The sequence below is a fragment of the Hylobates moloch genome, unplaced genomic scaffold, assembly GCF_009828535.3.
Source record: "Hylobates moloch isolate HMO894 unplaced genomic scaffold, HMol_V3 SCAFFOLD_6, whole genome shotgun sequence".
Lineage (NCBI taxonomy): Eukaryota > Metazoa > Chordata > Mammalia > Primates > Hylobatidae > Hylobates > Hylobates moloch.
In genome coordinates this window covers 89,023,099-89,167,277 of record NW_026652281.1, presented here as the reverse complement: position 1 = coordinate 89,167,277, position 144,179 = coordinate 89,023,099, and the positions used below count along the sequence as shown (strand labels likewise).

At 43.0% G+C, this 144,179-nt stretch overlaps 2 protein-coding genes and 1 non-coding gene across 13 annotated transcripts; 2 read left to right on the top strand and 1 right to left on the bottom strand.

Moving 5' to 3' along the window:
- Window positions 1-43,759: 43,759 nt before the first annotated feature.
- RBL2 (RB transcriptional corepressor like 2) lies at window positions 43,760-132,617 on the bottom strand. 6 transcript variants are annotated; one of them, XM_058440983.1, is made up of 23 exons: window positions 132,297-132,617; window positions 127,722-127,852; window positions 124,012-124,212; window positions 119,462-119,526; window positions 114,442-114,570; window positions 112,456-112,616; window positions 112,299-112,363; window positions 111,229-111,415; window positions 106,380-106,546; window positions 104,156-104,265; window positions 103,354-103,457; window positions 101,665-101,802; window positions 100,431-100,595; window positions 98,862-98,973; window positions 95,854-96,123; window positions 95,371-95,651; window positions 95,111-95,287; window positions 86,085-86,156; window positions 85,325-85,430; window positions 84,532-84,737; window positions 83,486-83,650; window positions 75,046-75,217; window positions 43,760-43,778 (listed from the first exon to the last, which is right to left on the bottom strand). In XM_058440983.1, exons 1-22 carry the CDS (start codon window positions 132,534-132,536, stop codon window positions 75,047-75,049), a joined length of 3,423 nt encoding a protein of 1,140 aa, XP_058296966.1. In that variant the 5' UTR covers window positions 132,537-132,617; the 3' UTR covers window positions 43,760-43,778; window position 75,046. The 6 variants fall into 6 exon arrangements, with proteins under 6 accessions (XP_058296966.1, XP_058296967.1, XP_058296965.1 ...); XM_058440984.1 differs by lacking the exon at window positions 43,760-43,778 and adding an exon at window positions 56,124-56,142; XM_058440982.1 differs by lacking the exon at window positions 43,760-43,778 and adding an exon at window positions 58,198-58,467.
- Window positions 60,845-73,627, top strand: AKTIP (AKT interacting protein). 6 transcript variants are annotated; one of them, XM_058440986.1, is made up of 10 exons: window positions 60,845-60,898; window positions 64,768-64,879; window positions 66,490-66,695; window positions 69,999-70,063; window positions 70,152-70,252; window positions 70,719-70,807; window positions 70,888-70,986; window positions 71,080-71,187; window positions 72,580-72,640; window positions 72,810-73,627. In XM_058440986.1, the coding sequence occupies exons 2-10, from the start codon at window positions 64,838-64,840 to the stop codon at window positions 72,918-72,920; spliced, it is 882 nt and encodes a 293-aa protein (XP_058296969.1). In that variant the 5' UTR covers window positions 60,845-60,898; window positions 64,768-64,837; the 3' UTR covers window positions 72,921-73,627. The 6 variants fall into 6 exon arrangements, with proteins under 6 accessions (XP_058296969.1, XP_058296970.1, XP_032013245.1 ...); XM_058440987.1 differs by lacking the exon at window positions 60,845-60,898 and adding an exon at window positions 61,724-61,740; XM_032157354.2 differs by lacking the exon at window positions 60,845-60,898 and adding an exon at window positions 61,869-61,960 and having other exon boundaries at window positions 72,813-73,627.
- On the top strand, window positions 123,537-123,641 carry LOC116472044 (U6 spliceosomal RNA). Its single transcript, XR_004248960.1, has one exon. It is a non-coding gene; the product is annotated as a U6 spliceosomal RNA (small nuclear RNA).
- Window positions 132,618-144,179: the final 11,562 nt, after the last annotated feature.

Here is a 144,179-nt window from a genome sequence, read left to right as displayed (position 1 = left end):
CACTTTTCCCCAAAGCCAGCCATGAAACCTAAAATTAGTACTTTAACTTTCTCTCTGCCTCTCTATGTAAAAACTGGCCATAAAGATGTTATCTGACCTTCCTTATTTGACTGCAGGTCATAAGACCTCATTCCAGAGAAGGTCCTACCCTACACCCGGAATGAAGAAATGCATGCTCAGAGAGGCCAAGAAGAATTTAGACAGGCCTTGCTGGGTTTCCCCACGCGGTCTGTTAGCATTAGACTAACAGACTAGTGCTCTTTGGTCCAAGTGTATTTCTATATGGCCGTCCAGACTTCGTTGAACCTACGCAAAAAAAATGGACACTGTATCTTTGGGTCTTAATTCTGAAGGCTCCGATGTGTACACATTAAATAGGTTTACATGCCTTTTCTCCAATGAGTCTGCTTTTTATGAGCTGATTTTTTCAGTGAAACTTTAAAGGGCAAAGGGAAAATTTTATTTTGGCCCCTACCAAGGGCAAAGGGTAGAAGAAAATCTACTTGATGGGTCCCTGACTCTTGTATGTTGAAACTTCACTCTCTTTGTATTGAAACAAATTAAAAGCCTAGCCCAGAGAGAAGAGCCATTGCCAATACTGGCAGATTCTGAAACAAGGGTACAGTCTGTGAAAAGAACAGCGGTGCAACAGTGGGCACTGGATAATCCCATCTTTGTTGTTGAAAAGATACACCCCTGCATTAGGACAAGGGCTATTGAAGAAAGAAAAGAAGAAAGAAGGAAGATAAAAAAAGAAAAAGAAAGGAGAGGAGACCACTTGAGGTCAGGAGTTCCAGACCAGCCTGGCCAACATGGCAAAACCCCGTCTCTACTAAAAATGCAAAAAAAATTAGCTGGACATGGTGATGCGCACCTGTAGTCCCAGCTGCTCAGGAGGCTGAGGCAGAAGAATTGCTTGAACCCGGGAGGCAGAGGTTGCAGTGAGCCAAGATTGCACCATTGCACTCCAGCCTGGGCGGCAAGAGCAAAACTTAGTCTCAAGAAAAAAAAAAAAAAGGAAAGAAAGAGAGAAGGAGGCCAGGCATGGTGGCTCACGCTTGTAATCCCAGGAGGCCAAGGCAGGCGGATCACCTGAGGTCAGGAGTTCAAGATCAGCCTGGCCAAGATGGCGAAACCCCGACTCTACTAAAAACACAAAAATTAGTTGAGCATGGTGGCAGGCGCCTGTAATCCCAGCTACTCGGGAGGCTGAAGCAGGAGAATCACTTGAACTCAGGAGGCGGAGGTTGCAGTGAGCCAAGATTGCACCCTTGCACCTTAGCCTGGGGGACAAGAGTGAGACTTTGTCTCAAAGAAAAAAAAAAAGAAAAAAGAAAGAAAGAGAGAAAGCAAAAAAGAGAACATAGACCTTGAGTGTGTACAAATTAATACCAAAAGGCTAGAAATAATATTCCAAAATGTCAAAGTTGACTGACTACTCTAGGATTATGGCTGATTTCTATTTTTTTTCTTCCTTTTTCTGTGTTTTCTGGTTCTAAAACGAACACATCTTATTTGTGAAATAAAAGTTTTTAAAACAAAACAAGCCCAACAACAAAAGATAGGAAGGGGAAGAAGTCTGGAAACACAGGAATCAAATGAACACTATCTAGGAAAAAGGCAGAACACCATGATGTGCTGAATCACCTGGTGGGCACTGAAGGCCACCCCTCAGAGTATGGGAGAATTCTAAGAATACAAGTAGGAACTTTTTTTCCTCTGGTCCTGTGTATTTACTCAGAGAAAAATATGTGTTATTGCAACAGGAAGCAGTTGCTTAGCATGAAATTTTCAAGACTCAACAATATTCAAGACAAACATTTTTGGAGCTCTGTCAGGCCCAGGGCTGCAGACAGAAAGATAGTATTTCTACTTCATCTTGTCTTTTAGCAGTATGCAGGATTTTTTAAAAATTGAGACAGGGTCTTGCTCTGTTGCCTGGGCTGCAGTGCAGTGGAGCAATTATAGCTCACTGCAGCCTCCAACTCCTGGGCACAAGTGATCCTCCCACCTCAGCCTCTGGAGTAGCTGGGACAGGCACATGCTTAGGCTGGTCTATAACTCATGAGCACACCCCCTCTACCTCCCAAAGTGCTGGGAGCCACTGCGCCCAGCCAGTATGCAGTATTTTATCATCCACTTGGATCACCATTAGCAACAATTAGAGTTCTTCTTAAGGCTCCTTTCAGCCCTCTGTGTGCACTTCAAGTGTTTGAAAATGAAAGATCACACCACTGCACTCCAGCCTGGGTGACAGAGCGGAGACCTTCTCTCAACAAAAAGAGAAGAAAAGAAAAATATAATAGAACACTAACTTGAATAAGGTAATCCTTGGAGGGAGACAAAGATTTGATTGCTTCTGGGTAAGCCACATATACTATAATCAATAACAATGAATGAAATTGATCTTTTATGCAGTACTTGAGGAAAAAATTAAAGGAAAGAACAAAGACCAGAACTCTAGGTTTTGAATCTCCCCCTACAAAGCATCTCTTTGAAAAATGATCCATTTTCACCACCAGCCAACTGTGTGATTCTGGCTTTAATCCTTTTCCCTTGAGTCTCATTTTCCTCACAACAAAATGGGGACGGATATAGATGTGGTCAAGGTGGGAATTGTAACGTTGGACCAGTCGACTTCCAAGACACCATGCAGCCCCAGCATTCTATAATTTTGGAATTCCAGGGAGTCCATGCACATCATTTAAGTCCCACATGCTAGTTCTTTTGTCTGTTTTGTGGTTTTCTGACTGCAATACATGATGGACCCAACATAAACTTCAATAAATAAAAAGAGAGGGGATGCTGACATTGACCAAGATGCAAAACAAAACTCATTTATAAAAGAAATAGGCCTCATTCAAAGAAATAAATAATTCTCCCTGCTAATATATTTCCTGCTAGTTTCCCTTGAAGCTTTGTTATTCATTTTTCTCACCATCAATAAATAAGAACTGTTTGTTACACATGTGACTACGTAGTGTTTTCCTTCTAAACTATTGTATGTTGTTTGGTAGGAGGCACATATTTTTCCCACCTGTTCTGATTGTCATTGGTGTTAATAAAGAAAAAAAAAAAGCCTTTCCACTCGGGTTTATTCAGAGAGAGTTAACATCTGATTTTGCATGGACGCCTTTAAAAGAAAAAGAACAACATGGCCTGAAGCGCTTCCAGCACAGGGTGTGGAAGTATTTGATGTCCTGGTGCTTGTTCATAAAAGAATGTTGTTTTGAAATGTACAGTGAAGTCAGGGAGAGAGATCCAAAGAAAGTTCCCAATGAGACAAAATCAAATCAACCCGCCAACCCCCAAACACTTCCCTCCTGGACCAGTGGGTACCTTGGCGCTGTGCCCACCATCTGGGTCCAGAATCCCAATAAGGCCACAGCATTGCTGCCTGCAGTGATGTGTGAACACAGGGTTTGTTCCCAGTCGGGGCACTCACCGACAGTAAGAGAGATATATTTTGTCAAAGGTGATACAGGGCCTCTGAAGGTATTCTGTGAAAGTGTCTTCACTCAGGTATCTGCCCCTCCCCACAAACCTACCGGCTCAAGGAGTTTCTTTTCCTTTCTTTCTTTCTTTTTTTTGGGGGGGGGGGACAGAGTCTCTGTCTGTTGCCCAGGCTGGAGTGCAGTGGCGCAATCTCTGCTCGCTGCAGCGGCGCGATCTTGGCTCACTGCAACCTCTGCCTCCCAGGTTCCAGTGATTCTCCTGCCTCAGCCTCCTGGGTGGCTGGGATTACAGGCACGTGCCACCATGCCCAGCTGATTTTTGTATTTTTAGTAGAGACGGGGTTTTACCATGTTGGTCAGGCTGATCTCAAACTCTTGATCTCAGGTGATTTGCCCACCTTGGCCTCCCAAAGTGCTGGGATTACAGGTGTGAACCACTGCTCCCAACCCAGATCACTCTTTTCTTCATAGTCAAATAAAATGTGTTGAGTCCCAATGCAGGGCCAGAACTAGGGTGAGACAAGTGAGACGCGATATTTAGGGGTGTGGCCCAAAACTCGGCAATCAAGCTAAATCATGCTGTACTGCAATATTTTAAAGACCAAAATTAACACAAAACACCATAATGCATAAACTATCAGAATATTAAAGACAGGATTTAGAGCATGGCTCAGCCATATTGGAACCTGAGGTAAAAGGAAAAATCATTAATGCCAGTCCTCTGTTTATTTAACATTTTGATAGTTTATCACAGATTGTTTTGGCATTTTAAAAAAATATATTGCATTAAAATAGGATCATCTTGCTGCATGAGTTTTTTGGCACACCCCAAAACACTGTGCCCAAGGCAAGTGCCTCATTTCCTCACCCTAGTCCCAGCACCGCAACACACACTAGGCACTAACAGGACCTAGCCTCCCCTCCTCCATCCCACACTTTCTTTCTTCTGTTTCTTTTTTTTTTCCCTGAGACAGAGTCTCACTCTGTTGCCCAGGCTGGAGTGCAATGGATCTCGGCTCACTGCAACCTCCGCCTCCCGGGTTCAAGTGATTCTCCCACCTCAGCCTCCCGAGTAGCTGGGATTTCAGGCACCCACCATCATGCCTGGCTAATTTTTGTATATTTCATAGAGACAGGGTTTCACCATGTTGGCCAGGCTGGTCTCAAACTCCTGACCTCAGATGATCCGCCTGCCTTGGCCTCCCAACGTGCTGGGATTACAGGCGTGAGCCACCACACCTTACCCTACATTCTCAAGATTCACCTTTCCAGGGCAGTGGAAGAAGACAGGGCTTGCTACAGATCTGTTCCTCACTCTGTGGGCACTGTTCCTTTTCCTCTACTGTTACTCATCTCCTAACCAAATTGCCTGGCCCTGTCTCAGGTATCCTATGCCTATCACTGCCTGGACTTCACCATCAACTCCAGGGCACATGACTGCATATGACTGACTTGTACTTCAGATCCTTGGGGTGGAGATCAGGAAGGCAGTGGGTGACTATAGTAAATAATTGCTGTGCTAGCAGGGAACAGCTTTAGTTGCAAGCTTCTAGTTCTCTCCTAGATCTTATTAGCCAACGGCTCCCCCCTTATAAACCAAAAATAAAATTCCAAGCCCTTCAACTGACAGATGGACCCTCCTTAGCCAAGGCCATTCTAAAGTTAACCTGAAACACAAGTTCAGGCCATGATGGGAAGTGGGGGTTGGACACGCCTCATGATACCCTCCTCCCTTTGGAATTCAGGCACAGTTGACCAGCACTGACATTAAAACAGAGACATTACGGCTGATAGAACAGACTCTTTCAGTCTGATAAGAAACATTTGCAGTCTATTCTTTCTGTAGCTTGCCCTCTGGAGGCTTCATCTGCATAATAAGAACCTTGGTCTCCACAATCCCTTGTCTTAACCCAGACACCACTCCTTTCTATTGATGCCAGGTCTTCCGATGAACTTTCAACCAATTGCCAATCAGAAAATATTTCAATGGGCCACACATGATGGCTCACACCTGTAATCCCATTACTTTGGGAGGCCAAGACTGGTGGATCACTTGAGGTCAGTTCGAGACCTGCCTGGCCAACATGGTGAAACCCCGTCTCTACTAAAAATATAAAAATTAGCCAGGTGTGGTGGTGGGTGTCTGTAATCCCAGTTACTTGGGAGGCTGAGGCAGGAGAATTGCTTGAGCCCAGGAGGCAGAGGTTGCAGTGAGCCAAGATTGCACCACTGCACTCCAGCCTGCGTGGACAGAGCAAGACTCCCTCTCAAAAATAAATAAATAAGTAGAAAATCTTTTAATGTACCTATGACCTGGAAGCAACCGCCACTTATGTCTCCCTAAAATGTGTAAAACCAAGCCGTAGCCTGACCACCATAGGCACATGTTCTCAGGACCTCCTGGGGCCGTGTTACAGGCCATTGGTCCCTCATACTTGTCTCAAGATAAATCCTTTTAAATGTTTTACAGAGTGTGGCTCTTTTCATCGACATCCTAATAACATAAGACAGTACTGGGGAACCCTTCACTCCTATCTTTTTTTTTCTGGGACCTCAAACCCCATCTCAAGGTCTATGCAGATAATTCCAAAGGTTCTTTCTCTTTTCCATAATGCGTAATTGAACACCTCTTTATCTAAATTTCTTCCTCTGGGTCATGCCCATGGGCCATATGCCTCTCTTAGTCAAGCAGGCCCATTAAAAAGGTCTCTCCAGGCTGTGTGTGGTGGCTCACGTCTATAATCCCCGCACTTTGGGAGACCAAGGTGGGCAGATCACTTGAGCCCAGGAGTTCAAGACCAGCTTGGGCATCATAGCGAACCACCCCCTCCAAAAAAAATTATAAAAATTACCTGAGCATGGTGGCACATACCTGTAGTCCCAACTACTTGGTAGGCTGAGGTGGGAGGATCACCTGAGCCCAGGAGGTCCAAGCTACAGTGAGCCATGATTCCACCACTGGAATCATTCCCACCTATGTTCAATCCCCACCTGTGAGTGAGAACACGCAGTGTTTGGTTTTTTGTCCTTGCAATAGTTTACTGAGAATGATGATTTCCAGTTTCATCCATGTCCCTACAAAGGACATGAACTCATCATTTTTTATGGCTGCGTAGTATTCCATGGTGTATATGTGCCACCTTTTCTTAATCCAAAAAGTCAGGAAACAACATGCTGTTTTAATGAGCAGACGCACTGGGTGCTGGCGGGCTGAGGCCTAAAACGGCGTCAGCCCCAAATGAGGACGGGGCAAAGGTTTTATAGTCTTCTGTAAACTGGAAGTGCCCTAGTCTGACGTAACTGCTACGTTGTACCAGATGGCCTCTTTCTCGATCTTCAGGGGTCCGTGTCTTCCAGCCAGGGTAGGTGTCTTCCGTCCAGCTCTCTTCCTGCTTCTGCTATCTTGCTGACACACACTGCTGATGCAAGTGGCCTTGCGCCTTGGGCCTGGGCCTGAGAAGGGAGGAGTTACTCATCTCCTTAAGGTTTCAGGCCCCAGGGAGAATCTTACAAAGCCCAGGAGCTTGAGGCTGCGGTGAGCTGTAATGGTGTCACTGCACTCCAGGCGGTGCAACAGACTGAGGCCCTGTTTTTTGTTTTGTTTTGTTTTAAAAAGAAAAAGAAAAGAAAAGAAAAATCCCTGCTCCCTTGCAGCACAACCCTGTGTGTTAGTCTCTCCAGGCCTCAGTTTCTTCCTCCCTGGAGTAGGATCATAAATAATACTATCTCCAGTGGTTACTGTTATGAGGGTTAAATTAGATATGACATGCAAGGCACTTAGAAGACTGCCTGGCACATGATAAGCATTCAGTGGACATCAGCCACTCTCATTTCCTCGTGGCCTGTGGGGCGTTTATCTTTCAGGGTAGAGAAGGCAGACAGAGTGGTGGATTGTCTTAGTGTGTCTGAGACACTGGGCTGAGGATGCTCTGTGATTCACTCTTGGTTGCCTTGGGTGTTTTCATTCCCGGTAGCATTAGAGGAATTGAAGGCCCCTGGAAAAAGATCTCTTTGCTCCAAAGAAGGAGAAACTTTACATGCAAGTTACACAAACATCGCTGGAAACAGATCCATGGCTTCAGAGGCAAACCCCAAGCTCTCTCCCCCGAGGCCAGGTCTGGAGTGGAGTGTGTTGAAGTGATAGTAATATAAAGAGGCAGAAAGACTGCCTGCTTCAGAGTTTGCATTAAACGTGGGCTTCGGTGCATTTTTTTTTTATTTCCAGGAAGAAGGCTTTGTGGGGGTACTGGGGTCATGAAGGCCTTTTCAAAGCAGGCATCACACCCATGGGGAAGAGCCCCGTCCCCGCAAGGAAGGGCCTAAGATACATGCAGAACCCTTTACAGTAGGAAGGGAAGAAGCAACGTTCCCTGTCTAGCCTCCAGGTCAGTAAGAATTCCTTCTTGCAACAGCCAATGACGAGCTTAAGCCCTGAAGCCCAGCTCTGGCTGTTAGAACCTCTCTACTTTCCATCCCCAGACCTACCTTCCTGTACCCCTTCCTTTACTGGCTTGAAAGAACCTATCAGGGTCCAGAGCCTCCACATGGGCCCCCCAGGGAACTGCTGGGACTCAGCCAGCCAGCATCATCACCTCCCAGGCAGCAAACAAGACCCCAAGACGCAGTCTGACATAAGCTCTACAAAACTCCAGAGCCAGCTGGCCTTACCTACTTCAGAACCAAATGCCAGGAAACTCTGGCTGGCCCGCCAAGTCCCTAGGACTGAAGAGTTGGAGGACTTGCTGACATGTGCCTTCGTCCTTCATTTCTCTGCTCTCCACCTCCCTTTCCTTGCCTGCGTGCTACACTGTGTCTTAGCATAGCTGGCTGGATCCACACAATGCTTAGCACTAGGCTGGACAAACCAGCTCCAAAGGACCAGTGCTTTCCTACAGGGCCAGGCCTCCAAAGGCTGCTCGGAATGTGCTGTGTGGTCCTGGATCCAAGTGCCAGGAGCTGGATGAGAGGGCCTGTGACCCACTCCTCATCAGAAAGGAAAGAGGGCTCTACTCTTCCAACCAAAGGCCACAGTTCATTTCTTTCTTCTTTTCTCTTTTGGAGACAGTATCTGGTTCTGTCACCCAGGCTGGAGTGCAGTGGCACAATGTTGGTTCACTGCAGCCTCCACCTCCCAGGTTCAAGCGATCTTCCCACATCAGCCTCCCGAGTAGCTGGGACCACAGCTGTGCAACACCATGCCTGGCTAATTTTTGCTTTTTTTTTTTTTTTTTTTTTTTTGTAGAGCTAGGGTTTCACCATGTTGCCTAGGCTGGTCTCGAACTCCTGGGCTCAAGTGATCTGCCCACCTCGGTCTCCCAGAGTGCTGGGTTTACAGGCATGAGCCACCATGCCTGGCCCCACAGTTCATCTCTTAGTGAAAACCATTCCAGTCTACCAAGGCTGCATTTTGCTTTTCTCTTCCCTTCTTCAAGAAAGGTGTGCCAGCACATCTTCTGTAACCCAAATATATCTGGACCACCTCAGGCTTCCATCAGCATCGCAGTCAGTGTCACTATGGCAACTGCGAGCAATGGAGAAGACCCCTCTCAACAGGAGTCCCTGAGGAGACACCCAAAGATTCCAGGCTTTTCTACAGCAAAATGTGTTAACAGTCATTCCTCTGTCTCTCTCATCCTGCCACGATCTTCCCCTGAGTCCCCACACTCCAAGACAGCCTTAAGTCTCTTTTTTATCTTCTCTCTACATCGTTTGTCCAACCCGTGGCCCGTGGACCACATGCAGCCCAGGATGGCTTTGAATGCAGCCCAACACAAATTCATAAACTTTCTTAAAACATGATGTGATTTTGCCAGGCCGGGCGCAGTGGCTCGCCTCTGTAATCTCAGTAGTTTGGGAGGCCGAGGTGGGTGGATCACTTGAGGTCAGGAGTTTGAGACGAGCCTGGCCAACATGGCAAAACCCCATCTCTACTAAAAATACAAAAATTAGCTGGGCGTGGTGGTGTGCGCCTGTAATCCCAACTACTCGGGAGGCTGGGGCAGGAGAATTGCTTGAACCCAGGAGGAGGAGGTTGCAGCAAGCTGAGATCATGCCTCTGCACTCCAGTCTAGGAAACAGTCTGAGACTCCATCTCAAAAAAAAAAAAAGTATGAGATTTATTTGTGATTATTTTTAAGCTCATCAGCTATTGTTAGTGCTCGTGTATTTTATGTGTGGCCCAGTACAATTCTTCTTCCAATGTGGTCCAGGGAAGACCAAAGATTGGACATCCCTGCTGTATGCACACTCTCAAACCACCCCCACCCCCTGGTCAGAGAGCAGGGTCTGCTTCCATTCTTTCCTTCACCTGAAAAATTCCTTTAAAATCTCTCTACTGCAGGCCCTTCTGCAGCTAATCCTAAACCCCATACAAAAGGCTCATGAACCCCTCAAGAGCACACACCCAATTTTCCAGCCCCCCACCCTGTGACTCCGCGCCCGTGTGAATGATCTCGTCTGTCTTTACCTCTGTCATTTGTCAATGTGCAAGCACATGTTTTCTGGTGATGCAAACACCTCAATTCTGGAATCTTACTGAAGGTCAAACATTTACTCAGCCATTAAAACTCTCTGTGCTAGAGTAATTTACATTTGTATTTGCAAGGAAAATATAGTGCGCCTGGTAGACAGCATTTAATGACTTTTTTCCATTAACTCAAGTGGACAAAAACGAAGTACCACAGCCAAATCCAACAAATCCTGGTGGTCTTTCTCTGTCCACCAAAAGAAACACCTGCACCATCGCCATGCCCTCCCCCATCCCCCAAATTCAGGCCCCATCTCGTTTTGTAGAGTTTTTGTGAGCATCAGCCTCAGTGAGGGCAGGGGGGCCCAAGCCTGAAAGGTTCCATGGCCTGGATCCTCAGCTAAAGTCCCACGTTCCTGTGAATCCCAACTGTGCTGAGGTCAATGCAGGATGAAGGCGGGAGATGTACTTAAACACCGACTGCCAGGAAGGTCTTTTCCATTTGGTAGTGATCAGACGTCAGCCAGACCATCTCCGGGGATGAGCTATAAGTGAAGGTGAGTCTTTCCACATGTCTCCCATGAAAATTGAAAATGATTCTCTAATGCACTCCAGAATCTCTCCAAAACATTTTTATTGTTTCAAAAAGGGAAAGGAAAATGTAAGTCCAGTTGAACATCATGGGGTTTCGAATCCAAATGGACAAAGCAGGAGAACAGTTCAGGCCTGATATTAAGTCAAAGAGAGAGCCCAGTGGGCAACAGGTAGGGCTGTGAGTCCAGTGGACATTGGCTGAGCACAATTTGATGAGGGGGATGGCATGCTGTACCCATGGGAATGCCAAACCTTCCCACTGTTTGACGAGGGGAGAGAGGCTGGTGAATTCCTGAGAGATCATTCGAAATAATTTTCCCAGTACTTACTAAGGGATTTTGCATTTGAGGTACAAGAAGGTTTGGGGAAAGAAAATGAATTGTAATTTTCCTACCAGGACTGGAATTGCCCAGAGGAGTAGCTAACCGTATTCCCCTATTCACTGCTCCAAAATACAGCCCATCCCATAGAGATTGGCAATTCCACTGTTAGAGATTCTTTCCTTTGGATTAAACTTTTTTTGGTTTTTTGAGATGGAGTCTCGTGCTGTTACTCAGGCTGGAGCAGCACTATCTTGGCTCACTGCAGCCTCTGCCTCCCGAGTTCAAGAGATTCTCATGCCTCAGCCTCCCCAGTAGCTGGGACTACAGGCGTGTGCCACCACACCCCGCTAATTTTTTGTTTTGTTTTGTTGTGGTGGTGGGTTTTTTTGTTTTGTTTTGGTTTTGGTTTTTTTGTTTGTTTGTTTGTTTGTTTGAGACGGAGTCTTGCTGTCTCCCAGGCTGGAGTGCAGTGGTCTGATCTCCGCTCACTACAAGCTCCACCTCCCGGGTTTATGCTATTCTCCGGCCTCAGCCTCCCAAATAGCTGGGACTACAGGCGGCTGCCACCACGCCCGGCTAATTTTTTTGTATTTTTAGTAGAGACGTGGTTTCACCATGTTAGCCAGGATGGTCTCAATCTCCTGACCTCGTGATCCACCTGCCTCGGCCTCCCAAAATGCTGGGATTACAGGTGTGAGCCACCGCGCCTGGCCTGTTTTTTTCTTTTTTTTTTTTGAGACGGAGTCTTGCTCTGTCACCCAGGCTGGAGTGCAGTGGTGCAATCTCAGCTCACCAAAACCTCCGCCTCCCCTGTTCAAGCGATTCTCCTGCCTCAGCCTCCCGAGTAGCTGGAACTACAAGCATGTGCCACCCACACCCAGCTAATTTTTTGTATTTTTAGTAGAGACAGGGTTTCACCGTGTTAGCCAGGCTGGTCTTGAACTCCCGGCCTCAAGTGATCTGCCCAGCTCGGCCTCCCAAAGTGCTGGGATTACAGGCATGAGCCACTGCACCTGGTCTAAACATTGTTAACAAACATGGGCAGAGAACACATTTCTTCCAAATCCCCCAAAGATGAAGAGCTACATTTTATTTCCAGGCTGTTCTGGTGCTTCTACAGGAGAGTGTGGGGTACACAGTTTCAGGATGAGTCAGGTAATTCTTTTTATTTCTAACTATAAAATTGATATATGCTTTACTGAATATTTGTGGATGAAATAATGTGATGTCTTGGATTCACTTTAAAAGAATGTAGAAGATAGGTGAGTAGGTGGGGATACAGATGAAATGAGACTGGCTATGAGCTGATCATCATTGGGGCTGAGTAACCGGCACATGGCAGTTATTATTTCCATGCTGTGTCTTTGTATAGGGTTGACATTTTCCACAACAGAAAGCAGAATATTTGGTTACTTTCCCAGTTCACCATCTTTCTATATTGACCAGTGAGAGACATGAAAGTCAAGCCTCTATACAAGGGTTTTCCATCCCAGGCAAGTAGATTCCACAGAGCTCTGTGATTAGGGCAGGAAACCAGCTTCCACTTCCTCCATTTTGGGGACTGGAAAATGCTATTTATCCTCATTGCAAAGATCAAAGTGTGAACTCCTGTCCCTATCACAACCCCCAGGACGCATATGAACAGCTCCAGTTGGCAGCTGTAGCCACCATTAGCTTGAAATCTGTTGAAACAGAAAAGTTTTATTGAGGAGGAAAAGCGAATTCCAACCGTGAGTTCCAAGTACCCTTTGCTTGGATGAAGAGGAGCAAAAGAGCATTAGTGAGCCTGAAGCTGCACCTCGGCCCCATCACACCACCCAGACTGAGAAACAAACGGGACAGGGCACTGTCAAACATGCTCATGGGAGGCTGCTTGTGTGCACATGACCAGACTTCTTGGCAAATCCCAGGGCCTGCATCTGCCAAAAGCCACTGGGTAGTCAGTCATGGTGGCATTCATCAAACTCTGCAATGCAAAAGTCATCCCAGTGATCACCTCATCCCCACCTCACCTCCAGATCACACCAAACCTACCTAAAGCCGTCTTAGATGTGTAGCCATCTCTCTCCCCGTAAGATCCAAAAGGAGTCAACTTTCTTCGTTCTTCTTTACGTTTGTTTCTTAGAGACAGTCTCACTCTGTCGCCCAGGCTAGAGTGCAGTGGCACCATCATAGCTCACTGCAGCCTCAAACTCTAACCGTTGAGCCCTCCAATCTTGGAGCACTCAAGTGATCCTCTTGCCTCAACCTCCTGAATAGCTAAGACAATAGGCAGGCACCACCGTGCCCTGCTAAATTGTTTAATCATTACTTTTTGTAGAGATGGTTTTAGCATGTTGCCCCAGCTGATCTCAAACTCCTGGCCTCAAGGGATGCTCCTGCCTTAGTCTCCCAAAGCTCTGGGATTACAGGCTCACGCCACTGTGCCCGGCCTCATTCGTTACTCTTAGTAAGCTGTCCTAATAGAAAGTTCTCCATAACTGACCTACGTGCTTTTTAGGATGGACAGAAATAGAAAGCGCATTTCTAGAGCTTGCATTTCAATGTTTTCATCAAAGTTGCCACAAATAGTGGCCCTCACTGGCCCTAACCACCTGTTTATTAGTTTCTTATTGCTGCCATAACAAGTTACGCTAAACTTGGTGGCTTAAAGGAGCCCACATTTGTGATCTTGCAGTCCTGTAGGTCGGAATGCTGTTTGGGCTTGCCTGGCCTCTCTGCTTAGGGTCCCCCAGTGCCAAAAGCGAGGTGTTGGCCAGCCTCGGTTCTTAACTGGAGACTCTGGGAAGAAGCCGCCTCCGTGCTCACTCAGGTTGCTGGCAGATTTCAGCTCCTTGCCAGTGTAGGGCTGGGGTCTCCTCTCCTTGCTGGTGGTCAGCTGGCAGGGGGTGGTTGGGGGACTCTCAGCTCCTTAAGGCCATCTGCCTGCCTTGTCACATTGCCAGGTGGGCTGTATTTGGCTCAACTCCCGTGGGAGACGCAGGTGTATGGGAGGCCACAGACTGAGCCAGGCCCATTCCCCGCCCTCAAGCAGCTAAAAGAGAGGGCAAGATGAAGAGAGCCACGGATGGAGGAGGCACCCACAAACTCCAATTTTTTAAAGCACAAGTTTCCTCTTTCCACAAGTCAACTTAATTTAAAGCACACGCCCCCATTCCCTTTCTCTCTGGTTGTTCTGAAGATTTTTTGAGGGCTTACCAGATGCGAGCTCTGGGAACTGGGGCATAGCTGGTCCCAATCATTATCTGTCTGTGACAAAATCAGCTGAGAGAGTTCTGCTCCCACCCTGTCGTCAGTCCCCATGGGTTCCAATGGCAGCACTCTTGGTTCCTCTCCAGGAACCTCTTTTGAGTTTGTATCAGTTTGAACCATAGCATGAGATAGTTTACAAGGAAGTGATCCCCCAAACGAGCAGGGGTGTGAGACAGAGAAGGGAAGGAAGAGCCAGCAGAGAGAGTGTTATTCAGCAAGTTACCTGTGGCCAGCTGAGCATAATCTCTTGGGGGAGCTCTGGAAAACAGTGCAGAGCATGCATGCATCTCGGAGTTATCCCACATGAGGAGTGAGAGAGCTGGGGTATTTATACACCAACTCCCACCGGTCATTAGATTAGGGCCGTTGTTCCATCAATTTCCCAACACTTTGGCCTGCCACATACTTGGGCAGGGCCAGCCCTGGCCACTAGAGAAACCTCTCTGGCAGACACACCTGGGTGCTGGCAGCTGATGTCAGGACAGTCAGCAAGGAGAAATCACAGCCCCAGGGCCATGGGGGCTGGTGGGACCTCCTGCCTCTACTACAAGGCCTGACTCTGTGTCCCTGAGTCCCTCTGTGCCACCATGAGAGACAGAAACTCTGTGAAGCTAAGGCCTTTTCTACCCAGACCCATCCAGTAGCTGGGTTGCCTCGAGACTCTGTTCACCTCTCCAAGCCCTGCCCAGGAAGCAAGACTCTACTCAGATCCAACAAAGTTGTCTGAGAATCAGTGGTTTCCCAACCCACTGCCCCCAGGTTTAGGTCTATGGGGCGTGTACAGGGCACCTTCTCAAGGACCCAGCAGCATCTGCACTCCTATCCTCTTCAACTCACCCTCTGCCCACCTCCTAGCCAGCCCAAGGATGTGAAGACATTCTCTTTCTTTTCTTTTCTTTTCTTTTTTTTTTGGAGATAGGGTCTCACTCTGTTGCCCTGGCTGGAGTACACTGGCGCGATCTCAGCTCACCACAACCTCCACCTCCCAGGTTCAAGCAATTCTCCAGCCTCAGCCTCCCCAGTAACTGGGATTACAGGTGTACGCCCCGTGCCTGGTTAATTTTTGTATTTTTAGTACAGACAGGGTTTCACTATGTTGGCCAGGCTGGTCTTGAACTCCTGACCTCAAGTGATCTGCCTGCCTCGGCCTCCCAAAGTGCTGGGATTACAGGTATGAGCCACTGCACCAGGCCTGACATCCTCTTTCAAGGCACACAGTCACCTTGGCAGTCACCTTGGAGTCACACAGTCACCTTGGAGGCACTTTGGCAGCTCCAAGGCCAGGGAAGAGAAGCCTTTGTCCATGGTATAAATTCCTTGCTCCCTTCTCTTGCAACAGTGAGCCTCGCAAGAATGCACCAAGTGAACGGGAAAGACTGCAGTGCAGAAGGACATATGGGGAAACCTTCAAATGGTCATCTCATCACCCAGATGTGCACCCAAGTAATCAGAATCCAAGGCGAATCTAGAAAGCCATCAAGTGCCGTCACAAAGTCCTTCCACAGGAGACAGAAAGAAATTCCCACTGGAGGCAAGCAAAGAGGGCTGCTTGAAGGAGACAGGGGCATGTAACCTGGCCTCAGGGGATGAGTAAAATCTCAGCTGGTGGAGGAGGAATGGGACCTGAGGCATGAAGCATCCAGGTAGCCTGGCTCGGCCTCATCTCCCCAGCCCAGGATTGGGGAAGGGAGAAGGGAGATCTATACCCTAGATCTCCAAGGAGGTTGGACTTCCCCAGAATGAGGGCAGGGAGGAAGCTGTGGAATATTTTGGAGGAAGGAGTGACATGATGAGATGCCTTAGGCCAGTGGGAAGTCACGCAGAGACAGGTGGAAATGGCCTTTGTCTCAAGGCTCTGGCTACAGGGCTGTGTGTGTGGAGGAGGGGGGAAGAGAAGAGGGAGGAGACGGGGAAGAAAGAAGTGAGGGAGGTTGGGGTGGTGCAGAAAGAGGAGAGATAGAGCAGGAAGGGGGAGAAAGAACAGATGTGGGGAGACAGTGGAGTTTGCGCCCGCCCAGCTCGCAGAGGCTACCATTTGCGGGTGTGAAAACCCATCCTGAACTTCTCTGGCCCAGGAAGTCTGGAGAGCCCCAGGCGCCTTGCTTGTGAGTGGCTCTTGTGAAAAGAAGGCGAGAGAATGGGAGGAAAAGTTGGATTCAGGTCTGATTTTTCTAAACAAATTCACCCGCTGAGGCAGGACTGACAGCCCCGGGATGCCCTCAAGCAGAGAAATTGTCAGAGAAGAAGGTGAGAGGAGGTGATAATTGCTGGGAGAATGAAAGCTGAAGTCACCCCAGCGAGTCTCTTGGCTTCTCCAAGCCCAGTCAGCGTCAGATAAAAATAGAGGTCTGAGTTTTCTGGTTGTTCACACTCAGAAACTAAAGCCAGAAAAGTTCCAAACATCTGGCTTTTACAAACATCCCAATGCACGTGCTGGGATCGTATTTAGTAATGTTATGGCTCCATCTACAGCCAGAGGAAGGATCATCACTGCTAGATTTCGCCATGCGCAAGAATCCGGCCTTTGAGCTGCGCAGACTCATTGCAATTAACGCTAATAAAGCTCGTTCCTGTATCTGTGCTGTTTATTCAACACAGACTTGGAACCACACTGGAAGTTATTTATTTCAGACTGTGTCTACAACAGCAGCTGTTCAGAATATACTAGCATCCTTTTAGCCAAAATTGGTTTGGAATTTCTATTTTAAACCACTGTTTGTTATGAATTGAGTTAAATGTTGTTTTTTTTAAACACATTTTCCCTATTTTAACAATGGAAAAAATAAAAGCCCTTAAAATACTAAGATTGCATTTTCTTTCATTCATTCAACAGCTAATTAGCACCTACTATGTATCTGGCTCTGTGTTAAGTGAAATAATTAAGTCAGATCTCAATGCATCCTATTATTTACTCATCAGAGGGTATTTTTGCTACTTGTCCTTTATGTCTGGAACATTTCCACAGGAATAGTGAGAGAGGAAGAACCGAGACAACCTGTGAATATAGTGTTTGGGACAAGTTAGAAACACAAGGAACATAGAATCTTTTCATGACAGACTGGAAGCTGGAAGTCAGTCCCACAAAGGCCGGTAAGATTTTTATCCTGTTCTATTATTTTTTTCCTACTCAGAAGTGGAATTAGTTTTTTCCTACTTAAAAAGTTACCAGCTGGGGTCAGGTGCGGTAATCCCAGCATTTTCGGAGATCGAGGTGGGCAGATTGCTTGCACCCAGTAGTTCAAGACCATCCTGCGCAACATCGGGAGAGCCCCATCTCTACAAAAATACAAAAATTAGCCGTGTGTGGTGGCACACACCTGTAGTCCCAACTACTTGGGAGACTGAAGTGGGCGGATCACTTGAGCCTGGGAGGTTGAGGATGCAGTGAGCCAAGATCACACCACTGCACAACAGCCTGAGTGCAGTGGCTCATGCCTGTAATCCCAACAGTTTGGGAGGTTTGGGTGGGAGGATCTCTTTAGCCCAGGAGTTTGAGATCAGCCCAGGCAACATAGTGAGACCCTGTCTCTACCAAAAAAAAAATTTTAAATAGCTGGGTGCAGTGGCACATGCCTGTAGTCCCAGCTATTTGGGAGGCTGAGGCGGAAGGATTGCTTGAGCCTACGAGTTCAAGGTTGTACTGAGCTATGATCGCACCACTGCACTCCAGCCTGGGCAACAGAGCAAGACCCTGTCGCTGAAAATAAATAAATAATATTTGCTTTGTGCAGAAAACTTGGAAAACAAGACAAAAAGGAATTTTAAAATCTCAGTTATAATCCTATCAACCAAAGATGACCACTGTTTACATGGTACTATAATTTTCATTAACCATAGGAGAGGAACTTTCTTTCATGTCACTGCATATTCCTCTATATGATTTTGAATGGCTACAGAGTATTCTTTCATATGAGCATACCATAAATTATTTATGCCACATGTGATTACTGACTTTTAACAATGATAAGGTTTGTAACTGATGACATTTCTTAAGATACACTCTTAGCTCTGGAACTTCTGGATCAAAGAGGGCACGTACCTTCAAGGCCTCTGAGACATATCTCAAGTTGCCATCCAGAGTGAACCTCCTAGAATTTAACGTCACATCTGAAACCAAAATCTAACTTCAGGAGCCCAGAGCATTCACTGTTCCAGAAAGAGTGTGATGGTAAGTGGTGATCCTTGGTGTTCGGGGAGCTTTGCAGGGCATCCCAGCTGGAGGTAGTCAAAACTATCAGAATGGTTTTTGATAAATTCTTTACCTTGTAGATGATTTAGACTGGAGTGCCTCCAGGAAAGCAGGAAGCAAGACACGTTTTTAACCTGGTAAGTATTTAGTCAATAGAGCATTACCAAGGCCTCAGGAGATTAAGAAAGATAGGATTATTTTAATGTATCTTCATCACCCAAGCCCCACCACTTGTCATGATTAATATCACCTCTGGCTTATTTTTCCTGTTCCTGTTCCCACATTCTGTCCACAGTTTGTGCCAACAGATACTTTGCCCTTTCCTCTCCTCCATGTCTTGTAAGGTGAAGTTGGGTTCCTCTGAGGTCACAGAGCAGTGGTAACTACATCCAGTGGGTGTTAGAAAAAACCTCGGCCCCTCTCAGATGTGAGATGTGATCTAAGGACTCAATACACTGACTTAGGGAAGACTTGAGCTTTTTTCTTTGGAATTGAAACATTTTCCATATTATCCCTTTAGTCACTGGGTTCGTATAGAGTTGTGGCAACAACTCAAGGGATATGAAAAGCAGATTTTACAAGAGTATGATTGCACAGCAAAAGTCAGTTTTGGGTTAATTTTGGAAAGAGAAGCTTTGATTTTACTGTGTGCCTAGTAGACAGTGTCCCGTCAGTCACACACAAAGGAAGAATGTCAGCAGAGAATCCCATAAAGTTAGCACCTAATGTAACTAGCATGAGTGGAAGTCGAGGCAGAGACAAGGGCTGCCCAAGGTTATGGTCATGGTAAGAGATGGTTGCAAGCTGCCTTTCTGACTACTGGCTCAGTGATCATTTTAAAAGAGGGTGACTTAACTACAGAAGTAAAATGTGACTGCCTTAGTTGTTAGAGAGCAAGAAGACCCTCAACTGCATAAGGGGAACCAGCAGCAGGGCTCCCCCTAGAGCCTGGAGTCTCATGGGAAGAAACAATTTCCCACCATGTGTTCCCTTGCGTGCTTGGCCAGGGTGAGGCAGAACATGGAGGGTGAAATCAGACCTCAATCTTTTCTCTGATTCATCTTTCTGCAGGCAAACACCTCTCAGGAGAAGGAGACAAACTGTTGACTTGAAACCCAGTTTTCCTGCCCTGGCAGTAACTGCGCAGAGCAGGGGAGGGTGGGCATAACCCTGGGGCCTCTCTGTTTGTATTGAATGTTCTCATCACCCTGGCATCCTTGCAGTTTCCCTTTAATGCACATGTGTCATGTTGAGAGTGCAAATGACTATCTTGGGAGTTCTGTTTTTCCTACTCGTCCCCGCCTTCCATGTGTGTCTGGGGCCCGTGGATGTTCAATGGGACAGGGGCTAAAGTGGCCGCCAGGGGACAGAGTTGCTCACCTGCATAGCACCTTCCCTCTACCCTCCATGCTCTGATGGATGGAACTTCTCATGGGTTTTTGGTCCACCACACTCTATTTTTTTGTTGTTCCAGGGTTAAAAACATGGAGAAAGCGTGAGGCAGGGAGGATCTCCTTACTGCAGATTAAAAAACCCAGTCAGTACCTCATTCTTTAATAGCTCACGGTGGGACCCTTGAGCATGCCAGACAAAACAGCAAAGATCATAATTATGCTGATAGAAGTAACTTATAGGGTCAGATGCCTCCTGTCTGTCCATCTCTTAACCATATGATCTTTTACTTTATGTGGCAATGAAATAAAATATTTTGAGGCTGGCATTTCACTCGGTCCAAGTTAAAAATACAGCTGAGCACTTTTCTAAGCCATGATTTCCCCAGCTGGAAGTGAAGGTTAATAATTTTGCCTCACCTCTCAAACCCCATCACCACTTGCTTCTCAGGGATGTAGTGACAAGAGAAGAGATATTTGCAGTATTTGCAGTGTTTTCCAAACTTTCTGATGCCAAGAAGCACCTGGGAAACTTGTCCAAATACAGACTTCCCGCCTAAACCCTGGTCTTACTGAATAAGTGATTGTAGGATGGGCCTGGGCATCTGTAGTTTTATTTATTTATTTTGAGATGGAGTTTCGCTGTTGTTGCCCAGGCTGGAGTGCAGTGGCACGATCTCAGCTCGCTGCAACCTCTGCCTCGCAGGTTCAAGTGATTCTCCTGCCTCAGACTCCTGAGTTGCTGGGATTACAGGCACCTGCCACCACGCCCAGCTAATTTTTTGTATTTGTTAGTAGAGATGGGGTTTCATCATGTTGGCCAGGCCGGTCTCGAACTCCTGACCTCAGGTGATTCACCCGCCTCGGCCTCCCACAGTACTGGGATTACAGGTGTAAACCAGCGTGCTGACTGGGCATCTGTAGTTTTATAAGGCTCCCAGCTGATTCTTATGATTGGGTGATCATTGGCAAGTTTGGGAAATGTTAAGTTAATCACCATGAAATCCTTTAATGTTTCAGAAGATGTCAAGCTCTGAACACTTAAAGGAGTATTTCTTGCCATTCTTATTGCAGGCCAGGGTTGCCAGTTTAGCTAATAAAAATATAGGATGTCCACTTAAATTTGTATTTCAGATAAACAAGGAATGATTTTTATTTTTAGTATATCCCATGCACTATTTGGATATACAAAAAATATATTTTTATCTGGTGACCCTGTCGGATGCTTTGTGCTCCATTTATTTTATTCTACGGGAGAGGTAGGAGAAAAGTATAATCCTTAGAGGAAGAAAGTGTGCCATGGTAGAAGTGTGCACATCTTAGATTCCCCTCCGTGGGCTGCTCGGCTCCTCATTCTTTTCATGTGGCCACCACTCACCTGCTTGCCAGGAAGAGGAAGCTTGGCAGCTGGCTCTTCATCATGCCGACAAAAAAACGCTGGTGTTACTGAAGAAGACAAAGAAACCACTTTTAAAGATAAAAAGAGAGGTTTTGAAGCATTACTTCGCATTCTGCTTGTTCAGATCTCATGAGACAGTGAAGCAGGTATGCCATTCATTTGCCAATGCATTTGCTGATTTCAAAATAACTTAAGTATTTCTAAGCTATACACCAGGGGTGTCCAATCTTTGGGCTTTCCTGGGCCACATTGGAAGAAGAATTGTCTTGGGCCACACATAAAATACACTAACAACAGTTGATAAGCTAAAAAAAAAAAAGGAAAGAAAAAATCGCAAAAAAAGTCTCATAATGTTTTAAGAAAGTTTACAAATTTCTTTTGGGCTGCATTCAAAGCCATCCTGGGCCACCAGTTGGACAAGCTTGCTACACACATTTTTTTCCTCTGGCGAAATTTTCCAGGCCACTCAGTCCCATGTGTGGGATGCTGCCTCTGTCCGATGATAACCTGACACCAGATCAAGGGTTCTTCCCAGTATAGACACCTCTCAGTTGGAAAGGGTTACAATCGTCCCAATTTGGAAATCCCATCATCAATTGTAAAACAGACCTCCCCAAGGTGAGAGGAGGCGGGGGAACGTAGAGCTGAATATGAAATCTGAAGGACTGCATGGACTAAGAATGAAATGTTTTCTAAATCAAATTAAGCTACACGGTGGAAATTGAGGAGAAAGTCCTTAAGGTGACTTTTAAATGAAAATGAAATGTCTGTTAGTAAGTTGCAGAGGTGTAATGATACCAAGAGGCAGGCTTGTGTCTCATTAATTTCAAACATAGATTTTTATGTGAGGCTATTTGATTATAATTTGATTATCTGACCCTGTAATTAAAGTTTATTGCCAATTTGGAAGCTTACATGTAAAATGAACTGGTTTTCTTCAAAGCAATATACAATCTTTTGGACTCATTGACTTCTGGTTTTGCATTTAAATGGAAAAGTCAGTTATAACGTGACAAACAGGTTGGGGTTTTGATCATTAATCCTGCTAAAGCAATATTCATAAATTCAATTCTGAATCAGTTGGAATACTTTTCTTTTATTAGTTTCTGTGTTATTAAATGAGATTGTTTCTGACTAATATATTTCTGGACTCAAACTGTAGCTCCGAGCTGTTATTCAAATCAAATAACATGCCCCTTACTTGTGCCTCGCACTAATAAATGCCAACTTGTGATACATTTGCAAGAGACTGTCAGCAATATTAAAGGAGGCAATAACGGCATGGAGGTCTCAAAGTGAGCTGATTTTTCTAACGGCTGATATTCGTCGTTTTTCTTACACACACACACACACACACACACACACACACACACACACACACCAGATATTCGAACCTTTTAGTCTTAAACCCAAAAGTATGCTTTGATTCACACAAACATAATTCACTGGCGCTTTAATGACTAAGACATTGGAATTAGATAACCCATAACTTAAGGATCCTCAGTGAGAGATCCTAAAGTTTGATTCTGCTCTGCCGATTTCAGAGCAGAATCAAAGTTATCATTAGAAAGAAAAGTACCACTTAATTTGGGAAGGAAGATGGGTCCTTCTATTCAATATTCGGGTGGGATGGAGAGGTTACATTGCTTTTTTTTTTTTTTTTTTTGAGGCAGAGTCTTGCTCTTCTGTTGCCCAGGCTGGAATGCAGCGGTGCAATCTCGGCCCACTGCAACCTCCACCTCCCGGGTTCAAGCAATTCTCCTGCCTCAGCCTCCCAAGTAGCTAGGATTATAGGCATGTGCCACCATGCCTGGCTAATTCTTCTGTATTTTTCGTAGAGATGGGGTTTTGCCATGTTGGACAGGCTGGTCTCGAACTCCTGACCTCAAGTGATCTGCCCACCTTGGCCTCCCAAAGCGCTGGGATTACAGACATGAACCACCGCACCTGGCACATTGCTTTTAAGTTAGAAAAACTATTCACAGATCACCTCTGGCTTCCCAGAGAAAAAAGGGGTCTCAGAGACCTTTCTCAGCCCTTTTACAGATAAAGAAACTGAGGCCCAGAGAGACATCAGCTGCTCAGTTACACAGCGAGTCAGGGGCAACTCCCAAACAGGAACCCTCTCTTAACACTTCCTGTAATATTTCCCTGATACTTTTCCCACCAACCAGCCCACAACAAGCTCACAAATATTCGTGGAAACTTCGCAGAGGCCCAGCTCCACCACTTTGCCTGTCTGACCTCCAACTAATCACCTGAACACCAGGAGCCTCTGCCCTATGGTGTAGGTCACACCTGCCCTTCCTCCCTGTTCAAGAAGTCAATGAGACCCAATACCTAAACTTCAAGGGGCAGGTCGCTAATAATATCTAACAATTTTTTTTTTTGAGACAGAGTCTCACTCTGTTGCCCAGGCTGGAGTGCAGTGGTGCCATCTCAGCTCACTGCAACCTCCACGTCCTGGGTTCAAGCGATTCTCCTGCCTCAACCTCCTGAGTAGCTGGGATTACAAGCACCTGCCACCATGCCGAGCTAATTTTTTGTATTTTTAGTAGAGATGGAGTTTCACCATGTTGGCCAAGCTGATCTCAAACTCCTGACCTCGTGATCCACCCGCCTTGGCCTCCTAAAGTGCTGGGATTACAGGTGTGAGCCAGCACACCTGGCTAATATCTTTTAAAATTTCAAGTGCTTTATTGAGGTATGATTGGCAGACAATACACTGTGAATATTTAAGCATGACATCTTTCCTAAATAATCATAGTAGCATTGAAGTTTTCGTGTGTGGGGCAATGTTTCCCTGAATACCTATATTTGAGCCTTGGAGATTATCCTCCAGACTGAAAGGCTGGTTATTGTTCTCTCTTCCTCTGTCCCGAGAGCCCACACATTTTCCACCTCTTCTCTTGATGGATCCGGGTTGGGTGTTGCTAGATTTCTGCCTTATCACACAAACAGTATGAGCAGGAATTGTCTCTCCTGCCCCAGAAGGAAATAATTCCAACTTATTCACAAAATTCCAGTCTCTGGGTTACAAGAAAACTTCGAATCCGTCTCCTGCTCACACCTCCCACCTTCCCACAACACCTGGCAAATACACTCCGCACCCAGCCCTCCAGCTTGGATCCTAGGCCTGAGCGCCTCTGAGTGACCCAGGCAGGAAATGCGTCCCGGTGCTGTGTCAGCAGCTGCCAGGTGCAGGGCGGAGGCCCGCGCGGATGCTGACTCCGTGGCGCCGAAGCAGGTGCTGCCCATTCTTGTTAACACCGTGAAGCAGGTGCCCCTTCTGAGCATTTCCTTCAAGATGACCGAGCCCTCACCGAGGTGATCGGCATCGTCCCACCTTCTGCTCGAGCTGCCTTTCAAGGCCGGTGTTACCCCTGCTTAGAAGTGAGGCTGGGATTGCTGGTTCATGGCTGATCTTCCTCCATCCCTCTTGCCCTGCAGGTTTATCTTACGAACCAAGGTAAGACGGGATTCCAGGGACAAGGCAGGGCAAAAGCTGGAGGCGGCGTGTGTGAAGGTGGAAGGGGCAGGGAGATTATGGATTTGGGATGTTGGTGAGCCTGATTCCATTTCAGCAGGATCCCCCACACCCCAGGGGTTTCTGTTGGATTTTGCCACCGGAAGGTCCGATTCCACTCCTTCCTTTCAGTAGGTAACTAAAGAGCCAGGTATGGCTGGCCCCGAGGCTGTGGTGGAAACAGGCAAGGGCAGGAGGTGAGTGGTCCCGGTCTTCAGAGTTTGTCTGTGAAAACAAGCCACCTATCATGCATGGTACTTGCTGGCAGGCAGGTGTTGACACCGCTGTGGCTGCTAATGTTGCTGCCTGGTCAAGGGGAGTCCTCAGACTCAGGCTGGCCACCTTCCCAGCCAATTGCATGTGTGGCAGGTATCGACCCCCACAGGTGGCTGAACAGGCATGACATCCTTCATGCCGGGCCTGGAGGTTCAGAGGAGGTTATCACATGTGTTGCAAGATGATGGGTCCATGCTGCGGCTTCTTGTTTTTCTGAGAGAACAGAGGTGACTGGGCCTCCCAGGGTCTGAGCCGGGCTGCTCACCGACACACCCAGGGGAGCTCTTACAAACTATCAGCAGCATGCAAGCCTTTCTCTGCTATGCTGGCAAATCGCCCTTGAGTGTGGTGTTGGTGACTTTGAGGCTTAGCAAATATGTACCCCCTACACACAATTCTGTCTACATCACAGAAAACTTTATGTGACTGTATAATCTTCCTTTGGAAAAAAAGATATAACTTATGTACTATAAAATCCACCATTTTAAAGTATACTACAATTCAGTGGGTTTTAGTATATTCAGAAGGTAGTGCCACCATCACCACTAATTCCAGAATATTTTCGTCACCCTCAAAATACATCCTGCCTTTGGAATGGAGATCAGGGTCAAGGTAGACACTTCCCTGTAGGCATGGGTGATGATGATAGTGGTATCAGTAGCTATTAATATCATTGAGCACTTACTGTATACCAGCCACTATGCTAAATGCTTTACATATTTACATATTCCTGTTCATGCAATATGAATATATATTTCACTCAGTCTTGTTACATACCAAATAGGTGAACAATATTGGTATCCTCACTTTATTAAGAGAAATGAGGCACAGAGATCAAGAGAGCAGCCTGCATCCACAGGGTTTGATCCCAGGAGATGCATACTGACTCTATGGGTCTCTCCGCTGACTTTATCAGTCTGTCCCCTGTAGAGTTTGGAAAGATCTCCCTATGCCTAGAGAGGCCCATTGTAGCTGGCTTTTCTTTTTTCCAGTTCATTAGTTTTTTTAAAGATTGTGATTAAAATGTATACAACATAAGACATATCATTTTGATCTTTTTAAGTGTACAATTATGTGGCATTAAGCAGTGATGTGGTTTGATCTGTGTCCCCACCCAAATCTCATGTCAAATTGTAATCCCCAATGTTGGAGGAGGGGCTTGGTGGGAAGTTATCGGATCTTGGGGGCTGATTTCCCCTTTGCTGTTCTTGTGATAGTGAGTCAGTTCTCACACGATCTAGTTGTTTAAAAGTGTGTAGCACCTCCACCTTCATTCTCTTTCTCCTTCCCTGGCCGTGTAGGACGTGCCTGCTTCCCCTTCACCTTCTGCCATGATTGTAAGTTTCCTGACGCCTCCCCAGTCATGCTTCCTGTACAGCCTACGGAACTGTGAGTCAATTAAACCTCTTTTCTTTATAAATTACCCAGTCTCAAGTAGTTCTTTTTAGCAAAGCAAGAATGGACCCATACAAGCACATTTACAATTTCATGCAGCTATCACCACTACCCATTTCCAGAGCTTTTTCTTTATAGCAATGTAGAATGGACTCCTACAAGCACATTTATGGTTTCATGTAACTATCACCACTACCTATTTCCAGAACTTTTTCATCATTCCAAACTGAAACTCTGGACCCATTAGACACCAACCTCTCCCAGCCCCTGCTAACCTATTCTACTTCTCTGTGAATTTGCTTATTCTACATATCTCGTGTAAGTGGTATTGTACAATATTTTTCCTTTTGGGTCTGGCTTATTTCACTTAGCACAATGTTTTCAAAGTTTGCTCATTTGTAGGATTCTCAGAATTGCATTTCTTTTTATGGCTGAATAATGCTCAATTCCTTTTTGTGGCTGAATAATTATATATGTGTACAGCACTTTGTTTATCCATTCATTTGCTGATGGACACTTGAATTGTTCCTACCACTTGGCTACTGTGTGTGTACAGGTACTTGCCTGGGTCCCTGTTTTCAATTCTTCTGGATATACGTAGGTGTGAAATTGCAGGGTCAGATGATAATTCTACATTTAGCTTTTTGAGGAACCACCACATTTTCCATCATAGCTACACCATTTACGTTCCCACCAGCAATGCACCAAGGGTTCTAATTTCTTCACATCTTTGCCAACACTTGTTATTTTTCGTTTTTTGATAATAGTCATTCTACTGGGTGTGAAGTGGCACCTCACTGTGGTTTTAATTAGCATTTCCCTAATGGCGAATGATGTTGAGAGTATAGCTGACTTATTTTCAAAGGTCACAAAATGGAGATGAGATGTGTGTTTTGGGGCACAAGGAGTTATCCGGTACAGAGGGGGCTGATGTGGTAACGAGCAAATACATTCATCTGGGCCAAGTTTTTCTCTTTATTTGTGAATTTTCTGATCCAGTGTTCTCAGCCTTGGCTGCCTGTCAGAATCACCAGGGGAGGTTTTAAACTATGGAGGCCAGCTGCACCCCCAGGGCGTCTGCTATGAGCTGTCCAGGTAGGGCCTCCATTTGTCCCATTGCAGGGGTGGCTCGGCTCTAATTTTTCATGAAAAAATGAGAGACCCTAAACCTCGTGTTTTTTCATTTAAAAAATTCTCTAAAACGTTTACTTCTTTTAAGCATTCGTTCTGTAATTACTGCTTTGTAGACTTACACCCACTGAGAGACTCGAGTATCTCTGAAAATCACCACAAAACAGCACTTGAACTCAGGCCTGACTCTTCCTTTGCTGTGTCCCTTTCTCCACTCTTTAGAACGTCAGACAAAGCTCATTAATTTAGTGCAACAGCAACCTAGGACTGAGATCTTCTCTTGCTGGTGATGGTGGCTGCCCCTGCTTCGTTCCCTGACTCTTGTCACACCTCCCTAAGGCTTGACCTACTCTAGATGCCGCCAAGCCTCCGCCAGGGGGTCAGAAGGGACGTCTGGTAGGGCTGCAGAGACAGAGAAACCAGAACGCAGCTGGACTCCTGGAGTTCAGTCAGGGGAAGAGAAGGAACCAGCTCCTATATAAATTATTACAATGCACGCCAAATTCAACGTTTCTCAAAGTGTGGGAGGTATACCTGTATGGAATGGGAAACTGTATTGGGTAGCAGGTAGACAGGGCATTAACAACACTGAGTCACCAAAGGACAAAGTTATTCCCTTTTCAATTATCTTTTAAGCCTTCAGAGAAAGCAAGGAGAAAGTCAGTTTGGAGCTAATAGGTCTTTAACACCTCTCTTCAATCACACCTCCTTTAAAAAAAAAAAAAAAAAAAAAAAAGGCAAGCAGAGAGACTCAAGTCTCTAGCTGTAATAGTATCAAACCAGAAATTGGCAACATTGCTTTGCTTTCATGGTATTTATTTTTTAGTTGGCTTCTAATTGGCTGGTCTCACTGATATTTTTCCCTCATTTATCATTGTGATATAAAGTTTACTTCTAGGCCAGGCGTGGTGGCTCATGCCTGTGATCCTAACACTTTCAGAGGCTGAGGCAGGTGGATCACTTGAGGCCAGGACTTTGAGACCAGCCTGACCAATATGGTGAAACCCCGTCTCTATTAAAAATAAAAAAATTAGCCAGGCATGGTGGTGCATGCCTGTAATCCCAGCTACCCGGGAGGCTGGGGTAGGATAATCCCTTGAACTCAGGAGGCCAAGGTTTCAGCGAGCTGATATCACACCACTGAATGCCAGCCTGGGTGACAGAGTGAGACTCTGTCTCAAAAAAAAAAAAAAAAAAGCTTACTATTGTTTGTTTATTTTTGAGACACAGTCCTCTGTCACCCAGGCTGGAGCACAGTGGTGCAATCACAGCTCACTGCAGCCTCAACCTTCCAGGCTCAAGCAATCCTCTCATCTCCGCCCCCTCAAGTAGCTGGGACTACAGGCATGCGCCACCATCCCTGGCGCGTGTGTGTGTGTGTTTATTTTTTGTAGAGACATGGTCTCACTATGTTCCCAGGCTGGTCTCAAACTCCTGGGCTCAAGTGATCCGCCCACCTTGGCCTCCAAAAGTGCTGGGATTATAGGCGTGAGCTACTGTGCCCTGTCAAAAGTTTACTTTTAAAATAAACCCATTTAAATTTGTTGTAAAAAGTGAGTTCATTTGAAGGAACAGGATAAGCGACCAGTAGAGCAGGTGGCCAGCAGATGTGGCATAAATCACACAGGTGGTATCCAAATGACCCTGGGAGAGGCATGGGCATGTGCTTCAGGGATTGAGGGAGCTCCCAACTTGTCACACAAGAAGTAGCATGTCATTAAATCACAGAATGATGACTAACAATTCATAGATGGAAGGGACCTTAGAGATCCTAGGCACAACTTTAGCAGGTGAGGGAAACTAAGGCTCTGAAGTGTTGAGGGTCTGGAGCCAGGCACAATGGCTCATGCCTGTAATGCCAGCACTTTGGGAGGCCAAGGTGGGCGGATTATCTGAGGTCAGGAGTTCAAGACCAGCCTGACCAACATGGTGAAACCCAGTCTCCACTAAAAAAAAAAGAAAAAAAAAAATTAGCCAGGTGTGGTGGTGCACACCTGTAATCTCAGCTACTCAGGAGGCTGAGGCACAAGAATCACTCGAACCCGGGAGGCAGAAGTTGCAGTGAGCCGAGATGGTGCCACTGCACTCCAGCCTGGGTAATAGAGTGAATTTCTGTCTTAAAAATAAATAAATAAATAAGTGTTGAGAGTCTGGGGAAACACAGGTGTCAGTGGGAGAACCAGCACAGGACTCTGTGGCTGTGCAACCCCGCATGGGTCACCCCAGTCCCTGCCATCTCACTGCCTGTCACAGCTTGTGCTATGTCACGGGACACTTCTCTTTCAGCAGCTGACTCAATACAATAGTACATTTTGCTTCCAGAAATGTGAATAATGAGTAATGTGAATAACAAGTACTGTGAATGGCATGCTTCTGTCTCTTCCACCTCACAAAGCGCCAAGGAGGAGGTGCATTTGTGGAGAATCACAGGACTTTCCCTAGAAGTAAGACAGAGACATAGTTGTAACTTTTTTTTTTTTTTTTTTTTTGAGATGGAAACTCGCCCTGTTGCCCAGGCTGGAGTGCAGTGGTGCGATCTCAGCTCACTACAACCTCCACCTCCTGGGTTCAAGCGATTCTCCTGCCTCAGCCTCCCGAGTAGGCAGTTACAACTTCTACAATAGGCTGTTGTGCTGCCCTTCAAGTTTTCCTTCCAGCTACACAGTAGGATTGTACTTCCCTGCTCCTGCCAAGTTTAGGAATAGTTTTGCTGGCAGCAATGGATGACTCCCACAAAGTCTGGCTTTTGTCCCTTGGCATAATGCGTCTGAAATTCACGCATGTTGTTGCGTGTACCCATCGTTCCTTTTCATTACTGAATAGTATGCCTTTAAATGGATGTGCAGAGTTTCCCTACCCATCCACCAGGTGAGGAACATTTGAGTTTTTCCCTATCTTTTGGCAATGATGAATAAAGCCACTATGCAATGTTTAACTTCAAATTTCTCTAACACAAAACTGACATTTCTCACTGTGATTCTGGAGGCCTGTGTGATCCAACCACACATACCTCTTCTCAGGCCACCCCGCCCCCTCCACTCACTCACTCTGAATAGGCCAAGTACTCCCAAGGCCTTGGGACTACCTGGCCCTTCCCACAGCTCACCCTCAGATCCCATAGCTCCTCCCCAGGGCCTTCCTGACATCTCTACCCAAAGTCACCCTCTCCCATCCAAAGGGCTGTCTGTCCGTTTTTACCCTGTATATTTCCTTCACAGCACCTGCTGTGATCTGGAATTCTTTTTTTCCCTCTTGTACAGGTCTTGTCTGTCTTGCCAAATTCCTAACATGTATTCTGGAACTTAATACAAATGAGTCAATAAGATTGGGGAAGTAACAAAGGTTCAGCTTATATGTGTCTTCAGTGTCAGGTTACAAAGTCTGCACTGTGCGTAGGCAATAGGCAAATAGTGTTGAAAATGGTACTTTGGGAAAATTGTTCATTTAAAATAAAGTTTTGGTTATTGTAGGCCATAAAGCAAGGATTAGAATACATATATCTTATAGACACTGAATATCCTACCATTGGGATTTTCAATCCTGTTAAGAGCACAGGGAAATGGCAGTTAGCATTTAAGATATATCTGACTGATTTTATCCCTTGAAATTTTGTAGAATTTAGAGACCTATTACTCCAAAAAATATATAGCCTTATTTACTTTCCCCTCAGACCAGTATTCAAAATTAAATAGGGAATGATGTTATCGTTGTGTGTATTCTTTAACAGAAGGGCATAAAATATATTGATGGGTGTGTATCTCACTTTTACTAGCAGTAATAGTAGTATTTAAAGACACAAAAGATATGCAGTTCTCTGCTGTGGTGCACGGTGAGCTATACACTTACTTTAAATGATGGGATCTTAAAATACTCTTCTGAAACAACAAACAAAAGTGATAACGTTTTATAAAAAGATTGGCACACCAGAAATCACCTAATTTGTCTCTCAGGTTTCTGCCTGTTTGCAAATTTGTAAAAGAACACACAAGAAGTGTTTTGGCCTTATTGTGATGTGGTTGAGACACCAAATTTAATAATATTCCCTGGAACCCATTAGAGCAAGTTTGTCCGACCTTTGGCCCAGGGGCTGCATGTGGCCTAGGTTGAATTTGTAAACTTTCTTAAAACATTATGAGATTTTGGGGGAATTTTTTTAAAGCTCATCAGCTATTGGTAGTGTTAGTGTATTTTTTATGTGTGAGCCAAGACAATTCTTCTTCCAGTGTAGTCCAGGGAAGCCAAAAGATTGGACACTCCAGCATTAGAGAAATACTTTAAAGGAATATAGGAGATTGGCCACTTCTCCCACATAAGTTCACATTCACTTTATTCTCTTTTTTTTTTTTTTTTGAGATGGAGTCTCGCTCTTGTCACCCAGGCTGGAGTGCAATGGCACAATCTCTGCTCATTGCAACCTCTACCTCCTGGGTTCAAGCGATTCTTCTGCCTCAGCCCCCCGAGTAGCTGGGATTACAGGCATCTGCCACCACACCCAGCTAATTTTTGTATTTTTAGTAGACATGGGTTTTCGCCATGTTGGCCAGCCAGGTCTCGAGCTCCTGACCTCAGGTGATCCGCCCGCCTCAGCTTCCCAAAGTGCTGGGATTACAGGCTTGAGCGACTGCGCCTGACCCGCATTCATTTATTCTACACAACTTCATTGAACGCCTACCAAATGCCTTGGATGCTCTGCTAGGACTGAGGGTGAGGATGAGTTAAGCAGTCATATTCTCTACCCTCCTAAAACTGACAGTCTAGAGGGAAGGGGAGGTGGCAAAAAAGTGACTACAAGAACAACCTGGCTTAGTCCTGGTGGAAGGAACCTCTGAGCCACTTAACTTGGCTTTTGCACAATCACACATAGATTTGCTCGTTAAAGCCAAGTGTGGCTCATGGCATTGGCAACAGGATGGACAGTGGAGGCTTCTCAGATGCAGATCAGTTTAGCTCCGAGTACCCCTTGAGAAAATGTAGCTCAGTGTCCATCACTACCCACGCGCCGCTGGCGAAGCCAGGAGGGCCCCATAGATGGGGGGTCAGCCCAACAGCCTCTTACACCATTAGCATGGAACAAGAGACATTGTTTGAAAAAATATATTAATTCCTTTTTTCTTTGGCCTTTCTGAAAACAAGCTCTCCCCAGCTGGCCAGAGGCATTGGTCATCTTCGGGGAGTGGGAGAGGTCACACTTGTTTACAGTGGAAATGCAAGAGAAATAATTATGCTCAGGTTTTGACATTCATAACTGGATTTTGCATGGCAAACCAGACTTGTCTTGAAGATTTCCTCTTTTTTTTTTAAAGAAAAATGTCCTCAGCATGTCGAGAGCTAGGCTAGGGAGCCTCAGTGCTTGGAGATCTCCCGTGTGGAGAAGACAGCCCTGTGTCCCTTGGGATATTCAGCCTGTTGCTCTGTGATAGAATATCATGCAGAAGAGTGGCTGTCACATATTTTTTCCATGACCCACAGCAAGACATCTGTGTGTGCACACAGACACGTACACAAATTTTAGAAAACAATTCTTAGCCTTGTTATGTGTGACATTTTCTCATTTTTAAAATTCTTTTAAAATTTGTATCAATGCTGATCATAACCCCCTGACTTCAGTCACTCCCCCAGGAATGGGTCATGACTGGTAGCATGAAAACATTGAAAACCATTGGCAGATGCAGGAGGAGGAAGGTGAGAGAGACAGAGATGGGCGAGAGGTGAAGCTGGATGTATGTCCTGACCTCTCTCCTTCACATCTTGGCCGGGAAAGGGAAAGGTATAAGATAAAGGAATGGGAGGAGGCTAAAGGAAGAGGTTATCTCTGCCTCAACTCCCTTTAAGAAACTGGAAATAGATCCCCTGCTCACTGTCCATCCACCTGGATGAGCAAAGTAGGGTGGGTGGTCGTGGTCCGGCAGAGGAGCTGCATGGGCTTTCTGAGCTGCCTTCCCCTCCCTCGAGGTGTGGACACAACCCAGGCATTTCCCCCACAGGACAGGCCAGGAGACTCCACAGCAGATGAGGGAGGCCTAACGAGGCCAGAAGGCTGGGGGAGGGCGAGGCTGAGCCAGGCCCGGAGAGTGACCAGGCGGAGGGAGACCAGAGCCTGAGTTCACCCGTTTAGGATGCCAGCAAGGTCAGCAGTAACCAGCAGATAAGGACACCTTCCACAAGACCCAGGCATCTATGGCAACACCCCCACGTCCCACCCCATTTACTCCGGCGCTGCCTCAGAGAGGAGCTTAGAAGCCAGAGTACCCGAATTATTTTCCCAAAAGAGGTAGAAAATCACCTAGAGAAGTTGTTAGTATTATTGTATAGGCTGGAGTGAGTTCAGCCTTTTTCTTCCCTCTTGTTTTGCACCAAATTGGCATTCATAAAGACTCAGTTCTAGGTAAAATAGCCATGTGTCTATGCCCTGAGTCAGCCAGTGGAGTGCTGTTAAAATGTTTAAAAACAAGCTGTTAGGGAGGAGTCCTGATTTATAGTGCTTGCCAGTTTCCATGGTGTAAATACTCCCACCAATTTCAAGCTACTGTAGAGGCCACTGGATGCAGATTTATCTTAAATGAGGCACAGTAGTCTCTAAGCCTGGACAATCTGACTCTAGCCACCAGGCTCCCTGGCCACCCAGTCTCAGTAGGCAAGACTTCTGAATGTGCCCATGAGTCTGAGGGTCAGATCAACTTTCCAGCATAAATATTGCTTTCTGTCACACTGGTTTCACTTACTCTATGGAAATGGCTCTCTGCTTTGCGTAAACAGAACCTCAATGTGGACAAGTAGGCTGCCCTTGTCTCCATTTTCTTCAAGCCCCTCTTCCAGGAAAATTCTCAGGGTCTGTCCACCTATCCAGGACAATCTTTTGTGTGAGCCAGCCTGACTGACAGAATCGGAGCAAACCACCCCCTGAAGGGAGCTCCAGAGGTCATCGTGGCCAGCCCCCTGCCTCTAGGCAGGTCTCCCCCTAAATCGTCCTAGACAGAGCCTTCCTCATGCTGGGCCGTTTGCTCGGAGCTCCCTGAGCAGCTGAGTAAAGTTTTGTGCTGACTCTGTGGAGCTCTGACGATGGCAGGCGCTCCCCCAGCTCATAAGGGAATCATTAGTGAGACGTAGCCCTGAACGAGGGCCCGAAGGCCTGTGGCAATTAATCACCTTTCCTCACTCAGCAGCACCAGCTGTCTCAGATGCAGCCATCCTCGAGGTAGCCCTTTAATTGTCCCTGGAGAAGGCAGGTGGGTGAGGGGCCACCTGTGCTAGCGTTAGCCAGCAATCCTTCCAAATTAAAAAAAAAAAAGAAATTTTTTTTAGAGTGTTCAAATATTTCTTCCTTACTTTCCAGAGTCTGTTATTGGTATAAAGGTTGAAGCTCAGGCAGCTTAACTGTTATGTGGAATGACCTTTAGTTTTAATATTAATATATTATCGTAAAATCTATGTGAATCATGAATGCAATTTTGGTATTCATATAAAATGCCACGCGCTGAACCCACTGCAACTTTTTTTTCCCCTCTCGTCCTCCAGTAGGCTGCAAACTGGGTGAATTAATATGCGTCATATTCCTCTCCCCTTTATTTACTTAGAGAGGGTGGCCAGGCAACTTTATCAAGAGTAACATTATCAAGAGCTTTGCTGCAAGCTTCTTTATCATATTCACATCCGCGTCTGCTCGACACTTGTCAGTGTCAATCAAATCGCAATAATACGCAGATGATTTGCTCATTTGGTTTAATAAAATCTTTCTGCTTATTTGCGCTGCCTCCATTACACCACATAATTGCTGTGCCGCGGAGGTGAAAGGCAGCCAGTTGCCTGGGGGATAAGAGGAGCCGATTGCTATATGAAGGATTTGTTTCTTTGCCTCTGTCTCTCCCCAGTCACTCATATTCCTAAAATTAATATTGTATTTGAATCCAGCCCTGCTATTCTTATGCAGGCTAACATTGTTATTACTTATTATTTGGATGTGAAGTCATTTATTTTTAGTTTTATGTCCAAGCTGTCAAGCTAAATTTCATTGTGAACTGCCACATACAATTTTTAACTGCCATTTAAAACGAGATTCAAACTCGAAATTATGGAGTGAGCTTGTTCAAAGGGCCAGCCTGACAGGAAGTGCAGCAAGGAGCCCCAATTTCCCTGGAAATCAAAGGGGTTCCCAGTGATTTTTGTGGAATGGAAAGCGCACAGCCTTAGTACTTCACAGTCACCTTGATGGTGGCCGGACACCCGGGGTGGCATTCAGAGAGAGATGGGCGTGTGCAGGTGGCTGCGGAGCCCAGGGCTGTGCTCAGAGCCCACTCGGCACCTGCACTCGAACGTGGCCTGCTTCTTGGGAAAAGTCAGTTGCCTGCCAGGAGGGTGGAGACCCATGTGGCCCACCCTCATGGTGTGCTAAGGCAAGCTTGCAGACAGGATGCCAGCCTGCAGGGACAGGAGGGGCCAGCCCGCTGGAAGCTGTAGGGTGACTTGATCTGGGGCCCCGGGGCTGCTGTGTAACCCTCCAGGAGGCAAGGCAATGCCAGGGCGTGGCTGGAGAGAAGCCACAGTCCACCTTAAAGTGGTTAAGGGTTATGCTTTGGTATTCATAGAGGAAGGGCTCTTCCTGGAGCACAGCCAGACATTCAGAAGCAGGGAGCGGCACCCAAGACCTTGTCTCACCAGCTCAGCTAGAGCCTGGTCACATCGGGGTACCATACTCCCGTCCGGCGTAACATTCAGGTGGAAACAAACTTTCCACCTATCGCAGCCTCTTACTAGGCCCCTGTGGTTGGTGCTTCCTGTGAATCCGCTCATTAAACATCCATAAAGACAACTGTCTCGGATAAGTGTCATTCTTGTCCTGCTGATGAAAAATGAAGATGCTGAGATTTAAGGAGGCTGAGGTGATGAAGGCTCTGGAAGCAGCTGGTCGAGCCCATAAGTGGACACAGGGAAGGGGTGTGGCCAGGAGCAGGCCCCGAGAGCACAGCAATGCGGAGAAAGAGGCAGCGGCCACAGCAGCTCGGGCCGCTGCTTGTCACCAGCAGTCCTGTCACCAGGTTGTCACTGAGGACCTAGGCTTGCTTTGCCTTCCAAGACGGTCCAGTATTCAAAGAAGCCAGTGACAGACCATCCCCAAGAGAACGCATGTCATCACCCCTCTCAGTAGCACTTTAACATTTGCGGCCAAGCCCCAGGACTCCAAAATGCTTCCTATGCACTTTGTTCAAAGGTGTCAGTGCTCAAAAATTGACACAGAGGATCCCTGAGTCCTGTGCCCACACCCACATCGGTCTCTACCAAGCTGGGCTGTTTCTGGCCAGACCCATGGCTGCAGCGGTTATGCTGCCACAGGTCCTCAGGTTTGGTTGGTGGTGGTGGTGGTTTTTTGAGACAGAGTCTCACTCTGTCGCCAGGCTAGAGTTGCAGTGGCGTGATCTCAGCTCACTACAGCCTCCACCTCCCGTGTTCAAGCTATTCTCCTGCCTCAGCCTCCTGAGTAGCTGAGATTAAAGGTGCACACCACCATGCCTGGCTAATTTTTGTATTTTTAGTAGAGATAAGGTTTCACCATGTTGGCCAGGCTGGTCTCAAGCTCCTGACCTCAGATGATACGCCCACCTTGGCCTCCCAAAGTGCTGAGATTACAGGCGTAAGCCACCGGGAACACTCCCACACAGGGAAAACTCAAGTCCCTCCTCTTCCTCCTCTTGGCTGATTTCTGATCCCCCCATCTCTAGTATTAAGAAGGACTTAATTCTAAGTACACACATGTTGTCTTGGGTGCTGACGTGAGTTTATAAAATACAGCATGCACGCAGTGGCTGTGGAAGGCTGAGATGAGGCCTTCTTGGCTGTTTGGCTGGGACAGGGTGTTGGGGACTTCTCTCCTCTTCTGTCCCTTCCTTGCTTTGGCATAGCTGAAGAGGCTGTTGTTCCATCCACAGGTTGCGGAATCCCAGAGTTGGAGCCGAATCCTGGTCAGGGGGAGAGTCTTTTCTGAAAGTTTCTAGTCCAGGCCCTCCCTGCACCTGAGCGTGTCTCAGGCTGTGGTTTCCAGTGGGCATGCCACGGCACATGGTGTTTTGTGAATTACCCACGGGTGTGCCACCAACTTTGACATTTTTAAATGGCTTTATTGAGATATAATTCACATGCCACACAATTTTTTTTTTTTGAGATGGGATCTCGCTCTATCACCCAGGCTGGAGTGCAGTGGCACAATCTCAGATCACTGCAACCTCCACCTCCTGGGTTCAAGCACTTCTCCTGCCTCAGCCTCCCCAGTAGCTGGGATTACAGGTGTGTGCCACCACCCCCGGCTAATTTTTGTATTTTTAGTAGAAACGGGGTTTTGCCATGTTGCCCAGGCTGGTCTCGAACTCTTGACTTCAAGTGACCCACCCTCCTCAGCCTCCCAAAGTCCTGGGATTACAGGCATGAGCCACGGTGCCCGGCCAGTTCTCCTATTTAGTGTACAAATGTATGGACTTTTGTATATTCACAGAGTAGTGCAACCATCACCACAGTCAATTTTAGAACATTTTCATGACCTCAAAAAGAAATCGCTTACCTGTAGCTAGCTACTACCCCTATAGGCCGCCACCCAACCATAAGCAACCACCAATTGACTTTCTGTTTCTATAGACTTGCCCACTCTGGACATTTCAGAGATATAGAATCATGATAGGTGGTCTTTTGTGACTTCTTGTGCTTAGCATATTTTCAGGGTTCATCCACGTGTAGCCTGTATCAGAATCTCATTCCTTTCTATGGCCAAATAATATTCCATTGTAGAAATACAGTTGGCCCTTGAACAACATGGGTTTGAACTGTGAGGGTCCACTTATACACAGATATTTTTTAACCAAATGCAGATCAAAAATACAGTATTTGTGGGATGTGAAACCTGCATATATGGAGGGCTAACTTTTCTTACGAATTCCTCAGGGCCAACTGTAGGACTTGAGTATGCACAGATTTTGGTAAACTTAGGGGTCCTGGACCCAAGCCCTCACTTATACCAAGGCACAACTGTCTATGACTTTGTTTAGCCATTCATTTGTTCATGGGCATTTAGGTGCTTTCCACTTTTGGCTCTTGTGAATAGGGCTACTGTGAACATTCGGTACACGTTTTTGTTTGAACACCTGTCGTCAATTCTGGATATATGTCCAGGAGTGGAATTGCTGGGTCAGTGCTACTAACTTCTGATCAATATTTAAAACTAATTTTTTCCACAATGGCTCATGTCAGTGGTTGTCTTCCCTCCTCATTCAAGTTCCCCCCCCCAAGGTGAATTCCACTGGGACAAACATTGAGTCAACTGCATATATTTTACTGAAAAGGGCTTTGTATGAAGAGCAAGGGAGGGGTCGACGCTGAACACCCTGCAGTTCTTGGTAAATAAAAAACTCCATTTCACCTCCCTCATTCTCAGTCTCTCTTCCCTCCTGCATCCCCAACCCATCGTCCACCTGCCTCCCAATCTTCTCCCTAAGTTTTGTTCTTTCCACAAAAGCACTAAAACTCAGTCTGGGCCTTCCAAGCCTGCCTCCCTACGTGGACTCATTCACATTTTCTTCAAGCAGAGAAAAGGCCATTGAAGGCCATGCAACAAAGAGGGTGGTCCTGAGCTCCATGAACAAGATTCTCCCGGGACCCACCCTCCTTAGAAAACTATGGGAGAGGCTGGGCGCAGTAGCTCACACTTGCAATCCCAGCACTTTGGGAGGCCAAGGCAGGTGGATCACCTAAGGTCAGGAGTTTGAGACCAGCCTGGCCAACATGGTGAAACCCCATCTCTACTAAAAATACAAAATTTAGCCGGGCGTGGTGGTGGGTGCCTGTAGTCCCAACTACTCGGGAGGCTGAGGCAGGAGAATGGCTAGAATCCAGGAAGTGGAGGTTGCAGTGAACCGAGACCATACCACTGCACTCCAGCCTGGGCGACAGAGTGAGACTACATCTCAAAGAAAAAAAAAAGAAAACTATGGAATATAATAAAATAGAATTTTTTTCTACCAAGTTACACTGCAGATAAAGTCTATCACAGAACATCTCCCCTTCACCCAGTCAGAAGGTTTCAGCTTTCTGGTCAAGGTCTATACAGATGCCACAGACTTAAGACCTTGAAGATGTACATCAATTATTAAACTTTCAGTGTTGAAAATTTTTCTAACTTCATTTAACAAAAAATTTGTGGATATATGGTAGGTATATATATTTACGTTGAGAATGTTTAAGTTTTCTGCTTTTAAAAGTTAAGAGCCATTTAATTGTCTATTTATTTATGGAGACACCATTTCACTGTGTCCGCCAGGCTGAAATGCAGTGGCACGATCTCAGTTCACTGCAACCTCCGCCTCCTGGGTTCAAGTGATTCTCATGCCTCAGTCTCTTGAGTAGCTGGGATTACAGGCATGTACCACCACACCCAGCCAATTTTTGTATTTTTAGTAGAGATGGGTTTTGCCGTGTTGGCTAGGCTGGTCTCAAACTCCTCACCTCAAGTGATCTGCCTGCCTCAGCCTCCCAAAGAGCTGGGATTATAGGTGTGAGCCACCATGCCTGGCTTATTTATTTATTTATTTATTTATGAGATGGAGTCTAGCTGTGTCACTCAGGCTAGAGTGCAGTGGCACAGTCACAGCTCACTGCAGTCTCAACTGCCTAGGCTCAAGTGTTCCTCCCACCTCAGCCTCCTGAGTAGCTGGTACCACTGGCATGCACCGCCACATGCAACTAACTTTTAAAAAATGATTTGTAGAGACAGGGTCTCGGTGTACCGCCCAGGCTAGCCTCAGACTCCTGGCTCAAGCACTTCTCTCATCTTATCCTCCTGAAGCGTTGGGATTGCAGGCATGAACCATGGCACCTAGCCGTCCCATTTTAAAAAAAAAAAAAATCCAGATTTCCACTTTCCCTTGAAAAACCAAAGACTTTTAATGACTGTAACACACATCCATGCCTGGTACCCGCTGGCCAGAGCTGAGCAGTGGCCGTTCCTCGGGCTGGGCCTGTACCTTCCCTCGCCTGGCCTGAGTCCCTCATTTCTGTGACCTGTCTGGCCTCCGTGGGCATCTGGACATCTGATCCGTGCTCCAGGGTAACTTCAGAGCAGCTCCAAAGGCAGAGCAGACATTAGGACTCTGCCTGGGGAGTACAGTCAGGGCAGTAGCCCATGCAAGGTGTGATGCCCAGGCCTGCAGTGTGCGCCTGTCAGAGAAGCCCCTGAGGAGGGGCCGGTCCACGGTGGAGCACGGACACAGGCAGGCCAGCAGCCACCGACCAGGAGCCGAGCAGAGGACTCACTCATTCCACAGATATTCATTCAGCACCCGCTAGGTGCATTGTTCCAGACGCTAGGACTGCTGTGAGCATTCCTGCCCTCGTGGAGCACCCTTTCCAGGTAATATACACAATAAGTAAAGCACACGGTTTGCTGCATGGCAAGAAGGGCTAGGGAACCAGCGGGAGAGGGAGTGTTGGCATGAGGTAGGCAGAGAGAAGGAGGCCGAGGGCGGGAGGCTTGCAGCTGTAGATAGAGGGGCCGAGGAAGACCTCTCGGAAAAGGTTCTGTTTGAGTAAAGGCCTGAAGGAAGTGGGGAGGCAAGCGATGTAGTTGTCTGGAAGAATTTCAGGCAGAGGGAAACAGCAAGTGCAAATGCCCTGTGCTTGGTGCACTCGAGGCAGAGCCAGAGGGGACTGGGACTGTGGCCACCACTGCAGGAGCCCAGGAGGAGAGTGGCAGGAGACGAGGGCGAGGGAGGAGGAAACTCGGACAGGGCCTGATGGTACGGCACAAGCACTCTGGACTTTACTCTGAGATGGGAAAGCTCTGGGAGCTTAACAGAAGAGTGGCCTGAGTTATGCTTTAACCGGATCACAGTGGCTGGGTTTGTGGGAGGAATGTGGAGAAGTCAATCCACAGGCTCTAATAGTCATCCAGGTGAGCGAAGGGAGTGGGGAAGAGGGATGGCTGCAGGCAAGGCAGCAGGAAGTGACTGGATTCTGGATACAGACGAAAATGGGGCTCCTGCATCTGCTGACGAGCGACGTGTGGGGCATGAGATGAGAGGATGACCGTAGGGTTATGGACCTGAACAGCTGGAAGCGTAGCATTGCCATTTACAAAACGGGAGGCCCTCAGAGGTGAGGTACGCTGTGGCAGGGGGACGTATTGGCTTTGAGATGGCCAAATTCAAGTGAAGATGAGGCAGCAGCTGGTTACAGGAGCCTGGAGTTCAGAAGTCAGAAGATCAGGAGAGAGGCTGGAGCCCAGGGTGTGTCACCAAGCAGGTAACCATAGGTGAGATCTCAGGCTGAGCCCTGAGCTCGCCAGCATTAAGAAGGCAGGGACAGTTGGAGACACAAGCAGCAGGTCAGTGAAGAGAGTGGCAGGTCAGTTAGAAGTTGTTCCTGTCGAGTTTATCTTCCATAGGGAAGAAAGTGGGTAAAAAAGTTTTGCTAGGGGCTGGGCGTGGTGGCTCATGCCTGTGATCCCAACACTTTGGGAGGTTGAGGCGGGAGGATTGCTTGAGCCCAGAAGTTTGAGACCAGCCTGGGCAAGATGACAAAACCCTGTCTCTACAATAAATAGAAAAATTAGCCAGGCATGGTGGCCTGCACCCATAATTCCAGCTACTCGGGAGGCTGAGGTGGAAGGATCTCTTGAACCCGGTAGGCAGAGGTTGCAGTGAGCTGAGATCATGCCACTGCACTGCAGCCTGGGTGACAGAGTGAGACCCTGACTCAAAAAAAAAAAAAAAAAAAAAAAATTTGCTGACTTCTTTATATAACTAAACGAAAATAATTTCCTGTCTCCCAAGGGATTTTGGCACCCTAGATTGGGGCCAAGTTTATAGCTTTAAAATATATATATGTATTTTTGAGACAGTCTTTCTCTGTCGCCCAGGCTGCAATGCAGTGGCACGATCTTGGCTCACTGCAACCTCTGCCTCCTGGGTTCAAGTGATTCTCCTGCCTCAGCCTCCTGAGTAGCTGGGATTACAGGTGACCACCATCATGCTCTGCTAATTTTTGTATTTTTAGTAGAGATGGGGTTTCACCATGTTGGCCAGGCTGGTCTTGAATGGCTGGCCTCAAGTGATCCACTCATCTCAGCCTCCCAAAGTGCTGGGATTACAAGCGTGAGCCACCATGCCTGGCCTAGCTTAAAATGTTTTAATATAATTTTTGGATAGGAGATATACTCACCATATGGTTCACATTCAAAAAGCACAGCAGTCTTCCCCTCACCCTTGCTCCTCAGCCCCCTGACCCCTTACGCAGAGTCAACCAGGTCCCCAATTTCTTATAGTCTTCCAGAAGTGTTCTTGGCGTATGCTATGTACATTTTTTTAGATAGTGCTATTCCACTTAAAAGGTTACAGTATAAGGCTGGACACAGTGGCTCATGCCTGTAACCCTAGTGCTTTGGGAGGCTGAGGCGAGAGGATTGCTTGAGTCCAGGAGTTCAAGACCAGCCCCGTTTCTACAAAAAAATACAGAAATTAGCTGGATGTGGTGGCGTGTGCCTGTAGTCCCAGCTACTAGGGAGGCTGAAGTAGGATCACTTGAGTCTGGGAGGTGGAGGTTGCAGTGAGCTGATTGTGCCACTGTACTCTCGCCTGGGAGATAGAGTGAGACCCTGTCTTTAGAGAAAAAAAAAAAAAAAAGACAATATAAATCAGTTGTATAGTGTAAATGTAACTTTTTTTTTTTTTGGCGGGGGGTGGTGGAGGGGGATGGAGTCTCCCTCTGTTGCCCAGGCTGCAGTGCAGTGGTAAGATCTTGGCTCACTGCAACCTCTGCCTCCCGGGTTCAAGCGATTCTCCTGCCTCAGCCTCCCAAGTAGCTGGGATTACAGGCGCCTGATACCATGCCCAGCTAATTTTTGTATTTTTAGTACAAACAGGATTTCATCATGTTGGCCAGGATGGTCTCGAACTGCTGACCTTGTGATCCACCTGCCTCGGCCTCCCAAAGTGCTGGGATTACAGGTGTGAGCCACCGTGCCCAGCCTGTAAATGTAACTTTTATATGCACTGGGAAGCCAAAAAAAATGCATGTGAGTTGCTTTATCTCAGTGGTCTGGATCTAAATCCCTCAATATCTCTGCGGCATGCCTGTACAAGCATGGGGGTGGCAGGGGGTGTGAGCACACACTCTTCCCTTTGCCCTTCATTTCACAAATGATAGCATATACCCGCTGTTCATTTAACACATCTCAAAGACCATTCCTTGAAGATCGTGTACTAATATACAAATAAAGAACTTACTCATTCTCTTTTTTCTCTTTTGTGCATGTGCCGTAATTTGCTTAACCAGCCCCTTACCAAGGGACTTTTACGTCGCTTCCCATCTTTTGTTGCAATAATAACCTTGTTCGCCTGTAATTTTGCACCTGTGTGAATATAAATCAGTTGGATTAATTCCTAGAAGCAGAATTGTTAGGTCAAGGGGGATGTGTATTTGCATTTTTAATAGAGATCCCCAGAGGTGGTACAGTTTAAGCTCCCACAAGCCACATACAAGAGTTCATGTTTCAACACATTTTCCAGCATAGTCTGTTAGCAGATTCTTTCTCTTTCATCTGAGAGTTTTAAATAATGGAATTTCAGTCTGCACTTCTCTTGCCATCGGTGGGGCTGCCTGTAGTTTGTTTTGTTTTGTTTTGAGACAGAATCTCTTATCACCCAGGCTGGAGTGCAGTGGCATTATCTCGGCTTACTGCAACCTCTGCCTCCTATAACCTCTGCCTCCCGGGTTCAAGCGATTCTCCTGCCTCAGCCTCCTGAGTAGCTGGGATTACAGGCATGCACCACCATGCCTGGCTAATTTTTGTATTTTTAGTAGAGACAGGATTCTGCCATGTTGGCCAGGCTGGTCTTGAACTCCTGACCTCAGGTGATCCACCTGCCTTGGCCTTCTAAAGTGTTGGGATTACAGGCATGAGCCACTGTGCCCGGCCTGCCTGTAGTTTTTGACAGGGCACCCGGAAGTGTCACTCGGCAGAGGAGTTACTGGGCTGGGTTTGCATGCAACACCCCTTTTCATTGCTCAGCCTCTACAGGGCTGTTCTGGCCCCTTTCACCCAGAAGGAGCTAAGTAGAGAAACGTACTCCCTTGAGGGTTTTAGTCACTAAAAGTGGGATATTTCTCTGAAATTACTGACTTAGAGGACAGAAATGGAGGCACAACTGCTTACCTCAGAAGTCTGACTCGCCGTGGTCGTATTTGAGGATCTGCACCATTTATTCATTCAATTCAGCAACTATTGACGGAGAGTTTAGTGTGTACCAGGGACTGAGCTGGGCTTGGAGGAAATGAGAAATTGAAGGCCCCACGCTCAAGGAAGTTTTGTGTTCTAGCATAACATACAACAATCAAGCAAACAAATGAGGATTTTAAGGAGGGATAAAGTCCAGGCACAGTGGCTCATGCTTGGAATTCCAGTGTTCTGGGAGGCTGAGGTGGAGGACAGCTTGAGGCTAGGAGTTCCGGACCAGCCTGGGCAACATAACAAGACCCTGTCTCTACAAAAAAAAGGAAACAGTAGCCAGGTGTGGTGGCTCATGCCTGTAGTCCCAGCTACTCAGGCGGCTGAAGTGGGAGCATCCTTTGAGCCTAGGAGTTCAAGTCTGCAGTGAGCCATGATTTCACCACTGCACTACAGCCTGGGCAACAGAGCAAGACCCCATATCTTAAAAAATATATATATATGTACATATATATTATATATAAATATATACATATATATAAAAGAAGGAGAGATAAGTGCTGTGAGGAAAATAGGATGATGTAACAGTGACAAAAAAAAAAAAAAAAGACGGAGTCAGAGAAGGCTTCTTGGGGTGGTGACGCTTTAGCGGAGGTGCGAAAGAGAAGACAGGCAAAGATCTGGGGAAGGAACATCCAGGCAGAGCGGACAGGCTGTCCAAGAGGGCGTCCAAGGAGCAGAAGTAAGGCTTGTGAGTTGGTTCACGGTAGGTGAAAGGGGGAGACATAACAACTGAGCATGGAGAAGTGACCCCAAAGGCCACAGTGAAGAATCAGTTTGTCTTTCGTTGCAGTTTGAAGCTCTGGGAAGGGTTTAAGTGATGGAGTGCTGGTAAGTGCTCGACTGGCTGTGGAGTGGGGACGTGGAGTCTGACAGAGAGTGTTTGCCGACTTCTGTGGTGTAGATGTTCCCATCATGACCAATTTCAAATTCCCAAAGTGTTCACTGAACTCAGAGTTAAAAAGAGACGTGCACAGACACCGGTGGGTGAAAATGATGGCTCCTTTCTTCTCTGGACTGGTTTTATTGAAAGTATGCTGCTTTATACACTTAAAGGGCATTTTATAAAACAAAACATTACAAGCTGATGAGTGGCTCCTCATACCCCTGGGTTAAGCCAGAGAGTGGTGTGCTTTGATTCCTGTTAAGACCATCTGGCTGCTGTGTGGACTTTCTTGAGCCCTTCAAATCACAGGTGCCTACCCTACTGTCACCACAGGGTCAACCGCATCACTTCCTTCCGTTCCCTTCCCACATCCTGCCTGCCTTTCCTGCTAGGGCGCAAACCACAGCCTTAGGTCTTAATCTGATCTCAACAATGGACTTGATCTTTTTTCGAGGCTGATGGATTCCAGCGCCAAAAGTGACTTCTCTTTAACTTCTCCTGCTATTGTGTGGGGAAAATCCAGAGCAGGGAAGAAAACCCCTCCTGACTGTCCACACTGTTTTGATTTCCCTCCTGCCATACATGGAGATATTGGTTCTTGTAGCGCGACCTGGGATCACTGCCCTACCTCTCTTCACTTTTGCTCCTGAAATTGTCAGACGCTCGGGAAACTGCACTCTTATTATTAGTCGATTGCCTCTGTGCTTGGCATAGCACGCTTGGGGACAGAGAGATCTGTTTGTTTTTCATTTCCACGTCTAATTTAAAGAGGGGGTAAAAAGTGTAAACTCTTTTATGATGTCTCGCCATCCTTAAAATTCTGAAATTACTTTGGTCTTTGTTGGTCAGCACATAAATTAATTTTCACTTGAAGAAACATTTTTAATGGCTTTCATTCTGGCCTGGCCTCATCCCACGGTCCAATTACTGAGGTAACTATCGCCAGCGAGGAGACAGTAGGAGCCGTAGATCAGAAATTGTTTACCAGGCTAGCAGGCATCGATTTATTCAAGTTATCTGACACAGCTGATCATATTTTATTTTCCCAAATCTTCTCTCTCAAATTGATTTTTCAGAAAGTTTTTAATACAGGTTTATTCACCTAGCTAATCCATTTATCTTCAGTTCCACCTGTAAAGTCAAGAAAATCTCTACGGGGATCTGCAGAAAGAAAGGCATTCTCTCTGCACCCCTCTCTCCCCTCCCCACACATGTACAAGTGCACGCGCTGCATGCTCAGGTCCCACACCCTCCCAAGTGCAGCTAATTATCCGTGAGACTCTCAAAACTTCTCATCTTCCTGGGCCTCCATTTCTTCTGCAAAATTGGAGATTTATACTATTTTGTCTTTAAAGTCCTTTCTAACTTGAGATCTTCAGAATCAGAGTTTAGAGTTGGTGAGGGATGAGGGAGCTCAGTCTCCACAATTCAGTTTTGGAAGAGAAGGCTCTTCCACCAGCAATTGGACAGGTCCTGGCTAATAGCAGCAATGATGGTGGGACAAGGACTGTGACTGCATTCTTGACTACACCTCCCTTCCCTGCAGCCCGGGGTTAGTTTTCTCTATCCCAAGAGCAGAAAGATTTTAAGGCATCAAAGGCCTTTCTCTGGGGCACTCCAGCAAGTGGCCATGCTGGAAGGTGTCTTCTTATTGTTGCTGGAGCAATGGGTTGGGTAGGCAGACCCTGAAGGAGTCTTCACATGTCTTGAACAATAATATAAATCGGCCAGGCAGGGCAGCGGCTCATGCCTGTAATCTCAGCACTTTGGAGAGGCCAAGGCAGGAGGATCACTTGAGGCCAGGAATTCAAGACCAGCCTGGGCAACATAGACCTCCATCTCTATAAATAAATTTATAAAAATTAGCCAGGCATGGTGGTGTACACCTGTAGTACTAGCTACTCAGGAGGCTGAGATGGGAGGATTGCTTAGCCCAGGAGTTCGAGGCTGCAGTGAGCCGTGATCATGCCGCTGCACTCTAACCTAGATGACAGAGTGAGATCCTGTCTCAAAAAAAAAAAAAAAAAAAAAAAGAGGAAAATAATACATGAATGATACAGGTGGCTGCGTGTGCTCTCATGAAGGGTGTGGCCATCAAAGAATCTGAAGCATGATTCCAGCCCTTCCGGGCTCCTAGAGGTGTAGGTATGCTGGGAACCATATCAGGCACCGAGAAAACATGTATGGTGGAGCAGCAGTGCAAGGTTAACCTAGGTCTGCATCTCAGAGGTAGACACCTGTTCCTAGAGTCCTCACCCTTCTCTAAGTCCCAGCTGCAAAGTTAATGACTTGTTGGCCCAGCCTGAATTATGCAGAACTGGCTCATGATCCTTCAGGTCGTGGTTCTCTGGAGCCAAAATACGTGTCTTGTTTCATGATCTTATTTCATTTTTTTTTTTTTTTTTTAGAGACAGGGTTTCTCTCTTTTACCCAGGCTGGAATGTGGTAGCATGATCATGTCTCACTGAAGCCTTGACCTCCTGGGCTCAAGCCATCCTCCCACTTCAGCCTCCTGGGTGACTGGGACTACAGAAACACACCTGGCTAATTCTTAGATTTTTTTTTTTTTTTAAGAGACAGGTTTCACTATGTTGCCCATGCTGGTCTCAAACTCCTGGGCTCAAGCAGTCCTCTCGCCTCAGCCTCCTAAAGTGCTGGGATTACAGGCGTGAGCCACCGTGCCTGTCCTCATGATCTTATTTCAGATGAGGCTGCTCTTTTGACATGTCTCTGCCTTTTCCTCCACTATTGGATGTGCTTCCTGGGTGGATAGTTTGCAGAAGAAAAGAGACAAGCAGAGGTATTTGCTGTAATCAAAGATTCTTCACATTGTCCCCAGGGCTGTCAAACTAAACCCAGTGTCACCAGGGGCTTATCGTTCTGCAGACTGTTTTTGTGCTGAAACCCATCTTTCTCCAGCTCCTTTTTCACAGCGTGCAGTCAGATGCCCTGTGTGCGAGCAGAGCTAAGAGCTGTGACGCATGCAAGCAGAGGCATGCATGGCAGTCGGAGGCCTCCCCAGGTCCCAAAAAGGCTTTGCCAATGCGCCACAATATTCCCATTAACTCCCTGCAATACGGGCTCTGTGATGTCCCTCTCCTATCAGGTACAGGTGGTAGAACTGCACAGAAATGGCCATCAATGCACAGAAGGCTACAGCGGGTGGACAGACCGTCTTATTCCTGAGTGGGCTGTTTTCTCATTGTTATAAGGTGTGTTTTAAATACTTACCCTGGCACTTTGCCCGTGCGTTTCCAAAGTGCTAAATAACAAAATGTGGTCCTTCTCCTGAATAAATGAGACAGGTCATCGGTGCCTGTGGGCCATGCCAAGAGGATCATGGGGGAAGAGTATCTTTCACAATCAAAGAGACACCTCTTGCTGGGTATGGTGGTTCATGCCTGTAATCCCAGCACTTTGGGAGGCCGAGGCAGGTGGATCATTTGAGGTCAGGGGTTTGAGACCAGCCTGGCCAACATGGTGAAACCCCATCTCTACTAAAACTACAAAAATTAGCCAGGCGTCTTGGCGCACACCTGTAATCCCAGCTACTTGGGAGGCTGAGGCAGGAGAATTGCTTGAACCCAGGAGGTGGAGGTTGCAGTGAGCCAAGGTCATGCCATTACACTCCAGCCTGGGCGACAGAGGCAGACTCTGTCTCAAAAAAAAACCTTGGTACAATCATGCCCTGACAGCCTCTGATGTGGCCCGTCCTCACTTTGATACAGACTGTGGGGAAATCTCCTAATCACAGTTTGGCTCTTCCTGGGGTCAGCAGATTTCTCAGGAGTGAGGACTGCGCAGTAGACGCTCATCTTAATACAGGAAGAAGAAAAACAATGAGGCTTATCCGCAGCTGCAGAGGAGGCAGTCATTTCCAGCTTTCCAGTCAACACTTACAGGGCCCTATTGGTCTGTTAGGGCCATGGTAACAAAGTACCACCCACGGGGTGGCTCATGCAACAAACTTATTTTCTCACAGTTCTGGAGGCTGAAAGTCCAAGATCAAGGTGCTGGCAGGGTTGGTTTCCTCCCCTAAGGCCTCTGTCCCTGGCTTGCAGATGGCCATTCCCTTGCCGTCTCTTCCTGCGGTCATCATTCTTTGAGTGCAGGTCCCTTGTGCCTCTGTGTGTGTCTAAATTTCCTCTTGGGTTTTGATATGGCTTGGCTGTGTCCCCACCAAAATCTCAACTTGAATTGTATCTCCCAGAATTCCCACAGGTTGTGGGAGGGACCCAGGGGGAGGTAATTGAATCATGGAGACAGTTTTTTTGTTTGTTTGTTTTTTGAAATGGAGTCTCACTCTGTCACCCAGACTGGAGTGCACTGGCGTGATGTCTGCTCACTGCAATCTCCACCTCCCTGGTTCACGCCATTCTCCTGCCTCAGCCTCCTGAGTAGCTGGGACTACAGGTACCCGCCACCATGCCCAGCTATTTTTTTTTTTTTTTTTGTATTTTTAGTAGAGACGGGGTTTCACCAAGTTAGCCAGGATGGTCTGGATCTCCTGACCTCATGATCCGCCCACCTTGGCCTCCCAAAGTGCTGGGATTACAGGCATAAGCCACCACACCTGGCCGTGGAGATGGTTTTTACTGTGCTGTTCTCATGATAGTGAATAAGTCTCACAAGATCTGATGGGTTTATCAGGGGTTTCTGCTTTTGCTTCCTCCTCATTTTTCTCTTGCCACCACCACGTAAGAAGTGCCTTTTGAAGTGCCTTTCACCTCCCACCATGATTCTGAGGTCCTCCCAGCCATGTGGAACTGTAAGGCCAACTAAACCTCTTTTTGTTCCCAGTTTCAGGTATGTCTTTAACAGCAGTGTGAAAACAGACTAATACAGTAAATTGGTACCGGTAGAGTGGGGTGTTGCTGAAAAGATGGCTGAAATTGTGGAAGCAACTTTGGAACTGGGTAACAGGCAGAGGTTGGAACAGTTTGGAGGGCTCAGAAGAAGACAGGAAAATGCGGGAAAGTTTAGAATCTCCTAGAGACTTGTTGAATGGCTTTGACAAAAATGCTGATAGTGATATGAACAATAAGGTCCAGGGTGAGGTGGTCTCAGATGGAGATGAGGAACTTTTTGGGAACTAGAGTAAAGGTGACTTTTGTTTTGTTTTAGCAAAGAGACTGGTGGCATTTTGCCCCCGCCCTAGAGATTTGTGGAACTCGGGAGAGATGATTTAGGGTATCTGGTGGAAGAAATTTCTAAGCAGAAAAGCATTCAAGAGGTGACTTGTGTACTGTTAAAAGCATTCCATTTTAAAAGGGTAATAGAGCACAAAAGTTTGGAAAATTTGCAGCCTTACTATGCAATAGAAAAGAAAAACCCATTTTCTGTGAATAAATTCAAGCCAGCTACAGAAATTTGCATAAGTAGCAAGAAGCCTAATGTTAATCTCCAAGTCCATGGTGAAAATGTCTCCAGACCATGTCAGAGAACTTCCAGGCACCCCTTCCCATCACAGGCCTGGAGGCCCAGGAGTAAAAAGTGGTTTTGTGAGTGGGGCCCAGGGTCCCCATGCTGTGTGGAGCCTAGGGACTTGGTGCCCTATGTCTCAGCTGTTCCAGCCATGGCTGAAACGGGCCAATGTATAGCTCAGGCTGTGGCTTCAGAGGGTGGAAACCCCAAGCCTTGGCAGCTTCAACGTGGTGTTGAGCCTGCGAGTGCACAGAAGTCAGGAATTGAGGTTTGGGAACCTCCACTTAGATTTCAGATGTATGGAAACGCCTGGATGCCCAGGCAAAAGTTTGCTGCAGGGGTGGGGCCCTGAATGGAGAACCTCTGCTATGGTAGTGCAGAAGGGAAATGTGGGGTCAGAGCCCCCACACAGAGTCCCTACTGGGGCACTGCCTAGTGGAACTGTGAGAAGAGGGCCACCATCCTCCAGACCTCAGAATGATAGATCCATCAACAGCTTGCACTGTGTGCCTGGAAAAGCCACAGACACTCAATGCCAGCCCGTGAAAGCAGCCAGGAGGGTGGCTGTACCCTGCAAAGCCACAGGGGCAGAGCTGCCCAAGGCCATGGGAACCCACCTCTCGCAAAGTGTGACCTGGATGTGAGACCTGGAGTCAAAGAAGATCATTTTGGAGCTTTAAAATTTGATTATCCTGCTGGATTTTGGACTTGCATGGTCCCTGTAACTGTTTTGTTTTGGCCAATTTCTCCCATTTAGAACAGCTGTACTTACCCAATACCTGTACCCCCATTGTATCTAGGAAGTAACTAGCTTGCTTTTGATTTACGGGCTCATAGGCGAAAAGGACTTGCCTTGTCTCAGATGAGACTTTGGACTGTGGACTTTTGGGTTAATGCTGAAATGAGTTAAGACTCTGGGGAACTATTGGGAAGGCAGGATTGGCTTTGAAATGTGAGGACGTGAAATTTGGAGGGGGTAAATCATATAGTTTGGCTGTGTCCCCGCCAAAATCTCAACTTTAATTGTATTTCCCAGAATTCCCACAAGTTGTGGGAGGAGAGACCCAGGGGGAGGTAACTGAATCATGGGGACCGGTCTTTCCCATGCTGTTCCTGTGGTAGTGAATAAGTGTCATGAGATCTGATGGGTTTATCAGGGTTTCTGCTTTTGCTTCCTCCTCATTTTTCTCTTGCCACCACCATGTAAGGAGTGCCTTTCACCTCCCACTATGATTCTGAGGCCTTCCCAGCCATATCAACAGTAAGTCCAATTAAACCTCTTTTTGTTCCCAGTTTTGGTTATGTCTTTATCAGCAGTGTGAAAATGGACTAATACAGGGTTTTTTTAATTTTGTTTTGGGGGGTGTTTGTGTTTGTTTTGTTGGTTTGTTTTTGTTTTTGTTTTTGAGACAGGGTCTTTCTCTGTCACCCAGGCTGGAGTGCAAGTGGCACAACCAGAGCTCACTGCAGCCTCAACCTCCGTGGGCTCAGGTGATCCTCCCACCTCAACTGGGACTACAGGCATGTGCCACCAGTCCTGGCTAATTTTTGTTTGTTTGTTTTTTGAGACAGTCTCGCTGTCGCCCAGGCTGGAGTGCAGTGGCGCGATCTCGGCTCACTGCAGGCTCCGCCCCACCCCGGGGTTCATGCCATTCTCCTGCCTCAGCCTCCTGAGTAGCTGGGACTACAGGTGCCCGCCACCTTGCCCGGCTAATTTTTTGTATTTTTAGTAGAGACGGGGTTTCACTGTTAGCCAGGATGGTCTCGATCTCCTGACCTCGTGATCCGCCTGCCTCAGCCTCCCAAAGTGCTGGGATTACAGGCATGAGCCACCGCGCCCGGCCCAGTCCTGGCTAATTTTTTATTCTTTTGTAGAGTATCACTATGTTGCCCAGGCTGGTCTTGAACTCCTGGCCTCAAGTGATCATCCCATCTCGGCCTCCCAAAGTGCTGAGATTACAGGCGTGAGCCGCTGTGCCTGGCCCCCTCATAGGCTTTTAGTCCATGTGAGATTGGGAACCTCCAGAGGGGTCTAAGCAGAAAGTGACCTGACCTGACCCAGGTTCAGCATGGTCACTCTGCTGGCCACGCTGGGGGCAGATGAGAAGGATGGAGGGGAGGCAGAGTCCAGCAAGGAGTCTGGCACCCTCACCCAGGCCAAGGGCCATAGGGCATGGTTGCTCAAACCAGGGTAGTAGCAGTGGAGGTGTGGGAACGATTTGGGGGTTGCCTGTTTTGTGGGGTAGCCTTTGCTCCCCCCGCTGCCCTCTGTCCATGTGTGACCTTGCCCTTTGCTGGACAGCGATATTTCTGGTCAGGAAGCAATAGCAGCACACCCTCTAATCAGCTCACATTTCTAGAAGGGCTGCCTCCGACACGGGTGGCTGTGGCTGTTCCAGAAGGGAAGATAAGCAGAGGCTAAACGGGGTCACCTACCATGCCCCATGCCTTGTGACTTAAGGTAGAAGCACCCCAGGAAGCACCAGGGCCCATTATGAGGATGTGGACAGGTGGTGGTTGGGGGCTGAGGGAGCTCTCCCACACTCTCTTTGGCCCCAGAGGGCTCACCACCTGGCTTCATCTGTTTTCCTGCCTGAATCCACTAATACCGACAGCCCAGTGGCTCTATTTGGCCAGTGACTAAATAAATATTTGTCCTGAGAAGCTGGGTCGCATGACCCTTGGGTGACGGCCTGGCTCCTCAGTGACTTGTATCACTAGGAATGTTGCACCTCCCCAGTGACACCTCCACCCCTGATTTCCACCTAAACACACCTTGCTCAGAGATGCTGTGTCCCCATTTACATACCTCATCCTTAATTGCGTGGGCAAATTTGGGGCTGGCCTTCATCCTAGGCCACGTTACCATACTCCTACATAGTGTAAGCGTGGAGCCTCGGGAAGGGGTGTAGTGATCCCCGCTTCTCACAGCCCCTAGCCTCTCCCCAGTCCCTTCACCATCCCCTCATTTCCTCGGACCATCTGTGATGGAGGAGAGAATTTGTCGTCATGCTCTGGGCCAGTACTGGAAACTCCACCATTATTGACTGATCTCTTTAAGTCCTAATGTATGTGGAAGGATTAAACTCAGTCATTTATATTTAGGGAATGAAGATTCCAAGGTTTGCTTTTGATGTGGAGGGAGAGATGTAGTTGTAGATGGGGAGATTCTGGGGGCTAAAGGCCTGAATTTCCTCAGGTGTGGCAGCCCTGCAGAATGGCTTCTTACAGGATCTTTACGGCGTCTTAGGTGGAAGGCTCAGTAAAAATGTTTTGCTAGAATCCACCCCTCATCTCCGTGTACTGAAATCTTTGGTGGAGATGCTACCCTGCTTAAGACTATTCAACCCTTTGATTAAGGAAAATATAAAACTTTTAGGAATGATTTTTAGGAATGCCAATGTAGACTTAGGATTTTTTTTTTCTTTTAAGGGAAGGAGTTTGTTTAAAATCTGTATGAGCAACTTACTTGAGAAGATAATTTCGGCTTTGCTACTTGCATTCTTCCTATTGCCCACCAGAGGGTACTCAAGCACCCTCCAGGCGGAGTTCCCTAACCCGTGGATTCCTTAACCTCACCCAGCACCTTCCCAGGCTGGAGCTGAGTTAGAACAAGGGAAGGTTGACCCGCTAAGTGTCTTCTGAAAGGGCCATCTAAATGGTGTCAAGAGAAGCTGCCGCCTGTGACTGAGAAAAATACAAATGACACTCATGCGAGCCCAGTAGGATGTACAGCCACTGTCTCTCTGCGGTCACGTTTGCTGTGTTATTCACATTCCCAGAGGAAAAAGCTGTGCGCCTGGCTTTAGCATTCTTTCCTCTTCTTGGGCACATTAAGGAATGTTTCGTACCTTACCACATCAGAGGAAAAAAAAAAATGGACGTTCTGCAGAGCGAGTTTAGGGCACACCAGTTATCAGGGACCCGAGGCCTGACTTGGCCAGAGGTCGGATGCGGCAATACCGAGTGCGGAGTGTGTAACCACCCACCCGGGCCGGGGCTTCCCTCACTAAAGTTCAGCAGCACGGCAACCGCAGTTCGCCACTTAGTGTCTCCTGCACCGCATCCGGCGTATTTTAAAACTGGATTTGACTGGGCTAGCATAAAGTAGGCAGCAAGGGCCACGAGAATAAGTCTGTTATGGACTCGACATTCATAATAACAAAGTTATTGACAGGAAGTCCGTCTTAAAATTAAGTGGGAAGTAGGAATGACCCTAATACCCTCCTGGAAGCCTCATTATTTGCTCATTATTGTACAGTTCCAGATATATAGGTAACTTTTCTTAGCAGACTACATTTCTGTTTTTAATCGTTGGTTCATGCAAAACCATTAGGATGCAATTCTTACTAAATCAGTGGCTCCAGCCAGGCACCATGGCTCACACCTGTAACCCCAGCACTTTGGGAGGCCAATATGGGAAGATGGCTTGAGGCCTGGAGTTTGAAACTAACCTGGGCAACGTGGCAAGGCCCCCATCTCTACACAAAAAAAAAAAAAAAAAGAAAAAAATTAGCTGGGTGAGGTGGTGGTACACACCTGTGGTCCCAGCTACTCAGAAGGCTGTGGCAGGAGGATTGCTTGAGCCCAGGAGTTTGACATTGCAGTGAGCTATGACTGCAACACTGCACTCTATCCTGGGGGACAAAGGGAGACCCTGTAGACAGCTCGAGGAGCCACAATAAGCTTCTCACCCATGAAGCACTCCTGCCAAAAATGACGACGAATCCAATCAAGCCTTCACACCTGACAGTTTATAAGAAATACAAGGATAGAGGATCAAGTTAAACATCACAAGAAAACAGCCAAATCCGAAATGCAGAATACTCTGATCTGTTGACCTGTTCAAATTATCAATATTATTGCGGGGAAAAAGGTGGGAGGGCTGTTCTAGAACAGAGATTAAAGGGATATAACCCAATGCAATGACTGAATTTTGATTGAATCCTGGTTTAGAAAAATAACTGTCTTAGTCTGTTTGGACTGCTATAACAAAATACCATAAACTGGGCAGCTTATAAACAGCAGAAATTTATTTCTCATAGTCCTGGAGGCTGGGAAATCTGAGAGCAAGGTGCTGGCAGTTTAGGAGTCCGGTGAGTTCTTGCTTCTTCAGGGATAGCATCTTCTCACTGTGTCCTCACGTGGTGGAAGAAGAAAGATCGCTCTCTGGGGTCCCTTTTATAAGGGCACAAATCCCACGTATGACTAACTCATGACCCAGTCATCTCCAAAAGGCTTCACCTCCAAATACCATTACATTAGTTATTATGTTTTCAACATATAAATTTTGAAGAGACAAACATTCCGTCCTTAACTATAAAAGTGTTTTTCTTGGTGTGTGACAATTAGGGCAATTTTAATAGGTCTGAAGGCCAGGTGCGGTGGCTCAGGCCTGTAATCCCAGTACTTTGGGAGGCCGAAGTCGGCATATTTTGAGACCAGCCTGGCCAACAGGGCGCATCCCCGTCTCTACAAAAAAAATACAAAAGTCAGCCTGGTGTGGTGGTATGCACCTGTAGTCCCAGTTACTCGGGGGGCTAAGGTGGGAGGATTGCTTGAGCCCAGTATGCTGAGGTTGCAATGAGCCATGATTGTGCCACTGCACTCCGGCAAGGGCAACAGAGCAAGATTGTGTCTCAAAACAAAAAAAAAAGCATACAAAGTCTAGGAATGTGGAGTGAATTTTCTTAGGGGTGGCTGTGGCACTGTAGTTCTGTAAGGGAATGTCCTTGCTCTGAAGAGAAACACCCTGGGAAGCACTAAGGAGTGAAGGGCATGATGATGGCAACTTATTTTTAAGTGACTCAGGAGGAAAAATAATAGATGAAATACCGCAAAACTTCAACATTGTTGAATCTAGATGGTGAGTGTAAGGGAGTTTGTTGTCCTCTACTCTTTGGTATGACTGAACATTCTTATAGTAAAATATTAGAATAAATGATGGTCACAGTGTCATTTGCTTTGGGTGGGTGACTCTCGAGATCACTGAGCTTCCCTATCTTTCATGGAATCACCATTTACCTATTGCAAGAAAGAAAAGGTGTCTGTGCCTGGAAGAGTACCCTTCCCTGAATGAGTATTGCTTTCTCTCTCTCTGGTTTTCTGAGTGTGCCACTCTAGATAAAACTAACTCAAGCCTTTATCATCATTCCAAATGCTTTGAAACCACAGTGAGGTGGTTTCCCAAAGATAAACTGAATCAAAGAGAACATTGCTCTTATGGCTGTGGGTACAGTCATCAGCGTGCTGAGGGAGTGGGGGTTATTTGTGGTGTCAGACCATGTTCAAAATGCTGTTTGATTATAAAAGGAAATCAGTTCTCTTCAGCCCTGAATGAGCAGCAATATCATATATTGGTTGCTTTTCCTTAAGACATTAATATTTGCAGTGCTCCATCAGCTACTCTGATTTCATTTTGAAATGTTATAGTCTGTCTGTAAAATTCATTCCTCCACCCACCCACCCACTTACTCAGGGATGGGAATTATGGGCAGGGAGGAAAACGTGATGCAACCAAAAACTGGAAGCACATTTGTGATGTTATAAGCAAGAACTGTATTGCTTGATGAGCATATGGAAAGGAAAAAAGCCACATCATCCGTCCATAGCAGTATTTCTAAACCTTCAATAATTCTTAAAAATTTGTGATTTCTGTCTTGTCTGAGGATCATTATTAACTATAGGACAGTTATCTGATATCCTCCCTTAAATCCATTTACTTAAAAAAAAAACATTAAATGCCTACTTTGGTCTCATCCTAAACATTATTACCCATAAAGTCATGGCTTTAATGTGCTAATTTTATTTTTTCAAAGACATTAATATGCATAGCTAGATCATCCTCCCATATTTTGAACAGTATATGTAATCAGTGACATGTATACAGGAATCTACTTTTCAGAAAAGGACTTGGGGGCAAATGGATTGAGGTAAAAACATTGGCTTCTATGTGTGCCTGTGTATAAAACATATGCATTTTAACTAACCTTCATCATTTTATCCTTTCCTTCTTTCTGTGAAGGCCTTTAATGGTAAGTCAGTGATCTAAACAGCTTTGTACAGTTACTTTTCCAGAGTCCAAAAGATGTATGATTCAGGGAATATTTTGCTGATTAGAACACGAGCAGAAGTCTTGAATACTCAGAGATCACTTATCTATTAAGTTCGGATGCAAAAAGAACCTTTTGATGCAAATATATCAAATATGCTTCAAAAATTTAGAATAGGAAATGTAATATGAAGCGACTGAAAATGTTTTATAAGTAAGGTTTTGGGTCCATTGAGATTTTTCTCAGCACTTTGTTTTAGTCTTAAAGAAATGGTACCTTGAGGCCACCTCCTCATTTCCCTTTGAATAAATCATCCTGATTTTCATAATGAGTTGCTTTCTTGGTGCAGACCTGTGGGCATGCAGGTTGGTGTTTCAAATGTACTTTTCTTTCTTCTGTCCTTCATTTGGCAAATATTTGTTGCATGCCTACAACATCTAGCTTTTGGGGGCTGGGGAGACAATAAAAGTGAAAAAATGGTTCCTCCTCAGGAGCTTACACTGTGGGAGACAGACACTAATAATCTCCCAAATCAACAGCAAATTGCCCCCAAGGAAGTAGTGTTAGAGCTGAGATCTGTGTAGGGGATTGAAGAGAATGAACCAGGCAAAGGGAACGTTCACTGCAAAGGCCCCTTTTGTGGCAAGACAGGTAGGGGAGCATCTCCCTTCCAAGCAATTGGATGAAGGTCAGAGTGGCTGGAGTCTGTGGCCACCTGGGGCTGGACCACAGCCATGGTGAGGAGTTTGGTCTTTACCCAATGGGGAACCACTGAAGGGCTTAAATTCCTCAAGAAAATGGAGGTTCTGTCAGCAATGAAAAAGGGAGAAGTGGGTATCAGGTACACAGGCAACAGTGCTTACAGAAACACCCCAAACATACCTACCCAAAACAGAACCCAGATTTTCCCATTTCCCACTGTCCCAAACCTGCTTGTGGTTCACTGTTTCTCACCTCAGTGAATGGCCTCACCATCCATCCTGTAGCTCATGCTAAAAATCTAGGTGTCAGCCATATCTACCTCTTCATCCCCCATACCTAGTCCACGGCCAAGCTCTGTTCATCCCACCTGTATGAATCTATCAGTGTTGCTATAAAGGAATACCTGAGGCTGGGTCGTTTATTTTTAAAAAGAGGTTTATTCGGCTCATTGTCCACTTCCTTGGAGCAATGAGCCATTGATTTGGGAGATGACTTGATTAGCATCTATCTCCTGTAGCTCCATGAGGAGGAACAATGTCTGTTTTGTTCTCCATCGCCTCCCCAGCATTTAAAGCCTAGATGTCATAAGTATGCAATAAATATATGTCAAATGAAAGACAGAGGCAACTAAGTATATTAGTATAAGAAGCATGGCACCAGCATCTTCTGGTAGGGACCTCAGGAAGCTTCCATTCATGGCAGAGGGAGAGGCCAGCAGGAATCATTTGGCGAGAGAGAAAGCAGGGGTCAGGGGAGGAGAAGGTGACAGGCTCTTTTTAACAATCAGTTCTCTCGGGAACTAACAGAACTCACTCACTACTGCCACGAACTCACTACTGCCAGGACAGCACCAAGCCTTTCATGAGGGATCAGCCCCACGACCCAAATACTCCCACCAGGCCCCACTTTCAACATTAGGGGTCACATTTCAACATGAGGTTTGGAAGGGTCAAACCATATCCAAACTGTATCATCCCGTCTTAAACATCTCTGGAACTCATTCAATTCTCCATCTCTACCTTCAAATTCATGAGATTGTCTGTTGCCTGAACTACTGCCATGGTTTCTCAACTGCCCCGTGACCCTTGTGCCCCACAATCTGTTTTCCACACAAAGTGATGTTTTCAAAATACAAATCTGATCATGGCTCTCCTCTGCCTAAAGTCCAGGCACAGATCCAGGGAAAATCTCAGCCCAAGCCGATCATGGCGGACTCATTCCCCTTGCCGTTGGCTGGTTTCGCTGTGGCCAGAGACTTATTTCTGGCCATTGAAACCTGCGGGCATTTCTTCTGCAGAGCTTCTGGGAAAGGTATTCATGCATTTCAAAAGGGACCATTGGAAGAAAGGGATACTTTTAATTTTGTGAGATCCTGGGTGTGCCGTAGCCATCTTGCTACCAGCCTGAAAGTGCAATTCCAGGGACTGCAAGGAAAGCAGACAAGACCAGGGCACCACCTCTGGAGACAATCCTCCAATAGGAGAAAAATCCCCTTGTAAGTAGGCCGGTTTGAGTTGGCTTTCCTGCCATGTGCAGTCTGATGCTGGTGTGTGTCTGAGGCAACCGGTGCCAAGTAAGCAGTTGATGACATGCATTGGAAGCTCAGTGGACAGATGTGAGCTGGAGAAATACCTATGAGGGTCCTCGGTGAAAACTGAAGGTTGGGGAAAGGAAGAAAGCAGAAAAAAAGCTTTGCAGAGGATAAGAGCTTCAAAGAAGATTGGGAGAAAATGGGCGACAGAGGTGCCAAAGGAGACCACCTGTGGCCTGAAAAAAGGATTTCCTGCTTGCCTGCCTTTCTGTATTTAAGACTCGTATTAAAAGGCATTATAACATTCCTAAATGTGTCCTAAGTGGACAAAAGGAAATGGCTCAGAAGTGTTTTCAGCTGGGGGAGGAAGCTGGGTTTCAGAACCAACCCTTGGGATTAACATCAGGAGAATCTGGCTTCCTGCCCTTTAATAAGTCACTTACCAGAATCTCAGAGGCAACCAAAAATAGACCAAACAACCCGGCCAGAGAATGCGCTTTCTGAGTTTATGACACTGAGGCGGTGTCACAGACAGGTCAGTGCCTCTGGTGTCTAGAGAAGGGGCAGCAGCTTGTGGGGAGAGGGCTGTCGCGCAAGTGTGGAAGTGGAGTGCGAAATTGGAGGGACTAACCACGGGGAGGCACCGTTGGTAAGAACAGGCCTGGAAAGCCGCTGGCAGGGGTCACAGAATTAGGCGAGAGAGAGACCTCCATGGGAAAGGAGACGGGAGGTCCAAATGAGAGCGTGTGAGTTTAAAAAAAAAAAAAAGACCAGGAACTATGTTGCCATGGGAGAGGTTCTCCAACTTCAGTGTGCGCCAGAATCAGCAGGGGAACCGTGACAAATGTGGATTCCTGGTCTTCAGCCTCCCCCCTCCCCCCAGCCCCCGGCCCCCACTGGGATGCTGCAGGTCGGGGCCGACACGCACAGATTTACAAAGCTCCTCTGGCTATTCTAGTGCCCAGGGCCGACTTGGAGCGGAGCTCCCTTCAGCTCCACCCTTCAGCTCCTGCACTGATGGAGAGAACGGGCGTTTCTTGGACGCCACGCCAAGCGTCCTTCTAACCCCTGGTACCCTGTGGGCCCGACGTGGCGGCCTCGGGCCTTGCAGCGCCGCCCAACGCAGTAGGACCCTGCGCTGGGAGCCACGGGGCAGTCGCGCGGCCCGGCCCTCCCCAAAAGCTTGGCTCGCAGACGCTAGCCTGTGCCCCAACCCCGTGCATGGCTGTTGCGCTGTGGCCTGCGCGAATAAACCTCCGGGCAGGTCTCCGTAGTGACTGGCAGACTCCCTGGCCAATTGTGACTCGGCGCTTGTTTGTCTCTGCCCCATCCCTCCCCGAGGAGCCGATACTTCCATGACTGACAGGTCGTCCCAGACGCTGTTACGTAAGGGGAGGGTCAAGTGCAGCCCCACCCAAACCGGAGTGATTTGATTTGCAGGACCAAGCGTGGTCTTCCCAACGCCCCCGGAAGAACGTCTTTGACGGGCAGGTGTGAGAGCCAGTTGGCGCCGGGAGGCAAAGCGGAAGCCTCAGGCCCCAGGAGCATGCAGCAGGGGGCGGAGCCCGCTGCCGAGGGCAGGGCAGGGTAGGGTGGGGTGGGGTGGGGCGGGGCGGGGACCAAGCAGGGGCAGGGCTGGGGTTGCGGCCGGAGATGCTGTCGGGCCGCGACGGCGCTTGGCAGCCAGGAGCTCTGCATTGAAGGCACTGGGGTGAGGCTTACTGCCCGGCAGGCTGGTGGGTCCCCGAGGGCTGAGGTGACTGTAAATCTGGCCGCCAGCCTCCACGGGCCCGGCATTTGTCCATCTTTCTGGGCGCTCGCGACTCGGCGACGGCGGCCGCAGTGGGACACGGAGGCGGGGCCGGGCACCTGTGCGCGTTTGCAGGCACCTGCTGCGCTGGCCGCCTCGCAGCCCGGGACCGCTGCTGGGGACTGCGGCTTGAGCTGGGCCGGCCTGGCCCGAGGGAGAGAGGGGGGCCCAGCTGGCTCTCCCCGGTCCGTGCCCGCCCTCCCCGGCCGGGTCCCGACCCCGAGCTCTGGTTAAGGGGGCGTCGCCGGGCCCCAGAGCCCCCCCCCAACTGGAGGGGCCCGCGGCTCTCGGGCCAGCCTCGAGCTAGCTGCGAGGCCAGGACAGGGCCCTCGCCTTGCATCACCTCGAGACAGGTTTGTCCAGATTCCCTGAGTGCTCAGAGACGGGTTTCCGCCCGCGGTGAGGGTGCCGGTCCGAGGCCGCCGCGGGTCCCGGCTGTCCCCAGCGAGCCTGGCCCGGGTCGTTTTCATCTTTTTTTCTGGCCCCTGCTGTGTCTCCTCTTAACGTGTAATTTCTTAAGTCCGATTCGGGGTGATGTGAGTGCGCTGTGGCATGTAGAGTTAACAGCAGCACTCATGTTTTAGCCTAGTTTTAGCTCTGCGACGCACTGTCATTCGCGCAGGCTGAAGACCCAGACTTCTCAGCTGGGTGATGTAAAGGAATGCAGCTGTGGCCAAACAGGCAGAAATTCTAAAATTGTTTCCAAGTGACAAGGATGTAACATGTCTTGCTTCCATCTATGTCATTCCTCTCAGAACATGTATGCTGTGCTTGTCCTAGGCTAGACCCTGAAAAGTGTGCTACAGTTTTTCGTGATTATGTTGCTGCTGGAAACATTGGATTAAAAGATCAATAGCAAAGTTAGGCAGCAGAAGACAGTATCTCCTGCTTAATGACAGGCAGAACCGGGGAAAAAATTTATTGGATTCTTAAAGAGAATCCTAACGCGTTAGACCTGGAAGAGACTTTACAGGTTTGCACCAACTCATTAAATGTATGTTGTGGAGCGCACCACTGTGTCCCAAGGGATGAGGTCCCGTGTTAGGTGTGTCCTAGAGGACACTGGGGTGCTGCACATTACTGCTGGATCTGAAAATCAGTGTCTTCATTTGAGCCAAACGGGAACATGCCCCCGTACATTTTTGATATCCCAAGTATATTCAGTGTGTCATACTCACCTTTAAAGGCATATTTGCGTAGAACTGTTGTTACTTATTGCATGTTATCCATGCTAGTAGAAGAACCAGGATCTTCATTCCTCTGATTTAATTACTGGGTGGCATTTTCTCTTGGAAAACAAAACAGCAGTAATAGGCACTGGCAAGGTATGGATGACCTGGGTTGGGTACGTCCCTGGATGTCACAAGCTCGTCAGAGAAGACAAATTGTTGCTGACTGGGGACATTTAGTACATGGTTTGCTCATGATCTGTTTAAGAAATTAGGAAAACGTTGCTTAGTTTTGACCCTTTTCACCTTCAGCCTTTTGATTGGTGCAAGTAGGAATTCAGAGAAGGAGCTCTGCTTTAAAGGTAACAGAGCCTGGGGGGAAATCAGCAGGGCAGGGAAGTTGCTGTTCTTACAGCTGGGCTTGGCTGCTTTTCCTTTGCTTCTTTGTATTTTTAGTAAATGACCCACTGACTTTATGACCTTTGAGACATGCTTTCTTATCCACGACTTGAAGCTTCGGCTGGAAGATCTGTACTTGTGAAATGTCTCTCTTGCGTGCCTCTGTTGCATTTGTCTGGATTGCTTGGCAGTTCCTTAAGTACATGATCCTGCAGTTTCTATATGTTTCGAAGTTGTAGAAGGCAGTTTTTTGGGGGATGGTACTGACAGGTAACTTCTGTCTTCTTAGTGACATACGTGTGCTCTGCCTTCCGTTTTCTCTATTTCTTTGGCTAATACTTTGCTGGAGGAATCGTTTTGTACTCAAGTGAGTTGAGGCAGCGCTTAAACCAGCCTCCTTGTATCTTTATTGTTTGTTCCCATAACCCTGGGAACAGTGATACAACTTTTGTATATGTGGGTACAGTGCATTCTGAATCTGGCTTTCCTGTTAAATGCCGAGATGTGCTAGTAACAACTGTTGTCCGTATCTTCTGAATTTCTGGCACCAAAGCTCATCTGTGTCACTGAGTAATCTGAATCCTAGCCAAGGGACCTGGTGCACAGATTCTTATAGACATCTAAGTGTGAAAGAAATTAGAACCAGAAAAGGAAGTGGGTATAGAAGGCAACTATTTCTGAAGATGCCTGAAGACCCTTTCCTAGGTTTTTATAACCCCTTGTTATATAACATATTGTATATCCAGGGTGTCATAGTTAGTTATTCATCATTTCAGAAGTCTTAACTGTTGGCCAGGCATGGTGGCTCATGCCTGTAATCCCAGCACTTTGGGAGGCTGAGGTGCGTGGATCACTTGAGGTCGGGAGTTCGAGACCAGCCTGACCAACATGGTGAAACCCTGTCTCTACTAAAAATACAAAACTTAGCTGGGTATGGTGGCAGACACCTGTAATCCCAGCTACTCGGGAGGCTGAGACAGGAGAATCGCTTGAACCCAGGAGGTGGAGGTTGCAGTGAGCCGAGATAACACCACTGCACTCCAGCCTGGGCAACACAGTGAGACTCCATCTGGAAAAAAAAAAAAAAAGTCTTAACTGTTGGCGTTGGCATGTTTCTATGTTTTCCCGTCTTGTTTTAAGGTAAAGTGAATGCTGAAGACAGAAGATTTGGATGATACACCACTGAATTTCTTTGTTTGGAATACACGTTATGAACCCTTTCTGGAGCATGTCTACAAGCTCTGTACGCAAAGTAGGTATAATTGATAAATTCAGGAAGGAAACCCATTTGCTTCTGTGTCTGAAAACAGGGTCAGAATGAAGGCCAAAATAATCTGTCACGGTCACCTGTAATCTTGACAGAATTACCTGTTTTTTCTAGTTAAGGGTTTACTCTTGAGAAATAATTATTTTGTTGGTTAAAGTCTGTTTCTGAGACTGGGATTGCATCTCAAATAGAAATTGTTCTGGTCATCACAATTCTGAGATGATTTAGGTTATATTTACACATGATGAAATTTGTAACATATTGTAGTTTTCTACTAAACTTCAAGGTTCTACGGCTAGAACAGCTGTGGGAAAGGCAAGTCTAATATCATCAAGTTAGACTTGAGGGGCATTAATTTAGTTTTTCTAAATAAAATGATTTTTTTAAAAATATATTTTCATTTTAGGAAAGGTTAAAATAGGCAAACAATAAAAAAATAAAAACTAGCTGGGCACGGTGGCTCATGCCTGTAATCCCCAGCACTTTGAGAGGCCGAGGCGGGCAGATCACGAGGTCAGGAGATCGAGACCATCCTAACACGGTGAAACCCCGTCTCTACTAAAAATACAAAAAAATTAGCTGGGCGTGGTGGCGGGTGCCTGTCGTCCCAGCTACTCAGGTGGCTGAGGCAGGAGAATTGCTTGAACCCAGGAGGTGGAGGTTGCAGTGAGCCGAGATCACACCACTGCACTCCAGCCTGGAGAGCGAGACTCCATCTCAAAAAAAAAAAATAAAGAAAGAAAAACCATAATCTCACCTCTAGGAGAACAAACACCACTATTACTTTTTTTCTGTGTACATGACATCTCTTCCTTACTTGTACATAGTAATGGGGTACAAGTGCAGTTTTGCTACATTGGCATATTGCATTGTGCTGAAGTCAGGGCCTTTAGATGCCCCCATCACTGGAGCAATGCATATGATATACATGTTTTTATATAGCTAATTAAACAGCCTTTGGTTGTACTTGCGCCAAGGAAGTACCTATGAGATGGTAGTTTAGTCTCTGACTCATGTCGACCTTTGTCTTTGACGAAGGATGACCGTTTATGCTGGTGATATTTGAAATGTCGAAACATACCCAGTAGGGACAAATCAAAATCAGACCCAGGCAAGTGAGATAATAGTTTCATTCTTTGTTTCTAACCCAAGTGCTAACAGGCAGTGACTAATTTCAGTCATCCACACTATTTTAAGCTTCTTAGCACCTAACCTTCTGTAGCATCTAAGTGCTGGGGGACTTTTCTAGCCTTGTACAGTTGTCTAATTGCTTAATAACCCCTTGCCCTCTTTTTGGGGCCACTAGGAAAAAACATTTCTGTGTTTCAGTTAATCCTGTACACACTGATTGTATCATCCTTATAGGATGACTTTCCCTATATGAAAGAGTTTCTCTAATGCTTTGATCTTGCTTCAGGTTTGTCTTCTCTTTATATGACCTGCCTGCCCAAAGGAACTTTCTAGTTGTCTTGGTCACGGTGTTAGAATGTACTTGTAAAGGAGTAATTCCAGCGTTTAGGCCATGGAGCTAATAATGTACTCTTGTGATTTAAGAATCATCCTAACAGATACTCTTACAACTTCATCTTGCATAGAGATCTGAAGGTGAAGAGAAGACATTAACAGGGGACGTGAAAACCAGTCCTCCACGAACTGCACCAAAGAAACAGCTGCCTTCTATTCCCAAAAATGCTTTGCCCATAACTAAGCCTACATCTCCTGCCCCAGCAGCACAGTCAACAAATGGCACGCATGCATCCTATGGACCCTTCTACCTGGAATACTCTCTTCTTGCAGAATTGTAAGTCCTTAACAAACTATTTGGTTAAATTAGGAATGATCCTTTAAAGTGAAGAATGAAATTTATTCTGATGGACGGAGTAAAGGGCAGACATTTAATCTCAAAGCTCAAACCTGTCCCTTTCCAGTATCAAACTTAATAAATATAAAACTATAGGCTATTGCTGGTGATAAAATGTTTCTTAACCAAGACGTAGGTAGAGATATAAAAATAGCCTCTCTTAAAGATTCTTTAGAGCTCGAGTGAATAAGATTTAAAGGCAGAGGGTACTTTAATTTCCATGTCTGTTTTGGAGAGTAAAAGGAAGAAACTAAGGTTTATTAAGAACCTACAGTAGATTGGCCAGGCATGGCGGCTCACGCCTATAATCCCAGCACTTTGGGAGGCCCAGGCAGGTGGATCACGAGGTTCAGGAGTTCAAGACCATCCTGGCCAAGATGGTGAAACCCTGTCTCCACTAAAAATACAAAAATTAGCCAGGTTTGGTGGCAGGTGCCTGTAATCCCAGCTACTCGGGAGGCTGAGGCAGAGAACTGCTTGAAGTCGGGAGGTGGAGGTTGCAGTGAGCAGAGATTGCACCATTGCACTCCAGCCTGGGCGACAAAGCGAGATTCCGTCTCAAAGAACCTACAGTATATTAGGAACTTAATAAATTTGGTCTTTGTTTATGTGAAGTGAGGAATTCGTCTCCTGGAGGTTTTTCTAGAGAGTGGGACAGTGGGAAAGTGGATGTCTCTGCCTTCTTGGGTCAGACTGATCTGGAGGGTGGTGCTCCATTTGGTTGTCACCTTGTAGGCAGCCCTCCTGACAGATGGAGGAGAAGGCCTAGCAGGGAGGGACCAGGAAGGCCAGACCTTACGGATCAACAGTTGAAGGAACTAGAGAAGTTTTCTTGGAGAAGAGACAGCTTAAGCACATATTAAAGTTGTCTTAATATATTTGAAGGTCTGTCACAAGGAAGGATCTTATTCTATATGACCCCCAAAGGCAGGACTTAGCAATTCTAGGGAAGAGACAAAGATGTGGGCTCCATGTAAGGAAGACGCTGACTGGTGACCGAGGTCTGCAGCTGGGCTGCAGTTGCACCTGGTTGTGAAGTGCAAGAAGCCAAGCAGGGTGTGGAGTGCTGGCAGTGACCCTGTGGTGCCTGGCACACAGAGGGGCTCCAGCACTGCACAGACGCAAGTGGCATTTCATTTGAGAATTTGTTAAAAGGACAGAAAGTTTGGAGAATTCTTAATTTCCATCATTTAAAAATTCCTTTGTATACAGTTATTTTAAAAGCATCCTTGATTGAGAGGCCGAGGTGGGCAGATCACAAGGTCAGGAGATCGAGACCACAGTGAAACCCCGTCTCTACTAAAAAAATACAAAAAAAAATTAGCCGGGCGTGGTGGCGGGCGCCTGTAGTCCCAGCTACTTGGAGAGGCTGAGGCAGGAGAATGGCGTGAACCCGGGAGGCGAAGCTTGCAGTGAGCCGAGATTGCGCCACTGCACTCCAGCCTGGGCGACAGAGCGAGACTCCATCTCAAAAAAAAAAAAAAAAAGCATCCTTGAGCTAGGCACAGTGGCTTATGCCTGTAATCCCAGCTACTTGGGAGACTGACGCAGGAGGATCACTGGAACCCAGGAGTTCAAGACCAGCCTGGGCAATAGAGTGACCCCATCTCTTAAAAAAAAAATTACAAATTTCCCAGCTGCAGACCTATAGTCCCAGCTACTCAGGAGGCTGAGGTGGGAGGATCACTTGAGCTCTGGAATGTGAGACAAGCGTAGGCCATATAGTGAGACCTCATCTTTTTTTCTTTTTTTTGAGATGGAGTCTCACTGTGTCACCCAGGCTGGGGTGCAGTGGCACAATCTCAGCTTACTGCAGCCTCTTCCTCCTGGGTGCAAGCGATTCTCCTGCTTCAGCCTCTGGAGTCGCTGGGACTACAGGTGCACGCCACCATGCCCGGCTAATTTTTGTAGTTTTAGTAGAGACTGGGTTTCACCATGTTGGCCAGGCTGGTCTCAAACTCCTGACCTCAAGTGATCTGCCTGCTTCGGCCTCCCAAAGAGCTGAGATTACAGGCATGGGCCACCGGGGACAGCCTATGAGACCTCATCTTTTTTTTTTTTTTTTAAACAAAAAAAAAAAAAATCCTTGACCCCTCCCTCAATATATTAATGTTGTAATGGTCAGAGGGTCTGAGGCCCCAGTGTAACTTTTTAACTGTATACAAAGGCTGGGTGTGATTTGGTAGTAATGGCCCCTTTGGCTCTATAATGGAGGCCTTGTGTTTGAGGCTGGGCAGTGAGTTGGACAGGCCTCTATTGGGGTGATTAAATCTGTATTAGAACTGCCTTTCCTGGCAAACTTCACTGTAGTAGATACATCTGCTGGCCATGTTGCTGTTGACATGCTGAATTTTAGCAACTTAAAAATGAACTGGATAATAAGTCAAAAATGATTAAAAATAAGTGAATGGAAAGTAGGTAGTAAAAATGATAAACTTAAGGCCTGATAAACTAGTTCTTGATAGAATCCAGGATTGGCAGGTTAATGTGATCAGAATGGCTGTGGGTGGGTAACTGGGTCCCAGAAGAACCAGTGTAGCCTTTGTGTCAATACACTTGTCACTTCTTGTTTTCAGCACCCAGTTTCCCATTCCCTGGCAAGGCCCACAGAATTCAGGTGTCTGCATCAGGGTGTCCATTTGAGAGCAGGGCGTGTGAGAGCCGCACAAGGATGCCTGCCCTCCCCAGGCAGCACTGCGAGTCTGAACATTGCCTTCTGCTGTGGGATCTTGTGATTAAAATGTAAAATGACAACTTTGTGACCCAATTCCAAGAAATCTTAATTTACCTAACATTGTATTTTAAAAGTGTTTGAATGATCATCCAGTCAGAAAAGCATAATTTTACAAATACTCTCATTGACCTCAGCTGTACAGAACTTACCTCAGGTTGCATTATTCAGAATTACCTATAGGCTGGTTTCCAAGAGGATGTTTTGGAAGAGCGAATTTCTGGGAGGAAACTTGATTCATTTATCCCTGTTTGGCTTTAGTTCTTATTGTGGGGCCCCTGCTGGCCTGCTGGTTTCTCTGTGAGCTGCTGCTATGAGGCCTGTAGTGGGCAGCGGTCAGGGCCAGGGCTCTGAGTCGTGTCAGGTGAGAGATTGTGAGAACTTGGCTTAGAGGGTTTGGGCATCAGGTGCCCCTTGAGGGGCCATTGATTGTCTCAAAGTGAATGTGGGGTGGTTTGATCTGCATGTGTCATTTGTATCCACACAAGTTAATTATTCTGCTTTTGTTGTAGTACCTTGGTTGTGAAGCAGAAGCTACCAGGCGTCTATGTGCAGCCATCTTACCGCTCTGCATTAAGTAAGATGAGGATTCACTCTTAATTTATGGGCACATTTAGTTCCTCCCACACAAATTTAGGCCTTAACTCTTTTATTTTTTCCTACAGTGTGGTTTGGAGTAATATTCATACGGCATGGACTTTACCAAGATGGCGTATTTAAGTTTACAGTTTACATCCCTGATAACTATCCAGATGGTGATTGTCCAGTAAGTTGGAGACACAGTCTGCCTTCATTTGTGGATCAGTGAGAAGGGCTGAAAGGGCTTACAGCTTTCCTGGTTCTTTTCCTGACCTGGTACCTTTATGATTTATCTACCCAGTAGTTGTCCAGGGGGACTTCTGTGCTTTGCAGCAGCTTCCGGCATGCCATCAGAGCTTGTTTCTCTGCTCAGGGTCTGCAAGGGAGGCTGGCTGCCTGCCATCCTGCAGCACTCACCAGGTGAATGGTGGCCCTCAGGCTCTAGTGGAGGAGAGGGAGTTCTCCCCGCTTCATTGCAAAATTTAGTTTTTCAGGAAAATGGTAAAAGTAGTTAAGTAGCCCTCTTGAGGCAGCCCTTCAGCTTTAAATAACGTGACTGCCTTGTCCTGAAGCTCTTTTTATCACGATTCCTATGGGTCTCATAAGCGCCACTGCTTCCATTAAAGGACATGTCTCTCTTTATTTAAATACAGCACTTGGTGTTCGATATTCCCGTCTTTCACCCACTAGTTGATCCCACCTCAGGTGAGCTGGATGTGAAGAGAGCATTTGCAAAATGGAGGTAAGTAAATAAAGTGTTTCTTTTAGTGACATAATACAGCCAAGAGGACGCCTCGGTAATCACGCCATGTTTCCTTTTAGGCGGAACCATAATCATATTTGGCAGGTATTAATGTATGCAAGGAGAGTTTTCTACAAGATTGATACAGCAAGCCCCCTGAACCCAGAGGCTGCAGTACTGTATGTAACTTTTGCTTTGTTATTTAAAATAAATTTGAAGATGCAGCTAAGTAGATTAAGTTAGTAACTTTTTGACTTAAACTTTTAACACAGGTATGAAAAAGATATTCAGCTTTTTAAAAGTAAAGTTGTTGACAGTGTTAAGGTGTGCACTGCTCGTTTGTTTGACCAACCTAAAATAGAAGACCCCTATGCAATTAGGTAAGTGGTGCATCCCCCAAACGAACTGTCCACTGTCCTTTCCGATACGCCGCTTCCTTTCTCCAGGTGGTCTCAGAATAGGGATTTAAAAAGGCACATGCATAAGCTGTTAGCCTACAACCTTTATAACTTGGTGCCAACTCGATTTCTGATGCCTCTGAGGCTCTTCTCTTAAACAAAAAGCTTCACATCTGACAGGCTGTGCTGACAGCACATTCTCTGGTGACTTTGGTTTCCCAGGGATCCTTGTGATATATTTATTCATTCACATGTCAGGACTCTTCTTTTCAGCTGGCAGTTTTAGCTGGAGCCCCTCTTAAACTTCAAACCCTCATAGACATTCAGATGTGGTAAAGGAGGGAAACTGAATAGCGTGAGAATGGTGGGTTCCTGAAGCACTATGACATTTGATTTAAGGAACAGTGTCTAGAGGAGTATTGGGAATGGACGAATTGGTGATTTTGCTCTTTGGCAACATTGGTACTGCTTAGGAAGGCAGTGGAATATAGCTGTTAAGAGCTTGGACTCATGGCCAGCCGTGGTGGCTTATGCCAGTAATCCCAGCACTTTGGGAAGCCGAGGTGGGTGGATCACGAGGTCAGGAGTTCAAGACCAGCCTGACCAACATGGCCAAACCCCATCTCTACTAAAAATACAAAAATTGGTCAGGTGCAGTGGCTCACACTTGTAATCCCAGCACTTTGGGAGGCTGAGCCGGGAAGATCACCCGAGGTTGGGAGTTCGAGACCAGCCTGACCAGCATGGAGAAACCCCGTCTCTATTAAAAATACAAAATACAAAATTAGCTGGGTGTGGGTGGCGCATGCCTGTAATCCCAGCTACTTGGGAAGGCTGAGGCAGGAGAATCGCTTGAACCGGGGAGGCAGAAGTTGCAGTGAGCCAAGATCTTGGCATTGCACTCCGGGTACCTGTAGTCCCAGCAAGGCTGAAGCAGGAGAATGGCCTGAATCTAGGAGGCGGAGGTTGCAGTGAGCCGAGATCACACCACTGCACTCCAGCCTGGGTGACAAAACTAGACTCAGTCTGAAAAAAAAGAGCCTGGACTCGGCAGATGGACTACTTGGCTTTTGTACTTTTTAGCTCTGGTAACCCAGAGCAATTAATTTTACTCTGCTTTGCTTTCTTAATCTTTAAATAATAGTACTTCAAGGGTTGGTGTGAGGCTTAAATGAGATCATTCATGTATGAGGGATAGTTATGTGACAAAATTAATGAGATAATGTCTAAAACATACATGTCGACAACAATAAAAAAAAGTACTGTGCTTTATTAAGTTAGGGGAATTGGCTTAAAGCTTAATTACTGCAAAATGAATGTTATAGAAATTTAGTGAGCCAACAAATAGTTTTAAATACTTTTCTCTTCCTTAAGCTTTTCTCCATGGAATCCTTCTGTACATGATGAAGCCAGAGAAAAGATGCTGACTCAGAAAGTAAGTGGATAACTACTTACGAAATGGCTAACTCATTGTTTCTTTTCTAAAATTTCTTCATTTGGAGACTGCTCATTACATACAAGTAACTTTTTTGGGAAACAAGTTTGTACAGTGCTGAAATCTCCTCACCAGTAATTTTTTAAATATCTGTTTTGATTGTGCCTAGAAGAAGCCTGAAGAACAGCACAATAAAAGTGTTCATGTTGCTGGCCTGTCATGGGTAAAGCCTGGCTCAGTACAGCCTTTCAGTAAAGAAGAGAAAACAGTGGCGACTTAAGAGATGGTGAATCTGGTGCACCATGCACTTTCCTGCTGGACTCTGGCCTAGTTCAAGCTGACCAATGGCAGAGGACTGCCTGAAGAGTAAAACTGTGTGAACAATGACTGACTGCCAGTGTTTTCCATGTATGCATAGGTTCTAACAGCAGGGTTTGGAAACCTGTCTCTAAGTAATGCATTACTTCTGTCAGAAGTGTCTTAGGGTGGTTATCTAGTTCAGTACTCCAAATTATTGGGGACCTTGAGGCTTAAGTAAGTATTTTTCTGAATATAATGCTAAAGGTAAGTTGCATTCATTTGAACTAATAGAGCAGACAGAATTCAGCACTACTTAATAGTTTATAAATCAGTGGTTTCAGTTGTATATATGTTAGGAAATGGAGAGGTATAGAGAGAGCAGGTTCCATAGCTCAGCACTTTTAAGTGGAAGATCATTTGAATCTCAGTCTTCAGCCTGCACTGATTTGTAGCCTGCACTGTCTTACTGATTTACAAACTGAAATCACTGAGAAATGTCTTTAGTTGAGTGAGAAGAAACCAGAACACTTGTTCCTAGTGTTGTGTTGTTTTTTTTAAGCAAATTACTTACTGTATTTTTATGGCAGGAGGGAGAAAAAGTGTTAAAACGGTTTCTAATGAAGTCCGGTATTTAAATGATGAATGACTAATGTGTTTAGTAGAGACAAAATAAACCAATAAATGATTGTTCTTTGCCATTTATGCAGGAAACTACCCTTTTCTCAATATGACCAAACAAAGGCTAATTTATAAATGCTTTATTGAAAAATACACTTATCTTCATATAAAATTACAGTAGCAGTAAGTATCTTGAGAGGTTTTATAAATATTTTTGCAGAACACTATTCTAATTGAACAGTGTAAGTTCCATATTTCTCTCAGAGCAATATGAAGTTACCTAGTAACTTTGTTTATACTGATTCAATTTACAATTGAATTTTCTCCCTAATATTATTAATTTGACTTGAAAACTGCTGGAACAATAGTGATTAATAAAGATATGTATAGATAATTCAACAGCTGTTAAATAACATTTTCTAATTTGTATAAATGGTACTGTGGTACTAATAAAAACCTAAATTCTCCAACCAATTTTTTTTAAACTGCCAGGAACACCCAAAAATATTTTTAAATATATCACCTTAATAGACATTTCTTTTAGATAACTCCCTCCTAAAGGAAGAGGTCGTAATTTTTCATATTAATCCCCTCAATTCAACTTGATTTAAAATCTTTTCTTAGCCGGTTGATCCCTATATAACAAAAAACTGGAGAATTTAAAACATATTCCCAAAAGGTGGCTATAGGGGCTTTAACAGTTTAAAAAAGTACAAAAGCATTAAAGAAAATATTGGATGTATAGCCTGGAAGTTTTGTACTTAATAAAATTCACATTGTAGAAAGTGCTATCACAAATATACAGCAAAATCTGGGTTACAAAATCATGCATTTTACAGCCCTAAAGTGCCGCCACTTATACAGGTTCACTCAGACATTGCACACCCGAACAATCAAGGACTTTTCACACTGCACCACACCGAATGGGGAGAGGGAAGACATGCACAAAGGGAACGGGAGATGAGGGCTAATGACCTAGGACCTCCATACCTGGGTGCGCTCTCCTTTGTCAGGAATGCAAAAATCACACACTCCTACCAGGTGTTGTTTTAGGACAAAATACCTAATTTTTGTTTTGCTTTTTATGAGGACTACAGCTGACCACAGAACAGGTAGGATTGAACTTGAAACACAGTTCTTCTGTTGGAGTACATCAACAGAAGCCTCCTATGCTCACGTTTGAGTACACATCATTTTCTTGCAGTATTTCTAAAAGCTTTGCCAGAGTCAAAAATCCAAGTTTGGATTCTAAGCAGCCTTGACAGTAATCACTGAATGGTAGGGAAAAAAAGACAGTTGGGATGAATTAAAATGTTCTAAGGACACTGGAAGGAGTTAAGTCCCATTTCTCACCAAAATGTCCCCTCATGTTACTAACAGGGTGTAACTGATCAGCTGGATTAAGGAAAAAAGCTCCATAATCTAGATGCATTAAAGGCTGCTGCTAAACAGATTTTGTGAAAAGAGTTTCAATACAAGAGACTAACCTCAGTGGGAACCACGGTCATTAGCTACGTCTTGGAGACGGCGCAGTAAGGCAGAATGATTTTCTGGGCAAATTCTTTTTGCAGGTGATTCACTTCCATCTTCCAAAAGAATTCCTCTCTTTTTAGTTGGAGTTTCTCCTGTGCGTATCATACTATTAATTTCTCTCAGTCTCTATGATGGGAAAAAGATATAAAAATTTTAAAATGCAAACGCACATAGCTCAGTATTAAGTCAAAGAATCTCAAATGAGTTAAGCAGTTTACCTGGAAGAGTTTGAACACATCTACAGAGAAAAGAAACACTAAGTTACATAACCTGCCAACTTTACTTTTCAGCTGGCTGAGGCTGATGGCTATTTGAGAAGGGGCTGAGTAGTTCTATTTTTAACAAGCTCTTCCACAGGCACTTTTGACCTATACATTTCTATAATTTGTGAGTTCACAAATTTGATTTTTTTTACAATTATGGAGCATTACGTTGCTATCTGATAGTCACTTAGACACATCTTTTTCTCTTTTTTAAAAGTACAATTTTATACAATATTCCCTTTTTTTCAGTCTAATGTTACTCAGTTTTTAGCAGCCATTCTCAACTGGGATTTCACTAGAAAAGTAGGCCTTAATTCCCTAAGGTATCCATTGTAGGTAATAAATTAGTAAGGTCTAGAATGGTACTATCCTTGGGAGAACTGAGGATTATCCTTGGGAGAATTGAGAAAAGGTACTCAAATTATTTTCTGGACAGTGGCTCAGATGAGGAGCTGCAATTGAGAAAGACACTGCCAGAATGCCAGAAAGACTGGCTGGCTGTACAGCGCCTTTAGCATTCAGTTTCTCCAAAGCCTCTAAAAGAAGTCGTCTGTCACATTATTTTCTGCTAGTTTGTTGGTTAAAATTCTTTTTCATGTGCTGCTTCATCCATGTTTGCTTACAGAAAGCATACTAAGCAAATTCACAGATACAGGAAATTGTAAACATACAAAAGTAGAGAAGCATAATGCACCCTCACATACCTGTTCCTCTACTTCAGCATGTTTGGCCAGCCTTATTTGATTTATACTCTCATTCACTTCCATTGCCCAGATTATTTTAAAACAAATCCCAGACATATTTTATCATGACACTTGTTATTTTTATTCTTCTTTAAAGTAATAAATGTTTTGGGGGTTTTAATGAAAATCAGTGTTCTTTATTAACAGATGTGCCTTCACAAGTGTTTTTTCATTTTTTTTTTAAATTAACAACAGAAATGGGGTTGCACTATGTTGTCCAAGCTGGTCTTGAATTCCTGGGCTCAAGCAATCCTCCTGTTTTGGCCTCCTAATGTGCTGGGGTAACAGGCATGAGCCACTGCACCTGGCCACAAAATCTTAAGCATCTGAAGAAAGCTTTCCTTCAACTCTTTTTCTAGCCCCCTTTCTGCCTTCCTAAGAGTCTGGTCTGCATTTGCTATCTCTGCAGTCTCCTATTTGCCTGAATATTTCTTACGCTGTTTACTGTATACATTGTTAATTGCGTATAAGCAATGACACCATAATTTATTTTTCAACAAGTCATACCAGTGCACTGACATTGCTCTGTCAAGTATCACTAATGACCAGTCTTCATCTTAACTGATCTTGTATTTGATAATTATTTTCTCATAGTAGTCTAAATGTTAGTACGTTATAGATTTGTTCTAGACATAAGCTACTTCTTCCTTTGTAATATTCTCCCCCTGAGTTTCAGCTATCACCTATTAAGATGACAAATCTTTCTCCAACCAAGTCTAATAATCGCTGTCATTTTACTGGACAGACTCCCAACTCTGTGCTGGAAATACCTACAGTCGTGTAAAACTGTTCCTCTGAAAAAATCCCTCATACTCCCTTGTCAGCCTATCCCAAACCACCACTAATGTTCTTGTCCAATAGTTTTGCCTTTTCCAGAATGTCACAGAAATGGAATCATAAGTAGCCTACTGAATCCAGTGTCTTTCACTTAAGCATTGATGCATTTGAGATTTATCTACATTGAATGTATCAGTTCCTTTTTATTGCAAAGTAGCAGTCAATTGTCTGGATATACCACAGCTTATTTATATGCATTCACCAGCTGAAGGACGTTTGGGTTGTTTCCCACTTTTTGGCAATTAGGAAGAAAATCACTATAAACAGTCATGTACTTGATTTTGTCTAAACATAAGTTTCCATTTCATTTGCGTAAATACCTAGGAATGAGATTGCTGGTTGTATGATAATGGTATGTTTAAGAAACAACTTTCCACAGTGGTGATGCCATTTTGCATTCACACCAGCAATATGTAAAATTGTTCCACATTGTTGCCAGAACTTATGATTTGTCACTTTTTAGATTTTAGCCATTCTAACAGACAGGCATGTAATGGGTGAAGTGTGTTCAAATCTTTTGCCCACTTTTACATTTGGTGGTTTTCCTACTGAATTTTGAGAATTCTTTAGATACTGTAGATATACAAATGCTTCATCAGATATGGAACGTGTACAGATTTTCTAATAGTCTATGGCTGGTTTTTAAATTCTCTTAACAGTGTCTCAAAGAGCAGAAATTATTCGTTTTGATAAAATCCATTTTAACAGTATTTTATGGATTGTGCTTTTGATGTATATAAAATTTTCCCATAAAACGTTCACTAAGATTTTCTGTTGTCTTCTAGAGGTTTTGTAGTTTGAGATTTTACATTTATGTCTGTGGTTCATTTTTAGTTTTTGTATATAGTGCAGGGTATGGGAATAAGTTTACTATTATTTTGTTACGTGAACATCCAATCGTTCCAGCACCATCTGTTGGAAAGGCTATCCTTTCTCTACCAAATTGCCTTTGCACCTTTGTTGAAAATCAGTTTACCATATACGTGTTGTCTATTTCAGGACTGTTCTCTTCTATTGATCTCTGTGTCTATACTTCCAACAACACTACTGTCTTGATTACTGTGGTGGTATAATACAGATATTTTGTGTACCTTCATAATTAGTGTGAATCCTCCAACTTTGAATTATTTTAGCTATTTGAGTGAGTTCCTTTGCCTTGTAAATGACAAACTTTAGAATCAGCTTTTTACATAAATCTGTTTGGATTTTGACTGAAATTGGTTTGAAATTATAGATCAATTGGGAGAAAACTGCTGTTTCATTTTCCATGAATTGGAAACTAAGGTATCATTTTCATTCAGTGTCATGAACATATTTCTGTATTTTCTCAGGCTTTAATTTCTCTCACCAAGCTTCTATAGTTTTCAGGATATATGTGTTGCATAGTTTTTATCATACTTACCCCTAAGTAATTTTAAAATGTTACGGTATTCAATTTTTTATTTTACTTCTGATTGTTCACTGCTAGCATATAGAAATACATTTGATTTTTGTATATTGATCACATAACCTCCCTTATTAGTTCTAGTAGCTTTTTGTGGATTCTTTGTGATTTTTCTATGCAAACATTTCAGGCTGTATGGCTTCTTTTTCTTGTCTTATTGCACATGCTAGGACTCCCAGTTACAATGTTGAACGGGGTAGTGAGAGTGGACATTGTTGCCTTGTTCTTGATCATAGGGGCAAGGCATTCAGTCTGTCACCATTAAGTATATCTGTAGATGCTTTTGGTAAATGTTTACCAAGCTGAGGAAGTTCCTTGAGAGTTTTTACATTAATGAATGTTGGATTTTGTCAGATGCTTTCCTTCAAACACTAAGATGATTTATCACCTTCACTTTTTGGGAGAGTTTCTATAGAACTGGCATTATTTCTTCCTTAGATGTTTGGTAGCATTTACCAATGAAGCCATCTGGGCCTACAGTTTTCTCTGACAGGAGGTTTTTAAACCACAAATTAATTTCTTTAGTAGATACAGGGGCTACTGAGACTACTACTACTACTTGAGTTTTATTAGTTTGTATCTTTCAAGAATTTGTCTATTATTTCATGTGCATTGTCACATTTATTGGCATTAAAGTTTTGAAACAGGGTCTCACTCTGTTGCCCGGGATGGAGTGCAGGGGTGCCATCACAGCTCACTGCAGCCTTGACTGCGCAGCCTCTAGTGACCCTCCCACCTCAGCCTCCCAAGTAACTGGGACTACAGGCACACCTCACCAACCCCACCACACCTGGCTTTTTTTTTTTTTTTTTGAGACGAGGTCTTGCTATGTTGCCCAGGCTGGTCTTGAACTACTGGGCTCGAGGATCCTTCTGCCTTGGTCTCCCAAAGTGCTGGTATTACAGGCATGAGCCACGACATCTGGCTGGCATTAAGTTGTTCTTTATCTTTCATTATACTTTTAATGTATACTAGTAATGTGTCATTTCTTTTTCCTGATTATTCTGTACATAGAGGAATCAATGTTTAAAATAATCTCCCAAAATACCTAGGTGGTTTTTTGGGTTTTTTTTTTTTTTTTTTTTTTGAGATGGTCTCATTCTGTCACTCAGGCTGGAGTGTAGTAATGCGAGCATGGCTCACTGTAGCCTCAACCACCTGGGCTCAAGCCATCCTTCCACCTTATCCTCCAGAGTAGCTGGAACCACAGTACAGCACCACAACCCAGTTAAATTTTTTTTTTTGAAGTAGAGGCAAGGTCTTGCCATGTTACCCACGCTGGTCTTGAACTCCTGAGCTCAGGCAGTCCACCCGCCTCAGCCTCCCAAAGTGCTGAGATTACAGGCATGAGACATGGCACCCAGCCCCCCCAAAAAACCTAGCTTTTGTTTGCCTTGGTTTTTCTCTACTTTCCAGTTTTCCATTTCCGTGAGTCCTACACTTTTTCTACTTTCTTAAGCTGAAATCTTAGATCACTAATTGGAGACCTTTTTTCTTTTGTAACATGGGTATATGTATTTCTCTCTTAGCACTGTTTTAGCTACATCCCACAAATTTTAATATTTTGGGTTTTCATTTTTAGTTCAAAATATTTTCTAATTTCTCTTGTGCTTTCTTTAACCAATAGAAATATATAGTTTCCAAGAATTGGGGGATTTTCCAGGTATCTTTTCTTTTATTGATTTCTGATTTAATGCCATTGTGATAGTGAAAACACAGTATTTCAACCCTTTAACAAACATTTATCGAGACTTGTTTTATGGTCCAGAATGTAGTCTGCTGGTAAATGTTCTGTTTGCACTTGACTTGTTAGTGTTCTATAAATGTCAGTCAGTTGATAATGTCTACATCTTCTGTATCCTTACTGATTTTCTCTATTTGTTGTACCAATTATGTTGAAATCTCTTGACTATCAGTTTTTTTTTTTAATTTAGGGTTATATGTCCTCTTTATAATAGGAAATGACCCTCTCTGTCCTGATAATATTTTTTGCTCTGAAATCTACTTTCTCTGATATTAATACAGCCACTCCAACTTTCTTTTGATGAGTGGTAGCATGGTATAACCTTTTCCACCCTTCCAGCTTTATTGAGATATAATTCTTATACCATATTATTCAACCATTTGAAGTGTACAGTTCCATGGCTTTTAGTATGTTCCCAGAGCAGTCATCACCACATTCTATTTTTGAATTCTTTCATCACCCCAGAAAGACACTTCTTGTCCATAAGCAGAAACTCTATTCCCCACAACCCTTGGCAACGACGAATCTCCTTTCTGCTTCTAGATATTTGCCCACTCTGGACAACTCATATAAATGGAATCATAAAACATGTACTCTTTTGTGACTGGCTTCTTTCACTTAACGATGTTTTCAAGGTCCATTCATATTGTAGCATGTATCAGTACTTCATCCTTTTTATTGCCAAGTAATATTCCATTTATGGATATACATTTTTATATTTAGAGTATATAACTTACAAACAACATATAGTTTGGTCCTGCTTTTTTGTCCAGTCAGATAAATTCTAACTTTTAATTGGTACACTTAGACCATTTACATTTAAATGCTATTTTCCTGTATGTTCCTTTTTTCCTCCTTTTTAAGCTGCCTTTTGGGTATTATGATTCCAATTCATCTGCTTTGTCTATTACTTGATATTATTCTGTTCTTTTTTTCCATTTAACTCTGTTAATCCATTTAGAATTTATAGGTTACAGGATGACAGTCTAATTTAAGCCGTTAGAATCATTTCCTCCAATTCCATTTGCTTTCTGGGGCTATTACTGCCAATTTATGTTTCCAGGTTTCATAACCAGTCCTACTAGGAATATCACTGGAATTAGACTAAGCCTATATAACAGAGAAAGTATATCTTTTAAATATTTGGTCTTCTTATTCAGAAACACTGGTATGTCTTCATTTATTACAGTTTTCAAAAGTTATAATTCATTCCAAAGCACGTGACACCTTTACACCTTTTTTTTTTTTACTATGATAGGAAAAGTTTCTCCATTATTACATTTTCTGTTTTTCTTTGGAGACGGAGTCTTGCTCTTGTCCCCCAGGCTGGAGTGCAATGGCACGATCTCAGCTCACTGCAAACTTTGCCTCCAGGATTCAAGCGATTCTGAGTAGCTGGGATTACAGGCATCCGCCACCATGCTCGGCTAATTTTTGTACTTTTAGTAGAGATGGGGTTTCACCATGTTGGCCAAGCTGATCTTGAACTCCTGACCTCAGGTGATCCACCCACCTCAGCCTCCCAAAGTGCTGGGATTACAGGCATGAGCCATCACGCCTGGCCCATTATTACATTTTTCTAACAGATTTTTTGCTGTTCTTGTTTACTTGTTTTCTTCAACTTTTTTTTCCAGAGAGACAGGGTTTCTCACTTTATTGCCCAGGCTGGAGTGTGGTGGCACGACCATAGCTCACTGCAGCCTTGAACTTGGGCTCAGCCTCCTGAGTAGCTAGGATGGACTACAGGTGCATGGCACCATGGCTCAGCTAATTTTTATTTGTTGTAGGGATGGGGTCTTGCTATGTTGCCTGAGCCGGTCTCCAACTCCTGGCCTCAAGCAATCTTCTCACCCCAGCCTGCCAAAATGTTGGGATTACAGGCATGAGGCACTGCGCCCGGACTGTTTTCCTCAACTTTTTAAAAGATTGCAAGCCTACAAAGAGTTGAAAAAAACAGTACATTGAGCACCCACTTATCAATCATTAATGTCTAAGAGTTGCTTTCACTCTCTCCCTACCTAAATATATTGCAACCAACCTGTTTGAAAGTAAGCCGCAGACACTGGGACACTTTACCTCTGAATACTTTCACCACAATCTCCTACATAATCTACTAGGCATCATCAACACCAAAGAAACTTTTAAAAAAAAAAAAAATACACTGAAGGCCACATTCAAATTTTCCTCAAAATGTCCTTTATAGCAACGTTTTCCTACGCAGGATCAAAAATCATGCATTGCATTTGGATGTCATGTCTCCCTAGTCTCCTCTATGATACCTTCCCCATCCTCTACCATTTTCTTATGATACTGACCTTTTTTTGAAGAGTTCAGGCCATATATATGTATGTGTATTTCTAAGCAATCTTTTTTTTTTTTTTTTTTTGAGAGTTTCGCTTTTGTCACCCAGGCTGGAGTGCAATGGTGCGATCTCTGCTCACTGCAACCTCCATCTCCTGGGTTCAAGCTATTTTCCTGCCTTAGCCTCCCCCAAGTAGCTGGGATTACAGGCACGTGCCACCACACTCAGCTAATTTTTGTATTTTTTAATAGAGATGATGAGGTTTCACTGTGTTGACTAGGCTGGTCTTGAACTCCTGACCTCAGGTGATCTGCCCACTGTGGCCTCCCAAAGTGCTGGGATTACAGGTGTGAACCACCACGCCCAGCCTCCAAGCAACCTTTATCAATACAAATCTCATTATGTAAGGGCCTTCACAATCCAGTTCCACTCGCTAACACAGCACGATGCCCGTAATCGAGCTTTGGATCACTGTCTGCCTCAAGGACACTGTTTTCTTCCCTTTAACCTGCTTCCTGCTGAATGCCCTTCCATACCTCAGCAGCTCCCTGACTTTTCAACATTAAGGCCTGACTCAAGCTTCCTTCCCCTTCTTAGAATGAGGCGGCTGTTGCCACATACATCTGTGCTAATATGACTATTCCACTGCAGTGTCAAAAATGTCAACTTCTCCCATCAGCCAGAGTCCTGAGGACACCGCCTGTCCCAGAAACAGGCCTTTGGTAAGGAATCCAAAATTTCTTTCCCTAACAAATGTGGAAAATTGTTACAAATGGGATAAACACAAACTTCAGGTTTATAGCAAAATGTACAAATAGGAGAGGGAATAAAAAGAAATCCAAATCCCTTACCCTGTTTCCCACCCTAAAATTCCACCCCCTCCCCCTCAAAAAAAGCAAAAAACCAAAACAAACCCTAGGTTTTGCTTCATGAGGACTGACTGATCACTGCTCCCTGGCAGCTCTCATCACTCTAATGAGTGCCTCGGCTTAGCACAAACCCTGTTTCTACATCTGAAGCATTTTGGGATAGGTAAAGGCCAAGATTGATGTTAGGCTCACCTTTGAAGGACTGTTGCTGAAGTAATAGAAAATCTTTTCTCGAGGAGAAAGCATTGTTTCATTTTTATGTGGGGAAATGTAGACAGGATGATTTTGAGACAACTGTATTCGGCGAGGGGAGCCTGTTCTTACAAATGGATAGGGAGAGAGTGGAGGAGCATCCATCTGTTTAAAAAAAAAAAAAAAATCAGTAATTCTAAGAAAAAAAAATTTAATTAGGTATTTTTATTGAAAATGATTATTGAGTGAAGAGGTGTGCTGAACCAGTAGTTTTATGAATGATAGAGTGATGTATTAGCAATAACTTAACCTAAAGAAAAATATTCTAATAGCAAACCTTAAGTGCTTAGTTTGTGCCAGTCATTTCATCCTTACAACAACCCCATATGCTAGGAACAAGTTATAGTCCCATTTTATATATGAGGAAATGAGGTACGGAGAAAATTTAATGATTTGCAAGGTTACCACCACTGTTAAGTACTGGAAAATTTGAACCCATGTAGCCTGTCTCTTGTACTACTATACTTTGTAGGGACTCCAAATACAATCTTACTCTTGTTTAATGCTTAACAACAGTAGAACTTATATTGGTTAGGTAAATTACAGACCTCCTCAGTTTTACTCAATAGAATTATTTGTAAAACTAGCTTATTATTTATAAGACGGAGTCTTGTTCTGTCACCCAAGCTGGAGTGCAGTGGCGCGATCTCAGCTCACTGCAACCACCACCTCCCATGTTCAAACAATTCTCCTGCCTCAGCCCCCAGAGTAGCTGGGATTACACGTGTGCCACCACACCTGGCTCATTTTTGTATTTTTAGTAGAGACTGGGTTTTACCACGTTGGCTAGGCTGGTCTTGAACTCCTGACCTCAAGTGATCTGCCCGCCTCAGCCTCCCAAAGTGCTGGGATTACAGGTGTGAGCCATCACACCTGGCCAAAACTAGTTTATATACGGACCAGGTGAATGGTCCATATATAAGTCATAAATGACTCCTCAATGCTCATGAGTGAAAAAAGTATGAAATAATCCCTGTCATACTTACTACATTTGCCTGTGAGTACTTCATGGCAAATGTCTTAATCTGTTTGATGTAGATGTTGTTGTAGAACTGAATGAGATCTCCCCTCTCCTCTTCTTCCATGTCACTGTTGGCACCTGTGAGGCGAGTAGGTGTAGGAGGAGCACTGCTGGGCTGTGGAACTGGCAAGGTGCTGCTTGACCTCATGACTGGACTGGAGTCTCTACTGGCTGCAGCCAGGAGAACAAAGGGTGTCAATACAAAGGCTGCTAATATAGACTGTTATAATTTTTAAAAAGTAGGAGGAAGGGAACAGCTACCTGCACTACTTGCTAATAACAGTGAATAGGCACTCTGTTCTTCACACCAAAAAGCAAAGCTCAGCTAGGATATTAACTTTATCCTATGCCATAACCATAGCAAGGGCTTTCTGAGTAGTGTCCATTAATAAGTTACACCAAATTTTCTAGGACCTAAGCCCTGTACTAAGTGGTACAAAGCAACAGGTAGGGGATGGTAGTTCCATAGCACGGTTCCAATTGACATATCAGACCTTTCTGGAACTCAGGCAAGCAGATTCCTCCCTGAAAGCTCTAATTCTCCTGGAGAAAAATGTTATGTAATATGTGCCCCAAAACTATGGAATGGAGTTTTGCCACCTAGAATATGGTTTACTGATCCATTAAACCTTTGCCTATAAAACACTTTCATAGTTTCTACAGTTATTTCATTTAGAAATGCTTAGTTACTTCTTCAAGGCTTAAAAAGTAAGAAAAGCTCCTAATTTTGTCTTGTAGTTCACAAAGATCCCACTTACTTCTATCTTTGTTTAGTTCTGTTGGAGAATTCTGATGGCTTCTGCTATCACTGCTGCCAGAATTTCTTCTTTTTCTTTTCCCTTTTATCAAAACACTTCTATACACCTTTAGAGAAACAATGAGAAGGAGACGTAAACTAGTATTTGTTGAGCACACCCTTGGTGATAGGACCTTGACGTATGTTACTTGCTTTTCACAATAACCTGTGTAGCAATAGTTGTCCTCAGAAGAGGTTGAGAAACATAAATTATAACAGATCCAGGATTCAATCAGAGCCCGTCTAGCATCACATGCTAAGTACTACCTGCAATACTACACTGCAGTAACAGCACCCAACTATAAAGTCAAGTCATTCTAAGTAAGATACACAGATCTGGCTGATTTGCCTCTCAGAGATGAATGGTAATAAAGGTAAAGTGGGTTTTAAATTTCCATGTGACATTCTCTTGGTTAAACCTACACTATGTTTACTAAACCAGAATGAAAGGTGACATAGAAACCAAGTAACTTCTTAATTCCTATCTGCTGATTTTTCTGAATTAAGAAGGCAATCAAATATTTAACATTGTTGCCTTTTGAGGAAAAGAGAACTTAATCAACATGTGACATCAAGAATAAAAATTAAAGTAGAAACTTCCCTTAAGTAGAGTCCCAGGTGTTTATCTTGGAAAAAAGGCCACAGAGTCAACTATGGTTAATTTTTTGTATTCATCACAGACTTTAAGCTTTATTTTCAGCCCATAGAGAAAATGTAGTTACCTGGCTCCGGGCCTGTGGCTGAGTCCTGTAACAGCGCATAATGTTCTGGAAGGACTTATCTTCTTTTGTGACCTGGCAAACAATAAGAGTGCTCTGAGAGAGATAGCAACTTCCACCATAATAGTGTGAGGAGCTCTGTAAACCTGCTGCCCAGTAAAAGGGGTGAAAATTATATAAAAGCTATTTAAAGTCTCTGGAAATGGTATTAACGGCATACAGCAAATGAAGAGACATCGATTCAAGAATATCTATTAAAATTCAATAAGAACAATAGGAGTCTATAGTATGTGAATCAAGACTTAGAGGCCGGGTGTGGTGGTTCACACCTGTAATCCCAGCACTTTGGGAGGCTGAGGAGGGTGGATCACTTGAAGTCAGGAGTTCAAGACCAGCCTGGCCATCATGGTGAAACCCAGTATCTACTAAAAATACAAAAACTAGCCGGGCGTGGTGGCACATGCCTGTAATCCCAGCTACTGGGGAGGCTGAGGCAGGAGAATCACTTGAACCCGGGAGATGGAGGTTGCAGTGAGCTGAGATTGAGCCACTGTACAGCCTGGGCGACAGAGCAAGACTCTCTCTCAAAAAAAGACTTGGAGTAGAAAAGTACAGTAACTGAAATGAAAAATTCACTAGAAGCTAGGGAAAATAGATTTGAACTAGCAAAAAAAAAAAAAAAAAAAAAGGATTAGCAAACATGAAGAAAGAGATCGTGTGATCTGAGGAACAGAGAAATAATGAAGAAAAACAGCCTCAGAGAAATGTGGCACACCATTAAGGAAATCAACATACGTGTAATGGGAGAATTAGGAAAGGAGAGAAGCAGAAAAAGATGTTCAAAGAAATACTGAAAACTTCCCAAATATATTAAATTACATATCCAGGACATTCAGTGACTTCCAAGTAGGATAAACTCATCCATACCCAGATATATCACAGTAAAAATGTTCAAAGCCAAAGAAAGAGAAAATATTGAAAGCATCAAGAGAAAAACAACTTTTCAGTTACAGGGAAACCCCAATAAAATAAAATTTGACTTCTAATCAGAAACTACAGAGGCCAGGAGGCAGTGGGATAACATTCAAAGTGATGAAAGAAAAAATATTAAACTAAGAATCCAGTATTAAAAAGTTACTCAAGATTTTTATCTGTGAAATATCAATATTCAAAATTTTTGCAAGTTATCTTTCAGAAATGAAGGTGAAATAAATATACTCTCAGGTAAACAAAAACAGAATTTGGTGCTAGCAAACCCCTTACAAGAAATACTACACAAAATTCTAGAAGCCAAAAGCAAATGCCCCTGGACAACACTATACATGAAGAAAGCCAAGAGCACTGGTAAAGATAATTATGTAATCATAAATACAGTATAACTGCATATTTCTTCTTTCTTAACTGATTAAAAAATCAATTGTATAAAATAATATATATACATAATGTACCCGCAACATACAAAAATGTAATATATTTGCCAAAAATAGTACAAAGGAAGTAGACAGGAGCAAAGCCATATTGAGCAAAGGAAATTACTCCACATGGCAACTCACATACACAGGAATGAATAAGAGAAACATAAATAGGCTGGGCGTAGTGGCTACACCTGTAATCCCAACATTTTGGGAGGCTGAGGCAAGTGAACTGCTTGAGGCCAGGAGTTCAACACCAGCCTGGGCAACATGGCAAAACCCCGTCTCTACAAAAAAATACAAAAATCAGCCGGGCATGGTGGCACATGCCTGTACCCTGTACGCCCAGCTACATGGGAGGCTGAGGCAGAAGGATCATTTGAGCCCGGGAGGCAGAGGTTACAGTGAGTTGAGATTGCACCACTGCTCTGTAGCCTGGGCGACAGAACGAGACTCAGTCTTAAAAAAGAAAGAAAGGAAACCAGAAATTATTAATAAGGTTACTATAGCAAAAGTTTTAAATACATACTTACACTCCTTTCTGCTACTTTAGAAGTCATAAAATTATATCAATAATTATAACAATGTACTGGTGGAGTTGTACATTTATGGATGTAATATGTGTAACGAAACAGTTAACACTTCTATAGCTCACTGGAATTAAGTTAGTATAATCTGAAGCTGATTTTTGATAAGATATATATGGTAAGCCCTAGGGCAACCACTACACACGCACACACACACACACACACACAAAATGAAAAAAAGTACTAACATTAAAATGCTGCTTTAGAAAATATTGACCTAATGCAAAAGCAAAGCTGAAAAGGCAAAGGGAAAGACATGAAAACAAAAAGTAAAATGGCAGATGTAAATCCAATTACATACATAGTCAAAAGGCAAAAGAAATCCAAATGTATTTTATCTACAAGAGACATTTTACATTAAAAAAGTACAAATACATTCGAAAATGAAAGGATGGAAAGAGGTATACAGACAGCAACCAGAAGAAAGCTGGGTGACTATATATACATAGATATCTATATAGATATCTATATAGATATAGATATCTATATAGATATAGATATCTATATAGATATCTATATATATCTATATCTATATAGATATATATATCTCACACTATAAATCAGACTTTAGGACAAAAAAAGTTATTAAAAAGGGACATTCCATAATGATAAAAGAGTCAAGCCATCAGGAATCTATAACAGTTATACACATACCTAATAACAGAGCACAAAAAATACTTGAAGCGAAAAGTGACAGAAGTGAAGAGAAAAGTAGACAATTCAGCAATAATATTTACAAATTTCAGTACCTCACTTTCAATAATGGAGAGAAGATCTAGGCAGATCAACAAAGAAACAGAACACTTTACTAACAATATAAAACAATTAGACCTAACAGACATCTACAGAACACTCTCCCCAACCTCCACAGAATACACACTGTTCTCAAATGTACTTTGAAATTCTCTAGGATAGAGCATATATGCTAGGCTATAAAACAATTCTTAATATATTTAAAAGAACTGAAATAAAACAAAGTGTGTTTTCAACCACAATGAAAGTAGAAATCAGTAACAAATTTGGGAAACTTACAAATAACGAAATTAACAACATACTGCTACATAACCAGTGAGTCAACAGAAGTCAAAAAAAGAAATCAGAAAATACTTTTGAAATGAAGACAAACCATACCAACACTCATGCAGCTAAAGCAGTGCACGGAAGAAAATTTATAGTTGTTAATGCTTACACTGAAAATGAAGAAGGGCCAAGGGCAGTGGCTCACACCTGTAATCCCAGCACTTTGGGAGGCCAAGGAGGGAGGATTGCTTGAGCTCAGGAGTTCGAGACTAGCCTGGGTAACATAGCAAAATCTCGTATCTACAAAAAATTAGCAGGGCATGGTGGTGCATGGCTGTAGTCCCAGCTACTCAGGAAGCTTAGGGAAGAGGAACACTTAAGCCCTGGAGGAAGCCTGCCGTGAGCACTACACTCCAGCCTAGGTGACAGAGCAAGATGCTGTCTCAAAAAAAAAAAGAAAGATATTGAGATATTAGAAAGGCATCTTTTAAAAGATACTCAGATCTATGTAAAGGATTTGGGGAAAAAAAGATAGTAAGAGAAATAGTAAATGAATTACCTAAACATCCATCTTAAAACAATAGAAAAGGGCAAAAAGTAAGCCTCAAGTAAGCAGAAAGAAGGAAATAGATTACATGCTAATGAATAAAGAAGACAAAAATAGAAAAATGAAACCAAAAAGCTGGTTTTTAAAAGAAAAAGATCAAGAAAATTGACAAACCTTTAGCTAGACCAAGAACAAAAGGGAGGAGACTCAAACTACTACAAAGAGCAGGGCACGGTGGCTCATGCCTGTAATCCCAGCACTTTGGGAGGCCAAGGTGGATGGATCACTTGAGGCCAGGAGTTCGAGACCAGCCTGGGCAACATGGGGAAATTTCATCTCTACTAAAAATACAAAAACTAGCTGGGCGAGGTGGCACAGGCCTGCAGTCCCAGCTACTCAGGAGGCTGAGGCACAAGAATCGCTGGAAACCAGGAGGCCAAGGTTTCAGTAAGCCAAGATCATGCCCCTGTATTCCAGCCTGGACAACAGAGTGAGACTCTGTCTCAAAAAAACAAAACAAAACGAAAACTACAATCATAAAAGGAAAAGGGCATTACTACTGACCTTAAAGAATGAAAAAGAACAGAAGGAAATATTATAATTATTTGCCAACAATTTAGCCCAGAGGAAACAGACAAATTCTTAGAAAGACGTACACTACCAGAACTAATTCTAGAAGAAACAGATGATCTGAATAGACCTATAACAAAGAGACGGAATTATTCATCAACAAACTTCCCACAAGGAAAATCTCTGGTCTCAACAGCTTTGCTGCTGAATTCTACCAAACTTTAAAACATTAATACCGGGCCAGGCGTGGTGGCTCACGCTTGTAATCCCAGCACTTTGGGAGGCCGAGGCAGGCGGATCATGAGGTCAGGAGATCGAGACCACAGTGAAACCCCGTCTCTACTAAAAATACAAAAAATTAGCCGGGCGTGGTGGTGGGCGCCTGTAGTTCCAGCTACTTGGAGAGGCTGAGGCAGGAGAATGGCGTGAACCTGGAAGGCGGAGCTTGCAGTGAGCCGAGATCGCACCACTGCACTCCAGCCTGGGCGACAGAGCACGACTCCGTCTCAAAAAAAAAAAAAAAAAATTAATACCAAGAAGCTCATGTCCATGGGTCTTTCAGGCAGCTGTAAATTAAAAAAAAAAAAAGGAAAAGGAAAAAAATATAATACCGACATATAGAAGAGGAGAGAATACTTCCTACTCAATTCTATGAGACCAGTATTACCCTGGTAATAAAACCAGACAAAGCCACAACAAGAAAACTACAGACCAATGCCTCTTATGCATAAAGATAAAATTCCTCAGCAATCACTGCTGCATGTGGAAACTTGAAAAAATAAATAATTTTTTTAATTGAAAAAAATTCAACAAACTGTTAGCAAACCAAACCTAGCAACATATAAAAAGAATTATAGGCTGGACACCGTGGCTCACACCTATAATCCCAGCACTTTGGGAGGCCGGGGCAGGTGGATCACCTGAGGTTGGGAGTTTGAGACCAGCCTGACCAATATGGAGAAACCCCATCTCTACTGAAAATACAAAATTAGCCAGGGGTGGTGGCACATGCCTGTAATCCCAGCTACCTGGGAGGCTAAGGCAGGAGAATTGCTTGAACTTGGGAGGCGGAGGTTGCAGTGAGCCAAGATTGCGCCACTGCACTCCAGCCTGGGCAACGAGCGAAATTCCATCTCAAAATCAATCAATCAATCAATCAATCAATCAATCAATCAATCAATCACAGCAGCCGGGTGCAGTGGCTCACGCCTATAATCCCAACACATTGGGAGGCTGAGGCATGAGGACTGCTTGAGCTTAGGAGTTCGAGACCAGCCTGGGCAACATGGTAGACCCTGTCTACAAAAAATTTAAAAAATTAGCCAGGCATGGCAGCATGTGCCTGTAGTCCCAGCTACTCAGGAGATGAAGGTGGGAGGACTGCTTGTAGTGAGCTATGATCTCACCACTGCACTCTAGCCTGGGTAACAGAGCAAGACACTGTCTCAAAAAAAAGAAAAAAATAAGAATTATACACCATAGGCCGGGCGCGGTGGCTCACGCTTGTAATCCCAGCACTTTGGGAGGCCAAGGCAGGCGGATCACGAGGTCAGGAGATTGAGACCACGGTGAAACCCCGTCTCTACTAAAAAATACAAAAAAAAAAATTAGCCGGGCGTGGTGGCGGGCGCCTGTAGTCCCAGCTACTCAGAGAGGCTGAGGCAGGAGAATGGCGTGAACCCGGGAGGCGGAGCTTGCAGTGAGCCGACATCACGCCACTGTACTCCAGCCTGGGTGACAGAGCGAGACTCCGCCTCAAAAAAAAAAAAAAAAAAAAGAATTATACACCATGACTGAGAGGGATTTACACCAGAAATGCAAGGCTGGTTTAACATAGGAAGATTAATCAGTGTAATATACTATATTAATAGAATAAAAAAAAAAAACACGATCATCTCAATGGACACACAAGCATTTGACAAAATCTAATGCCCTTTCATGATAAAAAAAAACACTCAATGAACTAGGAAAAGAAGGACCTTCCTCAACCTGATAAAGGGCATCTATGAAAAAAACCATAACTAATATCATACTTTAATAGTGAAAAACTAGATGCTTTCCACCTAAGATCAAGACAAGGATTTCTGCTTTCGACAGGTCTGTTCAACTATACTGGAGGTTCTAGCAAGATAATTAGGAAAGAAAAAGAAATAAAAGGCATCCAGTTTGGACAAGAAGTAAAATTATAAGCAGATTACATGATTTCCTACATAGTAATCCTAAGGAATCTACTAGAAAACTATTAGAACTAATAACTTCAGCAAGGTTGCTGGATACTAGATCAATATACAAAAATGTTTTTCTATACACTTGCAATGAACACATTAACAATGAAACAACTACACTTGGAATAGCATCAATAAGAATAGGAATAAATTTAACAAAAGAATTGCAAACATACTCTGAAAAGTACAAAACATTGTTAAAAAAAACTGAAGATCTAAATAAATGGAAAAACATCCTATGTTCATGGATCAGAAGACATAAAATTGTTAAGATGGCAATACTCCCCAAATGGATCTACAGATTCAGTGCAACCCTATCAGAATCCTAAGCTGATTCCTTTGTGAAACTGATAATTTGATTCTAAAATTCATTTTTCAAGGGACTTCGAAAATAATCTTGAAAAGAAAAAAAAAGTAGGAGCACTCATATTTCCCCATTTCAAAACTTATAAGAAAGCAACTCTCTAATCTAGAGAATATGGTATTGCATAAGGATAGGCATGTAGTCCAGTGGAATAGAATTCAGAGTTCAGAAATAAACCCACATGTTGTCAACGGTCAACTGATTTTCAAGGAGGGTACCAAGGCCATTCAGTGAGGAAAAAAATCTTCTTTTCAACAATGGTGCTGAGACAACTGCACAGCCACATAATCAGAATGGAAATGGACTGCTACCTTATACCATACACAAAAATTACTCAAAATTGATCAAAGACCTAACTATGAGATAAAACTATAAAAATCAAAAGAAAACACAGGGATAAATCTTTGTGACCTTGGGTTTGGCAACAGATTCTTAGGATACCCAAAGTGCAAGTAACAAACCAAAAAAACAGGTAACTGGACTTCATCAAAATTAAAAACTTTTATGCTTCAAATGATACTATCGAGTAAGGGAAAAGATACATCGAATGGGAGAAAATATTGGCAAATCATACATCTGAGAAGGTAGTTGTATCCAAAATAAAGAACTCCAACAACTGAATAATAACACAATTTTAAAATGGGCAAAGGATTTAAAGATATTTCTCCAAATAAGATATAAAAATGGCCAGTAAGCAATGAAAAGATGCTTGACATCCTTAGTTATCAGGCAAATGAAAATCAAAACCACAATGATATATCACCCAATACCCGCTAAGATGGCGATAATAAAAATAATAAGTTGGCAAGGATGTGGAGAAACTGGAACTCTTGTGCATTACTGGTAGCAACATCAAATGGTGCAGCTTCTAAGGAAAACGGTATGGTGGTTCTTCAAAAAAGTTAAACATAGTATCACCATATGACCCTGCAGTTCCACTCCTAGGAATAAACTCAAAAGGACTGAAAACGGGCACTCAAACAGGTACATGATATACCTGTTCTCAACAGCGCTATTCACTATAGCCAACAAATGGAAACAGCCGAATATCCATCAGTGTATGAGTGGAGAAAAAAATTGTGCCTATCCATACAATGGAATATCATTCAGTCATAAAAAGGAATGAAGTACTGATATATGCTGCAACATGAATAAACCTTGAAAATATTATCCTAAGTAAAAGGAGCCATACACAAGAGGTCACATATTGTACCATTTCTATAAATGATTAAGAACAGATAAATCCATACAGCCAGAATGCCAACTGCTGGTTGCCAGGTGCTGTAGGAGGTAGAATGGGGAGAAACTACTTAATAGGAAAGGAGTTTTACTTTGCAGGAATGGAAATGTTCTGGAACTAGATAGAGGTGGTGAGTATACAACCATTTATTACACTCAGTACTGTAAATGTGCTAAATGCTCCTAGAATTATTCAATTTAAAATAGTTAATTTGGCTGGGCCCAGTGGCTCATGCCTGTAATCCCAGCACTTTGGGAGGCCGAGGCGGGCAGATCACCTGAGGTTAGGAGTTTGAGACCTGCCTGGCCAACATGGTCAAACCCCATCTCTACTAAAAATGCAAAAATTAGCCAGGCATGGTGGCACATGGCTGTAATCCCAGCTGCTTGGGAGGCTACGACAGGAGAATCGCTTGAATCTGGGAGGCAGAGGTTGCAGTGAGCTGAGATGCACCACTGCACTCCAGCCTGGGTGACAAGAGTGAAACAATATCTCCAAAAAAAAAAAAAAAAAAAAACCCAGTTAATTTTATGTTATGTGAATTTCTCCTCAATAAGTTATTTAAATAAAGTAAGATAGTAAGTGTTAATGAGAAAGTGGAGAAACTAAAATCTTTATTATACTGCTGTGTAAGTATAAAATGGTACAGTACTTTGGAAAACAATCTGGCAATTCCCTAAATAGTTAAAACATAGTTAATGTATGACCCAGCAGCCTATTCCTAGGTATATACCCTAGAGAAATGAAAATACATGTCTATACAAAAACCCAAACACAAATGCTAATAGCAGTATTATGCATATATGCCAAAAGTAGAAACAACTAAAATATACATTAGCTAATAAATGGATAAAAATACTCTAGTATAACCATACAATGGAATATTATGTTCTAAAATTGTGGTGAGTATTGCACATATCTGTGACTATACTAAGACCCATTTAGTTGTGCATTTTAAATAGATGAATTATAGAGCATGTAAATTGTATCTCAAGAAAGCGGTTAAAAAATGTTCTCAGTAATGAAGACCTATCTTTGCCTTTACAATTCCAAATGGTACTCACCTTTGCCATCACATAAATGGCACACATTAATAACTGGTCCAGATGTCTGTCCATCATAAGTTCAGGACACTGAATTATGGAGAATTCAAAGCAAGTCCAGATTTTTTTCCTCAGTTCATCTGAAATATCTAGTTTAGCACAGAGATCCCGAAGGCGGACAGCTGCTAAATGGTATACCTAGGAGATAAACAAAAACATTTCAAACTTTAACACTTGTATTTCCCAAGCTCATGCTCTGATAAGGGTATGTGAAAAATTACCTTTCTAAAGAAAAGCGATAAAGAGCTGGTCTTCCTGGGTCTATTACTACTGCTGGTTACAGACTGGCCTTGCTTCTGCTGCTGGCCACCTGGGGAAATCTGTTGAATGGCCACTTGACCAGGGACTTGCAAAGTTGTTCCTGTCACCTGTTGAGAGCTCAGACTTCCAGCCAGCGCCTGAGCACTGAGGGGCTGGATGGAGCCTGTCACAGCTTGTGCCTGCCCCCCAACATTGACTTGGACAGGGAAGAATGTTATCCCTCCATTTTCATTGGCAATACCTAGTTTGTGACAGAGAAAAAAAGCATGAAGAAAATGTTGATAATAAGAGGTTCTCCGGGCAGAGGTTTACAATTTCTCCTCTCCCAAACCCTCTCTCCCCATCACTCCTCTGTCCCCTATGTCACTCTAGCCAAACCCTGGGTAACTTTTTCAATACATGCCACAGAGAAGGAACTCAATATCCAACTCTGCCTTCCTTACCTTGCACAGGAATGGTTACTGTTTGCCCATTGTTGGCTGTGACAGTGGCAGTTGCCATGGTGACCAAAGTCTGTCCAGGAACTGGTGTGACAGAAACAGTCTCCCCAGATACATTCTGCACAGGGACAGCATTGACTACGGGCTGTGGGGGCATGCGCCCAGGTGTCCCTCCATCAGAGGGGCTATCATTCTCAACAAATAGCCGCCTTCTGGTAGTGCTGGCTGGTGGGGAGCTGTACCTATCGTATAATGTGGTTGGAGATGTTATGCCTAGGGTCAAAACAAATCAAACAAAGCATTTAACTCAAGGAGACTCAGATCTGACTTCCGTCCAAGGGCTGTTATGTTAAAAAATAACTACAGTGTTTGAAATACTTCATAATTCAAAAAGCAAACAAGAATTACAGAAGTCATATCTTACCTGTATTCATTAGTGAATTTTCATTAGTGTTCAGTGAACACTACTGACAGCACAATTTTAAAACGGAATTTTTTGTCTTGCAGTGTTCCTTTCTCCATTCCCCCTTTCCCAAATCAGACCCAAGTCTGTCTTCCACTACTAAAGAACCTTCATGATTTAGGGGCAATTTAAGGAATTACCCTATTTTTCTATATTATATTTTTCTATAATATTTTCTATCATATCCATTTTCTACCTACCACTCATGTAAGATGTGATTTTACTACAGAGCCACTACTTGATAAGGGGACATGATTGGTAGTATGTCATCTAGGAGCAATTTTGATCAATTTTGATCTCTTTTTCCACATATAAAAAAAATTATTAAAACTCAATAATGTTCTTAAGCAAGGTGGACATGCATGATTTGGATTCAGTTAAGCATAATTGATTTTTTTAAAACAGTTTATATATCATAAATTTCATCTACTTAAATTATACAATTCAATGGTTTGGGGCAAATTGTTACTATTTTTTTTTATTTTTTGAGACAGAGTCTTACTCTATCACCCAGGCTGGAGTGCAGTAGCCTGATCTCGGCTCTCTACAACTTCTGCCTCCTGGGTTTAAGTGATTCTTGTGCCTCAGCCTCCTGAGTAACTGGGATTAGAGGCATATGCCACCAGGCATGGCTGATTTGTGTATTTTTAGTAGAGATGGGGTTTCACCATGTTGGCCAGGCTAGTCTCTAACTGCTGACCTCAGGTGATCCACTTGCCTTGGCCTCCCAAAGTGCTGGTATTACAGGCTAGTTTTTTTAAATTGTGGTTATATATATATAACATAAAATTTACCATTCAACCATTTTTAAGTGTATGATTCAGTGGTACACAACCCATTATGGCTTAGTCTATTTTTAAGTATTCACACCAATGTCTGAATTTTTGAGAAGCATTTCTTCCTTCTTCTGTGTCCACTTCTAAGAGCTGTGCATCAGAGTGTTTTTAAAATTTAAAATATACGTAGGAAGTTTGTAAGAAGTACTGATAGGAGTAAATCCTAACAAACTGTGGCTTAACATTTCTACTTCCAGATGATACAAAAGTAAATAAACTTACTAGATTTGTATTTGGTACAAAGCAGCAGAATCAGAATAGATTATGATCATTTTTTCTCATAAAATATCAAGAGATCTCAGGAAAACTGAGAAGTGATAAGTACAAAGAAAATGAAGTTTAAAGTCAAGTCTTCCTAATCTGTAGATTAGGGAAGGGAAAATTCTACAAAAATAGACTAAGAAAGACCAGCTGTCAGATCTTTCAAAAATGAGGACTTTTCATAAGGATTATCCATGTGTATTAAGTATACACTTAGAGTGATTTTTTTTTGGGTGGGGGGTAGAGATGGCATCTTGCTATGTTGCCCAGGATGGTATTGAACTCCTGGGCTCATGCAATCCTCCCCACTAGGTCTCCCACAGTCCTGGGGTTACAGGCATGAGCCACCATGCCCAGCCTAGAGTGATTCCTGACTTTAAAACTGGTATTTCTTCTATAGCCAGTTCTTATCAATTACATTATAAAACTGATCTAGAAATAAGAATATTCTTTTAATTGGATCCAAGGATTTAGAACTCTCTGAATTTACTGAATTGCTCTTTAAAAAGTAGTTCTATCTCACGTATGTAAACTAAAACCTTTCACCTTGCAGATCTTCTAAGCAGCTGCCTAAAAAATATAAACCAGATGGATAGCAAAACTGCCCTTTTCTGTATTTCTTGGGCCAGCACTAATGTCACATTAACTAGGGTAGCACAGCTCAACAAAGTGGAACATACTCAGTTGTCTTAACTCACTGGCTTGTCTATACCTAACTGGATCATGCAGCTCTATCTTTAAGAAGGCTTTTCTATTTCTCCTGATTTTAAAAGTAATACGTATTTGCTTTAAAAATTTTACAGAAATCACCAGTAATTCTATCACCCAACAATGGTCTTAACAGTTTGGTTTTTCCATTTCCACTATTTTGTATGCTTATAAATAAACATACACTTTAAAAATAGGGATCATATTAAATATACAGCAGTCGGCCAGGCGCAGTGCCTCATGCTTGTAATTCCAGCACTTTGGGAGAACGAGGTAGGCGGGTCACTTGAGGTCAGGAGTTCGAGGCCAGCCTGGCCAACATGGCAAAACCTCTTCTCTACTAAAAATACAAAAATTAGCTAGGCATGGTGGCGCATGCCTGTAGTCCCAGCTACTCAGGAGGCTGAGGCATGAGAATCAATTGAACCCGGCAGGAGGAGGTTGCAGTGAGCTGAGACTGGGCCACTGCACTCCAGCTTGACTGGCACAGCAAGACTCTGTTTCAAAAAATAAATAAATAAATATAGCAGTCTATCCTTTTTAAAAGTTACCTGTTATATCATGCATTTTCCTGTGTTCTTAAATAGTCTTTAAAGGCCCTTCTTCTAAGTGACCATGTGGCACAAAAATGCATGGAATATTTTCTTCTATGTATACCCTATTAACTTCACTTGTAGGGTTAGATGAAATTTAAATTTCCAGATAGTAAGCCCCAAAATATTCTCCTAGTATTTTAAACTTACTCCTTCCAAGTCCTCCAGTATCAGCACGAACTTCAGTCACCCTTCTGGGAGTCAAAGGGGAGCCAGCAATGCAAATTTCATCTGCCCTTTCCAGGTTCTGAGGTGGCATGACCTATGAAGAATTGGTTACACAGAATGCCAGTATCCAAAAAAGCACTTTAATTAGAAATACAATAGTAATCTAAGGCAGAAAAAGTATCTTAACAATTATTCCATCTAAATAAAATCAGCTGTCTTTCCCATTTTCATAATAAAGTTAAAAAAAAAAAAAAAAACTTTTGGCAGTCAAAAAATTCAAAACCTTGTAATTGGATACTAAATACGAGTCAAACTTCATTACTGGTTTGGAGAGTTTGAATATCAACCACTCTAAAGCAGGGGTCCCCAACCCCTGGGCCATGGACCCTGTTAGGAACTGGGCAACATAGCAGGAGGTGAGCAGCAGGCGAGTGAGCACGTGAGCAAAGCTTCATCTGTATTTACAGCTGCTCCCCATTGCTCACATTGCCGCCTGTGCTGGCCTCCTGTCAGATTAGTGGTGGCATTAGATTCTCACAGGAGTGTGAACCCTATTGTGAACTGCACACATAAGGGATCTAGATTGCATGCTCCTTATGAGAATCTAATGCCTGCTGATCTGTCACTGTCTCCCACCACCCCCAGATGGGACTATCTAGTTGCAGGAAAACAAGCTCAGGGCTCCCACTGACTCTACATTTTGGTGAGTTGTATAATTATTTCATTATATATTACCATGTAATAATAATAGAAATAAAGTGTGCAATAAATGTAAGGCAGTTGAATCATCCCAAAATCTCCCCCACCCCCAACCCTGTCCATGGAAAAATTGTCTTCCATGAAACTGGTCCTTGGTGCCAAAAAGGTTCGACCACTGCTGTATGGGAAAGAAACTTGATAAAGAAATCAAGAAAGAACACTGAGTTTTTACTCTGTCACCAAAATCTTAGGACAACCACAAATTATGACTCATTTCCTCTTTGACATGGGGTGAAGTGTGACAGGTCACCTACCTTACTTAAGGGTGTATGTCTGCTGCCTAAACCCTGAAGGCTGGGCAGTGAGCCAAGGCCATGGTGCCCAGCCAAGGAACAGGTATCCCTGAGAACCCCAACATCCCAGAGAAGATCTGAGAAACTACCAAGGAAAACAGTCCCATCATGCACATACATAGTAGACAAAGAGCCAGAAAATTAGCTTAAAAGCAGCTTAGCGATGGGAGGTGGCGAGGATCTCTAGAACTGTCCTGCTGCTACCTAGGAGTACCCTGTATATAAGTCTTCTATTTTTCCCCACCACCTCTGCCTCCTCCATATGTAAGTCTTAATAAACGTATCTACTTGCCAAGCTGGACTTGTCTGAGTCATTCTTTGGTCTCTTGGCACCTTCCCAATTTGTGGGTAGAGAGGGACGTTACAGTCCAAGGTTTTCCTCATAACAAGGTGTAATTATAACATATTAAACCCAATTGCCACCCTCCCATCCCCAAAAGGATTATTAATAGATTAGATAGATGTATTTTTCTCACAAAAAGATGTTATTTTCACAAACCTCTTCACATGTAGGAACTCTGTTTTCATTGTCTCTAATTTTTTCCCAGAGTGGAGACTCTGGTTTCCATGCCAAATGATCTAAGATCTGTTCTTCAATCTGATTAAGGTGTTTTACCACCTCTCTACAAAGGCCATCTTCTGCTCTAATGAATACTTCTATCACCTGAAATAAAAAATGTCTTGGTTCACTGAATAATTATTATTTTTAAATATTTAGACAAGAAATTAGTCAAAATTACAAGTTGAAATATTATTTTGAAACGGCTGCTCTTCCTTTTACTGTCTTTGTAAATAATTATAGTTCAAACCATGAATTATATAAAATGGTTTACATTGCGATGTATTTCAAAATTTTTTAATGAAAATACATGTTTTGTACATTGAGGTTGAAAAACATTACTCTTAAAATTTCATATAAAAATCTCTAAACATTTAATCTATGCCACTATAAAAATTAGTTTTGACTATCTTATGAGAGTTAAGATAAACTCATATGCTAAGTCAGTATCAAGAAATAGCTACCAGCCTGTAATCCCAGCACTTTGGGAGGCCAAGGCGGGCGGATCACGAGGTCAGGAGATCGAGACCATCCTGGCTAACACCGTGAAACCCCGTCTCTACTAAAAATAGAAAAAATTAGCCGGGTGTGGTGGTGGCCGCCTGTAGTCCCAGCTACTCGGCAGGCTGAGGCAGGAGAATGGCGTGAACCCGGGAGGTGGAGCTTGCTGTGAGCCGAGATGGCGCCACTGCACTCCAGTCTGGGCGACAGAGCAAGACTCCATCTCAAAAAAAAAAAAACGAAATAGCTACCAAATCAATGCTTTAACTCTATGCCTCTCTGTAACACATGAAAGAGAACTTTTTATTTTTTTTCTGACATTTTCAATGGTATTTAATTTTCATAAAATCAAAAAGGCTGCTATACAAGATTAGCTAGTGACGTGTGCTACTTTTTTTAAGCCTTCTCAGCTCATAAAAATCACAGTATTCTAAAAACTTTTATTAGATAGAGAGGAATCAAAGCTTTTACCCAAAATAGATCTTTCATACAATATTAAAAGAATTTACATAGGTCTTAAGATTCTATTTCTTTTCTACTCCACAAATAGAGATTAACTATGTAAATAAAAACAGAATAAATGTACTTACATGTTAACTTGAACTAAATGACTAACAACAGGAAGTTGGTCTCATCTACAATATCCCCATTAGTATCATATTTTAAAAAATACCTTATAAAAATGATAAAGAGGCACATCAAATATTTCAGTAATAAATGGAAAATTCCCAGGAGGCTTATAAGAAAAAGTGACGACTTCAAGGCAGCAGGCCAAGAGAGATCTGTGAAACGCATCTTGTTCCAGAATACCCTATAAAATAAAGTTATTAGCATTTAGAAACATTTACTTAGTCTAAAAGTCATTTCATACCCAGTGAACTTAAATGAAAATACCAAAGAAAGTCTCATTTTCTGAGTGCAAAGTGTGTCCTTATTTTCTTACAAAACCCTTCTTAATTATATAAATAAAGCCCATTTTTTAGTAGAGGAAATATATAAAAGAAATGTATGAGAATTTTAAAACCTTACCTATTATAAAATGTATATTAAAAGAGATTACATCTCTAACCAAAATACACACACACCCTGATGCTTAGAAGAACAATGACAGGGAAAGATGTTTCAAAACAGTATTTACAGTAAGTGCTATAAAAAACTGAAAGGGGGACCGCGCACGGTGGCTCACGCCTGTAATCCCAGAACTTTGGGAGGCCAAGGTGGGCGGATCACCTGAGGTCAGGAGTTTGAGACCAGCCTGACCAACATGGTGAAACCTCATCTCTACTAAAAATAGAAAATTAGCCAGGTGTGGTGGCACATGCCTGTAGTCCCAGCTACTCAGAGGCTGAGGCAGGAGAAGCACTTGAACCCAGGGGGTAGAGGTTGCAGTGAGCCGACGTTGCACCACTGCACTCCAGCCTGGGCAACAAGAGCGAAACTCTGGCTCAAAAAAAAAGGGAAAAAAAAATTGAAAGGGGCCAGGCAGGTGGCTCATACCTGTAATTCCAGTACTTTGGAAGGCCGAGGCAGGCAGATCACCTGAGGTCCAGAGTTTGAGACCAGCCTGGGCAACACTGTTCAAGAATCGCTTGAACCTGGGAGGCAGAGGTTGCAGTGAGCCGAGATTACACCACTGCACTCTAGCCTGGGCAACACAGTGAGACTCTGTCTCAACAACAAACCCAAAAAAACAGAAAGGCAGGCAGGCAGGTGACTGGCTAGATGACCATGTACCAAAAGTGAATATGTTTATCACAGGATGACATTAATCATAGGTGATTTTTATTTTCTTCTTTTTGCTTATAATTTTCCAACATTGTCAATAATTATTATTTTTTAATTAAAAGCTACCGAAGCACCAAAAGCACAGGCAACAGGCCAGGTGCGGTGGCTCACACCTGTAATCCTAGCACTTTGGGAAGCCAAGGCACGTGGACCACCTGACGTCTGGAGTTCGAGACTAGCCTGGCCAACATGGCAAAACCCCATCTCTACGAAAAATACAAAAATGAGCTGGGCATGGTGGCACATGCCTATAATCCCAGCTATTTGGGAGACTGAGGCATGAGAATTGCTTGAACCCAGGAGGCGGAGGTTGCATTGAGCTGAGATCGTGCCACTACATTCCAGCCTTGGCGACAGCGCGAGACTCCATCTCAAATAGGTAAATACATACATACATACATACATACATAAAACAAAAGCATAGGCAACTACTGAAAAAATAAATTGGATTTCATCAAAATTAAAAACTTTTGTGCATGAAAGGAGACTATAAATAAAGTAAAAAAACAACCCACAGAATAGGGCAGGAAGGAAATTGTTTCATTGCGTTGATCAATACATTGGTTATTTTACTCACAGATAAATCCATGTCTCCTAGTCTTTTTTGTTCCTGCTCAATAACAGATTCTAATACTTTATAGTAAAGCATCTCTGCAAAACGAAAATGTTTGCTGGCAATTTCTGTAGAAATAAAAAAAAAAAAAACCCACAAAAATGGCACACAAAGAAAATAAAGGCCCATTCCTCCTTCTTTACTCACAAAATAAAATTTAAAAACCAACCCAATACTTTAGATATGCACACTTCTTATGATTGGTGTTTTAATTATCCCTAAGATACCTTAATTTTCTTCATGGTAACAGTCACATTTTTCTAAAATTATTAAATGAAATTTGCACATAAAGAACTGTAATATCATTTAAGACTTACACCCTTTTTTTTCCCTTTATGTTTGAACAAAACAGACCAATGCTAAGAGGTATGTAATTGGCTTACTATTCCACACCTACTTAGTTCCAATTCCTGACATCAAACAATTCCTAGGCCAGGTTTGGGCCCATAACAGTGATATCTTCTGTCCTTATTCTCAATATGTTGAAGAATCACTACACTTCTATTTAATTTCCAGTTTACAAAAAAAACCTAAAGATTTGCAGATAAAAAAGCATCAGAAGTCCAATATAATAAAGATACCACTCTAAAATTTCTATCTTACTGAGAAGGGTTTGGAAATCACTTGGTTGACCAGAAAAATTGGACAGCCATATCCTAGCCTTCAGTCTAAAGTCATAGATCTTTTCCTCACCTTTCTTAGTAAGAAATGACTCCATTTAGTTAAACTTCAAAAATAAAAGCAGAATAACAATATTAAACCTTACCTTTAGCACAATTACTGAAATCCTCATCTGGCTGGAAATGCTGAGAATATATTTCAAACATTTCTTTCAGTCTGTTAGCAATAGCCTGGGTTGGATCTCTGGAACATGTCCTAAAAAAGGTAATGAGAAATAACATAATTTAAAGGTCTTGTCAAGTCACAAGGGGTTAAAATGTTTCTATAATTTCACTAACATGTAAATATAAAACACTCTGAACAGGAACTATACACTTCCCAAATTAATCCAAGTGATCCCATACTTCCTTTTCCAAGGTGGTGGTATTATCAGTTTGAATGAAAAAAAACTTTTCTTGTGGGAGCTACACCTTTTATTTTATATATTTATTTATTTTTTGAGAGAGAGTCTCACTCTGTCACCCAGGATGGAATGCAGTGGTGCAATCTTGGCTCACTGCAACCTCCACCTCCCAGGTTCAAGTGATTCTCCTGCCTCAGCCTCCGAGTAGCTGGGACTGCAGGCATCTGCCACCACGCCCAGCTAATTTTCGTATTTTTAGTAGAGATGGGGTCTCACCATCTTGGCCAGGCTGGTCTCGAACTCCCGGCCTCAAGTGATCCACTCGCCTCAGGCTCCCATAGTGTTAGGATTACAGGAATGAGCCACCTCGCCCGGCCGGGGCTACACCTTTCAGTGCAAGAAGTTTAGCAACCTTGGCCCCTGGGCCCATTCGATATCTATGACTGTCCCCCACCTGTCCTACACATCCCCAGTTACTGATGATCCCAAACTTGCCCTTAACTATTTCCCTAGAGGGCAGTAAAACTCCCATTAAGAACACCTGGAAGAAAATAGAATGAAGGGGTGTAAAACCCATACTACAGACTCATACAAACTGTTCCTGGCATTCTACATTTTTTTCCCGCCAATGAGGTTTATTTCAGTCTTTTTATTATTAGAAAGCAATATATGTTCAATGCAGAAGCATTATACAAATTATCACCATGTAAGCTTTTTGTAACAACTGTTTTTATTTTGATCACAAATATATATATAATTATATACATATTCTTTGTGAAAATGAAGCAAGTTTAAAAAATTATAAAGAGAATAAAAATCAATTATAGTCCTGCTAGAGATAACTACTGAATATATATACAAGCAGAATTTTTCTGGGAACACACACACACATACCTTTCAATAAAAATAGGACACTTTATTTTACCTAGTATTTACTGGTAATACTTATTTAACCCCACTAATGGTACCTAAGATTTAAAACGCTGTTATGCCTAGTTAGAAACTGTAAAGAGATCTGGAAGATACAGAGATTAAGATGGCTTCTGAAATGTATTTACCAAATGCTTCTAAATTCAAGGCAAACAAGGTGCATCTGAAAAACATGACTCAGGAAGAGGCCACAGAGATATAACTTGTTAAGTATAAATCACAATTAAGTTTATGAATAAAGTAGACTTCACGAAAATGTAAAGGAAAAGTAGTTGGCATTTAAGAAGCCTGGCTATGAGTGGGAAATTACTTATGTGTACATATAGGGTCTTCTTGATATACCACCATCAGAAATAAAATAGGGTCCTTTTGGGTCTACGTCATCATATCATAAAGTTTTAGGACTGAGAGAGACCTTAGCGGTAACTTTTCAAATCAACTTGCCAAAGGTTATGCATAAGATGATAAGATTCAGCCTACTGGGCTTTTAATTAAAACTCAATGATATTCCTACCAGTCTCAGGGAGATCAAAGGAACTAAATGCAGTGAACTTCCTTTCCAGGATAAGGATGTTTTGTAGAGCTTACAAAAGTTACAGTGGTTTTTGTCCTGCTTTATGAATGTGTGGAACTCTATTAATCTTTTCAAATCTGAGTCACCCTTCAGAACTTACCTCAGGTTCAACCCTCTTCATAAAGTCCTTTGACAATTCCCATCATTACTGAGCTTCCCCCCACCCCACCACTCCCTGAAATCTTGAAAGAACAGTTGGCAATAAGACAGTTTTGTGCCTTATTCTACAGTGTCTGGTGTTATTAGTTACTGTGTCTTGTATTATATTAAAGAAATCTAAGGAAAGAAGATCTTCCACTTATACATCTTATTGCTAGGTCCTCTATAGACTCACAACAGGACTGAGTATACAATTGATACAAAATTATTCATGGGTGAATTAAGGCACTAATAATGAAAAAATAGGAAATTGGAAAATGGTCAATAACCAAATCTTAGAAAGCAGACAGGGCTCAAACTAACCTGAGAATCTGTTCCAATTTCTCACTTGGTGCATTCCTGAGGCCTGTCAGCATGGTGTGAAGACGACTCAAGCTATGCGTAGCTGTAGAAACTGGGGTCACACAAGGGCTATTTTCCTTAATGTATCTAACACCAGTTAGTGGTGTGGAGATTCTAAGTGCTTTGGACTAAAGAAAAAAAAATTACATAGAATTAATAAAAATATTTAAAAGAACATTATTTTAGGCCAGAAAGACTTTAATTCACTTCACAACTGGGACTTCAAGCCAGTAAGACTTTATCTTTACAATATCCATAAATTTTAGTGACTCAAATGTCACCATTCTTGGAATTTAAACATAACAGCATTAAGAGCCGCCAATATCCATGTGAAGACAAAGGTGTGAAAGAATAATTTGTATTTTACCTAACTGAAAGTTTGTCTCTTAAAAGTTAAAACTCTAAAATAAGGTATAGCTCCCTACATTCCCTCTTGCAAAACTTATGCTCAGAGGCAAAGATAAGCATTCTGCTCACCTGAAAAAATTAAGACTATTATTCTCTGCTCTGAGAAATAGAATTTCACAATTCCCATCTACTGCTATTTTTGCAGACACTCAAAGATAAAAGAAAATTGTGAATTAAATTTGGTTCCAAAAAAAATCCATGATTTAACAAAAGCCTACTGATATGGTTTGGCTATGTCTGCATCAAAGCCTCAACTTGAATTGTATTTCCCAGAATTCCCACGTGTTGTGTGAGGCACCCAGTGGCAGGTAATTGAATCATGGAGGCCAATCTTTCCTGTTCTATTCTTGTGATAATGAATACATCTCACAAGATCTGATGGCCTTATCAGGGGTTTCCGCTTTTGCTTCTTCCTCATTTTTCTCTTGCCACCGCCACGTAAGAAGTGCCTTTCGCCTCACACCATGATTCTGAGGACTCCCCAGTCACGTGGAACTGTAAGTCCAATTAAACCTCTTTTTGTTCCCAGTTTTGGGTATGTCTTCATCAGCAGCGTTAAAATGAACTAATACACCCACCATCCAAATATTCAAATTTGCTTCAGAGACAGATAATAAGTTGAACATTCCCTAAAAAGGTAACTTGATGCAGAACAGCCTTCACTGGTCTTCCTGCCCCTCCTCTACCTTTGGTTACCAGAATCTATCACAGGTTTTCCCCCTAAGGTAGACAGGTCTTCAGAGAAGTAAGTTAAAGTCAACATTCTTGACAATAAATATGGAAAAGATGTGACTTGGTGTCAAAGGAGCTAGTAAAACATCTTTCTGATTTTTCAAATAAACTCTGAAAGGTTAAGATAGCTTAATAATGTCTTTTAATATTCAAGATAAACCAAATTTCCCTGTGTATTAAATGTACTTATTCTAATTTTTTAAAAAACCTAGCAAAACTTTCACCTGGCAATAGAGTCAACTATTCAAGTTTCATAAGATACAGAAAAGCACAGAAATTTACTGTATACAGAAACAAACCTACATGTTTTCTCTATGTCTTAAAGTGCAATACAACTAAGACTTTCACTTTGTTTCAAAGAAATTCATTCTATAATTAAGTCAATAAAATGATTTGGGTAGATTAATTGCATTCAAAAGGCTGCTCCCTGTCTTACAAGGTTTCTTGCAGCCAACTACTTCACTGTGCATGAACCAATGCCTACACTGGGAGGCACTGGGAGGGAAAAACACCTTGTACACAAACAGGAGAATCAACAGCAGCCAGCAGCATATAACCACATCACCCACAGGCAGCAGTAGTTTCACAGAGGAAACTAGGTGTGACAACCACAAACAGCTTCCTGCCAGAGTCCTCAAGGTCAACATGGTGCTTCTTGGTAGCACTGTGCTTAGCTTAAAGCTTCCTGTTCATTCTGATCAGGAGGAATCTTTCTTTAATTTGGGTGCAAATATTAAGTCGGTATCTTAAAAATATTAGGATGTTCCATCTCCAAATGAAGACTTACAAAATTTGGAGTGACTCTGGGCTTTGTCCTTAGTCCTCTGGTATTCTCTCTCAAATCATAGCTCTAAGTAATCCCTCCTCATTTTGTAGCTTTAAAAGCCATCTACGGCTGGGCACAGTGGCTCATGCCTGTAATCCCGGCACTTCAGGAAGCCGAGGCGGGCAGATCATGAGGTCAGGAGTTCAAGACCAGACTAGCCAAGATGGTGAAATGCCGTTTCTACAAAAAATAACAAAATTAGCCAGGCATGGTGGCAGGCACCTGTAATCCCAGCTACTCAGAGGGCTGAGGCAGGAGAATCGCTTGAACCCGGGTGGCAGAGGTCGCAGTGAGCCGAGATTGCGCCATTGCACTCCAGCCTGGGTGACAGAGCAAGACTCCGTCTCAAAAAAAAAAAAAAAAAAAAAACCTATCTGTATCCTGATGACCCCAGGACATATACACACAACCCCTAACCTCTACTGTAACTGTGAACTCCGGTCTTGTATACCTCAACTGTCTATTCAACTTCTCTAGTAGGATGCTTAAAAGACATCTCAAATTTAACATGCTAATAACCCTAAACTCTTGATTCCCCTTCCCCCAGACTTGCTCTTCCCTCTTAATAAATTTCAGTAGTAAATGTTCCCGAATGTCTACTATGTGCCAAGGGCTACATACAACACTGGTCACAGCCTTGGTGAAGCTTATATTCTAATGCAAGGAGACAGGTAATAAACAATTCTTTCTACCTACCTCCCTACTTACTGTCAGACAGTGATAAATACGAAGAGAAACACTAGCAAGCAGAGTCAGGGGGAAAGGAAGTCCTGAGGGTTGGGGAGGATGTTGTGGTTATTATTGACATAGCAGTTGGGTTATCAGAGACCAGAATGAAGTGAGAAGGAAGCCACATGAATCTCTTGAAGCAATACGGTTTAGGCAGAGGGAATTGCAAAGGCAAAGGCTTTGTGTTGCAGGCATGCTTGGCATATCTGAAGAACAAAAAAGGAGGTTAATGTGGCATAAGTGGGTGAGAAGGGAGGAAAGTAGATGAATTCAGAGAGCCAGGGCCAGATAACTTACAACATTACAGGCACTTGTCAGGATTTTAGCTTTTATATCATTCACCCAACTGGAGACATCACTGTTCTCTTTTTCTCAAACCCTAGATCCAAACCCTCAGTAAATCCTGTGGGTGCTATCTCCAAAATATGGCCCAGCTACAAACCGTTCTCTGAAGCAAGCCACCATAAACTATTGCCAGAATCTTTACAATAGCTTCTTAACTCCCTATTTCCACCCTTGCCTCTAATACCACTTTCCCAGAAGACCTTTAAAAATGTAAATCACTCTTCTTAATAACCCTCTTAATGGCTTTCACCTCAATCAGAGCAGAAGCAAAAGTCCCTACGATGGCTTCCAAAGCCTACATGGTCTGTCTGGCTCTCTTGTTCCCTCTTCCCTGCGTTATTATTATTTCCTCCCCCTCCCCCTCCCCCTCCCCTTCCTTCTCCTTCTCCTTCTCCTTCTCCTTCTCCTTCTCCTTCTCCTTCTCCTTCTTCTTTAAAGACAGGCTCTTGCTCTGTCACCCAGGCTGGAGTGCAGTGACGCGATCACGGCTCACTGCAGCCTGGAACTCCTGGGCTCAAGGGATCCTCCTGACTCAGCCTCGCAAGTAGCTGGGCCCACAGGTGGATACAACCATGGCCAGCTTATTTTTTGTATTACCATTTTATGTAGAGATGGGGTCTCGCTTTGTTGCCCAGACTAGTCTTGAACTCCTGGACTCAAGCAATCCTCTGCCTCAGTCTCCCAATGTGCTAGGATTACAAGCATGAGCCACCACACCTGGCCTCCCGTCACTTCTTACCACTTTTTCCCTCACTGTATTCCTACCACACTAGCATTCTCACTGTTCCTCCAAAAAGCCAATCCTGTTCCAACCTCACGTCTTTGCATTTGTTATGCTCTCAGCTTCAAATACATTTACCCAGCTATTCATATGGCTTGCTTCCTCACTTACTTCTGATGTGTGACACTGTTCCCAACCACCTTACCTACCACAGCCCACCCATCCCATTCTCCCCTCCCCTCAATATTTTGTGTTACTACTCCATTTTCTTCATCTATCATCACCCAACATACTATATATTTACTTGTTTATCTCCTGTACATCTCCCCACACTGGAATATAAGCTTCTTTGGAACAGGGTTCTCATGGTTATTTTGTTCACTGCTTTATCTCCAGTGTCCAGGACACAACCTGACATATAAAATGCTTTAGGAATATTTGTTGAATGAATAAGCAGACCAGTCTCAAGTCTGAAGCAGTTCACTTCCAGGTGAATTGGCCCTTGGATTACCCAGTGTCTCTATGGGGGCACTTGCCAGAAGTTTGGTGTTTTCTGTTCCACCACATAGCAGAAGGGAAACTCTTGGCCTGCATCACCCTAAGTGTCTGTTTGAAATAATACCACGTGGTCCTGAAATTCAGTTTAAAAGAATTTTCTTAAAGACTATAGATCCACAGTTTCTCCAGTCTCTTAAATGAAGGTCTCAATCAGGTCAATTATCACTTTCTAAATGCCTACACTACGTTCACTACATATAAGACCATATATTACTGGCCCATCTTTTTAAAACCAACTATTATCAGCATGACACATTTGTTTAAATTTATATTAATTTCTCTTTTTCTCAGACCTCACTAAAATGAATGAAAGTTGATATTAACAAAGCAAATATCATAGAGATACCTTTTTCAATTAAAAGAAGTATGATGAGAATTTTCTCCTTCATACTGTAAGCAAGTAAAACACAAACATGAAATTACCAAAATAAAAAAGAACCCCTGGCTTACCTGCTCCTGTATTTCTACCCTTCTGCCATGGCTAAACTCACCTTGTCAAAATGCTGCTGTAAGATGTTTTTCATCTGCACCCTTTCAGCAGTCTCTGTTCCTGAACCAGCGTTCAGACACCTAGAGAGAGTCCCAATTTCCTCCTCAGCATCCTCTCCAAGAAATATCCGCTCATCTAAATTCCCAACAGATAAAACATACTCCTCATAGGCCTTATTGATGGCTTTACTATAGGAAAAACAAATACAGACAAAATGTACTCTCTCACAGAACTGCCATTTCAATTAATTATTTCATTTTTTTATTTACTAAAAGTTCTAGTAATTTTTTGAAAGTTAAACTTTGGTAGGGTAACTTGTAGTTATAAGAACTGGATGGTACAGCTGGGCACGGTAGCTCCCGTCTGTAATCCCAGCACTTTGGGAGGCCGAGGCAGCTAGATCACGAGGTCAGGAGTTCGAGACCAGCCTGGCCAATATGGTGAAACCCTGTCTCTACTAAAAATACAAAAATTAGCTGGGCATGGTGGCACGCGCCTGTATTCACAGCTACTCAGGAGGCTGAGGCAGAAGAATCGCTTGAACCAGGGAGGCAGAGGTTGCAGTGAGCCGAGATCACGCCACTGCATTCCAGCCTGGGCGACACAGCGAGACTCCATCTCAAAAAACAAAACAAAACAAAAACTGGATAGTATCACATGTAATCCTGCTATCCCCATGCTCATCCATCACACAGTACAAGTATTTTGCTGACAGTGTTTCAGCTGCTGGTAGGTGCAGCTTCTGGTGAGAAGCTTAACTATCTGTCTAGCTGCTCTAGGCACCCCTGAAGACTTCCACACTTACACATCATCAATTTTCACCCATATAGTTCCAAAAGAATTTATTACAAAATTTATAATCCAGAAGCTTAATGAAACTTCAAAAACAGCCATACAATTTTGAACACATTTAAAAAGTGTGCTTATATTAGGTGACAGAATTTTTGCTTCCCTGTATTCTCTCACAAAACATATTCTGTTTCCAAAATACAAACAATAAAAACACTAACCTCTGAAGTTTCCTAAGTATACAATTTAAAATACTAAAACATTTTATACAGAAGTACTCACAAACTCTCTCCAAAGTTCCCAGGTTCTAGAAACCCAGTGAGATTTTCTTCTTTTCCCTTAAGGAGCTATGATGAAAGAAGAGATCCTTAAGTCGTCATGTTAAATCAAGTTTTTCTCCAGAAAACATTTTCACGTTATTTCTTTGCTATTTACGAACCTTTTTTTCATAAAGTTTCCTAATATAGGGTTTCCAGAAATGTTCCTTTATCCCCTTTGCTTCCAAAACTAGGCCATCATGTAAGGAACACAGTTTCTCAATGATACAAGGGGGGTCAGAGGAAGGTTTAGAATCTTTAGCATGAAAATCTTCAGATAGGCCTATGGTGTATAGAATCACAAAACAGAGATATCAGTTAGCACACAATAAGCCAATTTGTAATAAACTAAAATGTAAAACATAGAGTATAATTAGTATACCACTTAGCATACAAATGTATAGGAAACAGTATATATGGGCTTATTTTAACACTAAGAATTTGTCAAAAAATGGCAAATAGAAGTAAAGTGTATCATTACTCAAAAGATTTCAGATTTCAGTTATTCAATTATTTATGTAGAGATGGTTAAGGGAAACTTAAAACTTAAATTTTAGGATATCAAATTTTAGGATACTAAGATCTAAAAACCACAAAAATAAAATATAACTTTGCAAGTAAGTCTACTTTTAAACAAAAAACACCACTTTAAAAAAATTACACTGTTCAGAGATTATATACTTTAATTTGAATGTATTAGATGTATTTCATACTAGTTTACAATTTATTCTTGCCCTAGACTCAGCACAAAAGAAAAAAAATCAAATAAAAATAAAAGAGGTAAAGGTCGGGCATAGTGGCTCCATTCCTATAACCCACTTTGGGAAGCCAAGGTGGGTACATCGCTTGAGTCCAGGAGATTGAGACCAGCCCAGGAAACATGGCGAAACCTCATCTCTACTGAAAAATACAAAAAATTAGCTGCATGTGGTGGTGTATGTCTGTAGTCCCAGCTACCTGGGAGGCTGAGATGAGAGGATCATCTGAGCCCAGGAGATTGAGGCTGCAGTGAATTGTGATTGTACCACTGCACCCCAGCCTGGGTGACAGAGCGAGACCCTGTCTCAAAAAAAAATTCTTTTTTTTTTTTTTTGAGACGGAGTCTTGCTCTTTTGCCCAGGCTGGAGTGCAGTGGCGCAATCTCGGCTCACTGCAAGCTCCGCCTCCCGGGTTCACGCCATTCTCCTGGCTCAGCCTCTCCGAGTAGCTGGGACTACAGGCGCCCGCCACCACGCCCGGCTAAAAAAAAAAAAAAAAAAAAAAAAAAAAAAATTCTTTTTAATTAAAAAAAAAAAGGTAAAAGTGAAAGGAAGCAGCTTTTTGAGAATATAAAAGGGAGTTAGGATAGAAATGAGAGAAAGAACAGAAAAGAATATGAGGAACATTAAATTTACCATACCAGGAGCAACTGAACTCCACTAATTTTAAAAATCTACCTTGATAGACAAGCTGAAATTTTAATTGAGATCACCTCAAAACTGAGAATCACCCAGAATCCTATTACAATATTACTCAAATAGCAGCAGCAATATTTATTTTAACTCTATACATACTTTTTAATATTTGCTTTGTAAATAATTTGGGCTTGTAACTGTTTATCATTCATAGAAATTATATACCTAAGTTCTATTAAATGCAATGCTAAAATCATCATTTCCATATATCTGTTAGTTTAAAAGATGAAAGTTCATTTTCTTTACTTTAGAACCATAACTATTCTTCTGTACCAAAATTTGAAATAAGATTCTTTCAGCAAATTCTTTTTCATCTCCTACAATGTGTCAGGCACAAAGTTTGCCAATGTAGAAAAACACTATCAGCTTTAATGTCATCTTTGCAACTCTGAGTTTCTAAATGCCTTCTCCTTGTTGAGTATATATTTCAGAAACTTCTAAAGTTGTCATTTAAGACTTTAAACTTTGTGGTATCTGCAACTGTTTATCCAAAAATATTTTTACAGGCAACTTGACTCTTGGTTTTAAGTACCCTGGATAACTATAATGACAGGAGCTTTTCAAAATACTGATGCTAGGAAACCTATACAACTCCAAGGGTAAACATAACACAGAAACGCAGATTGCCCAAAAATCTTTGATTTACAAACCTACCTTTAAAATTAGGGTTCACAAGTTCTTTACGATTAGAACACTGAAGTGCATTTCCATAAACTAAGTCCAAAGCACACAGCAGCAGGTGATAAGAATTGACCAAATCATCACTAATCATGGGGAAATTACCTGCAGGATTATAAGCAGCTATAGAGTTAAATTAGCATTGACTTTGTAACATTTTAAAAATAATTCCTTCCTTTAATTATGACATTACAAAACACTGTACAAAATTGACTCATTACAATAAGTGTTTTGGTAAATTTACATTTTGAGATATTACTCTTATATCTTAATAAATAAATATTTATTTATTTATTTTTAAGAGACAGAGTCTTGGTGGGTCACCCAGGCTGGAGTACAGTGGTATGATCATGGCTCACTGCACCCTCAACCTCTTGGACTCAAGGGATCTTCCTGTCTCAGCCTCCTGGGCAGCTGAAATTACAGGCACACGCCATGACACACGGCTAATTTAAAAACTTTTTGTAGAGATGGAGTCTTGCTATGTTGCCCAGGCTGGTCTTGAACTCCTGGACTCAAGTGATCCTCCTGCCTTGGCCTCCCAAAGTGCTAGGATTACAGATGTAAACCACCATGCCTGGCCTTTAATAAATGTCTAACAGCTTAGTGAAAACTATAACTTTACTAAAAATGCCATTCATTCATTAAGTGTTTATTAAATACCTAGTAGCTGACTAAAACTTTATCATTGGTCTTTTCTTTGAAAATTCTGAACACAAAAAAATTTATAAATTATCTCAAACTGTAAGAAATTGTTTTGCATGAAAACATTTTTCTGTCATGAAAATTATTAGAAATACTTAGGAGACAGCCGAAAAAATAATTCATATAATTATTCTCATATACATTTTTTTTTTTTTTTGAGACGGAGTCTCACTGTCACCCAGGCTGGAGTGCAGTGGCACGATCTCAGCTCATTGCAAGCTCAGCCTCCCGGGTTCATGCCATTTCTCATATACATATTTTTAAAAGACCAGAACTTTTTATCAGACTCCAACAGTAACATTTTTAATACTTTTCTATATAAACTCAGACAAATTAATGCAACAGGTGTACCATTAAATATCTTTCAATTCCAGAGCTAATAATCCCAAGAATAATTGCTGATGCTTGGTAACAAGGAAATAAGAAATCAAAAACCTAAATTGACAGAAACATGTCATTTCTCCAGTGCTGGTTGAACTCTAACACTGAACACATTTTTACATGTAGTTAAACCATTTTATTATTATCTTAATTTCTAGGAAATTAAGAATTATTTCTAGTTATTTTATAACTTTAAGCCCATCCCTTTTTTACTTAAACACTGCACATGTATGCTTCATGGTGATTTTACCTTCTTGTATCATCAGATAAATTCAATTTAAATAGCTAACATACATATGAAGAATTATTTCCAAACCTCAGCATTTTCACACTTAATGCCTACCCAAGTGTATATGTACACACACGCACACACACCTGCAGCTTTGTTTCAGGTTTCCCTTTCTCTCTGTTCCTCCAAAGAAAGTTACCACTTACCTGAGCATATACAAAGCAATTCTTTTTTTGTATAGATGGAAACATTCAACAAATCAACTTAAATGAACTAAAGAGAAAAAAAAATTCTTCTTTGCCAAAGAGGCAAATGATAATCAACACATTAAACTGTGCATTGATATAGCCAAACCAACTTGCTTGGTTCTTCTATAAAGAGGTTTAATATTAAAATATACTTGGTTCCTCATGTGTAAAAAAGGAAGTAAGTAGCACCTACTGATTTCAAGCTACTAAGCCCATCACACCAACAAGCCTAAACTTGTTACTGGTGTGCACTTGCCACAGAAGGCAAAAAAAAAAAAAAAAAACGGCAGCACTGTAACATCTAATAAAAAGCTGAAATGCCCCTAAAGATCAGAATCCAATTTAAATTAAATTCTAGGACTCTCTCAACATGACATATTTTCTATTTCAAATCCTGACCTTACAAATAAATCTGACTTTGTGAGATATTTTATCTTTTAATCAACAAAGATAACAAGTAAATAGAAATGTTTCATCTCCAGAGTTGGCTTGTCATTAGAAAGGTGGCTATAAAAGAGTACACCTTTCCCCCAAATAAATAAGAACTGAATTAACGCAATTAAATGACTATTAGAAAAGATCATCGTGTATTATAAAAGATCACAGTGGTGGACTGTGAGAGGACAAAGGTTCTTTTTTTTTTTTTTTTTTTTTTTTTGAGACAGGGTCTCGAAGTCACCCAGACTGGAGGTGCAATCTCAGCTCACTGCAGCCTCTGCCTCCCAGGTTCAAGCGATTCTCCCACCTCAACCTCCCAAGTAGCTAGGATTCCAGGCATACGCCACCATGCCCAATCCACAAAGGTTCTTAAGGCAGAATTATTATAAACTGAATTAATGAAATAAAAGTCAAACACTGAGTTAATTACGGAGAAAAAACCACCCCAACGGGTCCAGTGAGAACAAAATAAGGACAATGAAATTATTTTTTATTGTATTGTACATGTTATATATAGTACCAAATATATTTACTTCTAAGTACACATATGCCATAAGAGACAAACAAAACAGATAAAAATCCTAGAAGTCAGACATACTTGCCCAATACAACTATATAAAAAGATTACCATCATACATAACAGCAGTCACACATTCTAAAATTTGTAGCCGCTGTAAAAATGGTTTATATACTCCAAAACCTTTATTTCATGCCACTGATCATGTCGCCTTTATCATCACTAAAGAAACATGCCAGTGTCATGTATGACAAAAGAAAGATTTTTCTCTTGAATCAAGCATGCAGCTCAGGGAAGGATGGATGGCGGCTCTCACCCTAATTAGCTAGAGAGGGACCAGGACAAATCAAACCTGGAGACCAACAATATCACACATTCTTCCCAGAGGCCTTCACAGCCAGTATGAAACTAAGAACCAGGAACCAGGAGATCTGAGTTCAAATCTTAGCTTTGTTCCCAGTAGCTAGTTTCTGGGCTCAGCTGCCTAATCTTTAAAGTAACTAAGCTGGCTGAGCACGGTGGCTCACATCTGTAAATCCAACACTTTGGGAGGCCGAGGTGACAGATCACTTGAGGTCAGGAGTTCGAGACCACCCTGGCCAACGTGGCAAAACCCCAACTCTACTAAAAATACAAAAATTAGCTGGGTATAATGGTGCATGCCTGCAATCCCAGCTACTCAAGAGGCTGAGCCACAAGAATCACTTGAACACAAGAGGTGGAGGTTGCAGTGAGCAGAGATCATACCACTGCACTCCAGCCCGGGCAACAGAGCAAGACCCTGTCTCAAAAATAAAAATAAAAAATAAAGTAAATGAGTTAAGCTAGGCCGGGTGCGATGGCTCACGCCTGTAAGCTCAGCACTTTGGGAGGCCGAGGCGGGTGGATCATGAGGTCAGGAGTTCAAGGCCAGCCTGGCCAAGATGGTGAAACTCCGTCTCTACTAAAAACTACAAAAAATTAGCCAGGCGCAGTGGCAGGCACCTGTAATCCCAGCTACTCGGGAGGCTGAGGCAGGAGACTGCTTGAACCCGGGCAGCAGAGGTTGCAGTGGGCCGAGAACGCACCACTGCACTCCAGCCTGGGCAACAGAGTGAGACTCCCTCTCAAAAAAAAATAAAGTGGCCGGGCGCGGTGGCTCACGCTTGTAATCCCAGCACTTTGGGAGGCCGAGGCAGGCGGATCACGAGGTCAGGAGATCGAGACCATGGGGAAACCCCGTCTCTACTAAAAATACAAAAAATTAGCCAGGCGTGGTGGCGGGCGCCTGTAGTCCCAGCTACTTGGAGAGGCTGAGGCAGGAGAATGGTGTGAACCCGGGAGGCAGAGCTTGCAGTGAGCCAAGATTGCGCCACTGCACTCCAACCTGGGCGACAGAGCGAGACTCCGTCTCAAAAAAATAAAAAATAAAAAATAAATAAATAAATAAATAAAGTAAGTTAAGCTAGTTAATCTAATAATGAGAATCTCTCTTATACTTATGAAACTCCTTCCAGCTCTATGATTCTTTGTTAACTTTGCATTTTATTGAGCTATCTTAGTGGCAAAGGCATTCCACATAGTATACAGAAGAAAGCTATGTAATAATATAACTGCACTTTCCTATCTACTTTAAAGAATTATTTCTACATAGAAATATAAAAAGGAACTGGGCACAGTGGCTCATGCCTATAATCCCAGCACTTTGGGAGGCCAGGGCGGGCAGATCACCTGTGGTCAGGAGTTCGAGACCAGCCTGGCCAACATGGCGAAACCCTATCTCTACTGAAAACACAAAAATTAGCTGGACACAGTGGTGGGCACCTGTAATCACAGCTATTCGGGAGGCTGAGGCAGGAGAATTACTTGAACCTGGGAGGTGTAGGCTGCAGTGAGCCGAGATTGTGCCATGCAATCTACTCTGGGAGACAGAATAAGACTCCATCTCAAAAAAAATAGATAAATAAATACAAAAAGGACAAAAAATAATAGAGATGTGTATTTCACTGAATGCAGACCTCGGGTAGGTTAAATGAGACGAGAAAAAAGGGAAAGAAAATAAATAGTATATAAAAGCATTTGACTAAGTATACTTATCTGAACAAGATACAAAAAAAAAAATCTGAACTGTTCTGAGGTTGATCAGTAATTGCACTCAACTAAATAAGAGACATCTCATGAAAAACAGAGTTCACAATACAAGCATATACAGAATAATGTGTTTTCAGCTCATAATTTAAAAGAGTAGCTTTGGGTAGAAAAGATGTTGTATACAACAAAATTAAAGGACTTTCCATTTAATAAGAGAAGATTTCGATATTATAAAGAAATCCAATAGATCCTTTGATGAAAAGGCAATACTTAAAAAAGAATCTAGGATTAAAACCCTTGAGAAAATTTTCAGTGAAAATCTTTTCCTGATACATATTAGAAGTTGACAAAATACCTGAAAATGTAAATAGATATATTAAATCTAAATAAATATTACTATTTTCTTACCTTTTGCATATATAAAAAGCACCCAACAAAAATGGAAAATTTCAGACACAGTACAGGGCTGTCGCCTTTGGGGGAAGAAAAAAAAAGTCATGAGACAACAGAAGAATCGGAAAAAGAACATCCCAAATGACTATAAATTAGGTGTAAAATAAAACCCACAGTTAAAGGGAGAGAGATCAGATTCAGCTTCACATGGAAAACGTGGATGTTCTGCCTCAACAAAATATTGGTAGGAAATAGCTGGGATCCAGGGAAAGAGCCCATCTCAAAGAAAAGAAAATTCTTAAAGAATTTTTTAAAGTTTTTTGAGGGCAAGATAGGTGAGGTAGAAAATAAAATGAATTAAAATAGCTCTTTTGATGACATAGCAATGCTATGCTGCTTTAAGACCACTATATGCAGTCAGATATGTCCTCATTTTTTTCTCCTTTATCATAGCTAATGACCTGTATCCCTCCCTCCCTCCTTAAAGATATTCCAGACTATATCAAATCACAAAAGGCCTTTTTAATGTAAATTATGAGCTTCTTACAATTCCTTATACTTCCATCCATTAAGAGTACCTGTTGTATATTGCCAAGTTGTCTGCTTAAGTTTCAGACCTGCTTTAAGCTTGGCTTTTCTACCAAAACCTCTGACAACTTTTAGACAAGAAATCTGTGGTCTCCACATCCCAACAGCCTTATTCTAACAAGGTACCCAGAAGAACGAAATTCTGTGGAGAAGATTAGATTAGATTTAGTTCCAGCACTGCCATTAGCTAGGGTACACTTGCTCACCTGGGCCTTAGTCATTTCATCTGTCAAAAGATTATTCTACTTGGGTACAATACTGTACTTAATTCACCAGTCCATGGCAAGGATTAAATGTCAGTGTTCTGCTTTTAAAAGTAGCCTCTCTACCATAGGCGCATGATAAACTATTTCTAGTTTTGGTTGCCTACCAAAATAAAATTCAACTTTTTTTAGCTTAACACTTAAGCTACTCTTAATTCTGGCTCTACAACTTGAGAATTCTAGAAAAAAAAACTTGACCAACCTCCCACATTTCCTCTTGCTTTACTGCTTTTGTGTCTTTTCTTGTTTCCTCTACACAGAAGGTGCTATCTGTATCTTCAAATTCACCTATCAAAATCGTACCCATCTTTCAAGACCCATTTCTACTTATTCCATGTAAACTTACCTGACTGGCTCATCCAGAGTGATTTCTTTTCCTCCTAAGTTTTACATCTGTATTCCCTCTGGTAGTCATGGGACTTTTATAACACACTGCATTGCATGCACTGGAATCTTCATACCTGCCTCATCTCGCTGACTGTACTGTAAGCTCTCAGAAGACAGAGACTGTGGGGTTTGGTGTTTTAAAAAATGCCTGTGTCCTACGTAATAGCTAACAGTATTTCCTGTGGATAAGTGCTAAACAAATAGTGACACATTTTCAAATAGTGTGTGAGAGATGCAGTATATAGTCACAGTAAAGCACATGCATTCCTGCAGTCAGTTTCAATAAGAGCTCCACACTTAGTTGTGCAACCCTGGCCAAATTACTTTACCTCTCTGCGGCTTATTTTCTCTATCTGTAACAACAGTATGAGTATCACAAGGTTGTCAGAGGGATTAACTGAAGTAATACATACTGAAGTCTTAAAAGAGTCCCTGCCCCAAAGTAAATGCTCAGTAAGTGCTACACATTATGACTAGTTAGCAGAAAAAGCTAATAGAAAGTATACAAAGTGATAAAAATGTAAAATCTCTAATATAAAGTGATTTACTTTTTTTGTTTTTTTTTTTTGAGACAAGGTCTTGCTCTATCACCCAAACTGGAGTACAGTGGTATGAGCACAGCTCAGTGTAGCCTCAACCTCCCAGGCTCAAGTGATCCTCCCACCTCAGCCTCCCCAGTAGCTGGGACCACAGGTGTGTGCCACCACTCCAAGCTAATTTTTGTATTTTTTGTGGAGATGAAGTTTCGCCATACTGTCCAGGCTGGTCTCAAACTCCTGGGCTCAAGTGATCTGTCCACTTCAGCCTCACAAAGTGCTGGGATCAGGTGTGAGCCACTGCACACGGCCTTTTAAAATTCTCTTAATTAGAATTAGGTAGTATATACATCCTAAGAAATATCAAAACAAGTGCAATCTGAAATTATTTTCCAGATACTCCAAAGAAAGAAGATATCTTCCCATAAATGATCACATTGGCCTCATTCAGACTCAATACAAAGCTTCTATTCAAACTTTAGAATACTTCATTTTTTATTTATTTATTTGGAAACGAAGTCTCACTCTGTCACCTAGGCTGGAGTGCAGTGGGGCGATCGCAGCTCACTGAAACCTCCGCCTCCTGGGTTCAAGCGATTCACCTGCCTCAGCCTCTCAAGTAGCTGGGACAACAGGCACACCACCATACCTGCCTAATTTTTGTATTTTTAGTGGAGATGGAGTTTTGCCACATTGGCCAGGCTAGTCTTGAACTCCTGACCTCAAGCAATCCACCTGCCTCGGCCTCCCAAAGTGCTAGGAGAATATGTCATTTTATTTATTTATTTATTAAAATGGAGCCTCCCTCTATCGCCCAGGCTGGAGTGCAGTGGCGTGATCTCAGCTCACTGCAACCTCCAACTCCGAGGTTCAAGTGATTCTTCCACCTCTCCCTCCCAATTAGCTGGGATTACAGGTACCCACCACCACACCCTGCTAATTTTTGTATTTTTAGTAGAGACGGGGTTTCGCCACGTTGGCCAGGCTAGTCTCGAACTCCCGACCTCAAGTGATCCACCCGCCCTGGCCTCCCAAAGTGCTGGGATTACAGGCACCCAGCCAGAATACCTCCTTTTATTTGTTTATTTATTTATTTATGAGATGGAGTTTCATTCTTGTCACCCAGGCTGGAGTGCAATGGTACGATCTTGGCTCACTGCAACTTCTGCCTCTTGGTTCAAGGGATTCTACTGACTCAGCCTCCCAAGTAGCTGGGATTATAGGCACGCACCACCACGCACAGCCAATTTTTGTATTTTTAGTAGAGATGGGGTTTTGCCATGTTGGCCAGGCTGGTCTTGAGCCCCTGACCTCAGGTGATTCGCCCACCTTGGCCTCCTAAAGTGCTGGGATTACAGGCGTGAGCCACCCCGCCTGGCTCAGAATACTTCATTTTAAATAGTCAATTCCCCAAAACTGTAAGTGAGCTAGACCAGATGCTTCTGTATCAGTGGTACCATCTATATTAAAATGTAAATAGTTCTAGCTTTTTTAAATTTTTTTCCTCCTGGTTTGTCATTCCCCCATTTTATTTTTAAAAGGTTACACTTACTGTAAACATCCTTCACAGTCTGGGAAAACTTTTATATTTAAAGAGAAGTACACATTATTCTAGCCACATAATTTTAACTCCTTTCCCTTTACTTTTCTTGTCAACACTTTTCTAATTGTTAGAATTTTCATTTCTACTTTATGAAAAAACTTTCAATGATAAAGAAGGAAAATGTGTATTCCATAACTGCCTTTATCTATCAGGAAAGGTAGAAAACACTGAGTCACGGCATGCTTATAGACTTTGCAGAAGTGATCAGAAAGCACAAATTCATAATAGTTTCAGTTCTCTTGTCTTTTCCCAATCCAGTCTCTCTATTCTTAATTCATTATAAACATCAAAATACATAGAGAAGTCATTTCAAGGGGATTATTTATTACTCAGTTTGACATAAAATAGTCTATACAATCACTAGTAGAAAATATAGTGGTTAGGCCGGGCGCGGTGGCTCACGCTTGTAATCCCAGCACTTTGGGAGGCCGAGGTGGGCGGATCACGAGGTCAGGAGATCGAGACCACGGTGAAACCCCGTCTCTACTAAAAATACAAAAAAAAAAAATTAGCCGGGCGTGGTGGCGGGCGCCTGTAGTCCCAGCTACTCGGAGAGGCTGAAGCAGGAGAATGGCGTGAACCCGGGAGGCGGAGCTTGCAGTGAGCCAAGATCGCACCACTGCACTCCAGCCTGAGCGACAGGGCGAGACTCCGTCTCAAAAAAAAAAAAAAAGAAAATACAGTGGTTAATATAGTGATCTATATCAAGGGCAGTGCTCCCTTCAGCAGCACATATACTAAAATTGGAACAATACATTGATTAGCATGGCCCCTGAGCAATAAAAAATATATATATCTAGACACAGATATAGATACATCTCCAAGGCAGCGAAAGGGTGAAAATCCCTGAAGTCTGACTTGTACAGTCGGCATTTTTTGTTGCTTAAATGAAAAAGGAAGGTTTCAGAACAAGGATCATTGAGGAAAAAATAATAATAAAATAAAATAAGAAAAATGAAAGTTTATAGAAACAAAGACCCGTATACATTTATCAGTATGAAAAAAGCCAAACTCTTCATGGCTAACCCACAATGAAAAGCAAAAAAAGCATCATTAAAAGAAAACTACTGGGGAAAAGGATTTTTTAAATCTTATTTCTTTTTTAAAACTAGAAAAAAAAACTAGCAAAATGTCAACACTGCAGCACAGACTAATGTGTATTCCCGATGAACCAACATGAAAACCTACCGCTGTTTCCTTCCTCGCTGCTGACGAGGTTGCTCCTCTTGAGGGTATTTAAAGATGTCCTGAAAAATGGGTTCATATTTCTTAAAAATTACAGCAGAAACAGTGAAGTTTCTTTCTAATCTCTCAGTACGTTCTCTGAAATGTGGGGGTAGATTTGCCATGTCTTCCCACTTCTTCATCTTATTAAAAAATTCGATTAAGCTGGTATTAAAGACAAACAAGATATTTCATAATTAACATAAGGGTAAAGTATACAAAAGTAAGTATTCAAAAGTAAATCAATGTTATCTCATTAAATTATATTACTTTTAGACAGTGAAATAAAATCACAAGGCATGTCTCTGACTAGCTTAATTTCTTACAGATTGGTATATTCCTCTGATCCTTCTAATCCATTTTGTTTAGGTTACCTAAAGTATTTGTTAACTATGAAATATTTGAAAATACAAACCAAAATTAACAAGAGTAACCTAGCCAACATTCACGTTGGTTCACTGCCAGATTTTTTAAATGTTAACACATTAAATAAATTTCGTCATTTTTGCTTTTTGTTTTTTGTTTTTGTTTTTGTAAGAGATAGGGTTTCGCTCTATCACCCACGTTGGAGTTCAGTGGCAAGATCACAGCTCATTGCAGACTCCTGAGCTTGGGTGATCCTCCTACTTTGGCTTCCTAGAACATTGCGATTACAGGTATAAGCCACCTCCCCCTGCCACTTCAGATTTTTTTTTTTAAACTAGCAACACTATAGAAACAGTCAAGGCTAGGCACAGTGGCTCATGCCTGTAATCCCAGCACTTTGGGAGGCCGAGGTGGGAGATTCACAAGGTCAGGAGTTCGAAACCAGCCTGGCCAACATGGTAAAACCCGATCTCTACTAAAAATACAAAAAATTAGCCGGGCGTGGTGGCAGGCACCTGTAATCCCAGCTACTCGGGAGGCTGAGGCAGGAAAATCCCTTAAACCTGGGAGGCGGAGGTTGCAGTGAGCCGAGATCACGCCACTGCACCCCAGCCTGGTGACAGTGCAAGACTCTGTCTCAAAAAAAAAAAAAAAGAAAAAGAAAAAGAAACAGTCAAAAGTCCCATTTTATACTCCTCCCTAATCCCATCCTTACCCTTCTACCCTAAAGGTAAACACCATTCCAAAGCTGGTCTTAATCCTTCCTATGTTTTCACACTTACTACACATACAAATGTATGTGTAAACAATAAGCCATATCTTATTACTTATTACGTGTTTTTACATTTTATATAAATGGTATCATACTTCAGTGGTATTCTGCAACTTGCTTTTTAACACTCAATAATGTTTCTGACATTAATGTTGATATGTAAGATATATTCATTTTAATTGCTAAAAACATTCTTTCATATGAACATACAATGACTTTTTGCATTCACTCCCCAACCAATGGAAATTTAGGTTGTTTCTAATATTCCATGATAACAAAAAATGTTGTAATGAAAACATCCTTATACATGTGTGCAGGAGTTTCTTCAGGGACTACTCCAAGAAGTAGAGTAAGAGAATGTGCACCTTCAATGTTACTAGATACCACCAAATTTCCTAGTAAAGTAGTTGTGTCAATTTTGACTCTCACCAATGTACACCAGCAATATAGAGTTCCTGGCTGAGTGCAGTGGCTCATGCCTGTAATCCCAGCACTTTGGGAGACCGAGGCAGGTGGATCACTTGAGGTCAGGAGTTCGAGACTAGCCTGGTCAACATGGTGAAACCCAGTCTCCACAAAAAATACAAAAATTAGTCAGGTATATTGGCATGTGCCTTTATCCCAGCTACTCCGGGAGGCTGAAGCATGAGAATCACTTGAACCTGGGAAGTGGAGGTTCAGTGAGTACAGACTGAGCTACTGCACTCCAGCCTGGGCAGCAGAGTGAGACTCCATCTCCAAAAAAAAAAAAAGAACCGAAAAATAAAAAAAATAGAGTTCCTGTTTCCCTGTACAATGACCAAACTTGGTATACCAGACTTCAAATTTTCTCAATAAGAATAAAATGTTGGCCAGGCACGGTGGCTCACACCTGTAATGCCAGCACTTTGGGAGTCCAAGGCGGGTGAATCACCTGAGGTCGGGAGTTGGAAACCAGCCTGGCCAACATGGTGAAACCCCGTCTCTACTAAAAATACAAAATATTAGCCAGGTGTGGTGGCGCACACCTGTAATCCTAGCTACTTGGGAGGCCACAGCAGGAGAATCGTTTGAACCTGGAAGGCAGAGGCTGCAGTGAGCTGAGATCACGCCCCGCACCCCAGCCTGGGTGAAAGAGTGAGACTCCATCTCAAAAAACAAAGAATGAAATGTTATCTTTCTACTTTGAAAGTCTTTATTAGTGACACTGAATATCTCTTCCTGTATCTATTAGCTATGTGAATTATAACCTTTGTGAGGTCATATTCTTTATTCATTTTATTAACCCTGTTAGTAGTTCCTTATATAATCCTGGATACTGATGCTTTGGTCAATGTAACTCAGGATGGAGTTAAAGGTTAAAAAAAGATTACTAAAATTCACAATGTCAGCTAAAACTTGACATTGTGAATTATTTTATTTTATTTATTTATTTTGAGATGGAGTCTCGCTCTTGTCACCCAGGCTGGAGTGCAGCGGTGCTCACTGCAACCTCTGCCTCCTGGGCTCAAGCGATTTTCCTGCCTCAGCTTCCTGAGTAGCTAAGATTACAGGCGCACACCACCACACTCAGCTAATTTTTGTATTTTTAGTTGAGATGGGGTTTCACCATGTTGGCCAGGCTGACCTCCAATTCCTGACCTCAAGTGATCCACACACCTCGGCCTCCAAAAGTGCTGAGATTACAGATGTGACCCACCGCACCCAGCCTGCTAATTATTTTAATAGTAACCTTCTTTTTTTTTTTTTTTTTTGGAGACAAGGTCTTGCTCTGTCGCCCAGGCTGGAGTGCAGTGCTGCTCCATCATTCAGGGCTCAAGTGATCCTCCATCTCAGCCTCCCAAGTAGCTAGGCCTGCAGGTATGCACAACCACACCCAGTTAATTTTTTTATTTAGTAAGTGATTTTTTTAGCCATTAACTCCATAAATTTTGACAGTGGTAATTTCCCCCAAAATGCTAAACATCATTTTTCCACTTATCTTTAATAAGCCATGTAAGAAAATTCACCTAAAAGGCACAAAAAATAAATGTAATCAATTTAATTACACAACAGATAAAGCAATTTCTGTCTCTTAAACATATTTGACCCTTTCTAAAATGGATTATAATCATGTCATTTATCCTCCAAACAGGAAACTGAGAAATACTTACATGTTCCATTTATACTAAGACCACAAATCCTGTGCACATATTTCTAAGTATAATAGCAAATAATATTTTATTTACCTTTTCAACTTGGAGTATCTCCTAAAGTTTCTCAGTATCCTTCATTTCTCCCAATATTACACAATGTCCTAACCTTTAAAAATAAATTCTGCCATACAAGTGCCTAAAACATTAAAATTTAAGTATTTTCACCAAAGAAGTAAAATATAATGGATATTAACTGTGCTATAAAGAAAGGAAAATCATTAGATGCTAGTTTTAGCATCTAATTTCACCAGTCCACAGGTACAAATGCTCAGAAAACGATAAACAGAGATAATTCTTACTATCACTATGATTTATGAGCTTACATTAGCCATACTCTACTTCTCAAACTCTAACATAGTTACCTCTGCTCTGAACATTTCAGGATTCTAGTTAAAGATACATAGTTTCCTTCCGCTGTCCCTTTGCTTACAGTTGGAACAGATTTTCTGCAAGCCACATATAAGGCACATGCTAACCAATGAAGATCATTTCCCTGTAAAAGAGAAAATTGATTTTTAGTTAATAAGCTACATATATATATTTCAGTATTTTTAAAAGTATGTTTAAATTGAAAGTGTTGTTTATATTTTTGTGGGAAACTTATTTTCAATGATGACCCTATGTCATACGCTCTTTTTTTTTTTTTTTTTTTTTGAGATGGAGTCTTGCTCTGTCACCCAGGCTGGAGTGCAGTGGCACAATCTTGGCTCACTGCAACCTCCACCTCCCAGGTTCAAGCACTCCTCCTACCTCAGCCTCCCAAGTAGCTGGGACTATAGACCCGCGCCACCACACCTGGCTAATTTTTGTATTTTTTTGTAGAGACAGGGTTTTGTCATGTTGCCCAGGCTAGTCTTGAACTCCTGGCCTCAAGTGATCCATCCGCCTTGGCCTTCGAAAGTGCTGGGATTACAGGTGTGAGGCACTGTACCCAGCCCCGTAGGCTCTTCTTATAATGTGACATTGACATTATTCCACTGAGAGGTAGAGAGGGTTCCCTCACCTTGGACCTAGGCAAGGGTCTGCGTTCCCTCACATTGATTAACTGTCTCTATCAATAATTGCAGAGGTAGAAGTGAAACTATGTAATTCTAAAAGATTATACAAGGCAGTATAGATTCCACTTGGTTCTCTCTCTTAGGACATGTGCCTTGGGAGTCCCGAACCAACATGTAAGAATTCAGCTACCCTGGATCACCATGCTGGTGAGACCACATGGAACAAACATACAGAGATGCCCAACGAGCTCCAGCTGTGCCAGTATCTAGTTGCTCAAGTATTCCAGGTGAGGTACCAGTCATTTTGATGCAGAAACATGACATCCACACTGTCCCTGGCCTGAATTCCTTACTCACAGAACCTGTGACCAAAACAAATTGTTTTCTGCCCCTAAGTTTTAAGGCAATTTGTTATATAGCCATAGTAATGAAAACAATATTATTGTTGTTTTTTTTTTTTAATTTTTTTTTTGAGATGGAGTCTCACTCTGTCACCCAGGCTGGAGTGCAGTGGCTCTATCTCAGCTCACTCCAAGCTCTGCCTCCCAGGTTCACCCCATTCTCCTGCCTCAGCCTCCTGAGTAGCTGGGACTACAGGCGCCCACCACCATGCTCGGCTAATTTTTTGTATTTTTAGTACAGACTGGGTTTCAATGTGTTAGCCAGGATGGTCTCGATCTCCTGACCTTGTGACCCGCCCACCTAGGCCTCCCAAAGTGCTGGGATTACAGGCTTGAGCCCCCGCGCCTGGCCTATTGTTTATATTTTTAATCTTGCTCAAAATCTAGAAAAGTGATAGAAATACAAAATTAAGCTTGAATGGATATTCAGTCACTAATTTTATACCTAATCAAAACACATACATGAATACATAAAATTTGTTTGTATAACCAAATGAGACTATTGTGGATCCACTACCAGATTATCATTCTAAAATAATAATTTTTAAGGCATTGTAAAAGATCATCATCACAATTCTTTTTATTCAAGAAGTGATACAACTTTCCTCTCCCTATAAAAGCGAGGAAGGATGGAAGATGTCCTTTAGCTTCACTGTATTCATTACTGGTCTAAATGAAAATGAGAAGAACTGGAAATTCTTCATTTTTCACATTTACACATAGACTGTCTTACAAACCCACTTATAGGTATCAATAGCATAGATGTTCTAGTTGTAATCCAGAATTTCGAGGCGGGGGGATCACAAGGTCAGAGTCGGCCAGGTGAAACCCCTTTTATAAAATACAAAAGGGCGCCTGTAGTCAAAGCTACTCGGAGAGGCTGAGGCAGGAGAATGGCGTGAACCCGGGAGGCGGAGCTTGCAGTGAGCCGAGATTGCGCCACTGCACTCCAGCCTGGGCGACAGAGCGAGACTCCGTCTCAAAAAAAAAAAAAAAAAAAAAAAAAACCAGCCAAGATTTGTGTATTACATATGTCTCTGGGAGATGGTTTCATAATATTCTTGATTTATGATGTAAAAGCAAATTTAGATGCATAACTACTGCATTTCTCTACTCTATCAAGATCTCTTAGAAAGTATAAAGTTAAGTCAGTCACAGCATTATCCTGTGCTTCAATAAAGGGTTTAAAAGATAATCTATAATGTTCTATTTCAGCTCTAGAAAATTCACAACTACTTGGATGGTGGAGGGAGAAAAAAAAAAGAAAAAAAAAGTTTACAACTATATCATTCCTAAAAAGAAGAATTAGTCTTGTGAGAATTTTACAGTGCTTAGATGACAAAATGGAGCGCGAAGCTCTTTTAAATAATTTATGCAAAGAGTAGACTCTGTGCCTAGTTTACCTTTGGTCCTAAAAAATAAATGTTGAAAAATTCCATAATACTAAAAAATAGTTATCCTCAAAATTAACATCTCATGGCCGTATCTTATAGGGTCAAACAGATCTGGTTTCAAATTCCGGCTCTGCCACACAGTAGCTATAACACAGTGGGGAAATTACTTAACAGTCTCAGAGGCTGCATTTTCTTGGCTGAGGACTGTAAGAATGAGTTACAGGTTAAAAATGCACAGAAAATACAAGAAATCAAGTTAAAATTCCATAACCAGTATTCTGTATTAAATATCATAAGAGCTTTATTTTCCCTTACACTCCCATGAGAATGACATCCCACATTCTCACAGCGTACCTCACTGTAAGCCCCACAAGAGCAGGTTTGCTGCTCTATATCCAGCACCTAGAACAGTGTGTAGCAAGTAATAGGTGCTCAAGAAATATTTGATGAATATTTTACTGAGTAAATCATTTACTGAAAAAACTGGGCTAAGAAGCTGAAACTAAAATCTCAGTAATCAAAATAATTGAGTAATCAAACGTGTTTTCAAAAATAATTTACTAACCAGTTATTACGTGATACTTGCTCATGTTATCACTAGACTTCATACAACTTAACCGCTATGAGTTGAAACACCTCAACTAAATGGTGATAACGCTTGTTCTATCTAATTTACAGGATTATCCTGAGGGTAAAATAAGAGCTTGTTTAGAAGCCTTTAAGGCCATTTACCAAAAAAACCCAAAAAACAAAAAACAACAAAAAAAGCCAACCAGTCTTTCTCTTTGCCAGACTACAGAAAGGCACCGAGAGATGGAATAGGAACATAGCTTACTCAGCCAGATCATGTAAATATACAAAGAGCTTAGTAAACTTGAAAGCACTGTCCATATGGGTGCTTTATGTGCCAGAAACTACATTATTGCCTTATTTAATCTTCAGAACAGGTCTGTGAGGTAAACACAAATATCTCCAGTTTAGAGATCACCATACTGAACTTTTCCAGCGGTTAAGTAAATTGTTCAGTCACCCAGGTCTGTCGGGTTCTAAAGCCACCATACACTATCTTTCTTCTGCAGACCTAACAATTCAAAGAGGGAACTAGTAATTGAACTAAAATTCTATTAATGCAAATACAAATTAAAAATAACCTCACTCATCAGTACACATAGCCAAAAACATCATATTTAAATAATACCTTGGTTAGGCTTTGCATCCTGGACCTATTTGCCCTACTCTTTCTACAAACTAATTATAAAACTACTTGAGAATCAAATGGCCTCAGGTTTAAATGCCACACACACAGTCAAACAGCTGATAAACAATCCGTACTTCCGTGTCACTTCCCATTGGCCCATGAAGGGGAGGTGCCTACAAAGCTGACACTCACTGGCTAGAATGGCCATTTTTCTCATCTGCAAGCCCTGTCCGAAGGCTGCGACCTAACACACCCGGATCGCGACAACAACAGGAGTCCTGTGCAATGCCCGGGGTGACCAAAAAGCCCTCGAGGTAGCCACAGTCCGGACCCTAGTGACAAATGGTGACATGTATCTATATCCGGGTCGGCGGAGGGCTCATTTCATCTGGCCTCGGGGAAAATGAGTCTCAATTTGTTTACACAGACGTAAACACAGCCCAAAACGCATCAGCCCGAAGACTCAAAAGCCTGCAACGCCTGGGAAAGGCAATTTGGTTAACAGGGGGAAGCGAACAGACGGAGACGGTTGGAGACCCAGGTGCCACAACCCGGTTAATCGCGGTGCAAATAAGGGCAAGTCCCCTCCCCTTCTCCGTGTGGTCTTGACAACGACACTAGTTCATTCTACTAACAAGGCGGGCGGGGGGTCAGATGGGCCACGCACACCCATTTTCCTAAACGGGACCCCAGCGTGATCTCAGCCTCGCTGTGCTTCTTCAGGGAAAGACGCGTTCCCCATTCGGAAGCCGCAGGGAAGCGCGGCGAGAGCGGGTCAGCCCTCGGAGCGGCTAACAGCCTCGGAATAGCGCAGAGGGAGTCCCCACTCGTCTCGGGGCTGGGAGCTCGCAACCCGCCCGAGGGTCTCTCTGGGCGCGCGACGCGGCTCGGAAGGCATCGGTTCACGCCAACTAGGCCGGAAGCGCCCCTCCGCCCGCAAGCGCACCTCCAGCGTGTAGCTCTCGCTCATGCTGCGGTAGCTGTCCCAGGCCTCGGCCCGCGCCGCCTCGTCCATGTTGAGGCGGCTGCACAGCTCGTCGAACCGCTGCTGGATCTGTGGGGTGGGCGACTCGGCAGGCGGCGCGGCGTCTGCCGCCTCGCCGTCGTCCTCCTCCTCCTCATCCGAGGCTGCCGCCGCCGGAGGGGGAGGCGGGGGCGGTGGCGACTGGTCACCTCCCGACGGCATAGCGCACCCCTGGGCAGCCGGACCTCAGGTGAGGTGAGGGCCCGGGCCCGCAGCCATTCAAACCGCGAAGCGCCCGCTCGTCCGCCGCCCGCACCGCGCCTGCGCCGCCGCCAACGACGCTGACCTCCTGCAGGCACCCGTAGTCTTGAGCACGGCCTGCTGGGAAACGTAGTCCAGGCCGGCGGTTCAAGGGAGCCAAAAATCGTCTTTAAAAAAATTAGCTCGCCTAGTTTCACCAGGGGTGAAATAAAAGCACCTTCCCCGCATTTTAAGCACGTACCTCCCCATCGTGAGAACATTCAACAGGGCTGTACTGACGAGAAAATGTCCAAAAGACACTGACGTGTGATGGTTTCGTATCCAGGCTGTTCCCAGAAGTAAAACTTCCTCATCGCCTGGATATCCTTATCTAAAAAATAAGGCTAATAGCAAGGGCCTGTCTGTGTACGTTCACGAAACTGCCTTTGCAAAAATCCTAACAGTGAGAAAGTTACGACAGTGAAAGGGATCTGACCTAAATGACTCCACGTTTCTCACTTCCGAGCTGCCCTTGTTCATTCCTGGGCTAAGACCGAACTAACTACAGGAGGAATTTAATTTCTAGTTTCACTTTGAAACAAAGATTGTAACAGCCCTTTCCCAAAAGAAACCTCATTCTTGCCTGGGGATCAGTCTGCCCTTGTAGAACTAACAAATTAGCCACAAGATTAGAAATTATGATTTAGGAGTCTTGCAGCCAGAGGCTACAAGATTCCTAACCTTCCCAATTGCTCTCAGGGATAACATCACTATTGTAAAACCTAAGATTGGTGCTGGAGATGCTTTTCAGACCGCGCATTCCGATGCACGAACTGGCGCCACTCAGACCATAATCTGGCTCAACCAGTTCTGCAATCCCACTCAGGAACAGAAGACAGCAAGAGCCCACTTCAACCCCCTATGATTTCACCTCCCACCTGACAAATTAGCATTCGCCACTCCCTGGCCACCTACCCTCCAAGTCATTCTTTAAAAACCCCAGTCTCCGAATTTTCTGGTAGGCTGATTTTAATAACCAAACTCCTGTCTGCCGTTCAGCTGGCTCTGCGTGAATTAAACTTTTTCTTTTTCTTTTTCTTTTTCTTTTTTTGAGACAGAGTCTGGCTCTGTCGCCCAGGCTGGAGTGTAGTGGCACGATCTCGGCTCACTGCAACCTCCGCCTCCTGGGTTAAAGCGATTCTCCTGCCTCAGCCTCCTGAGTATCTGGGATTACAGGTGCATGCCACGGCACCGAGCTAATTTTTGTATTTTCAGTACAGACAGGGTTTCACCATGTTAGCCAGGCTGGTCTCGAACTCCTGACCTCAAGTGATTCACCCACCTCGGCCCCCCAAAGTTCTGGGATTACGGGCGTGAGCCACCGTGCCTGGCCAATTCATTTTATTTCCAGTTCTCCTTTCTTTATTTTAATTTTTAAAATTGCCAATCCTTGATTTATAAATGGGCTTGATATAAAACATTTTCCAGATTGAGGAGCAATCTGAGGATTGAGCAATTTGAGGATTGAGAAGGCATTACTGTTTTGCTACTTTTGTTTTGCTTGGTGGGGTGTGTAAACTGACAGAGGGAAAAGTGCTGGGACAAAAGCAGGGGCTTATGGAAGGTATAATGACCGGTGGGAGGACAGGAAATGGAACCCTGAAGATAGGAGAAAATCAGGTAGACAGGTAACAGGATATTTCAGGAACAATTTTGAGACAATGAAACCCTTTTAAGAAAACCTTAGTAAAATTCACAGTAATCAGCAATGCTTTTGGAGTTGGCTAAGTGATGAGTCTCAAGGTGACTATGGGGCAAGAACAGAAGTTGAACACAAATGGTTTAGAAGTATCTTAAGTATATAGGCTGGGCGTTGTGGATCACACCTGTAAACCCAGCACTTTGGGAGGCCAAGGTGGGAGGACTGCTTGAGTACAGGAATTCGAGACCAGCCTGGGCGACATGGTGAAACCCTGTCTCTACAAAAAATAGAAAAATTAACCCAGAGTGGTGGTACACGCCTGTAGTCCTAGCTACTTGGGAGACTGAGGTGAGAGGAACGCCTAAGCCTGGGGAGGCTGCAGTGAACTGTGACCATGCCACTACAGCCTGGGCAAAAGAGTGAGACCCTGTCTCAAATAATAATAATAATAATAAATAATTTGGCAAGGCACAGTGGCTCATGCCTGTAATCCCTACACTTTGGGAGGCCAAGGCGGGCAGATCACTTAAGTTTAGGAGTTTAAGACCAGCCTGGCAAACATGGTGAAACCCCATTTCTATTAAAAATACAAAAAATTAGCCAGGAGTGGTGGCTGGTGCCAGTAATCTCAGCTACTCAGGAGGCTGAGGCAGGAGAATTGCTGGAACCCAGGAGGCAAAGGCTGCAGTTAGCCGGGATCATGCCACTGCACTCCAGCCTGGGCGACAGAGCAACTCCATCTCCATAAATAAATAAATTAATAAATAATAAGTGTATTAAAATCTTAGTATTTTACCTGTATATACACTGGGGATATTGATTTTAAAATAATGATATTTCTTCCTTTGAAAATCATTATCAACACTTTACTATGTCAAAGGAAATAAAGAGGCCATGAGCCTGATATCATCTGTCTCTGTGGCTGGAGCTTATATGTAAGCAAACCAGAATTCAGTGTAAACAGTAAGACAACAGTAAAACAAAACTTAAGCTTAACCAATGAGAAACTGCCAACTAACCTCTAATTAGGGATTTTCCTTTTTTTTTTTTTTTTTTTTTTGGTGACAAGAGTCTTGCCTTGTTGCGCAGGCTGGAGTGCAATGATGCAATCTCGGCTTACTGCAACCTCTGCCTCCCGGGTTCAAGCAATTCTCCTGCCTCAGCCTCCAGAGTGGCTGAGATTACAGGAGCCAACCACCACACCGGCTAATTTTTGTATTTTTAGTAGACAGGGGTTTCAGCACATTGGCCAGGCTGGTCTTGAACCCCTGACCTCATATGATCCAACCACCTTGGCCTTCCAAAGTGCTGGGATTACAGGAATGAGCCACCGGGCCCAGCCCTCACACCCAAATAAGGCAAACGCCCAGCTGTAGCCAATCAAGTAATTGTTTTACTTTTCTATTAAAGCTTACTGCTCACAGGGAGGGTGAAGCGCTCTGAATATCTTCTTGTTTTAAGTGCTGCCCAATTCATGAATTGTTCTTTGCTTAAACTGTTAACTTGTCCAAAGTTTTTCTTTTAGCAAGCAAGAGAAAACTTAAAATTGTTTTAACAAAGTTTAACTTCAAACCGTTTAACTTAAACAAATGATGTGAAATTATCTTTACTATTTTTAGTTAAAGTTAATGTAATTTAAATAATTATTGCAATGTAAGCAAAATTGGTGGCAATAAACCATCAAATATGTATTTTATTAAAATATCCTTTGCTTGTTAATACCAATGTTTTCAAAGCCTTTTGGGATGGGGGTGGGGTGGGATGGAGGTGTGAGTGTTACCTGAAAGGGGTCCCGATCCAGACCCCAAGAGAGGGTTCTTGGATCTCATGTAAGAAAGAATTCAGGGCGAGTCCACAGTGCAAAGCAAAAGCAAGTTTATTAAGAAAGTAAAGTGATGAGTGAACAGTTACTCCATAGAGAGTAGGACGTTCCCGAAAGTAGGAGGAAGAATGCATCCACCCTAGGTACAATACTTGTTTATATATAGGATTTAAAAAGATCATGAGGAGATGTGCTCTGCTACAAGGGTTTGTGATAAAGGATTAATCTTCCTAATTACTATGTTTTGCAAGAATTGATATTATCTTTAAAGCAAAATTAGGAATGCTTCTGTTCTCAAGATATCGGGATATCAGGACACTCCTAAGTCTGGGTCTGTTTAGTAAATGTTATCAATGTGTTCTTTTAACTATAAACATCTAGAGGCTAGGAATACCTAACTTTCTGGGAATGCAGCCCAGCCAGTCCCAGCCCCATTTTTCCTAGCCATCACTCAAGATGGAGTCACTCTGGTTTGGATGCCTCTGATATGGGGAAGTTAAATTTCCTTGAGGTTATTATTTGACTTATGAAGCTTAGTCATAAAATGCAAGAGGTCTTTCACCTGACTGGCACATGTGCTCTCTCTATCTGTCTCTCATTCTCTCAATCATTCTTCATTCACTCTTTGTACCTAGCCAACATACTGTGGGAAAGACCAGGTCACCTATTGTCAAAGATAAACAAAGCCGAACATTAGTTAAAGTGTGAAAAACAGATTTTACTCAGTAACTACTGACAGACAGCAGGGGAAGAGCTGAGCTTCATTCCAATTTTTTTAGATGTGTCTGGGCCTTTTAAAGAAATAGTAAAGGAGGAGGGGGAGAGAGCAGAGCTTGAGTAAAAAATTACAAAAGGTGGGTCAATGTTAATGTCATTAGGCTAGTTGTGTCTACTAGCCAGCAACTATGAAAGTCAGGCTACTGTGCCCTACACAGACTGGAAGACAGAACCCCTATTCTTCCTGATGATTTCAATGGGAGGGTGGGGGCAGGGAGCCCAGGATCATTCCAGAGAATTGACCCTAAGCTCCCAGAAGCAATGCAAAAATTTGATCCTCTCTCTCTCTCTCTCTCTCTTTTCTTTTCTTTTGCTCACGAAATGTGGTCATCTCTTAAGTGCAGAAGTTTGGAAGGAGCCTTTATGTGCCAAGAATTCTGCAGTTATCACCACGTGGATAGGACCCAAGGCCTCTGGCCCTCAGCTGTGTTGAATAAGCCAGTTTGGAAGCTGAAGCAGATCCTCCAGCCTTCAGTCAAATTGTCCCAGCTGATGTTGTATACAACAGAGATGAACCTTCCCACTGAGCCCTGCCCAACTGAAATCTGTGGGACAAAAAAAAATGATGTTTGACATTAACATGCCTTCAAAGAAAGAGATTTTAAGTGCCATTTTGATCATGGAGGTTAACTGATTCTGTCTTAGTTTTTGAGCAAGATGCTAGGAGTTGAAATTGTAACTGTCCAGTGAGTTTTTCTGGCCTGCTGCCCAGACAGAGCCGATTTATCAAGATAGGGGAATTGCATTAGAGAAGGAGTTTAATACACGCACAGCCAGCTAAATGGGAGACCAGAGTTGTATGACTCAAATCAGTCTCCTTGAAAATTTGGAGACCAGGGTTTTTTAAGGATAATTTGCTGGGCAGGGGTCTAGGGAGTGGGAACACTGGTGGAGTTGGGGATGAAATCACAGGGAGTCTAAGCAGTTTCCTTCTGCTGTCTTCTGTTCCTGGGTGGGATTGCAGAACTGGTTGAGCCAGATTACCCATCTGTATAGTGCCAGCTGCTCCATCAGAATGCAGGTTCTAAAAATATCTCAAACACCAATCTTAGGTTTTACAATAGTGATGTTATCCCTAAGAGCAATTGGGGAGGTTACGAATCTTGTAGCCTCTGGCTGCAAGACCTCTAAATTGTAATTTCTAATCTGTGGCTAATTTGTTAGTTCTACAAAAGCAGTCCCATTTCCAGGCAAGGAGGGGGTTTGTTTCAGGAAAGAGCTGTTATTATTTTTGTTTCAAATTAAACTATAAACTAAATCCTTCTTATAGTTAGCTCGGCCTATGCCCAGGAATGAACAAAGGCAGTTTGGAGTTAAAAGACAAGATGAGATGGTTAGGTCAGATCTCTTTCACTGTCGTCATTTTCTCACTGTTCTAATTTTTGCAAGATGGTTTCAAAATAAGAATCCTAGACTATGCTTACCCAACACTTCTTTCCCCTATCTTACCTCCTTGTCCTCCCAGAAGCAGGAATGGCTATCTTAATACACAAATCTGACCATGTCTTCCCCTACTTAGCTGGTTTCCTTGCTGCTCTTGGCACAGAGTCTACCCCTTCCATACCATGAGTTCCCTCCCTCTTGCCCCTTCATCCTCACTGAAAATTGCCCTCCCACACTTCCCCCACCCCTTTTTCAGTCACCCTTTTCCAACAGTCAGGTACAACCTTAAATGTCTCTCTGTTATTTCTATTGAATATTCTCATGACACTTATTTTAACCATAATAAATTATTTACATGTTTGACTGTTTCATGTCTATTTTCTTCCCTATGCTTTAAGTGCTATGAGATTATGAGAAGTGGCTGTTTGTTTCTGGGCTATAACTTCAGTGCCAAATATGGGGCCGAACATGGAGTCGACTCTCCATAATACTTGTCGAATAAGTGACTGATTATAATCAAGATATATCTTGTTCTTAGTGAAGCCTCAGATTTTGTGGATGTAAAATTCTTACTCATGTTGTGATCTGATAGCACAACAGAATGTCTAAGAACATATATGTCAGTCATCTAAAAATGAATTTTTCCTTTACATTATAAAGACGTCCCTGGTATCTGTGGGGGATTGGTTCCAGGACCCTAAGTATACCAAAATCCAAGGTTGCTCAAGTCTCATATAAAATAGCATAGTATTTGCATATAACCTACTCACATCCTCCCATGTACTTTAAATCATTTCTAGATTACTTGTAATACCTAATACAATGTAAATGCTGTGTAAATAGTTGTTATGCTGTATTTTTTTTTTTTTTTTTTTGAGACAGAGTCTTACTCTGTCACCCAGGCTGGAGTGCAATGGTGCAATCTCCGCTCACTGCAACCTTCGCCTCCTGGGTTCAAGCGATTATCCTGCCTCAGCCTCCCAAGCATGTGGGACTACAGGCAGCCACCACCATGCCCAGTACTCCTGAGCTAAAGTGATTGCCGGCCTCAGCCTCCCAAAGTGCTAGGATTACAGGCATGAACCACCACACCTGGCTTGTATTTTATATTTTAATTGTATTTAATTTTTTTCCAAATTTTTTGGTGCATGATTGGTTGAATCTGTGGTTGTGAAACCTACAGATATGGAGGGCTGACTGTATATATCACCTTAAAATATATGGCATAATTGTGAAACCTCACATAAACATTTTATTTAATAAAACAAGTGGTTTACAAACTTTTTGGTGATGTTTCCCTAATGGAATTACCTCCTGGCATATTTTAACACCTAAATTTTTCATTAAAGGTTTAATTAGGTGCAAAGGATGCAATATCCAGCATTGTAACTATAAACCTAAAACAAAACTGATCCTAAACTTTAAATATATCTAATGGACTCTAAATATCACAACAGTTTAATGCTATTATCCATTTTAAAATACATCAACAAAACTTTTATTTAATAATTAGAAATTTTATGTCATTCCTTTTTCTCCTTTAATTCATATTTTCATTCTATTTCAGCAAAATTTTAACATATTTTGGGTTTCAAAGTTATTTATTGACTTCTTTCAGATTTCCCTTCAGCAAAAATGTATGTTCAAATTAATTTTTTCGAGTCTCCTGTTTATCTTTTCTGTCAGCTTAATTGAGATATTGTTCATATGCAGTAAAATTCACCCAAAGTTTTATGAATGTTGACAAATATGTATAGTCATGGAACAACCACCACAATCAACATATTGAACATTTTCATCACCCTAAGAGTTTTCTAGTGCTCCTTAATAGTAAACCTCTTCTGGCCAGGCACAGTGGCTCACACCTGTAATCCCAACACTTTGGGAGGCCGAGGCGGGCAGATCACGAGGTCAGGAGATCAAAACCATCCTGGCTAACCTGTGAAACCCCGTCTCTAATACTCGGCTTCCCGAGTAGCTGGGATTACAGGCATGTGCCACCACGTCTGGCTAATTTTTATATTTTTAGTAGAAACAGAGTTTCACCATGTTAGTCAGGCTGGTCTAGAACTCTGGACCTCAGGTGATCCTCCCACCGTGGCCTCCCAAAGTTCTGGGATTACAGGTGTGAGCCACTGCACCTGGCCAATTGGTGGCTTTTTAAGAAGAAGAGAGTGATAACTCATTCTTTCTCCACATGTGTGCAGAGGAAGGGCCGCGTGAGGGCACAGTGAGAAGGCAAGAAGAGAGGCCTCCCCAGAAACCAAACCAGGCTGGCACCTTAATCTTGGACTTTCCAACCTCCAGATCTGTGAAAAAATAATGCCTGTTTTTTAAGCCACCCAGTCTATGGCATTTTATTGTGGCAGGCGAAGAAGACTAAAACAGAGTAGTATTGCCATGTTGTATGGTAAGTGTATGTCAAACTTTTTAAAAAAATGCCAAACTTTTTTTTGAGACAGAGTCTCGCTTTGTCACCCAGGCTGGAGTGCAGTGGCATGATCTCGGGTCACTGCAACCTCCGCCTTCTGGGTTCAAGTGATTCCCATGCCTCAGCCTCCCAAGTAGCTGGGATTACAGGTGTGTGCCACCAAACCCGGCTAATTTTTTGTATTTTTAGTAGAGATGGGGTTTCACCATGTTGGCTAGGCTGGTCTTAAACTCCTGACCTCAAGTGATCTGCTCACCTCAGCCTCCCAAAGCACTGGGACTACAGGCATGAGACATCACGCTCAGCCCCCAATTTTTTTTTTTTTTCAAAGTGGCTCTACCTTTTGGCATTCCCACTCAACATGAAATTTAAATTCATTCCCTGTGACCATGAAACTGTATGTGTTATTCTCTCTCAGATTGAGTTATCAGATGACTATTATTAAAACTATGCCTTCAACTGTGTTTGCAATTGTTTTATGTATCTCCCACAGATATATTTTTTAAAAGATGGGTTGCTACCGGCATAAACTGTAGTTTGTTAAAGCGAACCAAATATGGCCTGAAAAGGACTCCGTACTTCTATACTTGAGTTGTTGTGGACAAACTGTAACCTAGACTAATAGATAGACAAGACTGAAAACCTAATTTAGGAGTATGTGCCTGAGAGCTGAGTCTTGGCTAATCCCAGTGGCTGTACTTCAATCATTCATATACTGCTGAGTGTTCAAACTGTGAGTGCAGTGGCACGATCTCGGCTCACTGCAAGTTCCACCTCCTGGGTTTACGCCATTCTCCTGCCTCAGCCTTCCGAGTAGCTGGGACTACAGGCACCCACCACCACACCCGGCTAATTTTTTGTATTTTTATTAGAGACAGGGTTTCACCATGTTAGCCAGGATGGTCTCTATCTCCTGTCCTCATGATCCACCCGCCTCAGCCTCCCAAAGTGCTGGGATTACAGGCATGAGCCATCACGCCCGGCCCAAACTGTATTTAAATAAGGCAAATGCCGAGCTGTAACCAATCCAGCTGTTCTGTACCTCACTTCCCATTTCCGTGCATCATTTTCCTTTTTTTACCTATAAATCTTCTTCCCCCATGTGGCTTCACTGGAGTCTCTGAATCTGCTGTGATTCCGGGGGCTGCCTGATTCATGAAGCATTCACTGCTGAATTAAACTCCTTTAAATTTAATTTGGCTGAAGTTTTTCTTTCATTGGATGGTGCCAGAAGTGGGATCTGAAGTAGAGTTTCTAGGGACCCCCAGGAGGGCTCTTTTCACATTAGTGGCCCGGTTCAATCCCTAGCTTATGGGATAAGCCTTTCTGATTCATATTTGGGTGACCTTTGCCATTTTTTAGTCTCTTCCCCTCCATAAACTGTCTTGATTTTTCCTTACTCAGAGCACCTATGAGGTTACTTTTGGTAAAGTTTAAAAGCTGGAAATATTGGCCATTTTGTCTGGCTAAAGTCAGGTAATAAGAAATTTTAAAACAACTTTATTAAATAGTGCTATGGTTAAAAGTCAGCTTAATTAAAAGTAGATATTCAAGATCTAACAGCTTGGGACAACTTGGGAAAAACAGGAGGCACTAGAGACCTTTTCTGGGCTCTGTTCTTCCAAGGACTCCACCCTAAAGCCAATAACCAATTAAAAAACTTAAAAACTGGCAAATAAAAATCTTACAACTACTGTAGCAATCTTCTTCTGTCTGTCTGTGTAGTTATTTATGTGTTGTGTGTGCAATGTTTATATAAAAGCTAATTAATTGGCTTAAGCAAAAATAAGCACTTAAATGTTTTAAAAGAAAAATAAAAATGTTAATGCCTTTTAGTTCATGTAACTTTAGTAATCTTTAGGAAATAAAAATAGCTTTAAAGATTATTAATAAAATAAGGACATTAGTCTAAATTATACAGATCAGATATTAGGTGTGCTAAATGCTTTAAGGTCATAAACTGCTTTAACTTTAAAAAATCATTCAATTTATTTTGGAGATATTAAATTCTAAATAAGGCCTGGGGATATATGAAATTAGCCATACCCCCCAACTATGTAAAGAAGGTTATAAAGAAAATAAATTTTATACAAGAAAGGATCTGGTATGGTAAATTCTTGTCCTAAAGTAAAATGACTGGTTGTTTAAAAAGAAGGATATTTAGGACAAGTCAGAAAGTCCAAACATGTCATAGATGTTCTGTATAAGTCATGAAAGGATTCATAGAAGAAAAATTTATGCACCAAAAGTAAAAGTTGCTAAGAATTACCATGATAACATGTAATTAAGACTACTAAAGGTATAGGCTGGCCAGGTGCAGTGGCTCACATCTGTAATCCAAGCATTTTGGGAGGCTGAGGTGGGTGGATCACTTGAGGTCAGGAGTTCAAGACCAGCCTGGCCAACGTGGTGAAATCCCTTCTCTACTAAAAATACAAAAATTAGCCGGTGTGGTGATGGGCTCCTGTAATCCCAGCCACTCTGGAGGCTGAGGCAGGAGGATCACTTGAACCCAGGAGGTGGAGGTTGCAGTGAGCCAAGATCGCACCACTGCACTCCAGCCTGGGTGAAAGAGTGAGACCCTGTCTCAAAAAAAGAAAAAAAAATAGGTTTACATGCAAGGTGTGTGAATAGAATAAAATGTTTTTCATAAGAGATTATTAAAAGGCATGGGAATGTAAATTTTTTCCTAGTTTAGAGGGTTAAAGGATTGCTCTAAATAAAATAAAGCTATAGGCTTAAACAAGTTGTGGAAGGTTTGTAAAAATTAACCTTGTAAAGGAAATTCTGGCTGAGTGTGGTGGCTCATGCCTGTAATCCCAGCACTTTGGGAGGCCAAGGCAGGCATATCACTTGAGGTCAGGAGTTTACAAACAGCCTGGCCAACATGGTGAAACCCCGTCTCTACTAAAAATACAAAAATTAGCTAGGCATGGTGGTGCACACCTGTTGTCCCAACTACTCAGGAGGCTGAGGCAGGAGAATCACTTGGACCCAGGAGGCAGAGGTTGCTGAGCTGAGATCGCACCACTGTACTCCAGCCTGGGTGACAAGAGTGAAACTCTGTCTCCAAAAAAAAGAAAAAGAAAAGAAAAGAAAGAAATTCTATGTGTGAAAATATTGACTAAATTTAAATTTAAAATGGTATTATTTGATTTTTCCATAAATTGAACATCCAAATAAAAGTACAGCAAGGTTTTCTTAAAGCACTAATCTGCTCTTTAATAAAACTTTGTAAAGAGTTATAAAAGGTTTATGAAAATCTTGCCTTATGGTCAAACTGATTAAGATTGGATAGATTTGTCCATACAATTTTACTAAAAATTGGGGTTGACATTAATAGTCCACTAATGAAATGTGAAATTTGTCTTTCTCTCTTGAACAAGATTTTAATGTAATATTAAAAGATAATCAATTTTTTTTGCCTTTTAAATGGTCTACCAAAAAAAAAAAAAAAGAAGAAGGGAAAGACAAAGGACAGATTGTTTGCAAAACTAATCCTTCCCTTTA

Coding starts and splice junctions, on each gene's coding strand:
- AKTIP (XM_058440986.1), top strand. CDS start 64,838: ATGAACCCTTTCTGGAGCATGTCTACAAGCTCTGTACGCAAA. Junction 70,987..71,079: donor AACCCAGAGGCTGCAGTACT/GTATGTAACTTT, acceptor CTTTTAACACAG/GTATGAAAAAGATATTCAGC. Junction 72,641..72,809: donor AAAAGATGCTGACTCAGAAA/GTAAGTGGATAA, acceptor GATTGTGCCTAG/AAGAAGCCTGAAGAACAGCA.
- RBL2 (XM_058440983.1), bottom strand. CDS start 132,536: ATGCCGTCGGGAGGTGACCAGTCGCCACCGCCCCCGCCTCCCCCTCCG. Junction 114,571..119,461: donor GCTTTTTATATATGCAAAAG/GTAAGAAAATAG, acceptor ATAATCCTGCAG/GTAATTTCCCCATGATTAGT. Junction 83,651..84,531: donor AGTACTCACAGGCAAATGTA/GTAAGTATGACA, acceptor TTTTTTAAACAG/ATGGATGCTCCTCCACTCTC.